Source organism: Lissotriton vulgaris, chromosome 7 (assembly GCF_964263255.1).
Source record: "Lissotriton vulgaris chromosome 7, aLisVul1.2, whole genome shotgun sequence".
NCBI classification, from domain to species: Eukaryota; Metazoa; Chordata; class Amphibia; order Caudata; family Salamandridae; genus Lissotriton; species Lissotriton vulgaris.
The window spans coordinates 1,676,137,898-1,676,282,076 of record NC_141695.1 but is presented as its reverse complement, the minus strand read 5'-3'; the positions used below and the strand labels follow the sequence as shown (position 1 = coordinate 1,676,282,076).

At 45.4% G+C, this 144,179-nt stretch overlaps 1 protein-coding gene across 1 annotated transcript; it reads left to right on the top strand.

The window, feature by feature from the left end:
* Positions 1–38,065: 38,065 nt before the first annotated feature.
* PDYN (prodynorphin) lies at positions 38,066–112,737 on the top strand. The gene is made up of 3 exons (XM_086929058.1): positions 38,066–38,488; positions 77,100–77,248; positions 111,439–112,737. The coding sequence occupies exons 2-3, from the start codon at positions 77,120–77,122 to the stop codon at positions 112,072–112,074; spliced, it is 765 nt and encodes a 254-aa protein (XP_086785184.1). The 5' UTR covers positions 38,066–38,488; positions 77,100–77,119; the 3' UTR covers positions 112,075–112,737.
* The last annotated feature ends 31,442 nt before the right edge of the window (positions 112,738–144,179 follow it).

Sequence of the window (144,179 nt, the reverse complement as noted above, 5' to 3'; positions counted from 1 at the left end):
TATTGTGTCTCCTGTAACACTGCTCCTCGCAGTTAATGCTTCTAACCAATTGTTTCTTTGCAGTTATTGCTTCTCATGATGTATTGTGTCTCCTGTAACACTGCTCCTGAGCAGTGAATGCTTCCAACAAAAGGCTTCTTTGCAGTTATTGCTTCTCATGATGTATTGTATCTCCTGTAACACGGCTCCAGCGTGGTTAATGCTTCTAACCAAATGCTTCTTTGCAGTTATTGCTTCTCATGATGTATTGTATCACCTGTAACACGACTCCTGCGCAGTGAATGCTTCTAACCAAATGCTTCTTTGCAGTTATTGCTTCTCATGATGTATTGTATCACCTGTAACACGGCTCCTGCGCAGTTAATGCTTCTAACCAAATGCTTCTTTGCAGATATTGCTTCTCATGATGTATTGTGTCTCCTATAACACGGCTCCTGCGCAGTTAATGCTTCTAACCAATTGTTTCTTTGCAGTTATTGCTTCTCATGATGTATTGTCTCTCCTGTAACACTGCTCCTGCGCAGTTAATGCTTCTAACCAATTGTTTCTTTGCAGTTATTGCTTCTCATGATGTATTTTGTCTCCTGAAACACTGCTCCTGCGCAGTGAATGCTTCTAACCAAATGCTTCTTTGCAGATATTGCTTCTCATGATGTATTGTGTCTCCTGAAACACTGCTCCTGCGCAGTGAATGCTTCTAACCAAATGCTTCTTTGCAGATATTGCTTCTCATGATGTATTGTGTCTCCTATAACACGGCTCCTGCGCAGTTAATGCTTCTAACCAAATGCTTCTTTGCAGATATTGCTTCTCATGATGTATTGTATCTCCTGTAACACGGCTCCTGTGCAGTTAATGCTTCTAACCAAAGGCTTCTTTGCAGTTATTGCTTCTCATGATGTATTGTATCTCCTGTAACACGGCTCCAGCGCAGTTAATGCTTCTAACCAAATGCTTCTTTGCAGATATTGCTTCTCATGATGTATTGTGTCTCCTGTAACACGGCTCCTGCGCAGTGAATGCTTCCAACCAAAGGCTTCTTTGCAGTTATTGCTTCTCATGATGTATTGTATCTCCTGTAACACGACTCCAGCGCGGTTAATGCTTCTAACCAAATGCTTCTTTGCAGTTATTGCTTCTCATGATGTATTGTGTCTCCTGTAACACTTGTCCGGCGCAGTTAATGCTTCTAACCAAGGGCTTCTTTGCAGATATTGCTTCTCATGATGTATTGTGTCTCCTATAACACGGCTCCTGCGCAGTTAATGCTTCTAACCAAATGCTTCTTTGCAGTTATTGCTTCTCATGATGTATTGTGTCTCCTGTAACACGGCTCCTGCGCAGTTAATGCTTCTAACCAAATGCTTCTTTGCAGTTATTGCTTCTCATGATGTATTGTGTCTCCTGAAACACTGCTCCTGCGCAGTTAATGCTTCTAACCAATTGTTTCTTTGCAGTTATTGCTTCTCATGATGTATTGTGTCTCCTGAAACACTGCTCCTGCGCAGTTAATGCTTCTAACCAATTGTTTCTTTGCAGTTATTGCTTCTCATGATGTATTGTGTCTCCTGTAACACTGCTCCTGCGCAGTTAATGCTTCTAACCAAATGCTTCTTTGCAGTTATTGCTTCTCATGATGTATTGTGTCTCCTGTAACACTGCTCCTCGCAGTTAATGCTTCTAACCAATTGTTTCTTTGCAGTTATTGCTTCTCATGATGTATTGTGTCTCCTGTAACACGGCTCCTGAGCAGTGAATGCTTCCAACCAAAGGCTTCTTTGCAGTTATTGCTTCTCATGATGTATTGTATCTCCTGTAACACGGCTCCAGCGTGGTTAATGCTTCTAACCAAATGCTTCTTTGCAGTTATTGCTTCTCATGATGTATTGTATCACCTGTAACACGACTCCTGCGCAGTGAATGCTTCTAACCAAATGCTTCTTTGCAGTTATTGCTTCTCATGATGTATTGTATCACCTGTAACACGGCTCCTGCGCAGTTAATGCTTCTAACCAAATGCTTATTTGCAGATATTGCTTCTCATGATGTATTGTGTCTCCTATAACACGGCTCCTGCGCAGTTAATGCTTCTAACCAAATGCTTCTTTGCAGTTATTGCTTCTCATGATGTATTGTCTCTCCTGTAACGCTGCTCCTGCGCAGTTAATGCTTCTAACCAATTGTTTCTTTGCAGTTATTGCTTCTCATGATGTATTTTGTCTCCTGAAACACTGCTCCTGCGCAGTGAATGCTTCTAACCAAATGCTTCTTTGCAGATATTGCTTCTCATGATGTATTGTGTCTCCTGAAACACTGCTCCTGCGCAGTGAATGCTTCTAACCAAATGCTTCTTTGCAGATATTGCTTCTCATGATGTATTGTGTCTCCTATAACACGGCTCCTGCGCAGTTAATGCTTCTAACCAAATGCTTCTTTGCAGTTATTGCTTCTCATGGTGTATTGTGTCTCCTGTAACACTGCTCGCTCCTGCGCAGTTAATGCTTCTAACCAAATGCTTCTTTGCAGTTATTAATTCTCATGATGTATTGTATCTCCTGTAACACGGCTCCTGCGCAGTTAATGCTTCTAACCAAATGCTTCTTTGCAGTTATTGCTTCTCATGGTGTATTGTGTCTCCTGTAACACTGCTCGCTCCTGCGCAGTGAATGCTTCTAACCAAATGCTTCTTTGCAGATATTGCTTCTCATGATGTATTGTGTCTCCTATAACACGGCTCCTGCGCAGTTAATGCTTCTAACCAAATGCTTCTTTGCAGTTATTGCTTCTCATGGTGTATTGTGTCTCCTGTAACACTGCTCGCTCCTGCGCAGTTAATGCTTCTAACCAAATGCTTCTTTGCAGTTATTAATTCTCATGATGTATTGTATCTCCTGTAACACGGCTCCTGCGCAGTTAATGCTTCTAACCAAATGCTTCTTTGCAGTTATTGCTTCTCATGGTGTATTGTGTCTCCTGTAACACTGCTCGCTCCTGCGCAGTTAATGCTTCTAACCAAATGCTTCTTTGCAGTTATTAATTCTCATGATGTATTGTGTCTCCTGTAACACTGCTCCTGCGCAGTCAATGCTTCTTACCAAATGCTTCTTTGCATATATTGCTTCTCATGATGTATTGTATCTCCTGTAACACGGCTCCTGCGCAGTTAATGCTTCTTACCAAATGCTTCTTTGCAGATATTGCTTCTCATGATGTATTGTATCTCCTGTGACACGGCTCCAGCTCAGTTAATGCTTCTAACCAAATGCTTCTTTGCAGTTATTGCTTCTCATGATGTATTGTGTCTCCTGTAACACGGCTCCTGAGCAGTGAATGCTTCCAACCAAAGGCTTCTTTGCAGTTATTGCTTCTCATGATGTATTGTATCTCCTGTAACACGGCTCCAGCGTGGTTAATGCTTCTAACCAAATGCTTCTTTGCAGTTATTGCTTCTCATGATGTATTGTATCACCTGTAACACGACTCCTGCGCAGTGAATGCTTCTAACTAAATGCTTCTTTGCAGTTATTGCTTCTCATGATGTATTGTATCACCTGTAACACGGCTCCTGCGCAGTTAATGCTTCTAACCAAATGCTTCTTTGCAGATATTGCTTCTCATGATGTATTGTGTCTCCTATAACACGGCTCCTGCGCAGTTAATGCTTCTAACCAAATGCTTCTTTGCAGTTATTGCTTCTCATGATGTATTGTCTCTCCTGTAACACTGCTCCTGCACAGTTAATGCTTCTAACCAATTGTTTCTTTGCAGTTATTGCTTCTCATGATGTATTGTGTCTCCTGAAACACTGCTCCTGCGCAGTGAATGCTTCTAACCAAATGCTTCTTTGCAGATATTGCTTCTCATGATGTATTGTGTCTCCTGAAACACTGCTCCTGCGCAGTGAATGCTTCTAACCAAATGCTTCTTTGCAGATATTGCCCCGGTTACTTACCGGTAATCTTCATTACTCCGAGTATAGTCTTCCTCGCCACATGATTTACATAGTGAGCTTTAGCTCCACAACAGAACCCTCCAAAGCAAAAATAAACCACCTCCCACCCCCTCCCAACATGGCCGACCAGTCCCACCTGACCTCTATAAGAGGCGGGCCGGCCCAACCAATCAGCCTGTTCTACCAAGCAAACAATGAAGCCGATAGCCAGACAGGGAGGGGGGGAGGGAACTCATGTGGCGAGGAAGACTATACTCGGAGTAATGAAGATTACCGGTAAGTAACCGGGGCATTACCTCCTCGTAAGTCTTCCTCGCCACATGATTTACATAGTGAGCAAATACCCAAGCCAACAAGGCTTCATTGACCACCATAACCACAACACCACATGGTGATGCAGAGAAACCAACCCAAGGTTGATGTAAACAACGGAAAAGAAAACAGGGCCCACAGGAAACCTGAAATCAAGACCTCCAGGAAAAGGAGGCCAACCAGGAGTCGCAGCTCCAGCACCCAGAACGGCCCCAGCGAAGTCCCCCCGGGACTGCTAGAGACCCACGTACCAGGCGGGTGATGACCACGCCGAAGTCAGACCAACACTCCACAGAGGAGACACCCCCTAAGGGGGCCCAGGGAACAGAGTCACACCTCGCAGACCGACCCTGGGCCCCCGCCGGGTCCACTGAACCCAGCGGAGCGTAGGGAAGGATGCCCGCCTGTGTAAGCCCGCGAACCCAGGAGGAACGAGGGCAAGTGGACCGACCGAAACGGGTCCAGACGGCAGAACACAGGTCATCCCACCGGGAAATGAAAAACGTGCGGCCAAGAGAGGCCAAAACAGCACGCCGAACAACCAGCCCGGACCAGGGAGTGGCCACGTAGGCCGGAAACAGCGGCAAAGATACCACCCGAGTCCGAGGCCCCACGGAAGGGACCCCGGGAAGGGTAATGGGGACAAGCCGGAGGAACAACCTCGTCCGGCAAAACCCGCAAGAAGGGCGGGGTGCGGAGGAACGACCCCCGCACGCCCATCCGCCCAGCAGACACCCTTGCCACCAGGGAAAACCACCTGACAGGCGAGGAACCGCAGAGCCACCGAGGGCCGGGGCCCAAAAGGGCGGACCCCGAAGAGCTCGTACAACGAGAGCGGGAGTCTGCAAGTGTATTGCGATGTGCATAGCGCACGTATCACCCAAAGGCAACAAAGAGCGTGCCATGGGAACCCGACCTGGGATACCCCTGCGAGATAACCCCAGCAGGATCCCAGTGGACAGTCAGGCAACCAGCCGCGAGGGGCCCTAGTGGAGACTAAGCAAGCAACTGCCCAGAGTTGCAGAGCGTGACCATCTGAGACGAGAAGGGACCGGAATGAGAATTCTCGAGTCCATGGAAGGATGTAGGCCTAAGACCCACCGAGGCGGGGAACCGAACCCCGGCCAGGACCAATCTCAGCCACCGGGACTGCCGTCCCGAGACACACTACACTACCAACATGGAAAGCTCCACGAATCTGCGCGTTCTCCTAGCGCAGGAGCCGTGTGTATACGTGCTGCCGAAGCGAGCACTGGAATACCTGCGGGAACCCAGCAGCAAAGCCCGATCCAGCAGTGTCCTCCGCTCCAGAACCAGGCCTGCACAAGGAGGCAGGCCAGCCGACAAGAGCCGGCTCGACGCCGACGCCGAGAGCGGGGGACCCAACCCCCGTACGGGAAGATCCGGGATCGGCCAGGAGGCACGAATCGCCAGCTCGGCCAAAGGAGAAGGAACCCGGGGCGGTGGACCCCGCCGGGAATCCAAAACAGGAACGCACCACGACCTGCGTGGCAACCACGCGCGGGTGCCAGGCACCACCCCACTGCAACGTTCCAAAACCAGGCCATGTGCCTCCGAGCCGAAAGCGCCGGAGGGCCGAGCCCCCCTTCGAGTACAGAGTCCATGGAGGCAGACCGAGCCGAGGCCCTAGGCGACGAAACACCACCGGGGCAGGGCGAGACCATGCAACGAAGGCCAGACCCGACTCCGTCGGACCCCGGGGGAAGACAGCCCGAAGGGCCAGGACCGGTGACACCCCCACCAGGGCGCCCAACCCGAGCAACACCCGGGGACCTAGGCACCGGCAAAGGCAATGCCACCCGAAACTGTGCCGGGGCCCAGCCAGACCCAGAGTAGTAAAAGTGCTGCTGAAGCGAGCACAGCCAAAAAGACGGCCGCCAGGAAGACATCCAGCAACCCCCGAGGCACGAGGAGCTGAGCGGCCGCCGGAGACGAAAGACCAGAGGGAAGCACCGAGACCAGGCACACGCCCCCCCGAAGGAGGACAAGCCCGAGACGAGGGCCGAAGGGACCCCCGTACAACGGCCTGGAAGCCGACGGGTGCGAGACACCGCCAGCTGTGAAGCCTCCCACCCACGGGTAGGGAGGGGTGGGGGGGGGGGGCGAGGCCGAGAGGAAGCACACGGCCTGACAGGGAACCCCCAAGACCCACACCCGGCGAAGAAGACCCACCAGGCGGGCCAGGAGCACAGCACCCCCCCCGCACGGGCCCGAAGGCCAGCACAACGGAAGCACCCGCAACCGAGAGCGGGGACCCTCACCGAGACGGTGGGTCCCAATGGATTACCTGAATGCAAGGTGAACAGCAACCCGAAGGCCTACCTGCACTGGGAGCCTACGGGAAGAACCAGCAAGCTATAGTCCAGAGTCAACGGTGCAGGGCTAACCTGCCTCCGGGGCCGGGGATCGAAACCAATCCCTTGCGGAAAACCGCAAGACCGGACCGCAAACCCGAAGAGTCCGAGAACCGGGACAGCCACGTCCCAGTACGGGAAGCAACGGAGGCAACCGCCCCCCCCCTCCCCCCCAGGGGACCCCCTGGAGTGAGAGGGCAAAAAGCCAGTCTCCAAGGATGAGACAGGGAGCGGCCGACCAGTATGAGACCGGTCACCTCCGAAACTCGGGCCCGGGCCCGCCGAAGGACCCCACCCATGCAAGGGCGGGACGTCCTCACTTGAACTGCGCAGGGGCCAAGCCGGCCGATACAGAAGCGCAACATGCTGCGAAAAATCGCGCACAACCCCCATTCACACCTACGGGAATCGTGGCGCTGAATAACAGATGTCAGTTGTGACCCAACTCAACGGAAAGAATCACACCGACCACTGATGGCCGAAAAGCCGAGCGGGCCCGTCGGCATGTGAACCTGCGACCACGAGGCCAACACTAGCCCCCGCAGTAGACGCATCCAACCACTGACTTACAAGCCGAAAGACCCAACCCGGTCCCTGAGGCCCCAGGAGGAGTGCCATGCCCCGGGGCACTAACTGAACCCTGGGATAACGAGTCTACGCCGAGGCGGGGAATCCGCCGGGGCGCAGGAACATAAGCACGAAAATGTACCAATACATTACTGAGAACACCGTCGGGAGAGGTGGAAACTGACACGACCAGCCTCACCATACCTCCCCCAACCGCAGCAAGAATACATCGTGAAGAACAAACTGCAGGCAGACAGGGGAGCAGGGCAATTCAATCCCCTTTGCACCCCATAGACAGCCAGAATGGTAGAAGCAGGACACATTCAACAGCTGAGTAAGTGAGCAGGCAGTGCACACACATATGAGCATACACACAAAGGGTATCAGCTGCGTATGACCCAAACAGCCCACAGAGTGGCCAGGGCCCAACAGTAACGACCTGGGGATACACCGGGATGTCCACACACCCCATATCCCCTGCCGCCCCCCCCCCCCCTGTAAACCACTGGCATGCTATAGCAGTACTTAACCGGCCCCACAGGACCGGGGGAAGGAAGAGGGGGGGGGATTTACAGGCATAAGGCACTTGAGACCGCTAGAGCAGGTCCTCCACCCTAAACCCAAGGGCCAGCTCACGCCGGCCCATCTTACCTGTACCGCGCTCTGGAGAGAGTCGTGCAGAACAAAAAAAACAGGCTGATTGGTTGGGCCGGCCCGCCTCTTATAGAGGTCAGGTGGGACTGGTCGGCCATGTTGGGAGGGGGTGGGAGGTGGTTTATTTTTGCTTTGGAGGGTTCTGTTGTGGAGCTAAAGCTCACTATGTAAATCATGTGGCGAGGAAGACTTACGAGGAGGTAATGCTTCTCATGATGTATTGTGTCTCCTATAACACGGCTCCTGCGCAGTTAATGCTTCTAACCAAATGCTTCTTTGCAGTTATTGCTTCTCATGATGTATTGTGTCTCATGTAACACGGCTCCAGCGCAGTTAATGCTTCTAACCAAAGGCTTCTTTGCAGGTATTGCTTCTCATGATGTATTGTATCTCCTGTAACACGGCTCCTGCGCAGTTAATGCTTCTAACCAAATGCTTCTTTGCAGTTATTGCTTCTCATGATGTATTGTATCTCCTGTAACAAAGCTCCTGCGCAGTTAATGCTTCTTACCAAATGCTTCTTTGCAGTTATTGCTTCTCATGATGTATTGTATCTCCTGTAACACGGCTCCAGCACAGTTAATGCTTCTAACCAAAGGCTTCTTTGCAGTTATTGCTTCTCATGATGTATTGTATCTCCTGTAACACGGCTCCTGCGCAGTTAATGCTTCTAACCAAAGGCTTCTTTGCAGTTATTGCTTCTCATGATGTATTCTATCTCCTGTAACACGACTCCTGCGCAGTGAATGCTTCTAACTAAATGCTTCTTTGCAGTTATTGCTTCTCATGATGTATTGTGTCTCCTGTAACACGGCTCCTGAGCAGTGAATGCTTCCAACCAAAGGCTTCTTTGCAGTTATTGCTTCTCATGATGTATTGTATCTCCTGTAACACGGCTCCTGCGCAGTTAATGCTTCTAACCAAAGGCTTCTTTGCAGTTATTGCTTCTCATGATGTATTCTATCTCCTGTAACACGACTCCTGCGCAGTGAATGCTTCTAACTAAATGCTTCTTTGCAGTTATTGCTTCTCATGATGTATTGTATCACCTGTAACACGGCTCCTGCGCAGTTAATGCTTCTAACCAAATGCTTCTTTGCAGATATTGCTTCTCATGATGTATTGTGTCTCCTATAACACGGCTCCTGCGCAGTTAATGCTTCTAACCAAATGCTTCTTTGCAGTTATTGCTTCTCATGATGTATTGTCTCTCCTGTAACACTGCTCCTGTGCAGTTAATGCTTCTAACCAATTGTTTCTTTGCAGTTATTGCTTCTCATGATGTATTGTGTCTCCTGAAACACTGCTCCTGCGCAGTGAATGCTTCTAACCAAATGCTTCTTTGCAGATATTGCTTCTCATGATGTATTGTGTCTCCTGAAACACTGCTCCTGCGCAGTGAATGCTTCTAACCAAATGCTTCTTTGCAGATATTGCTTCTCATGATGTATTGTGTCTCCTATAACACGGCTCCTGCGCAGTTAATGCTTCTAACCAAATGCTTCTTTGCAGTTATTGCTTCTCATGATGTATTGTGTCTCATGTAACACGGCTCCAGCGCAGTTAATGCTTCTAACCAAAGGCTTCTTTGCAGGTATTGCTTCTCATGATGTATTGTATCTCCTGTAACACGGCTCCTGCGCAGTTAATGCTTCTAACCAAATGCTTCTTTGCAGTTATTGCTTCTCATGATGTATTGTATCTCCTGTAACAAAGCTCCTGCGCAGTTAATGCTTCTTACCAAATGCTTCTTTGCAGTTATTGCTTCTCATGATGTATTGTATCTCCTGTAACACGGCTCCAGCGCAGTTAATGCTTCTAACCAAAGGCTTCTTTGCAGTTATTGCTTCTCATGATGTATTGTATCTCCTGTAACACGGCTCCTGCGCGGTTAATGCTTCTAACCAAAGGCTTCTTTGCAGTTATTGCTTCTCATGATGTATTCTATCTCCTGTAACACGGCTCCTGTGCAGTTAATGCTTCTAACCAAAGGCTTCTTTGCAGTTATTGCTTCTCATGATGTATTGTATCTCCTGTAACACGGCTCCTGCGCGGTTAATGCTTCTAACCAAAGGCTTCTTTGCAGATATTGCTTCTCATGATGTATTGTGTCTCCTGTAACACGGCTCCTGCGCAGTGAATGCTTCCAACCAAAGGCTTCTTTGCAGTTATTGCTTCTCATGATGTATTGTATCTCCTGTAACACGGCTCCAGCGCGGTTAATGCTTCTAACCAAATGCTTCTTTGCAGTTATTGCTTCTCATGATGTATTGTTTCTCCTGTAACACTTGTCCGGCGCAGTTAATGCTTCTAACCAAGGGCTTCTTTGCAGATATTGCTTCTCATGATGTATTGTGTCTCCTATAACACGGCTCCTGCGCAGTTAATGCTTCTAACCAAATGCTTCTTTGCAGTTATTGCTTCTCATGATGTATTGTGTCTCCTGTAACACGGCTCCTGCGCAGTTAATGCTTCTAACCAAATGCTTCTTTGCAGTTATTGCTTCTCATGATGTATTGTGTCTCCTGAAACACTGCTCCTGCGCAGTTAATGCTTCTAACCAATTGTTTCTTTGCAGTTATTGCTTCTCATGATGTATTGTGTCTCCTGAAACACTGCTCCTGCGCAGTTAATGCTTCTAACCAATTGTTTCTTTGCAGTTATTGCTTCTCATGATGTATTGTGTCTCCTGTAACACTGCTCCTGCGCAGTTAATGCTTCTAACCAAATGCTTCTTTGCAGTTATTGCTTCTCATGATGTATTGTGTCTCCTGTAACACTGCTCCTCGCAGTTAATGCTTCTAACCAATTGTTTCTTTGCAGTTATTGCTTCTCATGATGTATTGTGTCTCCTGTAACACGACTCCTGAGCAGTGAATGCTTCCAACCAAAGGCTTCTTTGCAGTTATTGCTTCTCATGATGTATTGTATCTCCTGTAACACGGCTCCAGCGTGGTTAATGCTTCTAACCAAATGCTTCTTTGCAGTTATTGCTTCTCATGATGTATTGTATCACCTGTAACACGACTCCTGCGCAGTGAATGCTTCTAACCAAATGCTTCTTTGCAGTTATTGCTTCTCATGATGTATTGTATCACCTGTAACACGGCTCCTGCACAGTTAATGCTTCTAACCAAATGCTTCTTTGCAGATATTGCTTCTCATGATGTATTGTGTCTCCTATAACACGGCTCCTGCGCAGTTAATGCTTCTAACCAAATGCTTCTTTGCAGTTATTGCTTCTCATGATGTATTGTCTCTCCTGTAACACTGCTCCTGCGCAGTTAATGCTTCTAACCAATTATTTCTTTGCAGTTATTGCTTCTCATGATGTATTTTGTCTCCTGAAACACTGCTCCTGCGCAGTGAATGCTTCTAACCAAATGCTTCTTTGCAGATATTGCTTCTCATGATGTATTGTGTCTCCTGAAACACTGCTCCTGCGCAGTGAATGCTTCTAACCAAATGCTTCTTTGCAGATATTGCTTCTCATGATGTATTGTGTCTCCTATAACATGGCTCCTGCGCAGTTAATGCTTCTAACCAAATGCTTCTTTGCAGTTATTGCTTCTCATGATGTATTGTGTCTCATGTAACACGGCTCCAGCGCAGTTAATGCTTCTAACCAAAGGCTTCTTTGCAGTTATTGCTTCTCATGATGTATTGTATCTCCTGTAACACGGCTCCTGCGCAGTTAATGCTTCTAACCAAATGCTTCTTTGCAGATATTGCTTCTCATGGTGTATTGTGTCTCCTGTAACACTGCTCGCTCCTGCGCAGTTAATGCTTCTAACCAAATGCTTCTTTGCAGTTATTAATTCTCATGATGTATTGTATCTCCTGTAACACGGCTCCTGCGCAGTTAATGCTTCTAACCAAATGCTTCTTTGCAGTTATTACTTCTCATGATGTATTGTGTCTCCTGTAACACTGCTCCTGCGCAGTCAATGCTTCTTACCAAATGCTTCTTTGCATATATTGCTTCTCATGATGTATTGTATCTCCTGTAACACGGCTCCTGCGCAGTTAATGCTTCTTACCAAATGCTTCTTTGCAGATATTGCTTCTCATGATGTATTGTATCTCCTGTGACACGGCTCCAGCTCAGTTAATGCTTCTAACCAAATGCTTCTTTGCAGTTATTGCTTCTCATGATGTATTGTGTCTCCTGTAACACGGCTCCTGAGCAGTGAATGCTTCCAACCAAAGGCTTCTTTGCAGTTATTGCTTCTCATGATGTATTGTATCTCCTGTAACACGGCTCCAGCGTGGTTAATGCTTCTAACCAAATGCTTCTTTGCAGTTATTGCTTCTCATGATGTATTGTATCACCTGTAACACGACTCCTGCGCAGTGAATGCTTCTAACTAAATGCTTCTTTGCAGTTATTGCTTCTCATGATGTATTGTATCACCTGTAACACGGCTCCTGCGCAGTTAATGCTTCTAACCAAATGCTTCTTTGCAGATATTGCTTCTCATGATGTATTGTGTCTCCTATAACACGGCTCCTGCGCAGTTAATGCTTCTAACCAAATGCTTCTTTGCAGTTATTGCTTCTCATGATGTATTGTCTCTCCTGTAACACTGCTCCTGCACAGTTAATGCTTCTAACCAATTGTTTCTTTGCAGTTATTGCTTCTCATGATGTATTGTGTCTCCTGAAACACTGCTCCTGCGCAGTGAATGCTTCTAACCAAATGCTTCTTTGCAGATATTGCTTCTCATGATGTATTGTGTCTCCTGAAACACTGCTCCTGCGCAGTGAATGCTTCTAACCAAATGCTTCTTTGCAGATATTGCTTCTCATGATGTATTGTGTCTCCTATAACACGGCTCCTGCGCAGTTAATGCTTCTAACCAAATGCTTCTTTGCAGTTATTGCTTCTCATGATGTATTGTGTCTCATGTAACACGGCTCCAGCGCAGTTAATGCTTCTAACCAAAGGCTTCTTTGCAGGTATTGCTTCTCATGATGTATTGTATCTCCTGTAACACGGCTCCTGCGCAGTTAATGCTTCTAACCAAATGCTTCTTTGCAGTTATTGCTTCTCATGATGTATTGTATCTCCTGTAACACGGCTCCTGCGCAGTTAATGCTTCTTACCAAATGCTTCTTTGCAGGTATTGCTTCTCATGATGTATTGTATCTCCTGTAACACGGCTCCTGCGCAGTTAATGCTTCTAACCAAATGCTTCTTTGCAGTTATTGCTTCTCATGATGTATTGTATCTCCTGTAACAAAGCTCCTGCGCAGTTAATGCTTCTTACCAAATGCTTCTTTGCAGTTATTGCTTCTCATGATGTATTGTATCTCCTGTAACACGGCTCCAGCGCAGTTAATGCTTCTAACCAAAGGCTTCTTTGCAGTTATTGCTTCTCATGATGTATTGTATCTCCTGTAACACGGCTCCTGCGCAGTTAATGCTTCTAACCAAAGGCTTCTTTGCAGTTATTGCTTCTCATGATGTATTCTATCTCCTGTAACACGACTCCTGCGCAGTGAATGCTTCTAACTAAATGCTTCTTTGCAGTTATTGCTTCTCATGATGTATTGTGTCTCCTGTAACACGGCTCCTGAGCAGTGAATGCTTCCAACCAAAGGCTTCTTTGCAGTTATTGCTTCTCATGATGTATTGTATCTCCTGTAACACGGCTCCTGCGCAGTTAATGCTTCTAACCAAAGGCTTCTTTGCAGTTATTGCTTCTCATGATGTATTCTATCTCCTGTAACACGACTCCTGCGCAGTGAATGCTTCTAACTAAATGCTTCTTTGCAGTTATTGCTTCTCATGATGTATTGTATCACCTGTAACACGGCTCCTGCGCAGTTAATGCTTCTAACCAAATGCTTCTTTGCAGATATTGCTTCTCATGATGTATTGTGTCTCCTATAACACGGCTCCTGCGCAGTTAATGCTTCTAACCAAATGCTTCTTTGCAGTTATTGCTTCTCATGATGTATTGTCTCTCCTGTAACACTGCTCCTGCGCAGTTAATGCTTCTAACCAATTGTTTCTTTGCAGTTATTGCTTCTCATGATGTATTGTGTCTCCTGAAACACTGCTCCTGCGCAGTGAATGCTTCTAACCAAATGCTTCTTTGCAGATATTGCTTCTCATGATGTATTGTGTCTCCTGAAACACTGCTCCTGCGCATTGAATGCTTCTAACCAAATGCTTCTTTGCAGATATTGCTTCTCATGATGTATTGTGTCTCCTATAACACGGCTCCTGCGCAGTTAATGCTTCTAACCAAATGCTTCTTTGCAGTTATTGCTTCTCATGATGTATTGTGTCTCATGTAACACGGCTCCAGCGCAGTTAATGCTTCTAACCAAAGGCTTCTTTGCAGGTATTGCTTCTCATGATGTATTGTATCTCCTGTAACACGGCTCCTGCGCAGTTAATGCTTCTAACCAAATGCTTCTTTGCAGTTATTGCTTCTCATGATGTATTGTATCTCCTGTAACAAAGCTCCTGCGCAGTTAATGCTTCTTACCAAATGCTTCTTTGCAGTTATTGCTTCTCATGATGTATTGTATCTCCTGTAACACGGCTCCAGCGCAGTTAATGCTTCTAACCAAAGGCTTCTTTGCAGTTATTGCTTCTCATGATGTATTGTATCTCCTGTAACACGGCTCCTGCGCGGTTAATGCTTCTAACCAAAGGCTTCTTTGCAGTTATTGCTTCTCATGATGTATTCTATCTCCTGTAACACGGCTCCTGTGCAGTTAATGCTTCTAACCAAAGGCTTCTTTGCAGTTATTGCTTCTCATGATGTATTGTATCTCCTGTAACACGGCTCCAGCGCAGTTAATGCTTCTAACCAAATGCTTCTTTGCAGATATTGCTTCTCATGATGTATTGTGTCTCCTGTAACACGGCTCCTGCGCAGTGAATGCTTCCAACCAAAGGCTTCTTTGCAGTTATTGCTTCTCATGATGTATTGTATCTCCTGTAACACGGCTCCAGCGCGGTTAATGCTTCTAACCAAATGCTTCTTTGCAGTTATTGCTTCTCATGATGTATTGTTTCTCCTGTAACACTTGTCCGGCGCAGTTAATGCTTCTAACCAAGGGCTTCTTTGCAGATATTGCTTCTCATGATGTATTGTGTCTCCTATAACACGGCTCCTGCGCAGTTAATGCTTCTAACCAAATGCTTCTTTGCAGTTATTGCTTCTCATGATGTATTGTGTCTCCTGTAACACGGCTCCTGCGCAGTTAATGCTTCTAACCAAATGCTTCTTTGCAGTTATTGCTTCTCATGATGTATTGTGTCTCCTGAAACACTGCTCCTGCGCAGTTAATGCTTCTAACCAATTGTTTCTTTGCAGTTATTGCTTCTCATGATGTATTGTGTCTCCTGAAACACTGCTCCTGCGCAGTTAATGCTTCTAACCAATTGTTTCTTTGCAGTTATTGCTTCTCATGATGTATTGTGTCTCCTGTAACACTGCTCCTGCGCAGTTAATGCTTCTAACCAAATGCTTCTTTGCAGTTATTGCTTCTCATGATGTATTGTGTCTCCTGTAACACTGCTCCTCGCAGTTAATGCTTCTAACCAATTGTTTCTTTGCAGTTATTGCTTCTCATGATGTATTGTGTCTCCTGTAACACGGCTCCTGAGCAGTGAATGCTTCCAACCAAAGGCTTCTTTGCAGTTATTGCTTCTCATGATGTATTGTATCTCCTGTAACACGGCTCCAGCGTGGTTAATGCTTCTAACCAAATGCTTCTTTGCAGTTATTGCTTCTCATGATGTATTGTATCACCTGTAACACGACTCCTGCGCAGTGAATGCTTCTAACCAAATGCTTCTTTGCAGTTATTGCTTCTCATGATGTATTGTATCACCTGTAACACGGCTCCTGCACAGTTAATGCTTCTAACCAAATGCTTCTTTGCAGATATTGCTTCTCATGATGTATTGTGTCTCCTATAACACGGCTCCTGCGCAGTTAATGCTTCTAACCAAATGCTTCTTTGCAGTTATTGCTTCTCATGATGTATTGTCTCTCCTGTAACACTGCTCCTGCGCAGTTAATGCTTCTAACCAATTATTTCTTTGCAGTTATTGCTTCTCATGATGTATTTTGTCTCCTGAAACACTGCTCCTGCGCAGTGAATGCTTCTAACCAAATGCTTCTTTGCAGATATTGCTTCTCATGATGTATTGTGTCTCCTGAAACACTGCTCCTGCGCAGTGAATGCTTCTAACCAAATGCTTCTTTGCAGATATTGCTTCTCATGATGTATTGTGTCTCCTATAACACGGCTCCTGCGCAGTTATTGCTTCTAACCAAATGCTTCTTTGCAGTTATTGCTTCTCATGATGTATTGTGTCTCATGTAACACGGCTCCAGCGCAGTTAATGCTTCTAACCAAAGGCTTCTTTGCAGTTATTGCTTCTCATGATGTATTGTATCTCCTGTAACACGGCTCCTGCGCAGTTAATGCTTCTAACCAAATGCTTCTTTGCAGATATTGCTTCTCATGGTGTATTGTGTCTCCTGTAACACTGCTCGCTCCTGCGCAGTTAATGCTTCTAACCAAATGCTTCTTTGCAGTTATTAATTCTCATGATGTATTGTATCTCCTGTAACACGGCTCCTGCGCAGTTAATGCTTCTAACCAAATGCTTCTTTGCAGTTATTACTTCTCATGATGTATTGTGTCTCCTGTAACACTGCTCCTGCGCAGTCAATGCTTCTTACCAAATGCTTCTTTGCATATATTGCTTCTCATGAAGTATTGTATCTCCTGTAACACGGCTCCTGCGCAGTTAATGCTTCTTACCAAATGCTTCTTTGCAGATATTGCTTCTCATGATGTATTGTATCTCCTGTGACACGGCTCCAGCTCAGTTAATGCTTCTAACCAAATGCTTCTTTGCAGTTATTGCTTCTCATGATGTATTGTGTCTCCTGTAACACGGCTCCTGAGCAGTGAATGCTTCCAACCAAAGGCTTCTTTGCAGTTATTGCTTCTCATGATGTATTGTATCTCCTGTAACACGGTTCCAGCGTGGTTAATGCTTCTAACCAAATGCTTCTTTGCAGTTATTGCTTCTCATGAAGTATTGTATCACCTGTAACACGACTCCTGCGCAGTGAATGCTTCTAACCAAATGCTTCTTTGCAGTTATTGCTTCTCATGATGTATTGTATCACCTGTAACACGGCTCCTGCGCAGTTAATGCTTCTAACCAAATGCTTCTTTGCAGATATTGCTTCTCATGATGTATTGTGTTTCCTATAACACGGCTCCTGCGCAGTTAATGCTTCTAACCAAATGCTTCTTTGCAGTTATTGCTTCTCATGATGTATTGTCTCTCCTGTAACACTGCTCCTGCGCAGTTAATGCTTCTAACCAATTGTTTGTTTGCAGTTATTGCTTCTCATGATGTATTGTGTCTCCTGAAACACTGCTCCTGCGCAGTGAATGCTTCTAACCAAATGCTTCTTTGCAGATATTGCTTCTCATGATGTATTGTGTCTCCTGAAACACTGCTCCTGCGCAGTGAATGCTTCTAACCAAATGCTTCTTTGCAGATATTGCTTCTCATGATGTATTGTGTCTCCTATAACACGGCTCCTGCGCAGTTAATGCTTCTAACCAAATGCTTCTTTGCAGTTATTGCTTCTCATGATGTATTGTGTCTCATGTAACACGGCTCCAGCGCAGTTAATGCTTCTAACCAAAGGCTTCTTTGCAGGTATTGCTTCTCATGATGTATTGTATCTCCTGTAACACGGCTCCTGCGCAGTTAATGCTTCTAACCAAATGCTTCTTTGCAGATATTGCTTCTCATGGTGTATTGTGTCTCCTGTAACACTGCTCGCTCCTGCGCAGTTAATGCTTCTAACCAAATGCTTCTTTGCAGTTATTAATTCTCATGATGTATTGTATCTCCTGTAACACGGCTCCTGCGCAGTTAATGCTTCTAACCAAATGCTTCTTTGCAGTTATTACTTCTCATGATGTATTGTGTCTCCTGTAACACTGCTCCTGCGCAGTCAATGCTTCTTACCAAATGCTTCTTTGCATATATTGCTTCTCATGATGTATTGTATCTCCTGTAACACGGCTCCTGCGCAGTTAATGCTTCTTACCAAATGCTTCTTTGCAGATATTGCTTCTCATGATGTATTGTATCTCCTGTGACACGGCTCCTGCGCAGGTAATGTTTCTTACCAAATGCTTCTTTGCAGTTATTGCTTCTCATGATGTATTGTATCTCCTGTAACACTGCTCCTGTGCAGTTAATGCTTCTAACCAATTGTTTCTTTGCAGTTATTGCTTCTCATGATGTATTGTATCTCCTGTAACACGGCTCCTTTGCAGTTAATGCTTCTTACCAAATGCTTCTTTGCAGATATTGCTTCTCATGATGTATTGTATCTCCTGTGACACGGCTCCTGCGCAGTTAATGTTTCTTACCAAAGGCTTCTTTGCAGTTATTGCTTCTCATGATGTATTGTATCTCCTGTAACACGGCTCTAGCGCGGTTAATGCTTCTAACAAAATGCTTCTTTGCAGTTATTGCTTCTCATGATGTATTGTATCTCCTGTAACACGGCTCCTGTGCAGTTAATGCTTCTAACCAAATGCTTCTTTGCAGTTATTGCTTCTCATGATGTATTGTGTCTCCTGTAACACGGCTCCAGCGCAGTTAATGCTTCTAACCAAAGGCTTCTTTGCAGTTATTGCTTCTCATGATGAATTGTGTCTCCTGTAACACTGCTCCTGTGCAGTTAATGCTTCTAACCAAAGGCTTCTTTGCAGTTATTGCTTCTCATGATGTATTGTGTCTCCTGTAACACTGCTCCTGTGCAGTTAATGCTTCTAACCAATTGTTTCTTTGCAGTTATTGCTTCTCATGATGTATTGTATCTCCTGTAACACGGCTCCTGCGCAGTTAATGCTTCTAACCAAATGCTTCTTTGCAGATATTGCTTCTCATGATGTATTGTGTCTCCTGTAACACGGCTCCTGCGCAGTTAATGCTTCTAACCAAATGCTTCTTTGCAGTTATTGCTTCTCATGATGTATTGTATCTCCTGTAACACGGCTCCTGCGCAGTTAATGCTTCTAACCAAATGCTTCTTTGCAGTTATTGCTTCTCATGATGTATTGTGTCTCCTGTAACACTGCTCCTGCGCAGTTAATGCTTCTAACCAAATGCTTCTTTGTAGACATTGCTTCTCATGATGTATTGTGTCTCCTGTAACACGGCTCCTGCGCAGTTAATGATTCTAACCAAATGCTTCTTTGCAGTTATTGCTTCTCATGATGTATTATGTCTCCTGTAACACTGGTCATGCGCAGTGAATGCTTCTAACCAAATGCTTCTTTGCAGTTATTGCTTCTCATGATGTATTGTGTCTCCTGTAACATGGCTCCTGCGCAGTTAATGGTTTTAACCAAATGCTTCTTTGCAGTTATTGCTTCTCATGATGTATTGTATCTCCTGTAACACGGCTCCTGCGCAGTTAATGCTTCTAACCAAATGCTTCTTTGTAGACATTGCTTCTCATGATGTATTGTGTCTCCTGTAACACGGCTCCTGCGCAGTTAATGCTTCTAAGCAAATGCTTCTTTGCAGTTATTGCTTCTCATGATGTATTGTATCTCCTGTAACACGGCTCCTGTGCAGTTAATGCTTCTAACCAAGGGCTTCTTTGCGTTGTTGTATAAGCTTTATTCGAGATAATTTCTCATAAAAGCACAGTATAAAATTTAAAACTTTGCAGAATAAAACATAACATTTACAGACATAAATTCATATAGGCATTCTGTGCAGCTCATACAATATTAGCGTAATAAAATTTACATATGGCAAAGTGGTTTTACATTTTAGACCATAGAATTAAAAGGAAAACCTGATTATCTAATCCCCCCAGAGATCGTCGCCTGATTGCCCAGGCCCAACCCAGGTATTTGGCTACCCCAATAACTATCGATTCCTGAGTTGTTGTACACAAAATTCTTAAAGCCACTGCACTGTCACGTGTCCCCAGGTTTTTGCATACAGGCGTAAGCCATATTCTCCTGGGTGATGAGTATGCTTTACATACAAATAGAAAGTGGCCTAAACTCTCCACAGCATTTTCACAGGCTGGGCATAACCTATTGGTCGATCTATGCCAACCTGCCGTCAGTTTCTTTAGGGGAATAGATCCGGTTCTTAACTGGAAGACAAGCTCCCTATCCATCGGTACCGTAATAGTATCCCAATAATTTTCTAGGATAGGAAATTTTTTTCGGCTCCAGGTAGCGACCAGCCATAGAGTCAGACCTAGCGTCTTTCAACAGGTTACCACCCACCCAATCCCAATATTGTGATTTGAGGGCTTCTTTGCTTGGGAAGTCTTCTTCCACAGGGTTATTCCAAAGATTGGAGAACCCCAGATTAATTAGCATGGCCCTTAGATTTTTAAGCCATTTTATCTTGTGGAAGATATCTTCCTTAATTATCCAAAGAAAACCCTCCGCATATTGTCTGATCTCTGGAGTCGTCCAGAGACGTCTCCAGTAGAGGACAGGGCGCAGTCGTGCTCTGTCGGCAATTGGGCGTCTACCCAGCTCCAGAAACAGTGGGATTAAGGGGGTGCTCTGTGGAAGTCCTGTAATCCCTCTGAGGAACTTGTTCTCGGATGTCTGTAGGGCCGCAAGATTGTCCCAAGCCCATAACTCCGCACCATATAAGGTGGCACCTAAGACCTTTGCATCGTACACTATGAGTGCGGGTTTAATCGGTTTTGTCTTGGATTTGCGGTGTTCCCCCCTCAATGCACCTGAAAGCTGTTGATGTTTTATGGCCACTTTTTCCAAATGATGCGACCAGCCAGCGCCCTCTGCTATCTGTACCCCTAAATATGTGAACTCCTTAACAGTATCTAACCTGCTATTATTTAGGGTTACCTTGGGATATATTCTGCGGCGTGGGGTAAAGGCCATTAATTTCGTTTTCCCCACGTTCACTTCAAGCCCATGCTCTGTGCAAAAAATATCAAAGATATTTAGTGCACGTTGCAGCCCCGCAGGGGTCTTAGACAAGATAAGGGTGTCGTCAGCGAACATCAGGATCGGGACCCTGGTGTCCGCTAACGACGGAGCGTCTACGCTTGCCTCCAACATTCTCTTAACGATCCCGTTAATATATAATGAGAAGAGTAAGGGAGCCATGGAACAGCTTTGTCGGACACCCCTTTCCACGGGGAAGTCCGAAGTTGACTCTCCATTTCCACCCCACTGAACTCTTGCGAAATTGGATTCATGCAGTCGCATAATTAGTGTGAGCAAGTCGACAGGAATTCCCAGCTTTTGCAAGACCAACCATAGCTTAAACCTGGGGACTAGATCGAATGCCGCCCGCAAGTCGACGAACGCGACATACAGACAGCCCCTTCCTAGTAAAACCGTCTTCCACCGCAGTATGGTGAAGCGGAAGACCTGGTCAATGGTGCTGGTTGCTCGCCTAAATCCAGCTTGGTATGGGGAAAGGGCGTTGTTGTCATCAACCCAGTCCATAAGCTGGTTTGCAACCATTCTCCCCACTACTTTTTGCATGGTTGCTATTAGGCTTATGGGCCTATAGTTGGCAGGCAGTGAGCGATCACCCTTCTTGTGAATGGGAATAATAATTGCGCCTTTCCAAAGGTCGGGGACCACCCCCCCCTTGGCTAGGGCATTTGCTACTAAAAAGATATACCTCGCCAATCTCGTCATGTCATACTTGAAGATATCCGGGGGTATCCCGTCTAGCCCTGGTGCTCTCCCACATTTCACGGAGCTAATCGCGATTTCTACTTCTTTGAGGGAAAACAAATTATCGATAGCATAGACTGGCGTTATGCCCTCACCCACCCCGGGGTGGATGACTTCGGCATATTGTGGTCTAAAATAGTCAACCCAGGCATCTTCAGCTACATTATTATCGGGCTTTGCAGGGCCACCTCCTCTACCCCACTTAATAATTTTCCAAAAGGTCCTGGAGTCCTTATTACTAGAAGCCTCTTTTAACTCGGCCCAGTGGTCTTCGTCCCATTTCTTTTTGGCTTGAAAAATGGCCAACTTGTACAGTTTCCTTGTCTCTTTTATTGCAGCACAGTCCCTGTTCCTGATAGCTTGTCCCAATTCTAGTCGTGCCGATCTACATTGGCAATCAAACCACCTTCCGACATCATGAGTTTTCCTCCCTTTCTTGCTATTGTTCAAAAAACATGGTTTGAGGAGGGAAAATAACTTGTTGTGGATATCGGTGATGCCCCTAGCCCCAGGAACTATTGGATCTGCCGCCTCCATTGCGGAAATTGCACTATCGACCTCATGGTTGATATAGGTCATGGTAGCCTCATTTGCCAATACCCTTGGCCATTTTAACCTACGTTCATCGTTGCTCATAACTGGAACTTGGTCATTCATTAGGTGCAAGTTTCCCACTCCAACATTCCACCACCGATGGGTCACACAAAGGGGGTTATGATCACTTTCTACTCTAGGCCTAATGGCCATATCAATAACCCCCTGCCACAGCTGGAGACTACATATTATATAATCAATTCTGCTCCTGCTGTTACCGTTGTCAAAGGTACAACTACCCTCCTTATCCCCTGGTGTTCTCCCATTCAGTGCTCTTAGACCATGTTCCATACAAATAGCATTTAACAATAAAATGTCTTTTGTCCACCGGTGGACGGGGATTAAACATAGAGAAGGTACTCCCCAAAGATTGTCCTCGTCCTTCCCTAGGGGATCATTTGTGCAGTCCAAAGGTTCGAAAGTCCTGTTGAGATCCCCAGCTATTATTACCATGCTATCTTGGGACTTGGTCTCTAAGGAGGCAGACAACAGCTCTAAGGTGGAAGAATTGGTTGTGTTACTGCCTCTTACATAAACGTTGTACAAATCCATTGATGGACCCTTGCCCGTGGAGATTCTTAGCAGTTGTAAATCGCTAGTTCCCAGGTCTAACATTTTGATGGTGATGTCCAAGTCCTGTTTTATCCAAACAGTAAGGCCTCCCTTAGGCCGACCCCTTCCACCTTTTGATGCTGGTATGAAAAAGTTTAAATAACCAAAACAAAAAAGGGGGTCACAAGCCCAGGTTTCTTGGAAACAACAGACGTCAAACCCACTGATATATTCCACCCAAGATTGAGAGTCTAACTTACTACCCAACCCAGCAACATTCCAAGATAGAAGCGTACCAAAGCTAGACTCAATCCCATCATGATTGTTAATGTTGGAGCACACTTGAGAGATCGTCGGGCTTTCGATGTTGTTGATGTGCTTCCCAGGGTCATCAGTGGGATCAACAATCATGTTAGCTGTTGTTAAGGGTAATGTCACAGCACTAGCATTTATATTTTCCAACCCAGTACCACCTTCTTCAACAAAACTCCCCATCTCTATGTAACCAACAGTTAAGCTTGTAACAGTAGGACCAACATGATCTTCACAAGCCCCTTTGGACTCATTATTATTCCCTCCTATCCTACTGTTCCTTTCTTTGTTGATTTGTCAACATCCCCATCCCGGGTCCTGCCATCCTACATGAGGGTTATAGTTTGTGCATGCGGTGTAATTATGGCCAAATGGTGGAGCTGGTATGGAACTGATTGGCCATGGTACAGTAGGGGGGTTTAGGGGTTCATTAAGCAGGCTAGTCAGTACACTGGTTGGGCGGGGGTAAAAAAAGGTAAGGTCTACAATTCCGATACCTCCCTTGTTTGTACCCCATCCCTGCCTAGTTATCCATCCCGCCACCCTTGGATCTTGGAAATTGACCACGATACAGTCCCCACCCAGGCTTTTCGGTGTATACCCTATCCAGTCTATTCTCCTTACCCCTATAATTAACCCATCGATGTCACCTGGGAGAGGACGATTTTCCCTTAACCAATGCATGATCTTGTTTTTGAGCATCTGGAAGGTTTCTCTCTGCCCTATAGGTAATGGTGGAACATTTATAAGGACTGCTACATAGGGGAAGGAATCCGGAGTAAGATTCACTGGGGGTTTTCTGTGGGGTGGCTTTGTCAAGGGAGGTGGGATCGATTTAGAAACTGTAGGAACAGGGTGGGGTGCAGGTTTCAACATCTGCTGGTTATTAGTTGGTTGGGTTGGTACTAGAGCTTTACCCACTGGAGGGCATACATTAGCCCCTTTCCCGACCACGGGATTGTTTGGAACTATCTGCTTGTTGTTGGTTACTTTTGCAGGTACAGGAGCTTTACCCGCCGGGGGGCGTACTATAACCCCTGACCCAGCAGCAGGTGATGGGTTTTGTGACTGGAGTACCATAGACTGCGGAGGATTTGTAGTGTTAGGCTGAAGTTGAACAGGGCCTACGTGTACTAAATCAGCGGATTTTGTAGTTGTGCTGACAGTGGAGTTACTTGACTTAGAAGGTAAAGGGGAGTTGTTTTGAGACCTTCTTCCTTTGTCCTGAGTAGCAAGGTTAATATGGCCCTGGGACTTACTACTTACATCTACCCTAGCATTAACTTTAATCAAGGATTTTGTAGAATAAAAGTTGTCTAATGTTGCCTGCTCAAAGTGATTTAACCTATCTGTGAGCTTGACAATTCTATCCTCTATGGGGGTAAGTATTAGTCTAAGTAATTTTTCTAGCTCAGGGAGCAGATTTGCAAGTGATAACAACTTATAGTTAATTGGTAAGGCAGACTCAGTACAAGTGTTCTCTTCTGAGTCTGGGCTATCCAAAGGAGCAAGATTTACGTGCGGGACACTTTCTATGCTATGGTTTTCTTTAGTAACAGCCTCTCTAATATTCACAGTTTTATGTAGCTTCCTATGCTTTTGAGGGGGTTTGGCCAACATTTTACATTTTCTCAGTGGGCCTGATCTTTTCCTTTTGGACCCAAGCTTAGGTTGAGCCGGGGTAACCTGGGCACCAGAGTCAGGGAGCAATATAGGGTGGATATTACTCCCACTGGAATTGTTCAATTCTGTAACAATTTCCTTGTTTGTTATTTGTGCCTGTCCTTCAAATTGTTCGTTGGCAGCTGGAAGATTTACAGAAGATAATGGAGTCACCAGGGAGGGATACGTTAGAGTTAGGTGCTTGTCCATAGAATTTTTAAGTAGTTCAATTGATAGTCTGCGCTCTGCGCGCCTCTCAGCCAGGGATAACTCTTTGTCAATTGACGATGAACGATTAAAAAAGAATTTATCTAAAGGGCCAATTGCCAGAGGGCCAGTCTCAACCGGTGGAGTAGTCGAACGGCTGTTAGCAGTACTTGTTGAGGCAGACATATCCCTACTTCACACCAATAGGATACAGTATGTCAATATCACTTACTGGAGAAGGAGCTGTGGATCACTTGTCAGGGGGATGGCCCAGCCCGGCCTCCTTCGGCCCCTGACGGCCACAGACGGTCCCGCCCTTGTCCCGGGCTTCTCCCGGCGCGCTCCCGCGAAGCGGGTGTCGTGGTCCGTTTAATTCTCTTTCACTGTCTGTCATAGGTTGGTGGACAGGGGGGTGTGGCCAGCGGGGAGAGCAGCCCAGGTGTGTCAAATGGGCGCGCAGGGGCTCCTGGATACTGGAGTCCTTGCCTGTGCTCGCAGCCCCGCCGGCTCCTCTACCTGCCCGCTCTTTGATAGTAGCTCCCACTGGAATGCAGCCTCTGTCACACGAGGCGCTGCGGGACCCGCGAAGCGGGTCCGGCGAGGTCTTTAAAGTCCTGTGGAGGATAAGGCGATGCTATTCCCTCTGGAGGGGTCGCGTTGATCCACGTTGGCTTCACAGCAAGGAAACAAGTTCAGGAGTGATCCAAGGCTTCCGTTGGAACCGCCGCCTTTACAGCGAGGTAGCGGGGGGCGTGGCCAGCGGGGAGAGCAGCCCAGGTGTGTCAAATGGGCGCGCAGGGGCTCCTGGATACTGGAGTCCCTGCCTGTGCTCGCAGCCCCGCCGGCTCCTCTACCTGCCCGCTCTTTGATAGTAGCTCCCACTGGAATGCAGCCTCTGTCACACGAGGCGCTGCGGGACCCGCGAAGCGGGTCCGGCGAGGTCTTTAAAGTCCTGGGGAGGATAAGGCGATGCTATTCCCTCTGGAGGGGTCGCGTTGATCCACGTTGGCTTTACAGCAAGGAAACAAGTTCAGGAGTGATCCTTGCAGTTATTGCTTCTCATGATGTATTGTATCTCCTGTAACACGGCTCCAGCGCAGTTAATGCTTCTAACCAAGGGCTTCTTTGCAGTTATTGCTTCTCATGATGTATTGTGTCTCCTGTAACACGGCTCCTGCGCAGTGAATGCTTCTAACCAAATGCTTCTTTGCAGTTATTGCTTCTCATGATGTATTGTGTCTCCCGTAACACTGCTCCTGTGCAGTTAATGCTTCTAACCAAATGCTTCTTTGCAGTTATTGCTTCTCATGATGTATTGTACCTCCTGTAACACCGCTCCTGCGCAGTTAATGCTTCTAACCAAATGCTTCTTTGCAGATATTGCTTCTCATGATGTATTGTGTCTTCTGTAACACTGCTCCTGCGCAGTTAATGCTTCTAACCAAAGGCTTCTTTGCAGTCATTGCTTCTCATGATGTATTGTACCTCCTGTAACACCGCTCCTGCGCAGTTAATGCTTCTAACCAAATGCTTCTTTGCAGTTATTGCTTCTCATGTTGTATTGTGTCTCCTGTAACACTGCTCGCTCCTGCGCAGTTAATTCTTCTAACCAAATGCTTCTTTGCAGATATTGCTTCTCATGATGTATCGTGTCTCCTGTAACACTGCTCCTGCGCAATTAATGCTTCTAACCAAATGCTTCTTTGCAGTTATTGCTTCTCATGATGTATTGCGTCTCCTGTAACACGGCTCCTGCGCAGTTAATACTTCTAACCAAATACTTCTCAATAGATATTGCTTCTCAGGGGATGTATTGTGCCTCCTGGAATACTGCACCTTCACAGTTAATGCTTCTAAAGTAATGAATTTCCACAGATGATTCATCTCCTAATCTATTGTCTCCAGGAATGCTGCTTTTCTGCTTCTGTGCAGCAACTGCCTGTCCTCAACAATGCTCGGTCTCAGGTAGCATCTTTCCTTAGCATCTGGCTTTGGGTCCCAGACCGTCCTTCAGATTCAGATTTGGGTTTCAGAACCCTCCATAAGAACCAGACTTTGGGTCCCAGAACTCATTAGTTTCTGGGGTGGGCCTTACAGTCTTTTGGCCCACAACGCCTTTGGGTTTCACAGCACCTTATGTCTGTCTCCCAGAATCTTTCCCCTTTCTGTCTATTTCTAGGTTACTGAATCTTTTAGCACCCTCTGCCACTTCTCTCTAGATGTTTTCACCCCACTTTGGAAAAATGTTCTCCACAATCTGAATGGGGACTTCAGAACATTGTGCCACATTCTGGCTCCAGGTTAGTTCATAGTCCCCTTCTCCCAAATGTGTTTACCACATAACTAGGGTGACCAAATTTTGAGGAGCAAAAACCAGGACTGGTCAGACATAAAAGAAGGACTAAAGCCTTTAGTCTCACTTTTATATCTGGCCTGTTCCATTTTTTTGTGCAGCCTTGTAAATGTGCGCCTATAATTGTGTGTGTGTGTGTGTGTGTGTGTATATATATATATATATATATATATATATATATATATATATGAACACAGAACTCCCTCCAAAGGAACGAGACAGAGACCCAGGAGGATTTCGTTGGAAGCCATTTAATTCAGAACTGGCGAATGCATTTCGGCAGACTCCTGCCTTCCTCAGCGCCCAAAGCGTCCCAAATGTGCAGTCACAGAAGTTATGGTGAGTTCAGCCCCCTTGTACCTTGTTGGAGCAGGTGCGCTCCGCCCCCTGTTGATCAGTTGCACACCTGTGTGGAGTCCCGTTGTTGTTGACGGACTTCATTTCCCAGAGTACAGTGTTTAAACCCTTGGAGATTGTGCGCTGGGGGAACAAGGAAAAATGCCAAAAGTCAGTGCAGGAGGGGTGGGGGAGTTTTAATTATCCTCCAAGGAACAGCATACCACCAATGAAACGAAGGAAAAGTTTTCCTGCTTTGGAGTCCCTCATCAAGTTCGCTTCCTCCGGTCCCCCAATACCACCTCAGCCACGTGGAACAGGAGTCCTTTCAACAGGGGCCAATGTGACACTCCACAAAATGCCCGATGTGGGATTAATAATCCCAACACTGCCGTCTCTTCTCCCGGTGTCCGTGGCGTGCTCCAAACTGTCCAATTACCATATATATATATATATATTGTTGTTGTATAAGCTTTATTCGAGACAGTTCTCATAAAAGCACATAAAATTTAAAACAATTACAGAATAAGACATAACAATTACAGATATAAATTCATTATACATTCTGTACAGCTCATACAATATTAGCATAAAAAAAAAATAAACATTTGAGACAAATAGTTTTACATAAGTCGTGGTTAAAAGGAAAACCTGATTACCTAATTCCCCCCAGAGATCGTCGTCTAATTGCCCAAGCCCAGCCCAGGTATTTGGCTACCCCTATGACTATCGAATCCTGGGTTGTTGTACATAAGATTCTTAAAGCCACTGCGCTGTCGCGTGTCCCCAGGTTTTTGCATACAGGCGTAAGCCATTTTCTCCTCGGTAGTGAATAAGCTTGACATACAAATAGGAAATGGCCTACACTCTCCACGGCATTTTCACATGCTGGACATAAGTTATTGGTCGGTCTATGCCAACCAGCTGTCAGTTTCTTTAGGGGGATAGATCCGGATCTTAACTGAAAGACGAGCTTCCTATCCATTGGTACCGTAATGGTATCCCAATAGTTTTCTAGGATAGGAAAGATTTTTGTCTCCAGGAAGCGACCAGCCATAGAGTCGGCCCTAGCGTCTTTCAGCAGATTACCACCCACCCAATCCCAATATTGTGATTTGAGGGCTTCTTTGCTTGGGAAGATTTCTCCCACTGGGTTATTCCAGAGATTTGAAAACCCTAAGTTAGTCAACAAGGCCTTCAGGTTTTTGAGCCATTTTATCTTGTGGAAGATGTCTTCCTTAATTATCCAAAGAAAACCCTCCGCATATTGTCTAATTTCTGGAGTCGTCCAGAGACGTCTCCAATAGAGGACTGGGCGCAATCGAGCTCTGTCGGCAATAGGACGCCTACCCAGCTCCAGAAACAATGGGATTAAGGGGGTGCTCTGTGGAAGTCCTGTGATCCCTCGCAAGAACTTGTTCTCAGAAGTCTGTAGAGCCACAAGATTGTCCCAAGCCCATAACTCCGCACCATATAATGTGGCACCCAAGACCTTCGCATCGTACACTATGAGTGCGGGTTTAATCGGTTTTGTCTTGGATTTGCGGTGTTCCCCCCTCAAGGCACCTGAGAGCTGTTGGTGTTTTAAGACCACTTTATCCAAAAGATGCGTCCAGCCAGCGCCCTCTGCAATCTGTACTCCCAAATACGTGAACTCTGCGACAGTATCTAACCTGCTGTTGTTTAAGGTTACCTTGGGGTGATTTCTGCAACGTGGGGAGAAGGCCATCAATTTTGTTTTTCCCACGTTCACTTCTAGCCCATGCTCTGTGCAAAAAACATCAAAAATGTTTAGTGCACGTTGTAGCCCTGCAGGGGTTTTAGACAAGATAAGGGTGTCGTCAGCGAACATCAGGATCGGAACCCTGGTGTCCGCTAACGACGGAGCGTCTACGCTAGCCTCCAACATTCTCTCAACAATCCCGTTAATAAATAACGAGAAGAGTAAAGGAGCCATGGAACAGCCTTGTCGGACACCCCTTTCAACTGGGAAGTCCGAAGTTGTCTCCCCGTTACCACCCCACTGTACTCTTGCAAAGTTGGATTCATGCAATCGCATGATTAGTGTGAGCAGATCGGCAGGAATCCCAAGCCTTTGCAGAACCAGCCATAGCTTAAACCGGGGGACTAGGTCGAATGCCGCCCACAGGTCGACAAACGCGACATACAGACAGCCCCTTCCTAGTAAAACCGTCTTCCACCGCAATATAGTGAAGCGGAAGACCTGGTCAATGGTACTGGTTGCTCGCCTAAATCCAGCTTGGTATGGAGAAAGGGCGTTGTTGTCATCAACCCAGTCCATGAGCTGGTTTGCTACCATTCTCCCCACTACTTTTTGCATGGTAGCTATTAGGCTTATAGGCCTATAGTTGGCAGGCAGTGAACGATCACCCTTCTTGTGAATGGGGATAATAGTTGCGCCTTTCCAAAGGTCGGGGACCACTTCCCCCTTCGCTAGGGCATTTACTACTAGAAAGGTATACCTCGCCCATCTAGTCATGTCGTATTTAAAAATATCCGGGGGAATCCCGTCTGGCCCTGGCGCCCTCCCACATTTCACGGAACTAATCACAATTTCCACTTCTCTAAGGGAAAACAAATTGTCGGTTGCATAGACTGGTGTTATGCCATCGGCCACCCCAGGATGGATGACTTCAGCATACTGTGGTCTAAAATAGTCAACCCAGGCATCTTCTGTTACATTATTATCTGGCTTTGCGGGGCCAGCTCCTCTACCCCACTTGATAATTTTCCAAAATGTCCTGGAGTCATTGTTACCTGAAGCCTCTTTTAATTCGGCCCAATGGTCTTCGTCCCATTTCTTTTTAGCTCGGTAAATGGCCGTCTTGTACAGTTTCCTATTCTCTGTTATTGCAGCACGGTCCCTATTCCTTATAGCTTGTCCCAGTTCTAGTCGTGCCGATCTACATTGGCTGTCAAACCACCTTCCCACATCTTTAGTTTTCTTCCCTTTCCTGTTTTTGATAAAGAAACATGGTTTCAGGAGGGAAAATAACTTATTGTGGATTTCGGTGATACCACTAGCCCCCGGAACTACTGGATCTGCTGCCTCCATAGCGGAAATTGCACTATCAACCGCGTTGTTGATATAGGTCATGGTAGCCTCATTTGCCAATACCTTTGGCCATTTTAACCTGCGTTCGTCGTTACTCATAACAGGGACTTCGTCATTAGTTTGATGCGAGTTTCCCACTCCAACGTTCCACCACCTATGGGTCACACAAAGGGGGTTGTGATCACTTTCAACCCTGGGCCTAATGGCCATGTCAACAACCCCATTCCACAGTTGGAGACTACACAATATATAATCAATTCTACTCCTGCTGTTACCGTTGTCAAAAGTGTAGCTGCCCTCCTTGTCCCCTGGTGTCCTCCCATTCAGTGCTCTTAAACCATGTTCCATACAAATTGCATTTAATAATAAAATCTCTTTTGTCCGTCTCTTTACGGGTTTTAAACATAGAGAAGGTACTCCCCAGAGATTGTCCTCGTCCTTCCCCAAGGAGTCATTTGTACAGTCCAAGGGTTCAAAAGTCCTGTTGAGGTCCCCTGCTATTATCACCATGCTATCTTGGGACTTGGTCTCTATGGCAGCAGACAACTCAATGGTAGATGAATTGATTACATTGTTACCTCTTGCATAAACATTATACAAATCCATTGGTGGACCCTTGCCTGTGGAGATTCTTAATACTTGTAAATCACTACTTCCCAGGTCCAACATTTTGATGTTAATGTGCAAGTCCTGCTTTACCCAAACAGTGAGGCCTCCCTTAGGCCGCCCCCTTCCACCTTTTGATGCTGGTATAAAATAGTTTAAATAACCAAAACAGAAAAGGGGGTCACAAGCCCAGGTTTCTTGAAAGCAGCAGATATCATACCCACTGATATAATCCACCCAGGATTGGGAATCTAACTTACCGCCCAACCCAGCAACATTCCAAGATAAAAGCGTACCAATGCTAGCCTCAGTCCCATCGTGAATGTTAATGTTTGGAGATACTTGAGCGATCATCGGGCTTTCGATATTATTAATCAGCTTTTCATGATCATCAATGGGATCTACAATCATGTTAGCTATTGTTGAGGGTAATGTCACAGCATTAGCATTTGTAATTCCCGGTCTAGTACCACCTTCTTCAACAAAACTCCCCATCTCAATGTTACCAACCGTTGAACATGTAACAATGGTGTCAACATAAACGCCACAAACCCCTTTAGACTCATTATTATTCCCTCCTATCCTGCTGTTCCTATCTATGTTGTTTTGTCAATATCCCCATCCCGGGTCCTGCCATCCTACATGAGAGTTATAATTTGTGTATGTAGTATGATTATGGCCAACTGAAGGAGCTGGTAAGGAATTAACTGGCCATGATACAGTAGGGGGGATTAGGGGTTCATTGAGCAAGCTAGTCGTTACACTGGTTGGTCGGGGGTAAAAAAAGGTAAGGTCTACAATTCCAATACCTCCCTTGTTTGTTCCCCATCCCTGCCTAGTTATATATATATATATACATACACACACTTACAAGACGGCATATACATTATGGCTTGACCTCCACCCTGAGTCCCCACCTGACCCCCACTCCCTCCCTACTCTGTCTTTCTGCTGAGAGCAGACAGTGGGCAGAAACAAACAAAAAAATCCATTATTTCAGACTTTATTTGTGCCTGTGAAAGGAGAGCAAACCTTTTCACTTAAACTAAGCTAGAAGATCTGACCCTTGTCCCAAAAACCGAGACAGCTATTTAAAAGTAAGAAAAGGTTGAGACACAGGAACATCCTGTGAAAACCGGGACTTTCTGGGAAGTCCCGGACATCTGGTCACCCTACACATAACCTATCACCTCGCTATAGGTTTGGGCCTCAATCTCTGCAACCATCTCTGAAGCTGGGTCTAAAAACTTTTTTGTAAACTTTCTATACTTTGTCCAAGCTCCATCACCCGTTGACCGGGCTCCTCCACTGGGTCCTTCCACCACTCCTGGGTGGCAGAACAGGTTTCTTACAGTTTGGCCGAGAATTAGAAAATCTTTTGCCACAACTTGTTAAGAGTGTTAGAATCTTTCACCTTGTATGCCCCAGAGGCGAGCAATCATCGCCTCTCTCTCTTGCACAGCCGATCATTGTGTCACTTCCCTTTCAATCGATGACTCCGTCCTTCTGAGACTCAATCACTGTGTCACTCACAAGCACAAGGGCGCTTTGTATCCCTCCCAGAGAACCTATCCATTCATTAGTCATAGAAGCAACATGAGTATATAACTTTCCATACAACCTCTGTACCTCCAGAAAACAATATGATAAAAGAAGAAAAAAACTTTAAAATGATACAAAATGTAATTATTATTAAAAAAGAAATATATATATGTATATGTAGGACATCACCTTCTTAGGGGAAATTGCCCAAAAACTTTTGCTTTTTCCTCCTAGTCTTTGCTGACTCTATCTGCATAACCTTATGGATGTGGGCACTTTCCCCCTATTCTGCAGAGGGAAGTTGTGCATTGGGTATGTACTCCCGCATTGGGCTGGGGTTACCTACCCAGTGGGATTAGGTGCTGTACCTCCGTGTGCCCTGTAAATAGGTACACCACATACCTGGGGCAGCTAAGGCACTGGCTAATAGTAGAATGTAGCACTGAGTGTGCCACCCACCAGATAGCTGTTAACCCTATATCGAAGCTGCCATGACAGGCCTGTGGAGTGCAGTGGCGCCTCTGCCTAGGTTGCTATCACGTACTCCTCAGCCAACTTTGAGATGGTCATCCCATATCCTGAGGGCACCCCCCTTAGAATGCCTTGACGGATGCCAGGTGTGATGGGGTGGGGGGTAGGCTGAGGGCCGGGCGGGTACATATGGATGTTCTCTGCCTAGGTAGTGAAGAACTGCCCAAAATTGGACTTCCCGTGCCTTGGTGTTCGGCTTTTCACATGGATACTCCTGGGGGGTGCCGATTCCCTGGAGTGAAACAAAAGGGGATGATGGACGGAGCGTTTGAGCAAATCAAACACTCACCCCCAGTCAACTGATCTGGGTTTAATCTATCACCATTCTTTAGCTCACTCAGCCACCCCAGTTCAGACATGGCCATATGCAAATCAGTCTGACCCTGTGCCTCATGGGAACAGTCCAGCCCGAACTGCCAAGCCATGTCTTCCCTGGACCGGAAACAAGCATCCTGGGAAAGACATGGCTTGGTAGTTCGGGCTGGACTGTTCCCATGAGGCACAGGGTCAAGGCTGATTTGCATATAGCCATTGTCTGGCCTAGGGTGGTGTGGAGTGCAAAAAAATGATGGATTTAGGCCCAGATCTTTGTACTGGGGTGAATGTAAGACATTGATCTGCATTCTGTCCATCAACTGTGTTTTTTGCGATTCCCTGGAGTGGCCTAATGGCCCTGCACACGTCCTCACTGTCAAAGCTGTGTGGAAGTACATGTGCCTTCATACCCAGATTAGTAATAGGCAGTGACACTCTGTTCTGGAACATGAACTGGTCTACCAACGCAGACTAGAGTGTGCACACAGCAGGTTTGGATTGGGATTAAAAATCGGCCCGGGCACGCATAAAAAAATCGTCCCACATTTGCATAATGCCTTCCTTCAAATCAGTGCTTTCAGCGTAATTTTACATAAAAAGGGGAGGGGGTTAAAAAAATGCATGCATCAGTTTGCACTAGTGAAACACACCTGACAACAAGTGAGGCCACTTCTGCTCAGGCCCCCTGCCCTGCTCAGTATGCCTACAATAATGGGAGGCCCAGCGAAAGAAAAGGGGTGACACCTCTACCTGTTGCTGCTATACGGGAGATAATGCGTGCCCATCTCCCTCCAGAAAGGCCACTCAGACACCAACTGGGCCGCTGGCGGTATAGTCAAACAACAGAGACACTGCCCAAATCGGCCCCCAGGCTGCAAAAAAGCAGCCCTCAGCTGGAACTCGGACCCCGGACCCTCAGGCATTGCCCGAATGCCCCCGTTACCAATCCGACGCTGGCACACAGGCCCTGTCCTGTCTGCCCTGGTAGGCTGGAGGATGCGCCCTGGCACCTATGGAACTTTGGATAGGTATACCTTGTTTTGAGAAAACGGAAACCACCAGTGGAGAAATGCATACAAACTGAGACCTTGTCAGGTTACTCGGCTTGATGCCAGCGTAAGTACAAATGAAACACTGTTCTTCATCAAAGAGAAAGGGAGCCGTGGGCACACCCCCTCGGGCACCAATTTGAAGGTGTGCACCAGATCCAGCATTAATAAAGGCTAGGATTTTCTCAGAACTGCTCCCGGGCCTGCAGATAGGTAATCTCCAGTGTTTAATTTGAGCCAGTGGTAGACACCAGCACTTAATTGTCAATACGGCACTTATGACAGCAGCTACATGGTGGCGCTGTTTGTATAATTTAGAGATGAACAGCATAACAGTTGTTAAAGTATTAAAAAGAACTAATACTTGTCGTCTAATACTTGTCGCCTACACCCTTCTTATAGCTTTTGGGGCCACAAACAGTCTGAATTGTCACACCAATGATTAGTTGTTAAAAAGTGTTATCAGATGTAGACAAACATTAACTTAAAGTTTTAATATGTTTGTCTTTAGTATCTTTTTTAATTAATTACTGCTAATGATGATGAAATGTATTTTAAATTGTGCTTTTGTGATTTTCTATTTCTTGAAATCGAATAAAGCTATTTTTGATTTGATTTGATTAGTTGTTGTGTAGGCACCATCATTGCTATGTTACGTTAATATAACTTTATAAAGTGCAACGAATTATACCCCAAGGCATATCTCGGCGCTCAGCCAACACATAACCCTCACCAGGGTGCATTGCGCAGCTGCAGCCGGGCTGGCGCTGACGTCACCGTGTTTACACTGACGCACCCGGTGTTGGTGCCATTAGCTTGTCAGAGAGATTGATAGATGGCGCGGGACTGTGAGCCGTTATAGCAATGGCAAAATAATAATGACACTGTGTTTTCACGTCCATCGTGCTCACCGCCTCGAGGCGTCCGGAGTCCCTGTGCGTCCTACGCGTTACTGTTCCCCAGCTCGGTGTTACTAATTACTGTGTCACTTCAAGAGACTTGGTGTCAAATCACTCCTTCGCGCCAACAGACAATACGTCTCGGTGTCAGCCTCTGAGGCGGTGGACACGAGGGGCCACCCGCGGAGCAGGCCTGGCCAGCCGGCCCAGTGCTAACAAGATGTCCCTGCGTCACAAGCCCTCGCAGGGCCTCCATTCACTAACTCCCTGGACTCTGCCCATGTGCACCAAGCTTCTCACAGTGCCTGTTCGTGCACCACAAGACTCTCACAGACTTGGCGTAAATATAGCTTGTCCTACAATAAATAGTACATGCGCGCCAAGCTCCTCACACTGCCCGTGTGCACCAAGCTCCTCACACACTGCCCATTGTACCAAGCTCCTCCCACACTGCCCATTGTACCAAGCTCCTCACACTGCCCATGTGCACCAAGCGCCTCGAACTGGCTTTGTGCACTAACCTCCTCGCACTGTCCTATGTGAACCAAGCACCTCACACACTGCCCATTGCACCAAGCTCTGAGCACTGTCCTATGTGAACCAAGCTCCTCACACACTGACCATGTGCACCAAGCTCCTCACACATTATCCATATGCACCAAGCTTCTCACACTGTCCATGTGCCCCATGCTACTCACATACTGTTCATGTACACCAAGCTTCTCACACTGTCCTATGTGCACCAAGCCCCTCACACACTGCCCATTGCACCAAGCTCTTCACACTATCCTATGAAACCCAAGCTCCTCACACTGGCCATGTGCACCAAGCTCCTCAAACTTCCCATGTGCACCAAGCTCCTTACTCTGGCCATGTGCACCAAGCTCCTCAAACTTCCCATGTGCACCAAGCTCCTTACTCTGGCCATGTGTACCAAGCTCCTCAAATTTCCCATGTGCACCAAGCTCCATGTGCACCAAGCTTCTCACACTGCCCATGTGCACCAAGTTCCTCACACTGCCCATGTGCACCAAGCTTCTCATATGCTGCCCATGTGCACCAAGCTTCTCATATGCTGCCCGTGTGCACCGAGCTCCTCCCACACTGCCCGTGTGCACCAAGCTCCTCACATATTTCCCATGTGAACCAAGCGCCTCACACTGGCTATGTGCACCAAGCTCCTCAAACTTCCCATGTGCACCAAGCTCCATGTGCACCAAGCTTCTCATATGCTGCCCATGTGCACCAAGCTTCTCATATGCTGCCCATGTGCACCAAGCTCCTCACATATTTCCCATGTGAACCAAGCGCCTCACACTGGCTATGTGCACCAAGCTCGTGAAATGCCGCCCATTGCACCATGTTCCTCACACACTGCCCATGTGCCCAAGCTCTAACACTGTCTATGTACCCCCGATCTCACACTCTGCCCATGTACCTCCGACTCCATAGTCTGTCCAGGTGCCCCAGTTCGACTGCTCTGTTCATCTGCCCCCGATCGCGCACTCTGTCCTTGGGTCCCGATCGCGCACTCTGTCTTTGGGCCCCGATCGCGCACTCTGTCCTTGCACCTAAGATCTCACACTCTGCCCATGTCCCCCAGGCCTACACCTGTCCATGGCCTCAGATCTAAAACTCTGCCCAGGTGCCCCAGGTATAACACTGCGTCCAGGTTCGCTGGTTCGACAGTGCACGCGCCGTCCTTCTCCCCGAGGAGAAGAATGTACTTTGGAATAGTATTTTAGTGTTAAGATTTGAGGAACAATAGCAAGCAAAATTAGTGTACTGTAAGAATAATATGTATTAGAACTAGAACGCAGACCCTATAACGTAGTATAAACTGCAAACTTGCAAGCCATGTGTGAAAGTCCGAGTGCGCCCCGCCTCCCCAGTCCTTTAAATGTTTTTGGGCCTCCTTGCCGCGAAGCCTTTTCAGTATTAGGACCAATTACAGCGCTTCGAAGAAGCCCACCTGTGCACTCCCCACTATTTTAACGCACGGCTGATTTGCGCGGGGGAAGGTCTGGTGCTTTTCGCTGCATCGTCTGCTCTGAGGAGCGCCATCTCCCACACACCAGCCTCACAGAGCTGTGGATATTTACTAGAGGGGGCGGTGGTTTCGCCCACCCTCACCGTGCTCCCCTCCACCCCCATCTCCCACCCTCAGCCGCCCACGCCGTTCCCGCTCAGTGCATAAAGAGCAGAAATGGGGCGAGGAACCTTCCAAAGGCGGCAGAGGGGGAGCGGAGGCAGCGGGAGCCCGTGCGCGCGCCCGTGCGCGGGTGCGCGCGCGCGCACCGCTCATCGCCCGCCGCTCTTCCCCCATTGGCTCAGCTCAGCCTATGCTGAGCGGGCGCTGAATTACAAGAGGTGATAAAAAGAGGAGAGAGGACGGCTCTGCCAGAAACCCCAACTTGTGGCACCGCAGTGCCCCTGGCAGGAGGAGAGACCCGGAGGAGGAGCAAAGTCCAGGGTGCTGACCCCTGCCTAGGAGAGCAAGCATCCCTGGGACCCCCAAGCCTAATACATTCCTACCTGTGCCCCCTATGCAGGAGGAGAGCTCCTCTTGATGCAACCTGTGTAGCAAAACCTCCGCACTGAGTGCCCCAAAGTCAAGACCCCCTGGGGAACCCCAAGACTACTGGCACCCCTAGGTACTAGCTCCGTCTAATAACCCCTACGCCACCTACCACCCCTGCTTAGGACTGCCAGCAGCTGTCTCGGTCGTGTGGACATCCAGCGCCCAGAGAACCCATCAAGCGCTATCTGTGTGGCGAAGAACCTAGAAGAACCCCACACTGACCCGGAGCAGCGACTGGAGGTACGTTTTCGACACCTTATCCCGAATTTTGTAAACTTTTTTGTCCAAGTTCATACTTGTGCAGGCCAGTATCAAATTGTAGTTTAATGCAAAAGGCTTCTAGGAGCTTGAAGATCAGTATTTATTTGAAACGCACAGTTGACCTCGACAGTGTGCCTGCTGCAGAGATTTGTTTTCAATTTCAATTTCCAAGTTATAAATTGTGTTTTTTAGGGTGGACTCGCCTTTGCGATGTCCAGGAGAATTCGTGAGCTGGTTAAGGCTGTGATGTAGTTGAAAAAGCACATCTCTTAATACATAAATAAAGTATGAGATGAGATAGCCCCGAGAGTTCAGCGCCTGCGGCAGAGGCATGGACCTCAGATCTGGTCTCACAGGTTGAAACCATGACAAAGGGAAACATCATCTTTCCGAGATGATTAAAGGATGAGTATTGTGAAAAAGTATCTTTACAGCACTACAAAACAGCTCAGCAGTCTAAGTTTAGATGTAAGAACGTCCACCCCCCACCAAGCAGGTAACAGAAAATGAGACCTGAAGAGACAACGGGGCTGAAACAACCAGGGAGGCCTTAGAAGTAATGCATAGTGTAGGACTTGCTCACTCTAACACCCGGATTCCATACATTTCACCTAAAGTTTGCTCTGGCATTTCCAAGTGGTATAGATTCCATTGGTACATCCTGCGATTTTGCGCCAACATTTTCGAGTCACGTACATTCTACGCACACAGGTTCAGTTTTGCACCTACATTTCCGAAGAAGATTGATTGCGTCCTTGTGTTCGATTTACATAAATTGCTCCTAAACCGAGCAATTTTACATCGTTTTCGGATTCCACATATTCCATTCACACCGTTGCAATTTTGCATCAACATTTCTGAATTATAAGTTTGCACCCATAGCGGTCCAAATTTGCACCAACGTTTTTGTTGTACATGATTATACCCAGAGCAATTGCATTTTGCACGTCAATCGGTGCGTGATATATTCGTGCTTCCCAGTGCAAATATGCGGGCACCATTGCCAATGCAATCTATGTGATAGGCATTGTTCTGTCCGTCGGTACCGCAGTCATTCCGTAGAGGCGGTGCATCGGGGTCGGAAATTCACAAATTCCTCAGCACAGCCTGCAAAACCCAGGCACTGACAGTGGTCGACCTCGAAGCTGTGAAACCGGGTTCCAGTCTCGGCGGGAACGCTCAACATCCTGTTATCCTGGGCAAATCGCTCAATCTCCTCGTGCCTAACCAAATGAATGTGTCGTTCTGTAGCACTACTGGTGCTCGTGTGTAGCGCTCTGACACCTTCGGGTCTCGTTCGCGCTATATAAAACTTTTTTTTTTTAAACAGTAATTTGTACTGCCTAGAAGACATTTCAAAAGAAATGCCAAATAGCGGGAAAAGTAACGGCCTTGGCAGCACTACTTCAGACACCGCGCTTCGTGACAGTTGTGATTTCTCTCTCTAGCTGGGTGAGGAATTGGCTCTGGTGAACTTTGTACGCCTCAATATGCGGCACATGTACACTTTACAGCAGCCGGAAGAAGCGCTTCTTTTAAAATGTGTGTCTTCTAGGCGCCTGCAGCAGTGCGGGGACGCGCGGAGGATCAAGAATCTTATGTAGTATGAACGGGAGATGGTTCGGGGACCGGAGCCTCTGGAAGTGGAACGCCGGAAACAGCATTTCCGGCTGAACCCACTGGGCTATCCTAGGCTCGAGGGACTCATGAACACTGGCCGTGCGCACTGATTTTCGCTCGACCACGTCTCACAATGAGAGAGTGACAAAGGCACTTCGGCATCGTGGGTCAGTCCCCATACCGATCATTATAGTTCAGCATGTACTCTGGGCTGGTGCTCAGGCAAGCGCCCTGAAGCTGCAGTGCACAGCGCTGTACAAAACCGTCTTAACATAAAGCACAGGACCGCAGACGGTTACAATTGTCGGTCACCATTACTGGCTTCTCGATACCTCCCAGGGCGCTTAGAGAGGAGTCGAAACGCAGCACAAAGCGCTTGAAAAAAGACATGAAATATGTAACTGTATTAAACTCTGCTGAACGACACCCACAGACCGTGGCTTTAATATCAGAATTCTTTTGTTCTACAGTACTGCCCCATCCAATCCCGCCTCAGGGCTGTAGCCTTGAAATGCTGGCAACATCAGGGTCTTCTCACTGACAACAATACATCGATTTTATGATCGTGGAAATGACGAAAACCTCGCCTTCTTAGTTGGCGCTAGAGTCCTGGATATCCAAGCGCTATTTGATAGCGTTGCTACGGAATAGCAGTAATTGCGCTTGGTGGCAACGGGTGTATATTTTATTTCTTTCCACATGTAACAACCCTGCCGGGATTTTTATCCCGTCTCCCTTAGGACACCTTGAGGAGTGAGCAGAAGGAGCCATAACCCACCGAGCTATCCCCGATGTATTGCCCGCACCAAAGCGGGATCGAAACGTACGAGGACGCGGACACCCAGAAGCGCATCGGTGAACCCCGTCTTCAAGGCGCTGTACCTTGTAACCTACTCTTTTTAGGAAAACCATCAGGTGCGGGGTGGAATCAGCAGGCGGCTCTGAGTCAGCGCCCCTGTCCTGGTATTTACCCGAATTCACTGGAATTCGATTCCGTCTCACAGCTGGTGAGACCCCAACCTGTGGGGGCGAGGGCGAGACCATAACTCCTGGGAGGAGGGACGATGTATCGTAGGGTGAGATGGGGAGACCTCCGCCGGTGGAAATGTGTGGTATCAGCTGCCCAACACTTGAAAGCAGGGTGACAGAAGTAGGGTGAGACTCCAATCTTTGGGAATGTGGGTACAATCATGGCCGCGGGTGTGAGAGCGAGACCTTAACTACTCGCAACGAGGTGAGATCATTCTCTGGGGAGGAGGGTGAGACCCTAACTACTGGGAATGAGGTGAGTTCCATCCTTGGGAAGGAGGGTGAGACCCTAACTGCTGGGAATGAGGGTGAGATCCATCCTTGGGAAGGAGGGTGAGACCCTAACTGCTGGGAATGAGGGTGAGATCCATCCTCTGGGGAGGAGGGTGAGACCCTAAGTATTGGGAATGAGGGTGAGATCCATCCTCTGGGGAGGAGGGTGAGACCCTAACTGCTGGGAATGAGGGTGAGATCCATCCTCTGGGAAGGAGGGTGAGACCCTAAGTCAGAGCTTTCCAAACTGTGTGTCCCGGCACACTACTGTGTCACCTGCAAGTGGTGGGTGTGTCGTGGGATGAGGAATTTAGCACATAACTGCTAATTAGGAGGGCGACACGTTGACTTCGGGCAATGAGGGTGAGACCCCTATCAATGGAGAGGAGGGCGACACCGTATCAGCTAGAGTGGAGCCCCACACGCTAGAGGAAGGGCGAGACCATGACCAGTGGAAGGAGTGAAGACGGCTAAGATGTCCGTCACTAGGGAGGGGTTGGTTCCCCAACCACTGGGGCGGGTAGGGGTGGAGGGTGAGACCCTAAGTGCGGGAGACCCTGATGCAGAGGTCTTGTCCGGAACCAGGGTTCAATTCCCCGCCTCGGCAGGTCTTGGGCTCAAAAATTGCACGGACCTGATAATTCTCGCCTCGATGCCTATTCCAATCATGGAGTCCCACTCTGCAACTCGGGGCAATAGCTTGCTTAATCTCCACAACGGCCCCCACAATGCTAAGGATGCCTGGCCTCCACCTTGGGGGTGCCCAGGAGTGGACGCCTCACAGGGAAAGCCAGGACGGGTTCCACAGCGGTATTCGTACAAGCGCCTTGAGACCATTGCGGGTGAGTAGTGCGCTATACAAGTATCACTTTACAATTTTCAATTTACAATTTAAGTACTGAGAATGAGGGTGAGATCCATCCTTGGGGAGGCGGGGGGGGGGGGCTATAACTGCTGAGAATGAGGGTGAGACTCCATGAGGGTGAGACTCCTCCACTGGGGAGGAGGGCGAGACCATAACTACTGGTAATGGGGGAGGATAGGATTGGGGAGGAGGGAGACACGTTGACTACGGGCAATGAGGGTGAGACCCCTATCACTGGGGAGGAGGGTGACACCGTAGCAGCTAGAGAGGAGCCCACACGCTAGAGGAAGGGTTAGACCATGACCAGTGGAAGGAGTGAAGACGGCTAAGATGTCAGTCCCTAGGGAGGGGTTGGTTCCCCAACCACTGGGGCGGGTAGGGGTGGAGGGTGAGATCCTAGATGACACTAGGGAGCAGGGTGAGACCCCGTAATCTCTGGACTTTCGGCGAGAAACCCCCACCTCTGTGCTTAAGGCGAGGGCATTGTCCCTTCTACTGGAGGGGGCGATCCCTGACCTCTGGAGGTGGGGGTGAGACCTCAATTCATAGGAACGTGAGACCCTAAGTGCGGGCTGCACTTCAACCACTTGGGTGGAGGGTGAGACCCCAGCCCTTAGAGGTGTAGCAGAGATCCCACCCCCGGTGCGGGGTTGAACATCTACCCCGGGAGCTGCAGTGAAGGGTGAAGTGGTTTATAAGGAAAAACCTTGGGATACAAAAATATAGGAAGGGCAAACGGGAGCCCAAAACACTGCAGGATATAAACTCGTGAATGGAAGGGGCACTTATAAAAGCGGGGGTCACATTAAAACTAAAGACAAGGGTGAACTTTGAGGGTAAGTAGGGTTTGGGCAACAGAAGGGAGGGTGGGGGCGTAGACAAAATGAACAGTGGGTTTCGTAATAACGTTGTTGGGGGGGGGGGGCAGATGGCGAGGCAAAGAGTCACAATTCGCGAAATAGGTTGCCCCGGTGGAATAGGGTCAGGATCAGAGGTCTGCTGAAATATAGGGTTAGGTAAGGGCTGTGGGGGACGCCGGTCTCCCCTCGGGAATAGAACAAAAAAAAAAGGAATATCAGAGTTATCTGTTAGATTTATCCGGAAAAAAATGGTCCTATTGAAAAATCAATATATCAAACGGGAGATTCGTCACGCCAAGATTAATAGCCAGTGATTAATTTCAAACTGATTAAAACAGCCACAAAATGCAAGGATCCGCATCTGATGGCTCTCGGACCAGCCTTCCCGCGTCGATTCATGTGCCCCACCTGCACCTCCTGGCATGCATGTCTCACTCACACACGATCAATCAATCAATCAAGAAATTTATATAGCGCGCTACTCACCCGGAGGGTCCCAAGGTGCTTAGGGGAGGGGGGTCGGCTACTGCTCGAACAGCCAGGTCTTGAGTTGCTTCCTGAAGGTGAGCGACATCCCAGGGAGATATGGGCCTCGCGCGCTCCCGCGGGTATGGGGTCTCACTCACATCACACCGGGCTCGGTGGCCGACATCCTCGGGAGCTATGGAACTCGCGTCCTCCCTGAGGGCTGGGGTCTCACATATTTAGGATATGTGTATCTCACGCCCTCTCTGGGGGTAGGTGTCTCACTCACTCACCCAGGGCTGGCTGTCTGACATGTGTAGGAGCTGTGGATCTCACGCCACCCCTTGGAGTTGCAGTCTCGCTCACCTGCACAGGGCTGGCTGTCTGACATGTGTAGGAGCTGTGGATCTTACGCCACCCCCTGGAGTTGCAGTCTCACCCACCTCACATACCCAGGGTTCGATGGCTGACATGCTCAGGACCTACAGACCGTGCGTCATCACTGGGGGCTGGAGCTTCACATACCTGGGCTGGATGTCTGACATACGTGGTAGACGTGTATCTCACGCCACCTCTGTGGGTGGAGGTCTCACTCATACCCAGGGCGGGGTGTCTGAAATTTATCGATGTGGGTTACGTACCATCCATGGGGAGGGCGAGGGTTCCCTCATATACATAGAGTTGGATGTCTGGCATCTATAGATGTGGGTCTCGCGCCATCCTTGGGGATTGCAGTCTCACTCCCATTCCCGGAGCTGGATGTCTGACATCCTCAGGAAATGAGGGGCCACGTGTGGCTAACATCCTCAGGGAGTGAGAATCTCACGCCATCCTTAGGGGCTTGTGATCTCATTCATATTGCAAGGGTTCAAAGTCTAACAATCGGAGGAGAGAGGGGGTCGTACCCCGTATCCACTGAGATGTGGTCTCACCCACACTCCCAGTGTTTGAGGTTTTAACATAATCCTCAGGAAAAGGGAGTCCAACCCATTTCTCCTTGAGGATGTGATCTCACTTAGATCCTCAGGTTTAAATGTTCAGGATGTGGGGGAATAAACCTTGGGGGGGGGGGTGAGTTGGAGGGGGGGGGGGGGCTGTCCCAATCACATTGCCAATGCTTGAGAGACCTTGATCCTGAAGATATTAGACATGCCAACTCATGCGGTTCCACTGAGTAACACACGATCTCAGATCCCATCACACGGGCGCCTGGTGAGGAGTCGATAGGATATATCACAGGGTGGTTCCACCGTGTGATGCGTGATCTCAGATCCCATCACACGGTCTCCTGGTGAGGAGCCAATATCACACGATGGAAGGTAAAACAAGCTGAAAACCACTGTAAATAGTGTCTTTCCTGCTTGTTTTGAGACTTTGAACTGCCCTTGTCTATTAAGGGGGGTGAAAACACCCCAGGACATCGGGACCAGCCTCAGCAAGGCTTTTTTTCTCTTCTTGGGAGGAGGGGGCTTGGATACAGGGAAGGATTCACAATTGCCTTTGCGGTACTTTTCAGCAACAGTCCCTGCCCCCTTCAAGCCTCCCCCCTTCTCAGACGGATGTATAGAGGTCACAACCCCGTCTCCATGGAGATGTTGTCTCATCCTCAATCACGTGGTCTGATGTCTTACATAATCCTCAAACACGGGGGTCTTGCCCCATCTCCAAGGGGTTGTGGTCTCACCCACTCTCCAAGTATCGAGGTCCGACATCCTCAGAATAGGAAAGAGGCAGACGATGCACTCCTGTGTGGAGGGTGGTACACAGGGGCGGCTCCTCCGCTGTGGCGGAGGAGCCTCGCCCCACTACTTTTGAGCAGTGAAGTAAAGGAAATATAAAATGATAATAACTAAGGGACAGATTTATGAGGACCTTGCGCCTCTTTGCGCCGCAATTGCGTCACTTTATTTGACGCAACGGCAGTGCAAACAATGCTCCCTTTTTACAACGTGACGCATCTAGGAGATGCGTCACGTTGTAAGGCCCTGCGCCATAAGGAGGCGTTCCTGCGCAGGGGGGGGGGGGGGGGGGCGTTCCTGCGCAGGAACGCCTCCTAAAAGTGGCTAAGTGAAATCTATAAGATTTCACTCAGTCACTTTCAGGCCAATGCTGCGTCAAAACCCTGCCGTAGGTCTTGACGCAGCATTGTGAAGATGGGGCACCCCCGAGCCTTGCTGGAGCAGCGTCGCGCTTGCGACGCAACTCCAGCAATGCGCCACCTTTACGGCACAGATGCGTTACGCATCTGTGCCGTTTTTGCCCCATGGTGCGCCGCATTGTAAATGCGGCGCACCATGGGTGGCGGAGCTGTGGCGCACTGTGGCGCACATTAACCGGTGCATACCTGGGGATGCGCCAGTTAACATAAATCTGCCCCTAAGTTATTATAATTTTATGTTTCCTTTGCGGTTGGGCGGGCAGGTGGGCGGGGCTGCTCTGCTCTCGGAGGAGGGCAGGGGAGGAGTGGTCTGTCCACTCCTAGGTGCGCAATGTCGGTTTGGTCGGCCCTCTCGAGCCGCCCCAAACAGTTATGTGCACTTTCCCGGTCCTCCATGCAGGTTGCATTACAGCCTGCGGGGAGAACAAGCCCAGGCCCCCATTCCCTGCTGAAGCGTCAAACCAGGATGCTTAAAACCAATCACAACGCTGCATTGGTCAGGTGAGCCTAAACTATACTTCTTGTGTCTCGGTCTGACGAGGATAGCAGGAGCAGAGACGCGGGACCGGCGCACAGGGTAAGTTTTGCTTTTATACATTTATTTATTTATTACCGTCCTCCCCTCGCGCCCGCCCCATCATCTGTGAATAATACCAGCCGCCACTGCCTATACTACCCACAGGTTCCATTCGACTCAGATGTCCATCCCTCCCTGGTCGATTAAATGGGTACAGTTGGGTGGCAGTTACCTGGTTTAAAGCCCAAGGCACCATCCTGTATATTGGGTGTGTTATATATGTGAGCCATATTATGCCAGGATCCCTGCTGGGTTTTCTTTTCAAGAAAAATGAGGCATTTCTAATTTTCTTCTCCGCACCTAAATTAAAAGGTGCATTTCCTTTTACAATGGTTGCATGCATTGGGTTCTCACCCTGGTACAAAAATCATGCTATCGATGCGTTTATTTGTATAGTAGGACACGTTGCCCAGACCACTGAACAAACACACGACATATTCCATATCTTTGGGTATCAACTTGCTTAAGGTAGTAATTCCCACTAAGAAACACTGTACATGGATACATCTAACCAGTGCTTAATTTGAGCCGGTGTTTGCTGTGTCTATTACTGTGGTGAGCCCATCAACAGAGTGTTTAATGCCTCAATATACAATAAAAATTAAGAATACCTGCTGCTCACGCCAGTCTTATAGCTATAGGTGGCTGTGAGTAGTATTCACCCAACACACCCCAGGTAGGCCAGATGAAAGAGAGCAGGGCTCCCCACCATTACAACTAACTAGTTAACAGAGCCACATGGCAACAAGCCAGATAACCAACAGCAATGAAATGTCTTGGCAAGACCCCCAGCAATGTACACCCACTACAGCCTCGTTGCCTGGACCACTGTAGTTATGGGGCAATGGAGGAGTAAATGATGTGACAGGTTGCCTAAACCCGTTCCTAGGATGCTTGATTCCGGTCCAGGAAAGACATGGCTTGGCAGTTTGGCTGAACTGTTCCCATGAAGCACAGGGTCCAGACTGATTTGCATATCATGTCTGAACTGGGGTCGCTTGGTGAGCAAAATAACGATGGATTAAACCCAGATCTGTGACTGGGGGTGAATGTTTTGCCATTGTGCAACATTCCGTCCATCATCTTGTGTGTTTTGCTGATAACCCTATGAGGGAAGGGTATGCCCAAACGTTGGTCCCTTGCTCACTAAGCCACTGGAGTCAAGCTATTCTGGCTGAAGATGGCTGATAGCCAGAAACCGGTCTTAGGATGCTTGATTCCGGTCCAGGAAAGACATGGCTTGGCAGTTCGGGCTGGACTGTTCCCATGAGGCACAGGGTCAAGACTAATTTGCATATGGCCATGTCTGAACTGGGGTCGCTTGGTGAGCAAAATAACGATGGAGTAAACCCAGATCTGTGACTGGGGGTGAATGTTTTGCCATTGTGCAACATTCGGTCCATCATCTTGTGTGTTTTGCTGATAACCCTATGTGGGATGGGTATGCCCAGACGTGGGTCCTTTGCTCACTAAGCCACTGGAGTCAAGCTATCCTGGCTGAAGACGGCTGATAGCCAGAAACCGGTCCTAGGAGGCTTGATTCCAGTTCTTGAAAGATATGGCTTGGCAGTTCAGGCTGGACTGTTCCCATGAGGCACGAGTCAAGACTGATTTGAATATGGCCATGTCTGAACTGGGGTGGCTTGGTGAGCAAAATAACGATGGATTAAACCCAGATCTGTGACTGTGGGTGAATGTTTTGCCATTGTGCAACATTCCGTCCATCATCTTGTGTGTTTTGCTTAAATTATGTGGCAAGGAAAGGCAAACTATGCAGCACGACGCCTCGTCAGGGGTAGTAAGAGCTATATAAATGCAATTACAACTGCAACAATAGAGAACATTCTGAGGCAGCAGTTCATTACTTAGTCATTTAGAGGCACATTAACAGTATATTGACAACTGTTTCACCCCAGAGCTAGTTTACACATGAATCCAGCAACGAGCAAATGAAAGGTAACCAGCGCACTTTTTTGAAGGGTTGCCACCGCGTAGCACCAAAGTTGTGCTTTCATGTGTAACTTTTGTTCTCTTTGATCCAGCAACAACATATGTTGTTGAAATCTTTGGCACCTTCAATTTTTGCAGCAGATGGTGGGTTGTGTGGCACGTGTGGTGAAGCCATTATTAAGCAGCAATCCCTTCACCTGTCAACTATTAAACACACCTAAGTCACTACGGATGCCGTTGATAACACCAGCCAGACTGCAGTATATGTCAGAATCCTCACAGTCTGAGGCTACAGCAATGGCAACATGTGGGGGCTTTAAATACATCTCACATCAATTAGTGCCAACGTGATGCCACATTCAGGGGCGCGGCTGGTGTTAGACGGGGAAGAGGGGAGGGGTAAAGATGGGTTCACCAGAGAATGAATCAAGCGTGGCTGGGAGTGGAGGTTGGAGCCCTGCAGAAAGAGTCACCCAGGGTGGGAGTAAAGATGGCGCACCTCTAAAGGGGCCCGAAGTGACAAGATTAAGACAGATACTAGTGTCTTTTCCCATTCTTTCTCCATTTCCACATTAGGTGGTTTTTATTGTTTAATTATATATGTTTTTAATTGAAAATGCATAAGAATTCATATGTTTTTTATTGAAATAAATTGTATATTTTTACATAAATATTATTTTTGCTTCTGGTAAGTGTTCCCCAAGCCAATAGATTGAGAGTTGAGTGAGTGTTGCAGACGGAGTGTGATAGGTCTCTGAATCCCGTTTGGATCTGAGAATATTTGATCTCCCATAGGGAAAATACTTTTGTTTACTAGACAGTATATTGGTGCTCAATTTCCCTTTGGGTAACTACAAGCCCCTCTCTTTTGATTACAGCACCTCTAAAGGGGCATGGAGGAGGAGACAGGAGTAAAGAGGGCGGCAACTTACAAGGGGAGAACAAGTGCTCACAGCACAGCTCGGGGAAGATGGAAGAGGAGGGATAGGCCTAAAGACAGGGAACACATAAGAGGGGGGGGGGGGGGTCGACCTAATATTAGTGCTTGGAGGTCACAGGTTTGGAACTCTAGGCGCAGCCCAGGGAGGAGACATCTTTAGGCGCATCCATAGCGAGGAGGTATGAGAGCAAGTTGTGTGGTGGGGTTTGGAGGGGGGGGGGTGTCAGGAGGGAGGAGAGAGTTCAGGAGGGACAGGGAACGGAATCGTGAAGCACAAATTTAATTCGAACCCTAGAGCTCTAGAAAGAGTCATGTATGTATAATTGATATATAATGCGTAATGCATGTTCTCAGTGCTGTACCCACGCACTGCACCACCACACAGCCGTAAACTTGACGCTACAACATGGTCGCGGAAATAACAGCACAACATCAAACGCCAGCATTACTGAAAGATGCCTCTTTTGCCAGTGTCCCCATCAGCTCATTCCGGTATTATCCAGCTCGAGAAAACGCCGTTTTGCTCCCTGGTGCTGTGGGAAAAAATACAGACATTTCCAAATTAAGTGCATAAATATTGTTTAAAGAAAACAGTAAACGCTCGGCATTCGGCGGCAGAAATGTATTAGGCGCGTGAATTGCCGCAGCGCGGGAACCAACGACGCCTCGTGATGAGGGGAGGATTTTCATAAAGCCGTCGCGTGGCGCTGGAACAACTGGCCGATGCCAACGGGTTTTAAATGAGTCTGAAATTCAAGAGCACATCCCACGTCAGACGGGAGTAAGAGCTGCAGTGCTTAATTTGTTACAAAAAAATAATACGCTCCAGGAGCCAAATATTTCTGAGGTGGTCGCTGCAGCTTCCAGCCCCCACTGGCCCACAACAGCGCTGCCAAATGCGAGTACAAACACTAACATCACACTCCGAAACATGTGACAATTTGGACTATCCCAGACCGCACAAAGAAGTAAGAATGGCCAGGAATGTGCTAGTATTACTTACTTTTGAAAGGCGGATTTAAGTTGTAAACAGTCTTCATGTGTTCTCGGCTTAAAAATAGGCAGAAAGCATAAATTAATGCAGATGAAGAGTACCTTCACACGCCGGCACAAATTAAGCAATATGCTTCTTGCAGAAAAATCTTTAATATCCAGGACCAGGATCAAAATTTTTTTTGTACCAAAGGGGTACTCATATGAGAGAAACTGGGTGGATTGAGAGGATTTATAAGATATGATTGTCAGAGGCATTGTCTTTTATAAGCAAATGTCCTAGAACCCGAGCACCCCCCCCCACCCCACCCCCCAGGACTATTGGATCTGTAAGAGTGCTTATAAGGGGCCTAATTCATATTCTTACAGGCGAGCTATAACCCAAATCTCAAGCCTGCAACGCCTGTCTCACAGAGGCACATCAAGTGCTTCACTTGTAAAAAAACAAATTAAAAAATCAAACAAAACACACAAAATAAGGCATTGGTCTAAAGCCGAAGTCTGCTGCCTGTGCTGGCATATGCTACGGTTACTGAAAACCAAGGCTGCCTAGTAATACATGCCTTTTTCTTCCAACACTCCACACTTCCTGTCTCTTTCACTCACTCTTACAGTTTCTTTCCCTGTTTAGCCTCTATTTTCCAATCTATATTTCTCTCTCTTTCCAGTCAGTCTTCTACTTTCCTTTCTCTTGCTCTGAGCCAAAGTCTGGTGATGATAAATAAGTCATGGTCACAAGCATGAGTCTCACTGCCAACCACTGCACCCAGTGCACAAATTAAGCACTGGCCCCATCCTTCTCCTGGATGACAGCAAATCTCTACACATTTAAATCAAGCTTGACTAGTGAATAAAAATTATTGCACGATATTACGCTAATCTCCTGTCTCGGAGTACCCTGAAGACTGGAATGTATTCCACTGGAAAGGAAACACAGCAACTTTGGAAATCATTTTTAATCAAGACAGCGTTCTTGTAAAAAGTAATGACTTCCTGTGGGTTGGACTGACTCCAATTGCAGAAAGATGGCCTGATCAATGGAACTGTGATGGATGGGTGAATGAGTGCCCTCCAGCCACCAACCTGTGGCCGAAAGACGACCTGATTCATGAAACTGTGATGGATGGGTGAACAATGTGCCGACCGGCCACCCACCCATGGCCGAAAGATGGTCTGATCCATGGAATCATGGTGGATAGGTGAACAAGTGCCCATGGATGGGTGAACGAGTTCCCATCGGCCACCCACTCATGGCCAAAATATGGCCTGTTCCATGAAACTGTGATGGATGGGTGAACAAGTGCCCACCAGTCACCCACCCGTGGCCGAAAGATGGCCTGATCCATTGAACTGTTATGGATGGGTGAACGAGTGCCCACAGACCACTCACCAGTGGCTGAAAGATGGCCTGATCCATGGAACTGCGTTGGATGGGTGAACGAGTGCCCATGGATGGGTGAACGAGTGTCCACCAGCCACCCAACTGTGGCCAAAAGTGGCCTAATTCATAGAACTGTGATGAATGCGTGAACGAGTGCCCAACGGCCACCCACCCGTTGCCTTGAACACAGACCATAAACCAACATCATGCAGAGCAAGGCCAGCTTCCTTCCCCATGTTAAAGATATGGAATTAGTAGGCTTCAAACTGTTAAAATACTCCAGAATTATTGAATAATGTATGGATTCGAGGATGAATGACACCGAACAGCTAACCCAGTGAGGAGCGCAGCAAACAGGCAGCATTACCTAAACCAGCACACTGCCTAGCGCAGTGTCCCATCACACGACAACCGCAACACGGTGGTCCTAACACACGACATGAAGTCACCTCCCACACAGGCGGAGACAACACTCTTCCAACTACACACCTCACACGATGCACAGTGCTATCCATGTATGTTAGTGTTTTATCGCCCACAGAGAGGGAGCACGAACCATTTCAACAGAATACAATACCTGGATTCTTAAGAGTGGAGAGGGCTTCATGAGCCCCAGTGGCAGAGGGCAATCACACATCATCTAGAAGAGCATTGAGGGTGATGCTGTTTACTTCTGCAAAATGGCAGCTGGTGTCACCACCAAAACAAACTGGTTCCGTCTAACTTTTAGCACAGGAGTCTGATCTAAGAGTACAGCAGAGTGTTATGCTCCCCAATCTTAAAATATGCACCAACCATCACTTGGACATCAAAAATCCAATGAATTCAAATTGAATATCAGGGACTCATATGTATTTTTGAGTTGTACACAAGTATTTTAGGGACAGGGGTCATTCATATCACTTTCAATTTCAAAATTCCCATTGTGTCATACAATTGTGAGAACATTTTTGCATGGAGTGTTTGTAGATTATCACATAAAACTTGCATTCTTATATTTTAAGCGCATCAAATTTTGCTAGAAAATGTCCTACCATCTGGAAATGCCATAAATCTCCCGGTGCGTGTAAGTAGACCTGTCGTGTGTGATGAAGGACCAAAGCTGCGACCATGTGAAGTATAATTAAGAAAATTCCCATGGTTGATGTCTGCAGTATTAGGGCTCTCGGTGATCCATCACCCAAGAAGCCCTCCCAACGCCTCACATGTGTGAAAACTCAACACTTGCAAAGATTTTTCTGATCTCCACACTTACTGCAGCTGTCCAGGTGATTCTTCATTTCAGCTACTAGCACAAGGGGCATATTTACAAGCCCCATTAGCCACCGGAGTGGCATATCTATATGCTCCGGTGGCGTAGCGCCATTTGCCATACTTACAAGGTGGCACTAATCCACTTAACGTGGCTTAACCCCTTAAGTGCTGCGTCGTTGGCCGACGGCAGCACTACCTCCCCAGTGCTGCGCACGACCATTGGACGTCCATTCAGCACTAGTTCCAATGGACAGCGCAGCACTGGGGAGGGATGTTTACTAGCATCTATGAGGTTAACGCCACCTTGTAAATATGCCCCTTTGCACCGCAGTCCTCTGCGGCAAAGGGGCGTCTAATGGGTGTTGCTGTGGGCGTTCTACCGTAACACCCATTGCTTTTTGACACTGCCCCAGATTTCAAGACTGAGGTAGCACCAAAAACAGTGTCATTCTAACGCCAAGGATTACCAGGTGTTAGAATGGCGATACAAGGATAAATTATTAATTTTGTCTAGTTTTTTGCTCTTTCCATGTGCACTGCATTCTGCAGCACACACAGAAAGAGCAAATCGCCATGAATGATTGTTTATGTGCAGGAAGGAGTTCCTTCCTGCACATAAACAAACGCCCCTGCAGCGCAGGCAACCTTGCAACATGACGGCAGGGTGCCTGTGCAGCGCTAGGCTGCTTTTTTTGCACCAGCCCTATGGAAAACACAGGAGTGCACTGGATTCTTGTGAATATGGTGCATCCCTGCGTTTTAAAAATGTCGGAGTGCAGCGCTGCTGAATTTGGCACAGCTCGGGGCTCCCACATTTTTTTGTAAATATGTACCAAGGTTTGCAGGGATGCGCGTTCTTCCTTGGATGGAAGGTGTGATCAAGGTGGAGTTCAAGAGCATAGATTTAGAACAGGGGCGGGCCCTGCAGTGTAGGGGGGGGGGCATCCCTTTAGGAGCCCCATTAAGCCGAAGGTCATTGAATATGTATGAGAAATGGGAGACTAAATGGGCCCTCATCACACTTTGTAGGGCGGCCCTATCATTTGACGTTATGCCACTGATTTGGAAGGCTCCCGGTCGCAACGCAATGGCTGGAAGTTCTTCAAAGGATTGCTCTAATCTTGAAAGGTGGTCCTTTATGCAGTCTACACGATACTAACTGCACTCCTCTTCCCACTAACTTTTGATAGACACCTCTTACATCACACTGCAGACTCCTGAGAATAGCCAGTTCCTACTACCCCTTCCCAGCTGCCACCCATTTTAAGTCAAGTCTGCTCAGGGCTTCTAACACGAAAAAACAGCGGTGTGTGCAAAAATGTGGAACTTGGTGTCTACTAATGTTCATACCGTTTTTTTTAATGTCGCAGTTTATTATTTACAAGTTCTTTTATTTTAAGACTCCAAAAGCAGGCTGTGCTGGAGAAAAACGTCCAAAAACCTACTTTTAGCAGTAGAATTCACCTACATTAAAGCTCTTATGTGAAAGGTCCCTCCCAATAATATGTTATAGGGGAAATTTTACTACTAGGTTTAAGCTCTGTGAAATTCATAAACTTTTCAAAGGGTAAAGGTTGTGGACCTCACGTACAGAACTTAATTTATAGACATCCCTATAGACAATATAAACCTGTGAGTAACACTGTTCATAAAATTGATACTTGTATAGCGCACTACTCACCCGCACGGGTCTCAAGGCACTTGTACGAATACCGCTGTGGAACCCATCCTGGCTTTCCCTGTGAGGCGTCCACTCCTGGGCACCCCCAAGGTGGAGGCCAGGCATCCTTAGCGTTGTGGGGGCCGTTGTGGAGATTAAGCAAGCTATTGCCCAGAGTTGCAGAGTGGGACTCCATGATTGGAATAGGCACCGAGGCGAGAATGATCAGGTCCGTGGAATTTTTGAGCCCAAGACCCGCCGAGGCGGGGAATTGAACCCTAGTCCCAGGCTAGACCTCTGCATCAGGGTCTGCCGCTCTAATCATTGAGCCACACTTCTCCACATAGGTTACTTACACTGATCTTAGTGGTCATAATCCTGTGAGAGTAGAGCAGAGTTACCCTGAGCTTACACAGGCCATCTATGCTGAGTCCCTGACTGGCAGGGCTATCCTTCAAGATACACAGGTCTTATCAGCTCCAGGCCTAATCTACCTGGACCGCAGGTTACACAGCTCATATCTGCTTATGCTTAAAATCCGTGTTTTTGTAAAGCGCAAAATAGTCACCCTCATGGGTCTCAAGGCGCTGGGGGCCATCGTAGAAATTAAGTGAGCTATTGCCCAGAGTCACATGGTGCTGAGTGGAGCTGCCGCCGAGCGGGGGATCAAAGGGTTTTCCAGACAATTCCAGAAACTTCATTGGCTTTGGCCCAAGATAGCAGAGCTGACCCTCAACTTACATTGATCTAGTCAGCTTCAGCCTTACAATCCAGCACTGTGCTACTGCCTGCGCTAAAATCTTATCCACTAGGGCCCTAGGCAGCAGAGCTGTATTTCAGCTTACACAGAACATATCAACACAGGTCTCAGACAGCAGAGATATCCCAGGGAGTACAAGAATCTGAACAGCCTGTCCATCCTTCAACAACAAAAAGGTGATGGGTGGAATGCTTGATGTTAATCTTAGGCACGGTGCCGCATTCCAGTCTATCCTTTTCGCTTCACCATACCACTATAGCAGAAGGGCTGATTTATGCAAATTAGTACTGACCCTTCCACTCATGGGAACAGTCCATCCTGAACTGCCAGGCAAGAGACACCCTCCAGAAGGGTCCACAAGCCACCCCGGACTGGTTTTGCCCTACCCTCCTCGTCAGTAGAGTTTAGCTTGTTATTAAGGCACCGTCAGCACCGGACCCATGTCTGTTCATACCTGTTGCAGTTAGGGTCTCAACTACAACAACAACAAGGTGATGGAGGGAATGCTTGAATTAATCTCAGCCACTGGCAATTGCTTGGGGCAACACTCCAGTCCATCGTTTTCCACCCACCAGGCCACTCTAGACAAAGACCCGCATTATCCAAAGCAGTGCTGGCGCTGCCCTTCAAGAGAACAGTCCCTCCCAAACAGACACCCTCCTGAAGGGACCACAAGCAACCCGAGCCCAGTTTCACCCTACCTGAGGCTCATTAGTACATTAGTAGCGAGTACCTTCAGTCCTATGGCACTGTAAACTCGGGACCCACACCCGGGGATACCCGTGGCACTTAGGGCATCAATTGTAACAACAACAAGGTGATGGATGGAATAAATGAATCTCAGTAACTGGCAATCACTCGGGCCGCGTTCTAGTCCATTTGTCACCCGTTATGCCACTCTAGACTACGACCTCCTTATGCCAATCAATACCGACCCTTCTCCTTATGTGAATAGTCTGTCCTGAGGAGCCAGGCGAGACCTCCTCCAGAGGGGACTACAAGCAACCCCAGAATGGTTTGCCCGGTTTGGGGTTCATGAACAGCCGCAGCACGTGTAGGAAATAGCGGTGGGGCTGGGTGGAGGGGGATTTCGACAGACGACAACGAGGGAATATTAATTATTTATTTAATTTCCCTCATCATCGTCCATCAAAATACCGCCCCACCCAACCCCACCGCTCTTACCTGCACAGGCCGCGGCTGGTCATGAGTAAGCTGTAGTTTGAGGCCTGTGGCACAGTGAACATGGGGCCCTTTTCTTGCCATACATATTGCATGTATGGCTGGGTCTAGACTGAGGTGTCACGGTGAACGAAATAACGATGGACTGGGATGCGGCCCAAGTAACTACTAGTGGTAGCAATTAACTCAAGCATTGCAACCATCATGTTTTTTGCAAACTTTAGTATTCTTGGCCTAAGTGCGTCGCGTATGCCCAGACGTGGGTCCCGTGCTCACTCTGCCAACAGAACCAAGCTGCACACTATTGACAAGCCCTAATCCGGTCGAAATCTGTTTTCCGGTTCAGGGCCTGGCAATTAGGACTGGACGGTTCTACTGTAGTTGTGGCAAAGCTAATTTGCATATGGCTGGGTCTAAACTCATGTGGCACGGTGTGCAAACTAACCATGGACTGGGAGGCTCCCCCAGTAGTTACCTTTGGATGAGGTTAATGCAAGCATTCCATCCATCACCTTTTGTGTACTTCAGAGGTATCTTTCGAGGCACACGGCTCTCACACAGTAAATACTGGCCAGCAGAGGTGGCCTCGCTTAGCTGCTTATGCAGAGCCCTCTCTGCGGAAGCTCACCTCGCTGCCGAGGTCAGCGCGCGCTGATGATAATCAAGGAATCAATGCAGGGTGGCGCGCGGCACTGACCCGGGACATGAGCTGCAGCGCGAGCAGCTGATGCTTCCAATTAGCCTCGGACACGGTCCCGGGCCTCGGGTCTGTCACCTTTGGCGGAACGTGGCCTGTCACCGGACCCGTGACGTGCACTCAGGGGGGGGGGGGGGGGGGGGGGGGGTGGGTGCCTAGAGAACGGGGGTCGGCGGTCGTACTTGAAACCCTCTGCATATATCACGTTTGCAAACGTCCCCGACTTAAACAATAGTGGTTATAAAACATTTGATTCGGGTATTTCTGTATATTACCAGTGTTCAAAAGCATTTATTTTGCATGAAATATAAATACCCATTTGGATCTAATTTTCAACGTTTGAGGGGATTCACAAAGACTGCTGTTAGTAGTCATGGAAATGTGGGCAAAGCATAGATTTTCAGGAATATTCTTTACCACTTTTTTCTCCACAAGAAAATAAACTGTTTAAAAAGCCTACCCATACACCCTTATGAAATATGGGGAAGGTCCATTATCTTACCCCTTAGCATGGGATTTACTCCTGCTTTTAAAGGCAGTAGTTTTCCATGGGAGGCAGCTACCTTCGAAATTCCTCATAAGTGAACCAAAACCTTGAGATCTATGTATGTATGTGTGGTATGTAAGTAGCTCACGCCTAGGTACCGGGCCTTGTGCAGCTTTGAAAGCAAAGATACAGTCAATGAGTGATCTGAGCAGTGCTTAATTTGTGCCAGTGGTTTCTGGTGCTCAGTACCAGCACCTAATTGTCAGCACCAGCTCTAGTACCAGCCCACCACACGGTGGAGCTGTCTTTTCAATTTTCACATGAGCACAACAACCGTGTTCATTAAGTCAATATATACTGGAAATGAATAATACCAGCCTCTCGTTCCCACTATTATAGCTTTGTGTAGCCTCACATGGTCTAACTTGTCACTTGTAAGAGCGCGAGGTTAGATGTTATGTTGGTAATGTCAATGGCTGCGCTTGCGGAGTATGGGTTGTGCAGGCTGCAGTGCCCTTCCGAGAAGGGCACCAGCACTTTTTTTTTTTTTACAAATGAAGCACTGCCTTTAGGGTTTTAAATGACATTACTATAGGCCAGAAGTCTTCCCCTGGAGCCCTGGCCACCACAGCTGGTCAGTCAGTCTTTACAAAAGACACACCAATAGTACCCATTGCCACCGATATACAATACCAGTTTGACGATATTGGGGAGGGTTGCCCACACTGCCTTCCGACTCGGCTGTGGCGGGTGTCACTCTAGGAATTTGTTGTCTGCCTTTAAACTGACAAAAATCGACTCAGTTTGCGTGGCTGTCGAGTTTCCCAGGTCCATGCCTGGCTCGTTAGGCCAGTCCGCGTTTTCGTTAGAATTCTGGGAGCCTTACTCAGCTCAGTTCTAAGCCAGGACTACAAGTCCCAGAATTCTAAAAACAAAGCACGTCAGACCTAACTAGTCGCTTTGGAAACTTGGCAACTATAAGTTTGAAGTGTATGATATTTAGACGTGACATCACACGTGTTACCTGCTGACATCATGCACAATAAAATGGCCCACGTCAACATTGTTCTTTTCACGTAACGTTCACTACGCTTGTGTTTTCTCAAAAACTATGTTCATAGTAAGGGGTCTTCACTTCCTATGAAAACCTTGCGCTGCAGTAGCCACACCATTGTCAAACTACGTTCGTGTAGGGGTAGTACGTGCTAAATATATACAATTCCAATTTTCAGTGAGTTTTTATTTTCGCGCTCCACGCCAGTTTGTGCATCGACATGCCGGTGGGTGCGATGTCAGAGTTTAAAAGGCCATGTTTAAAAAATCGGATGAAGCAGGAGGGACACCTAGTGGTTCGCACTGGAAACAATCCTTGCCGAAACCTCGGGCCGGCTTCCGGGGTGCACCCAGTGCCACCACACCAGGCGCCGAGCACGGGAGCGGCGTATTTTGCAAAGTTTTAAGGTGTTAAAAGCACCTACTGCAGGGTTCCTTTTGCCCAGCAATTTTAAGGCAATAATGAAAACGTCACGATAACTCTGGTGATTAATGCACTTGCTGGAGGGAGATTTGAGTTTAATCTAGTCAGAGTTTTGACCAGGGCAGTTTTAGGGTGGTGCCACCGCACCGGGCACGGAGATTGAAGGGTGCTGTGTTTTGAAATATCTTATTTGATGAAAAGCACCTGCTGCAGAGTCCGTTGTGTGTCCAGCAATTTTCAGGTAACAATAAAAATGTCGAGATAACTTTAGTGATTCATGTGCCGGCTGAAAAGAGAGATCAGAGTTTTGTTTACTGGTAATGCAGCACAGAGGGTTAATGTGCCTGCTGTAAAGAACCTGTGCCATGCAGGCCACAGAATTGTATTTTAAGTAGATAGCTCATTGCTTTACTGCTTTTGTCACAGTGATACTTTTGCGACTTAGAATTCATAAATGACAGTCCTATTACAGCACAGTGAGCTGTGAACTGACATTAAAGGGCTGCATGCAAACTGCATGGTCTAAGCACAGGCCACTGGAATTATGCGGGAGGAGAGAGCCTAATTATGTGGCCAGGTTGACTACATTGTGTGGCACAAAAAGGTAAAATATGCGGCATAAGGATTATGTGGCAAATGCAGCAAAACCATAATTATGTGGAAAACGCGGCAGCAGCACAATCATTTAATTCCAGTTGTCCTGGGTAGAGGTTGGAGTTTTTTGATTTTTCCAGAGTCTTTTATTATCCTAATGTTGCCATAAAGGATTCGTTTGGGTAGAAATACATTCTTATTAGTAAAGTCAAACCCAACCTCTGTGTTACATTTTAAATTCTCAGTTCGTGCTGCTCCAGGCCAAACACTTAAAATGTACAGCCTTCCAGTATGAGCGGCATGTGATTCCTCCACCTTGTAAACCTCTTTGCCTTATTTAACATTTCCTATACACTGATTTACACATGTATGATTCATTGTCTCTGTATAATATTTGTGATGCAAAGTGCTCTAACACCCTAGACTGGTGTGAGTAGCGCTATGAAACACATGTAATACATAGGAGAGAATTGTTTAGGAGAGATGAGGGGCACCGTTGGAGGGTGGTAGCCAGGGAATCTGCGAGGAAGCAGGTCACTGAGGGAAGAGGGGTGCAGATAAAAGTTGTCACGCTGGGCAGCATCAACACTGAAGCCGGCTCTGTAGCGCAAAGCGTTAATGTGCCTCCTGCCAAGCACGTATAATGTGAAGATCACAGAATTGTATTTGATGTAGATAGCTCAGTGGGTTACTGCTTTTATGACAGAGATCCTTAGAAACATTAAAATCATATGTTTCCTGCCCTAGTCTTTCATTAGTCTACAGTTGCTAAAAAGGGTTCCTTTGGGTAAAATTACATTTTATTAGTAAAGCCAACACCAAAAACGATGTTACATTTTTAATCCTGACTTTGTGCGGCCAAACACTCTCAAAATATAATACCTACCAGTATGGACGACATATGACTCCCACACCGAGTCACATGTAATACATTGTGTGGTATTGATGTGTGTGTGTGATGTAAAATGCCCTGACACCATCATTGCTATGAGTAGCACTAGAAAAGAACTGAAATACATGTTGTAGAGGCAATGGAGAGATGAGGGGCACTGGTGGAGGGTGGTAGTGAGGGAATCCACGGAGGAGGAGGTTATTAGGGGGCGCAGACAAAGACTGACACACTAGGCACCACCAGCGCTAACACCGGCCATGCATACACCCTTAGCACCATCACCACTTATGTTTAGTGTGGTTCACCAGCCTGACACCAGTCACGTAGCTATCAATAGTGCAAGAGGTGCAGTGGGGCCTAGGACTGGGGAGGGGGGGCACTACACCCTACTTTTTGTCAACATTTCAGTAGCTAATCAGGGAAAGGGCATTGGATTGTTTCTATTATGCCCCTGGCATTCTTGTCATTTCCATGCCTAAGGTGTCATAGCCTGTTTTGGTTTCAGAAATGTGCTATAGCTGCTGGGAAGACTGCTGGGTGGGTTAATGTCCCTCCTGCAGATATCTGTATGCAATAAGCCTCCCAGAAAATGCGAGCCACACAAGGAATGAATGACCTTACTAACAAATTAACATGAGATCTATTTAAAGTGCCATTGAGATGCCATGTTTTTTTGCCATGCTTTCTCACAGGTAATTTGATTGTGCCGTACCAAATGAACCTTATGTCATTGTTCCTTTTGAATGTATTTATTCGTAAGAAAAAGAAGGACATTCTAAGGGCTCACTTACAAGGAGAACTTGCAGAATGGTTTAATTGTTGTATCTTCGTCACCTGCTTCATCATCTTCTCAAACACCTTTGCATTGTGCCCAGAAAGACCAAACTTTTCGACTTTTTATTGATTAGATGGGTTTAAACAAGATCACAGTCAAGTACAGCTATCCTTTAAGTTTCACAGAAGGCATTTTGGAGCCCAGCTATGGAGCACAAGCCTTAACTAAACGCGACTTATGCAGGGCTTATCAACTACTGAATATTAAGTAAGGCGCAGAATGGAAGAAGGCCGTCCACACTGCTTGTGGGAATTGAGAACATCACCGGATATATTTTCTGACCTCCTTCAGGACTTCCTGGACTTGGTATTCTCTGATATCTTGAATCAATTTGTCTTGCTCTTTTTGTTTCAGATTTTGATGTTGTTAAAGCTAATACGAGAAGGGTTCGCCCTTTCCTCCAGCAATTAAGAAGGGAACTTGACAGACCTTCACAGCACCTAGCATTTAACAAAAGCACAGAAGAGTGGTTCCTGTGACATGTACAATGCGTTGAGAATTGCCAAACCGGGAAAGGGAGAGCACCTCTGATACAATGGCTCATCTGGGTGGGGGGTCCCAAACTTAAATAAAGGGTATAGTGCCTCAAAGCTGGCATACTCTGGACCAGGTTTAACGCCTTAACCGTAGCGGTTTTTCTGCCGCGGTGCGGGCATTCTAAAGGGCAGCGGGGGCCGACGGCAGCACGGAACGGGTTAATGAACCTCCAAGCAAGACTCCAAGGTTGGCAAATAATTATGTTGGGTCCCTTTTCCAGGCTGGACCGCAAAGCTCCAGGAGGCCCAACAAGGACCCAGAGTCCTTAAGGGTTTGCAACAGCCAAAAAATAAATATTAACAACAGAAATAAAACGACAACAACACTTATAATAACAACAATAATAATAATAATAACAATAGTATGCAAAGTACGTAGAGTTTCACTTTGCCTCTTTGTATTGAAAGCTGAGATCTTTGCACCCGGTTAGACCTGCTATGAGTCTGTGGAACTTGATGCAAAGTCCATTGTATTATACAAAAAGGAAGTGAACTATTGGTGAAATGTACCTAATATGTAGTTCAGAGTCGTAGTCTCTCCTCGCCCAATTGGCGTATATTAAAGACCTTTTTGTATAATACACTTTTACATTTACATCCATGTGAGTAAGGTGGGGATCTTTGTGCAAACCCTGTCCTGAAGAAGGAGTTTTTCACTCCGAAACATGTTCATGTAGACGCACATATGAGGTTGATGTACATAATTATACACTAACAACCTCCCACTGCACCCCTTTTAATGATACCAGCCAGGGGCTTAATAAAAGTCTATTTTTCACCCCACGAGCCAGGTATTTTTTAACCATCACTTGACCCACCACTCACGTACATTCAATTCCCCACACACACCCACACATAGTCCAAAAATAGTGCTCCCACATAGTCGTCGGTCGTAGCATGCCGCATCCCGTAGAGGGGTGCGAAGACCCCGATGATGAAGCATGACACCAAGGGGCCTGTTGGTGTGTGAGGGGTATTTTAACAACACTGTGTGCTCTCCACCACTGTAGGGATCACCATCACTATCCACATATATTCCACTTTGTTTATGAAAAAAAATTATTAAATGAAGACATTAATGTAACACTGATGCAGTCAAAATTGTATCAGCGAGATAAAATTCTGTATGTATATTTGTCAAAATCACCCGAGCCTAAAAGCCACTTTGTCAACTACTTCTGCTTATTATGAACTTTTTCATGTGTACGAAAGATTTGAAAGAACAATTATATAAATGAAAAAAACTACAAATATGCACTGAAATTTTTTTTTACACAAATAGGCATTTTCAATCCAGTAGGGTTTACACTGAGGAATGAATTAACTCGAAAATATAGGAAGTCGCTTAAGATAACCACAACGCGAAAATACAAGATTTTGCCTAATTAACACGGGCTTGGTTCGTTTTTAAGCATCAAATCCTGCCTTTCTGCAGAAGCGATACTGAACGGAAGTCAGATGGTGTTATTAGACGGCACCACTAGAGTGCGCCAAACTGCACAAAATAGCCCCTTTATATTGCCTTGCTGCTCAAATCGTGAAGGTACGATGATACCACGCATACAAGAACAATGCAGTATTTTACAACGCTGTTTTGACAAAAAATCGTTACATCGACTTGTGTTGGAGTGCGCTGGATTTAGAAATAGTGTGAATTACTATTCCAACTCCATTCTACCTACAGTAGAAAGGTGTTGGACTAGTAATTCACACTATTCCTTGGTCTAGAGCGCCCTCCAGTGCAAGTCGACGTAATGACTTGCGGTGTTAAAACCACGATGTAACCATTACGCGTTGTAATGGTTGTGTGGAAAAGGATGTTTCTCCAAATAGCAAACAGTTATTTTGCCTGGGACTCTGTAAATGCTTGCATCGGATCTGCCTCTATTTGGTACCTGGAATGGGTATTATCTGCAGGCTCTGTCAGAGACAGTTCTGTCATGTTCCTATAGGGCTTTTAAACCGTTCAAAAGGCACAGTACTACTGGTGGCTGTACTGCAGACACGTGTCTCTGCTTCTGACAGGTATCTGAACTGCTGTAAGGTGTCTGTACAGCTAGCAGGTGCCTATGCTGATGGTAGATGTCTCAGCCACTGGCAGGTGGCTGTACTGCTGGTACGTGACTGGGCAGCTGCGAGATGTATGGAAAGCTGGCAGATATCTGTCCAGCAGACAGGTGTCTATGCTGCTGGCGATTGTCTATACTACGAGTAGATGTCTCAGCTGCTGGCCAGGGGTTAATTTGAGCCGGTGGTTTCCGGTGCTCAGGACCAGCACTTACTTGTCAACTCCTGCGCTTGTGAAAGTCTGCCATAAGGTGGTGCTGTCTGGATAATTTAAAGATGACCAGGACAACAGTTAATTATTAATTCAATATACTTTAAAATTACTATTACGTGACGCCCAAGCCATTCTTATAACGTTGGGGGCCTGAAATAGTCCGAATTGTCATACTTGTAGATGTGTGATGGTTAGTATTTGTGTTGTTACTGTCATTGGCAGCATGGCTGGGGCAATGTGTGGTGCAAACTGCAGTGGCGTCCTGCCCAGAGTGGCTTTTTTACAAATTGGGTACGCTGCAGGCTGTTGTCTGTGCTGCTGGCAGATGTCTCTGTTGCTGCCAGGTGTCTGTGCTGCTGGCAGGTGTCTGTGCTGCTGGCAAGTGTCTGTACTGCTGACAGATGTCTCATCTGCTGGTAGGTGTTTTTGCTGCTGGCAGGTGTCTGTATGGCTAGTAGATCTATTTTCTGTTGGCAGGTGTCTGCTGCTGGCAGGTGTCTGTATGGCTAGTAGATCTATTTTCTGTTGGCAGGTGTCTGCTGCTGGCAGGTGTCTGTACTGCTAGTAGATGTCTCAGCTGTCGGCAAGTGTCTGTGCTGCTGACAGATGTCTCATCTGCTGGTAGGTGATTTTGTTGCTGGTAGGTGTCTGTGCTGCTGGCAAGTGTCTGTACTGCTAGTAGATGTCTTTGCTGCTGGCAGGTGTGTGCTGCTGGCAAGTGTCTATACTGCTGGGAAATGTCTCAGCTGCAGGTTGGTGTCTGTGCTGCTGGCAGGTGTCTGCGATACTGGCGGGTATCTGTACTGCTAGTAGATGTCTTTGCTGCTGGCAGGTGTCTGTACTGCTACTAGATGTCTCAGCTTCTGGCAGGTGTCTGTGCTGCTGGCAAGTGTCTATACTGCTGGTAAATGTCTCAGCTGTAGGTAGGTGTCTGTGCTGCCGGCAGGTGTCTGTGATACTAGCGGGTATCTGTACTGCTAGTAGATATCTTTGCTGCTGGCAGGTGTCTGTACTGCTACTAGATGTCTCAGCTGCTGGCAGGTGTCTGTGCTACTGGCAAGTGTCTATACTGCTGGTAAATGTCTCAGCTGTAGGTAGGTGTCTGTGCTGCTGGCAGGTGTCTGTGATACTGGCGGGTATCTGTACTGCTAGTAGATGTCTTTGCTGCTGGCAGGTGTCTGTCCTGCTACTAGATGTCTCAGCTGCTGGCAGGTGTCTGTGCTGCTGGCAAGTGTCTATACTGCTGGTAAATGTCTCAGCTGTAGGTAGGTGTCTGTGCTGCTGGCAGGTGTCTGTGATACTGGCGGGTATCTGTACTGCTAGTAGATGTCTTTGCTGCTGGCAGGTGTCTGTACTTCTACTAGATGTCTCAGCTGCTGGCAGGTGTCTGCGCTGCTTGCAAATATCTCGGAGGCTGGAAAGTATCTCTACAGCTGGCAGGTCTTGATATTGTTGGCAGGTGTCTCAGCCACTGGCGGATGTCTACTCTGCTACCAGGTGTCTGAACAGCGGGCATGTGCCTGCACTCGTAGCACTTGTCTGGACAGTACCAGGTTTCTGTGGCACTTGAAGGTGACTGCCCAGCAGGCAAGCGTCAATAGCACTGGCAGGTACCTATACTGCAGGCAGGCAAATCCTTAAGTGGGAGGAAACATTCTGAAAGTGGACTAAGGCTAAAAGGTGCAAGGCCAAAGAAGAGCCATTAGGAATTCCTTTCAGACGCTGTGGTCTATGCAACTAACAGAGGACCATATTACCAAGATGTGCGTTAAAAAACGCACATCGTACATTTCCCTATCACCGGCTATCGCTGGATTTTATTGCCGTGTTAGCACGTCATTATCATCGCGCAACACGTAGGGGATATTAAATCCGGTGATAGCCGGCGATAGGGAACATTAGCGCGTGAAAACAAGCGTTGTTGTCACACGCTAATGTGTGCCTTGATAATATGGGGGGGGTGGATTCAGCTTTATGATCCAAACCCCCATGTTATCAATGCCGAACACCTGATCAGAGCAGGCGTTGGGAGACCTGCGATAAGCGAGTTTATTGTAGGTCTCCTTCTTCCAACGCCTGCCTTGGTAATAGGGTGTTACCACCTCCAACCACATTTTACGTGTGGTTGGACGTGGGAACGCCCACTTTGCATGTCATTAGCGATGTTTCTCGCTGACATGCAAAGTGGGCTTGAGGCAGGCGTTAGCATGCCCTAGTTAATAGGGCGCTAGAAGTATCGCCGCTTTCTCGGCACAATTCGCCGAAAAATTGGCGATACTTCACCTTGGTAATATGGCCCAGAGAGAGTGTCTTAAAATATATCAACTAAAATCCAGTGCTGCACAGAGCGTGTCCTCTGACCAGTCTTTGGGTGACTCTTTGTGAGTTTTCTTATTGCATCCAGACTTCTCATACAACAACGAATATATGCCTATAGCAAGACAGATCTATTGACTTTTCCAGTACTCTCTAGTAGTCTCAGATAAATGAGTAACAGCTATGATTTTATTGTGAATAATTACAATAGGAAAAGTTTCAATTCTGAAAATATTAGCCTTTGAATTAAACATTACTAAAGCTCTGCAAAAAGGATAGTGTTCTTGGAGGGTCTTAATCTCTCCTGCTCTCACATTTACACCACTTTCTCTGTTCGATAATTAAGCCCTTTTCTCCTAAGACCTTTCTGCATCTACTGTTTGTGTATCACACATTTCTTCTTCCCCTTCACCTCTGTCTTTTCACTCTGTTCTTCTGTATTTACTTCCTTGTGACACCCCTCATTTACAACGCTCTCTCTCTCTCTCACACACACACACACACACATTCTCTCCCCCCTCACATGTAAACACAGTCTTTTCTTTTCCTTTGGCACTGTCAATGTGTCAACAGCTATGTATACCTCCTTCATACACTTTCGCATACATTGGTAGTTACAGTTGACACACATGTGACCATTGCTGTATGCGATCTGCAGAGGCCAAGGATTGGCTGAGCATGTGACTACATCTTTATGACTCACTGAGAAACTCACCCCACCTTCAGGCTCAGCTCCAGAGCCCTGATCGTGCCCATTCATGACCACCCACCTGCACCCTGAACTCACTTAGACACTTAAAGAGACTCATTGTATAATAAACACACATCTGGAAAAAGCAAATGCTCTTAGGAAATGCAAGATGAAGTAAAACTGGTGAAATGTAAATGGACACCTCATCGCTGATATGGATTATCATCAGGATTTTTACAATCATTGCTGAGAACGTGATAAGTCTTTTTGCCTGTATATTTAAGGATGGAAATATAGAGACCGCTAGAGTCCAGTTGGTTTTCAATCACTGCTAAGTCTCAGACCTGCCCCACTTAACGTCTTAACCGCTGCGTTTTTTCCGCCGCGGTGGGCGGTGGGCGGGGCGCTGTCAGCCAACCCGCGAGGTAGTGCTCCCGTCGGCCAGCGACCGACGGGAGCACGGAACGGGTTAAAGACCTGCTGGCAGGTGTCGATACCACTGCCAGGTGTCGATACCACTGCCAGGTGTCGATACCACTGCCAGGTGTCAATACTACTACCAGGTGTCAATACCACTGCCAGATGTCGATACCACTGCCAGGTGTCGATACCACTGCCAGGTGTCTATACCACTGCCAGGTGTCAATACCGCTGGCAGGTGTCTATACAACTGCCATGGGCTATACTACTGCCAGGTGTCGATACAAGTGGCAGGTGTCTTTACTGCTGCCAGTTGTCGATACCACTGCCAGGTGTTTTTACTGCTGGCAGGTATCTATATTGATCGTATGTACATTCACAGCTGCCAGGTGTCTGTACTGCTGACTGATGTCTGTGCTGCTTGCAGGTACTGCTGGCATGTATCTTTACATGTGGCAGATGGTGTACTGCTGGTAGGTGTGTGGATCCAGTAAGCTATACTACTTGGATCTGTCTGGGTGGGTTGCAGTAATCTGTACTGCTGCCAGCTGTCTGTATGGCTAGCAGGTGCTAATGGCCATGGCATTTATGGTGGACGGGTGCCTATACGTCTGCATGTGCCTGTCCTGCTGGCAAATGTTTGCATGACTGTGTCTTAATGGCTGACAGGTATCTATACTACTAGCATGCCAAGTCGGCCTGGTAACAGCTCTCTCTACTAAAAAAGGTAAAGTTATTCCTCCCTGAAAATGACTTCGAAACTGCAGCTCAATCCCATAAAACTCTTGTATCTGGATGGTGGCAGTGCCTCTCTTCAGGGCCAGAGGCAGCTCCTCCGCTATGGCTGAGGAGCATCGCTCCCCCTGCCAGCCTCACATTTTGAAAAATAAAATGATGATAAAACTCATTCATAATTTTTTTCTTTCATTTAATGAGGCTTGGGGGCAAGTTAGGAGGGCGTGTGGTGGGTTTGGCTGGCCATCTCAGGTAATGTAATGAAAATGCCATTTGTAAAGCGCACAGCTACCTCCAACAGAGGTGTCCCGGCGCTGTCCGTATACCGCTTATGAACCCTTCCTGGTTTTTCCCTGTGGAATGTCCACTCCTGGGCACCCCCAAGGTGAAGCCAGGCATCCCAGCGCTGTTGGGGCCGCTGTGGAGATTAAGCAAGCTATTGCCCAGAGTTGCAGAGTGGGACCCATGATTAGAATAGGCACCGAGGCGAGAATTATCAGGTCCAAGGAAATTGAGCCCAAGACCCGCCGAGGCGGGTATTGAACCCTGGTCCCAGACCAGACCTCTGCATCAGGGTCTGCCGTTCTAACCATTTGAGCCACACTTCTCCACGAGAGGTGAGGCGTAACAAGGAGAAACATATTTATTTCCCCTAGTTTTTTCCTCTTTCTAAGCATGATGCATTTTGCAGCTTCCATAGAAAGAGGGAAACACATCTATGGATTGTTTTTGTGCTTGAAGGTGTACCCTTCCTGCACAAAAAGCAATCCTGCCTGTAATGCAGGATGTGTTGGCACTAGGCTGCATACATGGCACCAGTGCTGGGGTAAAGGACAGGAATGAACTGTTTTGGATTAATACTGTGCATTTCTGCCCTTTTTCCTGTGACCAAGGCAGAGCAGCAAGGTAACTTGCTGAGCTGCCCTGCGCCACAATTCCAGAAAATATGCCCCAATGTGGCTCTTTCCAAAATAAAGTCTCCTGCAATATGCTTCCACGCTAATTGGTCAATGCCTCCTCCTGCAAAGCGCCTTGAGACCTTCTTGGTGATAAGCGCGCTATACAAAAGCATCTGACATTTGACATTTATCTCCTCACGGATCCAGCTCATCCTGCTCAACTACCTGCATATGACCTACAAAACACCAGAGAGGCTTTGGTGCACAGGCATGCTGGTGCTGCTAAGGGACTCCCGCTCACTTCTATCATATGGTGTGGGAATGTCCAATGATTGTGAGATTCCAGGGTAGGATCACTGAAGTCCTCTCTAGGGTACTCAAAAAGGTCTACTCGCACCTCTCTGCTGCTCATTCCACTGTCAGTCCTGGAGGGGTTGTGTGAAGCCAGTGCGGATAGGATTTTGGTGGGGATTGGTGTGACACTGGACACAAGAGTTATAGCTAAATGGTGGAGGCTGAGCTCCTTGGAACTAGACAATGGATTGGTGCGCAGCCCAAGTGAAGGTTGCGTACATGACTAGGGGGTACCCCAAAAAGCATGTAAAGGTGTGAGGAAAGTGGATGGTGTATGGTGAATTGCTTTGAAATGGATACTCGGTGGGATGTTGAGTTGTACAACTGATGGAATTATTTTACTGTATTTCTGGGCCTGTGGATTTGTTGTGGATTTCTGCTTGCTTTAAATATCAGTAACATTCAGTTTTGAAATAAAGAGCAAGGGCGGTTTCTCTTCGTGGGCAGAATAGTGTCGCCCAACTTGCTGCGAGCGCAGTGGTAAACACAGAATAATAAAATGGTCATTTCCATTTTTTTTTCAGAGTGCCACCAGCAGTAGCGAGTGGATGCAGGACAGATTCCTGCAGATTGCAGGATGATGTTTTAGGTGTTCAAGTACGCATGTCAGATTGGCCGACTGCCTCCTGCGGCCATAATGTCATGCGCACTTTAAGACCAGCAATCCCAGTACTGTAAACCAGCCGAAGGATTGCGAGTACAGGCCCCCAGCCTCAAAATGAACTCTAGGTTTGCCTGCTTCAACCAATCCTGGAGCTGTTCTGCAAATCTAGGATTGGTTGGACTCACATGGCACAAAGTCACTCCCTTTCCTTCCTGCTCCTAGTCACCGCCAGGATCAGCAAGGGGACATGAGCATCTGTTTGGAGTGACTGGAGGCCAGCAGCACTTATGGTAAGTGCCCACCATTAATTAATGTTGCCAGCCACTACTCAAAAAGAACAAGGAACAATGTAAGCGAAGCAGGAGAAACCAGGAATGTAGCATAGAGTAGAAAATAGGGCTTCCAATTTTCTGTTTTTGCTGACTTTTACAGATAAAGAAAGAAAACTGTCTGTTTTCCTTTCTTTATTTATTTTTTAAATAAAGAAAAACAATGCAGGTAGGTCGTCTTTGGATAATTCTCAGTACTATCAATGAAGCGTGCCAGGTAAGTAAGTGTGCAAATTGGCAGGTAAGGGAGTTAAAAAAAAGAATAACATTTTTCTTATGAAGCTTAAATAAGGCAGCTATTCGGCTGCGTACGCTCTACAATGTAAATGTTTTCAGGTGACTATACTGTACTGTAAAGCATGTTGCTAAAACCTGATGGGCCTTCAAATGTGAGTATACATTGTTCAGTTAAATTAATGTGTAAATATACCCACTGAAACTTCATTTATACACTACACCTAAAAAGAAAATTGATAAATATGGAGAAAAATATGCAAACAAAGAAATATGGATGACTACAGATGCAAATGTTAAAAAATAAACATAATTAAACCGGAACCCTAAGTTTAATAAACTAAGTATGGTCATTACTCTACAAATATCAAGCAGGTAGTAAAGAAGGCACCCACCACCACCCCGGCCTGGGGTCCGCTGACCCTAAGCGAGAAATGGAGACGGGTTCCACTTGCGAATCCTAAGAGGTCTTGTCTTCAAATCACAGAAGTACAAGGAACACACAGGGGCAAACAGCAAGAACTATTAACACATGTAGCTCATACCTAGAGGAAATGAGCATAAACACATAAAAATATTTAATGAGGGAGGGACTGGGTGCAGACTTGTGCGAGGTTCAAAGAAATGTGCAATATTGGCCAACAATTATTTGCATCTGCCCACTTTTCTATCCTACCATGTGGAAGGAGAGTGCTTTCAGGATCCTCTTTTGACACAGCATCTTACATCACGTCCAAAATAAGGGATATATTGAATCATTTGTCCTCACAAGATTTTAAGGATCTAGTTAGACCCCTGGTGGGATCCACCTCCAGATTTCTCAAAGAAAACTCTGATGGGACCTATTTCATAGGGGATACCAACTTTGCATCCAAAGTCCCTCCAAGAACAATCCACTTACAGAGAATTGAATCCAAGTCTCATTGTCACATATTCAGAGACCAGCCAAGTAGTCACAAGACCTATGATATGGGGTGATGCATTCATGTCAGTTTAAATATCAAATCACAACGAAGGGCCCTAAATTAATACGCATCTTTAATATGAAAGCCTTCTATTTTTTTTAACAGATCCACCATTAACTGTGACCTGCCATCCTAAATCTAATCAGGATGCAAATGATTATCAGTCTGAGATAGGTCAGAGACATCAACCCAACTCCTTTTTAATTTTTTTTTTACCACAAATTGGTCTATGTTTAGAAGCTGCAACTGATGCCTCTCTTTTTGAGGGAGAAGAGGCTTTGATTGTAAACTTCACCTTTTTACCGCCTTTTGCCTTAAGCAGATAATCTTTTAATCCTACCAGAAGCTTCAGCTCACGAGAGGCTTTAATGCCTTGCTTTCAATTACACACCTTGACCTCAGGGAATTCACATCCATCTGAGGAAGGCCAAAGGCAATGATCCTCTTCAGAAATATCCTTCTGCAGTCTTGTGGTGCTGATCCTGTTTTTAAAAATTCCTGCCATTAGATGTTCGATATAGAAAAGGGGGTGGTGATGAACAGAGTGTCTGAATTGAGCAGACCACTCTTACCCAGTCCAAAGATCAGGGCTTGATCCATCACCGTTATTTATCTCACTGCCCCACCCCGGCTCAGAACCTGGCTATATGCAAATCAGTCTGTCCCTGGCCCAGAGCATCATGGGAACAGGGCAGACTAAACTACCAAGCCAATTCTTCACCAGAAAGGAGACAAGCTACCGGGGACCGGTTTCTGGCATTTCAGCCGTCTTCGGCCCGGCTTGCTTGAATCCTAATGGAGCAGTGAGAAAGGGACTCATGTCTGAGTATACCCTGCCACACCTATAGTGGCCAAACACGATTTAGAAAAGGGGGTGGTGATGAACAGAGTGTCTGAATTGAGCAGACCACTCTTACCCAGTCCAAAGATCAGGGCTTGATCCATCACCGTTATTTATCTCACTGCCCCACCCCGGCTCAGAACCTGGCTATATGCAAATCAGTCTGTCCCTGGCCCAGTGCATCATGGGAACAGGGCAGACTAAACTACCAAGCCAATTCTTCACCAGAAAGGAGACAAGCTACCGGGGACCGGTTTCTGGCATTTCAGCCGTCTTTGGCCCGGCTTGCTTGAATCCTAATGGAGCAGTGAGAAAGGGACTCATGTCTGAGTATACCCTGCCACACCTATAGTGGCCAAAAACGATTTAGAAAAGGGGGTGGTGATGAACAGAGTGTCTGAATTGAGCAGACCACTCTTACCCAGTCCAAAGATCAGGGCTTGATCCATCACCGTTATTTATCTCACTGCCCCACCCCGGCTCAGAACCTGGCTATATGCAAATCAGTCTGTCCCTGGCCCAGTGCATCATGGGAACAGGGCAGACTAAACTACCAAGCCAATTCTTCACCAGAAAGGAGACAAGCTACCGGGGACCGGTTTCTGGCATTTCAGCCGTCTTCGGCCCGGCTTGCTTGAATCCTAATGGAGCAGTGAGAAAGGGACTCATGTCTGAGTATACCCTGCCACACCTATAGTGGCCAAAAACGATTTAGAAAAGGGGGTGGTGATGAACAGAGTGTCTGAATTGAGCAGACCACTCTTACCCAGTCCAAAGATCAGGGCTTGATCCATCACCGTTATTTATCTCACTGCCCCACCCCGGCTCAGAACCTGGCTATATGCAAATCAGTCTGTCCCTGGCCCAGTGCATCATGGGAACAGGGCAGACTAAACTACCAAGCCAATTCTTCACCAGAAAGGAGACAAGCTACCGGGGACCGGTTTCTGGCATTTCAGCCGTCTTCGGCGAGGCTTGCTTGAATCCTAATGGAGCAGTGAGAAAGGGACTCATGTCTGAGTATACCCTGCCACACCTATAGTGGCCAAAAACGATTTAGAAAAGGGGGTGGTGATGAACAGAGTGTCTGAATTGAGCAGACCACTCTTACCCAGTCCAAAGATCAGGGCTTGATCCATCACCGTTATTTATCTCACTGCCCCACCCCGGCTCAGAACCTGGCTATATGCAAATCAGTCTGTCCCTGGCCCAGTGCATCATGGGAACAGGGCAGACTAAACTACCAAGCCAATTCTTCACCAGAAAGGAGACAAGCTACCGGGGACCGGTTCTGAAACTGGGATGGTGCAGTGAGCTAAAAAACGGTGTTGGATCTAGCCCTGATCTCTTGACTGGGTGAGAGTATTCTGTTTAATTCAGAGACTCTGTCCCTCACCACCCCTTGTTGTAAATATTTTTGTCCACCCCAAGCGTGGAAGGGTATACTCAGATGTGAGTCCCTTGCTCATTGCACCATCAGGATTCAAGCAAGCCGGGCCGAAGACGGCTGAAATGCCAGAAACCGGTCCCCGGTAGCTTGTTTCCTTCCCAGTGTAAGAATTGGCTTTTGTAGTTTGGTTTGCCCTGTTCCCATCATGCACTGGGACAGGAACAGACCAATTTGCATACAGCCAGGTTCTGAAACTGGGATGGTGCAGTGAGCTAAAAAACGGTGTTGGATCTAGCCCTGATCTCTTGACTGGGTGAGAGTATTCTGTTTAATTCAGAGACTCTGTCCCTCACCACCCCTTGTTGTAAATATTTTTGTCCACCCTAAGCGTGGAAGGGTATACTCAGATGTGAGTCCCTTGCTCATTGCACCATCAGGATTCAAGCAAGCCGGGCCGAAGACGGCTGAAATGCCAGAAACCGGTCCCCGGTAGCTTGTTTCCTTCCCAGTGTAAGAATTGGCTTTTGTAGTTTGGTTTGCCCTGTTCCCATCATGCACTGGGACAGGAACAGACTAATTTGCATACAGCCAGGTTCTGAAACTGGGATGGTGCAGTGAGCTAAAAAACGGTGTTGGATCTAGCCCTGATCTCTTGACTGGGTGAGAGTATTCTGTTTAATTCAGAGACTCTGTCCCTCACCACCCCTTGTAAATATTTTTGTCCACCCTAAGCGTGGAAGGGTATACTCAGATGTGAGTCCCTTGCTCATTGCACCATCAGGATTCAAGCAAGCCGGGCCGAAGACGGCTGAAATGCCAGAAACCGGTCCCCGGTAGCTTGTTTCCTTCCCAGTGTAAGAATTGGCTTTTGTAGTTTGGTTTGCCCTGTTCCCATCATGCACTGGGACAGGAACAGACTAATTTGCATACAGCCAGGTTCTGAAACTGGGATGGTGCAGTGAGCTAAAAAACGGTGTTGGATCTAGCCCTGATCTCTTGACTGGGTGAGAGTTTTCTGTTTAATTCAGAGACTCTGTCCCTCACCACCCCTTGTTGTAAATATTAGATGTTCGATAGGCGATAACCACAACAGACGTTTTACTGAAACACCTGTATGATCCAAAATCATGTTTTAAATACTCTTTTCCCAGAAAATGAATATCATGTACTGAGTCAACTGTTTCATAATCTGAAATACCTCCCGCAGAACACACCTCGCCACACAAATAGGACAAACAAGTTCCTGAGAAGCACAGTGTAATCACAGAAAGATGTTAAACTCAATAAAAAAATCTAACAAACAAAGTTCATCAGAGCTGAACACTTAACAGTCCTGTTAAAGATGTTAAAAAGCCTTGATTTTAATATTTACAGCCACTGTGTGTTTTTGCGCCAAGTACAAGTTGGCCAATAGGCAGTTATACAGGTGTGTATGTCTGCCTGTATGTGAGCTGGTTGTGCTTGTATATGTGCACTTGAGTGTTAAGCGTGAACATTGGTGCCTGTATGCGTGTTACCTTAGTGCATGGGGCAAAATAGAGCATGTCTATAGAATAGAAGGATTATCTTGTGTTACGCAAATGACAGTACTTCTTTTATTTCTATATCACTAGAAAAATAAAAGAATGACTATCTTAGTCACTACGAAAGATAAATGTTTTTTAAGTTTGCCCGCATGATGAGGTTGGCTGGGCCAGTGTCAAAGCGGTCATGAGTGGTCTTGAGTGGAGGGGCAAAAAGGAGAGGCTATACACAGCCCCCAAGAGTCCTTCCCTCCACCAGGGCACTTAAAGAACAATATGTGAGACGTTATACATTTTTGGGTTTAATGTCGTTCAATGATTTGGTCCCATTCAAGGGTACATTTGAAAAATGGCCAGATGCAAGCGATGTTTTACTCAGTGGAGCAACGTAGGGTTTATTTTACCTGTTTCAGATTAGGCACACTCCACTTTATGGTAGCCTACAACAGGGTTCATGGTTTCATAGCTTACCCTTTTGTCCACATGATGGCATCGCAACATTTTTTTTGTTCATTTAATTTTTTCTGTAGGTTTTATTCCCAACCTAGAAGGTTTTTTATAAAATCTATCCTGCTGTTATTCGGGGTTAAAAGTCATAATGCGTTTTTATCCCGTCTGTTAGAGTTTATCCCGTCTTTTACGGATAGAAACCAAAGTTTGTTGTTTTGCCATTACCAGCTTTATCTGAAGGGCTTTGAAAATTTGAAACTCTCCGAAACAAAATGAACTCAACACAACTGCACCTTTCTTAACATTAGGTATCCTTGCATTGCTTTTATATATTGATCCTTTTTAATCTCATTAGGTATTTTGATAACTGTTCCGTCCACAGGTTTTACGAATGCAGCCTATCATATAAGATGTTTTGTTCAAGTGACTTGCTGTTTGCCATTTCAGTTTTACGTACCTCCAAGTAAATCCAATTGCTAACTTTGTCTGACTTTTATTCGGACTGACATCCCCAGTAACTTGTGACCTTTTATGGTGATTTAGATGTTTTAGTTTTCTCAGGTTTGTCTAATCAAATGGTATTTTAGTGCAATGAAATGCTGTAAAACTTATCTAAATTTGTTTTATGCCGTTGCAATGTGACTTGTAGTTTAATCGTGTTTTTATTATTTATCACGCTCACTTTTATGGTTCTTTGAACCGAATAAAGATGTTTGACCGACTGACTGACATTCAGTGGAGTCACAAAGACATTTATTTCATGTGTCGGACTCAAGACCTCCTCCGAATCTTGTGAAAGAAAATGACCTTTCCTGAAGGAATATTTTATAAACACTTGTTTAGAAATGAGGAATTATCCAATAATAATAATAATAATATCTGTCTTATGGATGTACTTATTCTATATTAATTATTTGGGTTTATCCTGGATATCCCAAATGAGCCATTTTGATGGCATGGTTATCTTTCTGAAATCCAGTTCTTAGGGCTGGGACAAGAAGCACTCGTTGGACCAGAGAGGATAACCTGCTGTCCTTCATTCATCTATGTGTTTTCTGTGTTTCTCCATACAGGGAGCGTCCTGTTGTCTACAATGGCGTGGCCAGTCCTAGTTCTGGTTCTGTGCCTGGGTTGGATCCACGCCTCGCGGGCAGATTGTGCAGCTCAGTGCTCTGTATGCACCATTCAAGGACCTGACGTGGACATTCAAGTCAACCCACTGGTACGTGTTGCAAGTTAAAAGAAATACAATATGCTGAATGAAAGAAGACAATAGCCTTGAGGGATTACTAGGGCGAGGGGGTGGAGAAAGCTCCTTCCACCGAGGAGGGGGGCAGTGGGAATGCTCGTTTCAGTTTACTTCCCAGATCCTTAAGTCGTAAGTAGGAACTAGGAGCTTCCAAGGTGAGAGTATATGTGTTTCCTAATAAACACAAGGCTGGATAACTTTATCTTACTTACAGAGCTGGTCTTACAAAGCTTCATTGGCTCTCCAGGGAAGCCAGATTGGGGAAGAAAAGCCTAGCTCATGGGGTGAGATGTGTTGGTTGAGTCAGGTAGACTATAACACAATCCTTATGCATGATGAAGGCTAGAGCCCTGCTTCGGGAAACGGCCACTACAACGAGGCCGTTTCAACGAAAACCTTAACGACGCATGCATTACAACACATGCGTGGTTACAACGACAGCCTTTACCACGCATACGTTTACTACGAGGTACGTAGTAAAGGCATGTGTGGTAAAGGGTACAAATAAAAAAGGGGGGTTGGGGGGCTTCCCCCCCAAAACAAACACTAACCTTTAGACGAGATGTGCAGGCAATCGGCGTCGCAGAGGAAGGAAATGGCCGTTTCTTTTTTCCTACGTATGACGTCAGCACGAAAAAATACGTAGAGAAGGATAAGCGTGAAAATAGCATTCCGTAGTAACGCATGCGTGGTAAAGGCATGCGTTACAACGGAGTTCGTTGTAAGAACATACAACCCCCTGCTTCAGGGTCACGGTCAGCTCAGGTTCCTTCTCCATGGGTCACTATGGTGGAAGCCCTCTCTTTGGAAACAATGGCCTAATGCTAACCTTGCTTGGGTGCTGTCCAGAGTGCTGAAGGCCTTTAACTTTGTTGCTCTTGATGGTAATCCACATATAGAGTGGCTAGAAAGCATAGAGATCAAAGTCTACTGGCACCCTTAATATCTCATTCTCTTTTCAACACAATCAAAGAATTCCAGTCCCACTGGATTCCAGGCTAACCTACTGAGAGGGTTCATTGAGCCCCAAATTAACAAGCCCCGGTAAAGCCAATAGGTCTGGCTTTGGCAAGTCTGTAGTTTGCTTGCAAATATATGCAAAAGACATAAAACGTCTAACAGTAATAACACGTAAACATGCTGCCATCTAAAAGTGGTTTGCATATGTTTGTAAAAAACGACCCATTGCTAAATATAATTATATATAGGGCTCCCGGTGTTATGGTATTTATTTTTTGGACATTTCCGTCTGTATTTATACATGTTTTTGCTAATTTTATCTGTATTTATACATATTTATTTTGGGTTTTGGGGAAAAATTAAGCTGAAATGAGTATATTTCCACATTTATTTAACCGAGAAATATGCGTTCATGCTTGAATGCCTGCCAGGTTTCAATGCTGTGAACACCCACAGAAGATAAATCAGTGCACTTTTATGAAAATATGCACATTTCTGTATCAACATTGTTCATATCTACTGCTGTAAAATCCTCTTTACTAAAATTCCTTTCTTTTTAACCCCCTTTCCTATCATTCCACACAGCTACTGGCCTGGCAGTCATGGCAGACAGTATTTAGAATTACTCAATAAGCAACCCAATTTCCGTTTTTATCCACATTTAAAAATAAATACAGACAAGAAAATGAATGTTTGCTGTTTTTATTTATCTGTAAAAATCTGTAAAAACAGAAAACAGGCAGCCTTAATTATATAATTAAAAATTAATTCAAAATTAAATTCAGAGATTCAGCAGCCAGCTCTTAAATTGAAGTGGTCTACTTTCACGGTGGATGTACACATGTGCAAGAGCAAAATACCATGACTCACAGTGAAAAAGTCCAATGGCTGAAGATGGGTGACCTATTGAGCTCTAGACAGTGGTGGACAGAAGCAAAATGTGAATGACACTTGAACAACCAATGGCTTAAGATGGCTGGCAAATGCCTAATTTGTATAAATATGCATGCATTTGTATTATGATTCTTTTGGAAAGAAATGGAGATTTCTCTTGGGGAAGGTCAAGAATGCCCAGCTGACCCACGTACTTTAATTATTTGTTTGTTTGTTTATTTACTTGTTATAGCACCTTTTTCAGCTGGGTGGTGCAAGAAGTGCAAAAGAGAGAAAGATAGGATTGAGGAGGTTAAAGCAACTTTCATGAAAACAAAGAAGGAAAGCTCAGAGAGACAAGATTAAAACCATTGAAGAACAGCTCCAGAAATCCCACGTTTAGAGAAAGAATAAGAATAGAACGACCCAATGTATCAAAACCCACAGAAAGATCTAAAAAATAAGAACAGAAGACTGTTTATTATGGTGACTGCTAAATATAATGTTTGGAACAGAATGAAGTGCATACTTAGATAAATAGCCAGGACGTAAAGCAGATTGAATTAAAGAAATCAGAGCATTGGTCAGAAGCAAAGAGTAGAGCAGAGAAAAGACATGTTCCAGTATTTCAGAAAGGATCAGCAGCAGCGAAATGTGCGAAAGGTAGAACGATCACTTCTGCCAAAAGTGGATTTTTTAAGGACCATAGAAGTTTTGAAACAAGAAGGAAAGAACCAAGAGGAGTGAAAGAAAGAGAAAAAAGAGGCCACATTAGGCATTAGCCGGTTTTACCAGCAGGGTAGGTAAAAGATCGAAGCGGGTGCAGTACATTTTGCTCTAGATAGGTAGAAATGAATGCCCAAATCCAAGTTAGCCCAACTTAACTACGAACGACTTCAGTACAAGGAGGGTGAAGAAGATGCATGGGGAGGAGAAAATAAATCAGGAGAAAGGGTAGCTGGTTGTGCTGAGGCAAAAATAATACGAATGTTAGAGATTTTCGTTTTTTTGAAGGAGTTTAGAGGTATAATACATAGCTAACTCATCTGTAATGTGGGAATAACAAGATGAGGGGTCAGGATGAGGAGGGTGTATAAGCATATGATTAGGGCTCCCAGTTTTTCCATTTTTACTGATTTTTACAGATAAATAAAGACAGAAAACTATTTATTTTCCTGTCCGTATTTATTTTTAAATACCGAAAAATACAGAAAATAGGTTTTCTTCGGATGATTTTGTCTACTGTCAACCATGAGTGCCAGGTCAGAAGGTGTACAGATTGAAAGGTTGGGGAGATTAAAAAAGACAATAGATTTCTCCTTTAATCTTATTAAGTGCAGATGAACAGACGTTACTTACCTGTAAACTGTGGTTCTCCAGTATTGGTGTCTTTCATAGATTCACATGCTTGAATAATCCCCGTCATGGAAGTTGGAGTCCCACGGTACATAATAAAGCAATGTAGTAATAACAAAAGTATATATATATATATATATATATATATATATATATATATATATATATATTCTGAGCAAACGCTGTGAAGCTTGGAAGAGCACTCATCCACTCTCTGCTCTCCAGCATTTCAAAAGTGCAGCCCTCCGTTCTTGCTTCGTGTTTTAATTAGATCTGCCAACGCGTTTCAGGGCTCAAGGCCCCTTCTTCATGGGCTGAGAAAGTTACACATGAGACCAGCATGCGCAGTGAGTTGCTTTTATTTTAAACCATCCTTCTGGCGAGGGGCGTGTTTGCATCCACTTGCCCTCGTGCATTCTGGGGGATGGAGTTTTTGCATACTGGAAACGTCTTTTTCTTTAAGTAAGTTCATGTGCGTCTTCCCCAATGGTTTTGATTAAAGTTTGTTACTCTGAGCCAATGTGCTGATGAAACCCTCCCATTATTGCGAGTTCGTGGCTCACTCAGAGTAACAAACTTTAATCAAAACCATTGGGGAAGACGCACATGAACTTACTTAAAGAAAAAGACGTTTCCAGTATGCAAATACTCCATCCCCCAGAATGCACGAGGGCAAGTGGATGCATACACGCCCCTCGCCAGAAGGATGGTTTAAAATAAAAGCAACTCACTGCGCATGCTGGTCTCATGTGTAACTTTCTCAGCCCATGAAGAAGGGGCCTTGAGCCCTGAAACGCGTTGGCAGATCTAATTAAAACACGAAGCAAGAACGGAGGGCTGCACTTTTGAAATGCTGGAGAGCAGAGAGTGGATGAGTGCTCTTCCAAGCTTCACAGCGTTTGCTCAGACTACATTACACGGTGCGTGACCGTGGGGAGAGGCACCACCGTCAGCTGAAGGATACTCCAACCGACAGCTGAGGGGAGACTGCAGCCAGGAAAGAACTTGACAGCGCAGCGCCGCTCTCAATGTGCTGATGAAACCCTCCCATTATTGCGAGTTCGTGGCTCACTCAGAGTAACAAACTTTAATCAAAACCATTGGGGAAGACGCACATGAACTTACTTAAAGAAAAAGACGTTTCCAGTATGCAAATACTCCATCCCCCAGAATGCACGAGGGCAAGTGGATGCAAACACGCCCCTCGCCAGAAGGATGGTTTAAAATAAAAGCAACTCACTGCGCATGCTGGTCTCATGTGTAACTTTCTCAGCCCATGAAGAAGGGGCCTTGAGCCCTGAAACGCGTTGGCAGATCTAATTAAAACACGAAGCAAGAACGGAGGGCTGCACTTTTGAAATGCTGGAGAGCAGAGAGTGGATGAGTGCTCTTCCAAGCTTCACAGCGTTTGCTCAGACTACATTACACGGTGCGTGACCGTGGGGAGAGGCACCACCGTCAGCTGAAGGATACTCCAACCGACAGCTGAGAGGAGACTGCAGCCAGGAAAGAACTTGACAGCGCAGCGCCGCTCTCAATGTGCTGATGAAACCCTCCCATTATTGCGAGTTCGTGGCTCACTCAGAGTAACAAACTTTAATCAAAACCATTGGGGAAGACGCACATGAACTTACTTAAAGAAAAAGACGTTTCCAGTATGCAAATACTCCATCCCCCAGAATGCACGAGGGCAAGTGGATGCAAACACGCCCCTCGCCAGAAGGATGGTTTAAAATAAAAGCAACTCACTGCGCATGCTGGTCTCATGTGTAACTTTCTCAGCCCATGAAGAAGGGGCCTTGAGCCCTGAAACGCGTTGGCAGATCTAATTAAAACACGAAGCAAGAACGGAGGGCTGCACTTTTGAAATGCTGGAGAGCAGAGAGTGGATGAGTGCTCTTCCAAGCTTCACAGCGTTTGCTCAGACTACATTACACGGTGCGTGACCGTGGGGAGAGGCACCACCGTCAGCTGAAGGATACTCCAACCGACAGCTGAGAGGAGACTGCAGCCAGGAAAGAACTTGACAGCGCAGCGCCGCTCTCAATGTGCTGATGAAACCCTCCCATTATTGCGAGTTCGTGGCTCACTCAGAGTAACAAACTTTAATCAAAACCATTGGGGAAGACGCACATGAACTTACTTAAAGAAAAAGACGTTTCCAGTATGCAAATACTCCATCCCCCAGAATGCACGAGGGCAAGTGGATGCAAACACGCCCCTCGCCAGAAGGATGGTTTAAAATAAAAGCAACTCACTGCGCATGCTGGTCTCATGTGTAACTTTCTCAGCCCATGAAGAAGGGGCCTTGAGCCCTGAAACGCGTTGGCAGATCTAATTAAAACACGAAGCAAGAACGGAGGGCTGCACTTTTGAAATGCTGGAGAGCAGAGAGTGGATGAGTGCTCTTCCAAGCTTCACAGCGTTTGCTCAGAATATATATATATATATATATATATATATATATATATATATATATATATATATACTAGCAGCCCTGTCCGGGGGCAATGAGGCTTCAGCGCCAACCGCCCGCCCAGGCCCCCGCTCACCCCGGACCCCGCCCGCCCCGACATTGTCTGTGTCCCGGAACCCCCTCCCGCCCCGACATTTTACGTGTCCCTTTGCCTTACCTGAGCCGGCGCTCCTGACTTCACCGCCGCTCCTCACCGCTCCTCCCCGCCTGTCCGCCGCTCATGTCCGCCGCTCCCCCTCATCATCACGCACGTCGCGGCCAGCGCTACGTCGCAGCCAGTGCTACGTCGCGGCCGGCTCTACTTCCAGGGGACTACTTTTTTATTAAGTTACATTTTTAAATTCACGTTTAATTTTTATTTTATATAGCCTATGTCCATCTGCACACCCTGACATTTTCAACGATGTATCGGGTGTGTGGATTGGCGCTGTGGTTCCCGAGTTTACCTGGCTCAAAGGTTTGTGTTCTCTCTTTATAATAGTAGTATAGATATACAAAGGCAATTCCGACTCCAGGTGATGAAATTGTTTTTTTATCCATGGATCGACTGTCAACCCTACGGCCCCGAAATCGGCAGACACAGGCCGCAAGCGGAGAAACCACAAACGCAGCCAAAGGCGGAAAGCAAGGAAACGCGCCAGTAAACTCCAACTACAAGGGCAAGGGGAGAGGTCGTTGGAAACGTCAGTAATGACACATAACAATGCCTGCAATTCAACAATTCCCATTGACTGCAACCCAGATGAAAGTTCCAAGAATCTTAATAACCCCTCAGAAAAAAACGGTTATTAATCTAACAGAGACAGTCCTGACCAAAGCAGAAATTCAAATTCTATCCTTAGGACTCTCTCATTGTAAAGAATCCAACTTTGATTATGCTACCACCCGCATGGATGTGTATCAGTTTATTCGCAAACTCAAACTGCATAAATTTCACACTCTTAATCCATCCAAGCAACCAGACAAGGAAACCATGACTCAAATGGGAAGCCAGAGCTCTATTGGGACCCCATCCTGTACAGGATTACCTTCTACCTTGCTCACTGTCCTTACGGATCTTCATGCCCAAAATCGCACTGAATTTTCGCAACCATCTTCTAGCGGTCAAACTCCAAGTCAAACCATTAGTACCACCACCACAACTCCTTTCAAAAACAAATCCAGGTTCAATCCAATCATGCCACGAGATGGTATTGACATCTATAACGAACACGTGATCAATGAACTGAAAAAATTGAACTTTAAAACTTGCGCCATGAAAAACAAAATATCCAGACGCAACAGAACGTATGATAATCTGGTGGCCAAACTACAACAAAACAACCAGATTGTCATCCGTAACTCGGATAAAGGAGGTAATGTGGTACTTTGGGACAGAAATCAATATATGACTGAAGCTATGCTACAATTGAATGACCTCAAATGCTACAGAATCAGCAGTGCCTCAGCAATCAAAGAAACGTCAAACTCGTTTTTTTTAAAGCTCTTAGCCTGGAAAAGCGCTGGTCTGATCACTAAGGATGAACACCTGTACATGAAAAATGACTATCCCACCATCCCCAACATTTACTTTATTCCTAAAGTACACAAGGACTCTCTGCACCCCCCCGGAAGGCCCATCATTTCCGGTAGGAATAGTTTGTTGGAACACACCTCAAACTATATTGACTTTTTTTTTGCAAGACTGTGTAACTGGGTTGGCTTCTTATCTTAGAGACACCAGTGATTTTCTGGATAAAATCAAGGACTTTGTTTGGGATTCTGGGTTCCTTTTACTTACTTTAGATGTTTCATCTCTCTATACCTGCATTGATCACAAGGATGGTATAAGAGCTTTGGATTACTTTCTCACCAAGAATAGACCCGCTTGCCCTGAGCATAACAACATGCTGTTAGATATGGTGACTTTCTGCTTACATCATAATCTGTTCACCTTTAACCAAACTTTTTACCAACAGGTGAGGGGGGTGGCCATGGGGGCCAGCTTCTCCCCCAGTTATGCCTGCATTTTCATGGGCTGGTGGGAGGAGCTGGTCCTAAAAGGGACTCTAGGTGAATGGTTTCAAAAACATGTCAAAATGTACTATAGGTATATTGATGACCTTATTTTTGTCTGGGATGGTACCAGGGAAGAGGCCCAGGAGTGGGTTAACCTCTTGAATGTTAATGATATCAATCTGAATTTTACCTGTACCATGAGCCACACCAGCATTCATTTCCTAGACATAGAACTGTACATCACCAACAGTACATTGGAAACAAAGTTCTACAGAAAGGAAACTGCTGGCAATTCCATCTTACATTACACCAGTTTCCATCCGAAACACCTTATTCGCAGCATCCCCTACGGGGAAATGCTGAGAATAAAAAGGATCTGCAGCAATCCCACTGACTTACTAATGGCTCAAAATGAATGCAAAGAGCGATTCCTTGCTAGAGGATATCCCATGCATATCGTTCAAACAGCCATTAATAAAACAACGGAGCTAGATAGAAATCTTCTACTTGTTCCCAGATCTACCAGAAATCTTTTAACCCCTGAAGCCACTGAACCAGCAGAATCAAACACTGTTAGACTTATCGTGCCATACAGTACCCAAAAGGGCGCGATAAACAAAATCATCTATCAGAACTGGGCCCTTATACGCTCTGACCCAGTAATAGGCCATAAAATGCCAGCCAAACCCAGCATTACCTATAAGAGAGCTACTTCCCTTTACAACAGCCTAGTATCCAGCAGTCCAGAAGTCATCCCGTCCAAAGACTGGCTGAAAACCTCACGGGGGTTCACTAAATGTCATTCATGTAAAGCCTATACTTACGGTATCAACAAAACGAGTTACCGTACAGCCTTCAGTAACAAGGAAATTAAAATTTCCAAATCCCTTCATTGTAAAACCGAGTACGCCATTTACATCTTGGAATGTACTTGTCCCTTACGGTACGTGGGAAGTACCAAATTACCAGCTAATGTAAGGATACTACAACACATCAGGGCCATCACCAACTCTGACCCCACCTACCCAGTGGCGAGACATTTTCGAGAGGTCAACAATAACAACGTGAGGGACCTCAAATACTATGTTATCGACACGATTCCCAAAACAAAACAGGGAGGTGATCGGGAACGCAAAATGCGTATGTTGGAGACCAGGTATATCCTGAACTTCAACAGTAAGAGCCCTGGAGGTTTAAATAACACTGAAGATTTACATACCTGTCTATGACCATTTTTCATCCTCAGAGCCCCCTGCTGAATGATCTTTTCTGTTTCTCCCAGTACATTTTGATAGCCTACCCCCTGTGTCCTTTTCCTTCCCGTTCTCATTGTAACCCATGTGTTATCAATCTGTCGCCTTCAACTGGATTATTGTGTCAGATGATATGTCAACATACCACCTTACCAATGTGATTGACTGACGACTAGCCCGACATAGCTGTCCTTTGCTTCTCACAAAATCCTGCATATTCAGGATTGCTTTTTAACTTTAATTTAGTATTCACTTTATTTATTTTTGGCACTCAACAGCACTTTATTCACATCCTTCACGAAAATCCAACTGTGTTTATAAATTTTGTGTCAAGTGACATACAGGAGGGTACTTTATAAATCGCTTAGCATTTATGCTACTATTATGTCGTGACCTATAATCCCTAACCGCTGGTGTGTAAATATATGAAATGTATATATATATATTTTTTTATCAAATTTATTTTTGTATAGAAAAATGATATTCCCTTTTTTCCTGGATATACTTATATCACTCATTGCACTTTATCAAATTTTCCCTTGAATCTCTATGGGGTGCAACGGGGAATGCATTCATGCTGTATGTATTTATACTGTTAGTCATGCATTTATGCTACGAAAATTCCCTTTTTCCTTGTTAATTGCAAATTGCGATGTTTAGGTCACTACATGTATTTATCTTTGACCAATTCCCTCCAATCAGTTGGAACCAAGTACTACTTTAATAGTTTTACTTTACACGAAGCACAGTCTTTCTTCTAAGGTTAAAAATATGCTGCATTTCACCTTTTCTTTATGTTCATCACCCCCACAATCACGTGCTTAGGGTGCTAGCTGTTTTAATGGTCCAGTGAATGTTTGAACGTTGTCATGTGATCAAGCCACTCCGGTGGTGAAACGCGTTATGGCGGACTATTGAGAAAACAAACGCTACTGCTTGCACTTACTCTGGGCTCGTGTCTGCTTCTTCGGTGCTTGCTGGAAACCTCTTGTTGCACCTGATCCTTTCAAGCGGCTTTGGAGATATATATATATATATATATATATATATATATATATATATATATATATATATATATATATATATATATATGAAAGAAGAAACCATAGAGTTTCTAGAGAGAGAAAAACTTGTCACTTCAATAACATATCACAGTCATTATGCTTAGTCCAAACTCCAGCCAATCAGGCGTCAGCATCCTCTTAGAATGTTCTCCTCAGAGGCTCAGGCCCTCAGATTTTCATAGCACAAGAGTGAATAGAGACAAGTAGTAGTCGAGAGCCTCTGAGGGGAGGAGGGTGGGTCGCATGTGAATCTATGAAAGACACCAATACTGGAGAGCCACAGTTTACAGGTAAGTAACTTCTGTTCTTCTCCAGTATTGGGGTGTCTTTCATAGCTTGAATAAGAGTAGTGAGCAGTGGCATCAGAACAATACAAGGTACATACGAATCAATATGATAACAATACCCAGTACGAAAAGACTAAAGGTATATATAGATATATAAAAACAACAAGTAACTTGTATACAGGAGGAGGGAAGCAACAGAGGCTCACCTTATTTAAAAAGATTACGAAGGACTGCTTGCCCCACAGCTGAGTCAACGTTGTCAGCAGCATCCAGACAGTAATGTATTGTAAAGGTGTGTCTGCTGGGCCATGCTGAAGCTCTGCAGATGTAAGGAAGAGGCACACCAGCAAATAGCGCAGTGGAAGAGGAAATGTTTCTGGCAGAATACGCTCGAAAAGTTGTAGTAAGTGGTTTTCCAGCTTGTTGATGGCAAAAAGCAATTGCAGTAGATATCCAGCGTGGAATTGTTTGTTTTGATGACTGGATGTCCCTTTCGCATCCGTCCTTAGGCCACAAAAAGTTGGTCAGTCTTACGGATAGTAGCCGTCCTTTGAAGGTAACATTTCAGACACCTTTTGATATCTAAGGAATGAAGTGTCCTCTCTGCTGGTGTTTGAGGATTGGGAAAAAACATTTCTTAAATGACTGGTTCATTGAGATGGAAATCCGATGGCACTTTGGGGATAAAGGCCGGATTGTTGTGGAGCAAGACAGATTCTTTGGTAAATTGAAGAAAAGGTGGGTTATTAGTAAACGCCTGTATGTCACTGACTCGACGTGAGGAAGTGAGAGCCAAAAGTAGAGAATTCTTCCAAGTAATGAATTTGAGATTGACTTTATGGATTGGCTCAAAAGGGGGTTTCATGAGCTGTGTCAACACAATGTTCAAATGCCAAGGAGGAGGTGGTCGAAGAAATGGTGGAAACATTAAAAAAAGACCCCTGAAGAATTGTTGAATTACTCTAGAAGAGTAAAGAGAGTTTGAACCATTTTGACGAAACCTTGAGATTGCTGCTAGAAAAACATTTAGGGTAGAATACAAGAGGCCTGATTTTGCCAGGTGTAAAAAGAAAGGCAAGAGTTGCTCCGCGGTGGAATGAATAGGATGTACTTGAGCATCATGGCACCATAGACAGAATCTTTTCCATTTGAGTTTGTATGTTTTCACAGTTGAAGCTGCTCTAGCCTTAGCCAGGACCTCCCTACAATCTAAAGGAATGTCCACATTTACAAACTCATAGTGCTCAGGTTCCAAGCTGCTAAGCGCAGAGATGCTGCGTCGGGATGACAAACTTGGCCCTGATACATGGTTAGAAGATTCGGAAGTGGGCGAAGAATGATCGGGTCGCACTGTGTCAGGAGCAGGAGTTCTGTAAACCAGACTTGTCGAGGCCCCCTAGGAGCTATTAGAATAATGTGACAGGGTTCCTTCCTCATTTTTCGAAGAACTCTGAGGACTAGAGATATCGGTGGAAACGCGTAGGCATACATTTTTGACCAGTTCATCAAAAAGGCATTCCCGCATGACTCTGGTTGGGGTAGCCAGCTTGCATAGAACAGGCATTTGTGGTTCAGATATGTTGCGAACAGATCCAGATTCGGGGAACCCCATAATCGGAAAATGTGATCTATTGTGGGTTGATGTAATTCCCACTCGTGATTGGTCGTGGATGACCTGCTCAGGGAATCTGCAAGATTTTCGACACTCCCGGAACATGCACTGCTGTGAGGGTGATCTGATGTTGAATCGCCCTATCTAGATTTGCTGAGCCTGAAGGGATAGCAGGATGGACCTTGTGCCCCCTTGTTTGTTTATGTACTGCATGCACGATGTGTTGTCCATTCGGACTAACACCGAGACTCCTTGTATGATGGTGCAGAAAGCTTTCAGAGCCAGAAAAAGGGCCAGTAACTCCAGCAGGTTGATGTGCCAGGTCTTTTGATGAATGTTCCACTTCCCTTTTACTGTAAGACCCTGAAGATGTGCACCACAACCTTCGAGAGATGCGTCTGTTGTGAGAGTGAAACTTGGAGTGTCCACCAGGAATGGACGACCAGAAGAGATGTTTTCCTCATGAGTCCACCAAAGTAGAGCTGTTATCATCCGAGATGTGACTTATACCATATCGTTGAAGGATCCTGAAACTTGAGCCCATTGTTTGTCCAATTCCTCCTGGATGGGTCACATTTTTAGGTGGCAGTGAGGGACTAGAGGAATGCAGGAAGACAACATCCCTAGGAAAGATTTCAACTGTCGGACAGAAATGGACTTTTTTAAACAGAGGGAGGCCACTAGATTGCAAAGTCGTAGATGTCTTTCGTGTGACACAAAAGCTTTTGCTAGCTTTGTGTCTAGGATGGCTCCCAAGAACAGTCTGTTTTGAGCAGGGAGAAAATGAGACTTGTCCATGTTGAATGTAAGGCCCAGGGACTGGAAGAGGGACCTGCAAAATAGAGTATGTTTGGATGCCTGTTCGAACGACCGTGCCTTCAGCAGGCAGTCATCTAAGTATGGAAAGATTTGCACTCCTTGTAGGCGAAGATAAGCTGCCACCAGTGCGAAGACTTTGGTAAACACTCGGGGATCGGAACGAAGGCCGAATGGAAGGACTTTGAATTGGAAATCTTTCCCGGCCACTCTGAATCTGAGAAATGTCCTGTGTCTCTGCATCTTGAAGATCCAAAGTTGTCATATACTCCCCTTTGGATAGTAGAGGAAGAATCTCCTGAAGGGCAGCATGCAAAATGTTTGTTTTCTGATGTATTTGTTAAGGGCACGTAGGTCCAGAATAGGGCGCCATTCTGCTGACTTTTTCTGTATAAGGAAGAACCTTGAATAGAATCCCCTGCCCCTTTGTAGTTTTGGTACCACTTCGATCGTGCCTTTTCTTAACAAAATTGTGAGTTGATTTAAAAGTTCCTTCAGGTGAGCAGGAGGCGGTCCTTTTGGTGGAGAATTGGGAGGAATCTTTACAAACTCCAATGCGTGTCCTTTGCGCACAATATCCAAAACCCATTGATTGGTAGAAATCAGTGATCATTTGGAGTAAAAGTGGGAGATTCGACCTCCAACCTTTGAAAAAGCGGGAGGAGTCAGGGATGGCGAATTAGTGAAAGTCATTGTTTTTTGGACGAATCCTTTCCTCTGTAAGAGGATTTACCTTGGTATTGTCTGTAGGAAGAAGAATGCTGTTGTCTGTACGATTGTTGACTCTGGGAGGAGTAACGTTGTTGCCCTTGTCGATATTGATTTGAATTTCCCCGAAAGGAAGATGTGGAGCCATGACCTCTCGCACCTCGAAGTGGCTGCTTTTTAAACTGGAGAGTTCCAAGAGCACGAGCAGTGTCGGTGTTCTTCTTTATTGTTTGAAAGGCGTCGTCGATATGTTGGCCAAACAATGATTCACCGTCGTAAGGCATGTCCAATATTTTTGTCTGTACCTCCTGATGGAAGGACGTGGCCTTCAACCAGCCCTGTCGCCTGAGGACTGCTGCACCAGCCAAAAGACGGAAACCAGTAGAAGACACATCAACAGCACAATCAATAATTTCCGAGGAAATCCTTTCCCCTTCTTGAAGAATTTTTAACGCCTCTGCTTTAGATGCTTCTGGTATTAAATCTATAAGGGATGATATGTCTGACCAGATGTGTCGATCGTAACGGCCAAGGATAGCCAAAGAATTGGCTGCTCGAACCGTAGTTGCTGCCATAGTGGAAAATTTCTTGCCAATAGCGTCAAGGCATCTTCCCTCTTGGTCCGGCGGTGCTGATAATGGAGACAATGGATTTCTGGCACGACGTTGTTCTGCCTGAGTAATAATGGAATCAGGTTTTGGTTGTGCAATGAGACAAGCAGGTGAATTTGCGGGGGCTTTACATTTCTTATCCAGCCGAAGTAGAACAGCTGGAATTGAATTAGGGTTTTGCAAGAGCTTGAGGCCTTCTAGCCAAATAAAATCAATGATGGGAATAGAACGAACTTGCTTCTGAGGTGGATCTTTAAAAACATATCAGAAACAATCTTACTCTCTGGTGACCATAGGAAAGTGGAATCTTTTTGATGCCCTTTCCATGAGAAAATGAAAACCACCAATGTCAACTAGTGGAGAATCCAGAGGAGCTGGACTAGTTTTATATAGTTGTCCCATTCAGAAAGAAGGGATCTGTCATCTAGCTCACCCTCTTCCCTGTCACCATCATCATCATTATCACCTTCATTGTCCTCCTCTATGATCTGAGGAGCATCCTGGTGTTGTACTCTGGGCGCTGACGCAGAAGGTATAGCAACTGATTGTCCAGTAGGAGAAGGTTGAAGAGGCGCTTGAGGTGCTGGAGAGGCCTGAACTGAATTAGGAAAATGGCAATAATAATCATCCAGCATGAATTGGAGGTTGGAAATAAGAGATAAAGGCATCTGTGCAATAGGAGGTTGCAGCGCAGGCTGTGTGTCATAAGTAGAAAAATCTTCTTCCTCTAGATCATCATCAGAGTCCTTACATTTAATAAGAAGTTCAGAGGGACTGTGAGCAGCCCGAAATCTGTCATCGTCCTCCGATTCATCATCGTCAGCATCAGAAGAAAATAATTCAGCTGGAGGTTGAGAAGCAGTTTAAATTGGCATCAGGGTATCCAAAGAGGAATGTCGCCGTTGAAGTAAAGAGCTTGAAGACTTCAAAGGTACCAGATCCATGGATGTTGTCGTCGATGCTGTCACCGTCAACGATAGACGTTGTTGCTGGGCCACCTTTGATGAAGCCACTGCCGGCGAAGCCACTGCTGATGAAGCCACCGTCGACTAAGCCACCGCCGATGAAGCCACCGCCAACGAAGCCACCGTCGTCGAAGCCACCGTCGACGAAGCCATCGCCGACGAAGCCATCGTCGACGAAGCCGTCGTCGACGACGATGAACGCGCCGACGAATGCTTCTTCTTCTGTTTTATTGACACAGTTGACAAAATCAAAGGCACCGTAGACGAAATAGGCCTCTCCTTTATGGATACGAATGTCGACAGTGAAGTTGCTGACGACAGGATCATAGCCGGCTTCATAGATGCCGATGTTGAAGTTGTCGACGCAGACGCAACGACAGCAGTTCTCATCAACAAAGGGAGCAACGATGAGCCCGTTGACCAGATAGGCAGTTTCTGAGGTAAAAACTGCGCGGTTGGAGTCTTTGACGCCTGAGAATCAGATCTTGGGACGTAGAAGGTGCAGATAGACTCTGGGGGGAAGAAACCATCCCTTTAGAAGTTGAAGGTTGGTTAGTGTCTTATCCACATGATGTTTTTTCACTACTTTAGCTTTTGGAGAAACCTTTTGATACTCACTGGTTCTCTTCAAGGATGATGAAGTCTTGACTGATGACACACTCTCAACATCTGAGAGAGGGTTCTTTGAAGTATTCAACTTCTGTAGCCACAGAAGGAGACGCCCCTCTCCAACCTTTAAAGTCTTCTGAAAGAATGTTCTACATATTTTACAATCCTTTACCTGGTGTTCAGGATAAAGGCAATACATGCACTTTTTATGAGGGTCTTCAGAATGAAGTCTCTGTTTACCACAGGTCCCACAAGGTCTGAAGAGGGACTTCTTGGTAGTAGACATCATGAAGTTCACTTTCTGAGAAGAAATAGAGAAAAAACTGAGCTGAGCTCAGGGAGATTCCCTTCACATGACGTGCAGTAGAAAATCTGAGGGCCTGAGCCTCTGAGGAGAACATTCTAAGAGGGTGCTGACGCCTGATTGGCTGAAGTTTGGACTAAGCATAATGACTGTGATATGTTATAGAAGTGACAAGTTTTTCAGTTTTTCTCTCTATTGAAACTCTATGGTTTCTTCATTTATATATATATATATATATATATATATATATATATATATATATATATATATATATATCCATCGCATGCAGGCACACCATTTTGAGAGGAACCACACGGCAAATGTAGTTCAGTGAGGCTTTAATGGCACACTGCTGGTACAGGGTGAAGCGGCAGTTCATTCACATCAAACTAAAGCGCCGGACGCGTTTCGAGACTCCTCATCTCATCATCAGCGGCGTCTAAATGTCAGTTAGGGCAGGTACCTCTAAGCAATGACACGCACCTGCGTTAATGCCTGTTTCCAAGGCGTGGCTAAACGCATAGCATCCTGGATATTGTAGTGCGTGTCTGTGTATTCCCATGTGGGTTCGGCCTGTCCACCAAAATGTCACAAATAATAACCCCAGTGGGCTTGTGAAAGAGCAGCCGTCGCCCTGTGCCCCGCTCTCTGTGTGTCACTCCTGGTAAGCGGGCGCCGTCCTGCTCCGGCTGCCAGCTTACTTGCCGTTTCTGGAGATCCCAAATGTCACACCGGACATGCAGGCAGAACCGCTGACTCGCGGGGGTTCCATCTCCCGACTGTGTCAGCCGTTAAACATCCATCGCATGCAGGCACACCATTTTGAGAGGAACCACACGGCAAATGTAGTTCAGTGAGGCTTTAATGGCACACTGCTGGTACAGGGTGAAGCGGCAGTTCATTCACATCAAACTAAAGCGCCGGACGCGTTTCGAGACTCCTCATCTCATCATCAGCGGCGTCTAAATGTCAGTTAGGGCAGGTACCTCTAAGCAATGACACGCACCTGCGTTAATGCCTGTTTCCAAGGCGTGGCTAAACGCATAGCATCCTGGATATTGTAGTGCGTGTCTGTGTATTCCTATGTGGGTTCGGCCTGTCCACCAAAATGTCACAAATAATAACCCCAGTGGGCTTGTGAAAGAGCAGCCGTCGCCCTGTGCCCCGCTCTCTGTGTGTCACTCCTGGTAAGCGGGCGCCGTCCTGCTCCGGCTGCCAGCTTACTTGCCGTTTCTGGAGATCCCAAATGTCACACCGGACATGCAGGCAGAACCGCTGACTCGCGGGGGTTCCATCTCCCGACTGTGTCAGCCGTTAAACATCCATCGCATGCAGGCACACCATTTTGAGAGGAACCACACGGCAAATGTAGTTCAGTGAGGCTTTAATGGCACACTGCTGGTACAGGGTGAAGCGGCAGTTCATTCACATCAAACTAAAGCGCCGGACGCGTTTCGAGACTCCTCATCTCATCATCAGCGGCGTCTAAATGTCAGTTAGGGCAGGTACCTCTAAGCAATGACACGCACCTGCGTTAATGCCTGTTTCCAAGGCGTGGCTAAACGCATAGCATCCTGGATATTGTAGTGCGTGTCTGTGTATTCCCATGTGGGTTCGGCCTGTCCACCAAAATGTCACAAATAATAACCCCAGTGGGCTTGTGAAAGAGCAGCCGTCGCCCTGTGCCCCGCTCTCTGTGTGTCACTCCTGGTAAGCGGGCGCCGTCCTGCTCCGGCTGCCAGCTTACTTGCCGTTTCTGGAGATCCCAAATGTCACACCGGACATGCAGGCAGAACCGCTGACTCGCGGGGGTTCCATCTCCCGACTGTGTCAGCCGTTAAACATCCATCGCATGCAGGCACACCATTTTGAGAGGAACCACACGGCAAATGTAGTTCAGTGAGGCTTTAATGGCACACTGCTGGTACAGGGTGAAGCGGCAGTTCATTCACATCAAACTAAAGCGCCGGACGCGTTTCGAGACTCCTCATCTCATCATCAGCGGCGTCTAAATGTCAGTTAGGGCAGGTACCTCTAAGCAATGACACGCACCTGCGTTAATGCCTGTTTCCAAGGCGTGGCTAAACGCATAGCATCCTGGATATTGTAGTGCGTGTCTGTGTATTCCAATGTGGGTTCGGCCTGTCCACCAAAATGTCACAAATAATAACCCCAGTGGGCTTGTGAAAGAGCAGCCGTCGCCCTGTGCCCCGCTCTCTGTGTGTCACTCCTGGTAAGCGGGCGCCGTCCTGCTCCGGCTGCCAGCTTACTTGCCGTTTCTGGAGATCCCAAATGTCACACCGGACATGCAGGCAGAACCGCTGACTCGCGGGGGTTCCATCTCCCGACTGTGTCAGCCGTTAAACATCCATCGCATGCAGGCACACCATTTTGAGAGGAACCACACGGCAAATGTAGTTCAGTGAGGCTTTAATGGCACACTGCTGGTACAGGGTGAAGCGGCAGTTCATTCACATCAAACTAAAGCGCCGGACGCGTTTCGAGACTCCTCATCTCATCATCAGCGGCGTCTAAATGTCAGTTAGGGCAGGTACCTCTAAGCAATGACACGCACCTGCGTTAATGCCTGTTTCCAAGGCGTGGCTAAACGCATAGCATCCTGGATATTGTAGTGCGTGTCTGTGTATTCCCATGTGGGTTCGGCCTGTCCACCAAAATGTCACAAATAATAACCCCAGCCTTGGAAACAGGCATTAACGCAGGTGCGTGTCATTGCTTAGAGGTACCTGCCCTAACTGACATTTAGACGCCGCTGATGATGAGATGAGGAGTCTCGAAACGCGTCCGGCGCTTTAGTTTGATGTGAATGAACTGCCGCTTCACCCTGTACCAGCAGTGTGCCATTAAAGCCTCACTGAACTACATTTGCCGTGTGGTTCCTCTCAAAATGGTGTGCCTGCATGCGATGGATGTTTAACGGCTGACACAGTCGGGAGATGGAACCCCCGCGAGTCAGCGGTTCTGCCTGCATGTCCGGTGTGACATTTGGGATCTCCAGAAACGGCAAGTAAGCTGGCAGCCGGAGCAGGACGGCGCCCGCTTACCAGGAGTGACACACAGAGAGCGGGGCACAGGGCGACGGCTGCTCTTTCACAAGCCCACTGGGGTTATTATTTGTGACATTTTGGTGGACAGGCCGAACCCACATGGGAATACACAGACACGCACTACAATATCCAGGATGCTATGCGTTTAGCCACGCCTTGGAAACAGGCATTAACGCAGGTGCGTGTCATTGCTTAGAGGTACCTGCCCTAACTGACATTTAGACGCCGCTGATGATGAGATGAGGAGTCTCGAAACGCGTCCGGCGCTTTAGTTTGATGTGAATGAACTGCCGCTTCACCCTGTACCAGCAGTGTGCCATTAAAGCCTCACTGAACTACATTTGCCGTGTGGTTCCTCTCAAAATGGTGTGCCTGCATGCGATGGATGTTTAACGGCTGACACAGTCGGGAGATGGAACCCCCGCGAGTCAGCGGTTCTGCCTGCATGTCCGGTGTGACATTTGGGATCTCCAGAAACGGCAAGTAAGCTGGCAGCCGGAGCAGGACGGCGCCCGCTTACCAGGAGTGACACACAGAGAGCGGGGCACAGGGCGACGGCTGCTCTTTCACAAGCCCACTGGGGTTATTATTTGTGACATTTTGGTGGACAGGCCGAACCCACATGGGAATACACAGACACGCACTACAATATCCAGGATGCTATGCGTTTAGCCACGCCTTGGAAACAGGCATTAACGCAGGTGCGTGTCATTGCTTAGAGGTACCTGCCCTAACTGACATTTAGACGCCGCTGATGATGAGATGAGGAGTCTCGAAACGCGTCCGGCGCTTTAGTTTGATGTGAATGAACTGCCGCTTCACCCTGTACCAGCAGTGTGCCATTAAAGCCTCACTGAACTACATTTGCCGTGTGGTTCCTCTCAAAATGGTGTGCCTGCATGCGATGGATGTTTAACGGCTGACACAGTCGGGAGATGGAACCCCCGCGAGTCAGCGGTTCTGCCTGCATGTCCGGTGTGACATTTGGGATCTCCAGAAACGGCAAGTAAGCTGGCAGCCGGAGCAGGACGGCGCCCGCTTACCAGGAGTGACACACAGAGAGCGGGGCACAGGGCGACGGCTGCTCTTTCACAAGCCCACTGGGGTTATTATTTGTGACATTTTGGTGGACAGGCCGAACCCACATGGGAATACACAGACACGCACTACAATATCCAGGATGCTATGCGTTTAGCCACGCCTTGGAAACAGGCATTAACGCAGGTGCGTGTCATTGCTTAGAGGTACCTGCCCTAACTGACATTTAGACGCCGCTGATGATGAGATGAGGAGTCTCGAAACGCGTCCGGCACTTTAGTTTGATGTGAATGAACTGCCGCTTCACCCTGTACCAGCAGTGTGCCATTAAAGCCTCACTGAACTACATTTGCCGTGTGGTTCCTCTCAAAATGGTGTGCCTGCATGCGATGGATGTTTAACGGCTGACACAGTCGGGAGATGGAACCCCCGCGAGTCAGCGGTTCTGCCTGCATGTCCGGTGTGACATTTGGGATCTCCAGAAACGGCAAGTAAGCTGGCAGCCGGAACAGGACGGCGCCCGCTTACCAGGAGTGACACACAGAGAGCGGGGCACAGGGCGACGGCTGCTCTTTCACAAGCCCACTGGGGTTATTATTTGTGACATTTTGGTGGACAGGCCGAACCCACATGGGAATACACAGACACGCACTACAATATCCAGGATGCTATGCGTTTAGCCACGCCTTGGAAACAGGCATTAACGCAGGTGCGTGTCATTGCTTAGAGGTACCTGCCCTAACTGACATTTAGACGCCGCTGATGATGAGATGAGGAGTCTCGAAACGCGTCCGGCGCTTTAGTTTGATGTGAATGAACTGCCGCTTCACCCTGTACCAGCAGTGTGCCATTAAAGCCTCACTGAACTACATTTGCCGTGTGGTTCCTCTCAAAATGGTGTGCCTGCATGCGATGGATGTTTAACGGCTGACACAGTCGGGAGATGGAACCCCCGCGAGTCAGCGGTTCTGCCTGCATGTCCGGTGTGACATTTGGGATCTCCAGAAACGGCAAGTAAGCTGGCAGCCGGAGCAGGACGGCGCCCGCTTACCAGGAGTGACACACAGAGAGCGGGGCACAGGGCGACGGCTGCTCTTTCACAAGCCCACTGGGGTTATTATTTGTGACATTTTGGTGGACAGGCCGAACCCACATGGGAATACACAGACACGCACTACAATATCCAGGATGCTATGCGTTTAACCACGCCTTGGAAACAGGCATTAACGCAGGTGCGTGTCATTGCTTAGAGGTACCTGCCCTAACTGACATTTAGACGCCGCTGATGATGAGATGAGGAGTCTCGAAACGCGTCCGGCGCTTTAGTTTGATGTGAATGAACTGCCGCTTCACCCTGTACCAGCAGTGTGCCATTAAAGCCTCACTGAACTACATTTGCCGTGTGGTTCCTCTCAAAATGGTGTGCCTGCATGCGATGGATGTTTAACGGCTGACACAGTCGGGAGATGGAACCCCCGCGAGTCAGCGGTTCTGCCTGCATGTCCGGTGTGACATTTGGGATCTCCAGAAACGGCAAGTAAGCTGGCAGCCGGAGCAGGACGGCGCCCGCTTACCAGGAGTGACACACAGAGAGCGGGGCACAGGGCGACGGCTGCTCTTTCACAAGCCCACTGGGGTTATTATTTGTGACATTTTGGTGGACAGGCCGAACCCACATGGGAATACACAGACACGCACTACAATATCCAGGATGCTATGCGTTTAGCCACGCCTTGGAAACAGGCATTAACGCAGGTGCGTGTCATTGCTTAGAGGTACCTGCCCTAACTGACATTTAGACGCCGCTGATGATGAGATGAGGAGTCTCGAAACGCGTCCGGCGCTTTAGTTTGATGTGAATGAACTGCCGCTTCACCCTGTACCAGCAGTGTGCCATTAAAGCCTCACTGAACTACATTTGCCGTGTGGTTCCTCTCAAAATGGTGTGCCTGCATGCGATGGATGTTTAACGGCTGACACAGTCGGGAGATGGAACCCCCGCGAGTCAGCGGTTCTGCCTGCATGTCCGGTGTGACATTTGGGATCTCCAGAAACGGCAAGTAAGCTGGCAGCCGGAGCAGGACGGCGCCCGCTTACCAGGAGTGACACACAGAGAGCGGGGCACAGGGCGACGGCTGCTCTTTCACAAGCCCACTGGGGTTATTATTTGTGACATTTTGGTGGACAGGCCGAACCCACATGGGAATACACAGACACGCACTACAATATCCAGGATGCTATGCGTTTAGCCACGCCTTGGAAACAGGCATTAACGCAGGTGCGTGTCTTAGCTCTGAGAAGTAACTGCCCTAACTGCCTTTTAGACGCCGCTGATGATGAGATGAGGAGTCTCGAAACGCGTCCGGCGCTTTAGTTTGATGTGAATGAACTGCCGCTTCACCCTGTACCAGCAGTGTGCCATTAAAGCCTCACTGAACTACATTTGCCGTGTGGTTCCTCTCAAAATGGTGTGCCTGCATGCGATGGATGTTTAACGGCTGACACAGTCGGGAGATGGAACCCCCGCGAGTCAGCGGTTCTGCCTGCATGTCTGGTGTGACATTTGGGATCTCCAGAAACGGCAAGTAAGCTGGCAGCCGGAGCAGGACGGCGCCCGCTTACCAGGAGTGACACACAGAGAGCGGGGCACAGGGCGACGGCTGCTCTTTCACAAGCCCACTGGGGTTATTATTTGTGACATTTTGGTGGACAGGCCGAACCCACATGGGAATACACAGACACGCACTACAATATCCAGGATGCTATGCGTTTAGCCACGCCTAGGAAACAGGCATTAACGCAGGTGCGTGTCATTGCTTAGAGGTACCTGCCCTAACTGACATTTAGACGCCGCTGATGATGAGATGAGGAGTCTCGAAACGCGTCCGGCGCTTTAGTTTGATGTGAATGAACTGCCGCTTCACCCTGTACCAGCAGTGTGCCATTAAAGCCTCACTGAACTACATTTGCCGTGTGGTTCCTCTCAAAATGGTGTGCCTGCATGCGATGGATATATATATATATATATATATATATATATATATATATATATATATATATAGATATATATATATATATATATACTTATGTTATTACTACATTGCTATGTTATGTACCGTGTGACTCCCACTTCGACGACGGGGAATATTCAAGCATGTGAATCTATGAAAGACACCCCAATACTGGGGAACTACAGTTATTTATGCTATTCTACAAGGCAAGTGTTTTCAAATAATGCTTTTGCACTGTATACTGCTGAAACCTTTTGGACATTCAAATACGTTTATCAGTCATATAAATGTGGAAAAATACCCATTGCAGCTTCATTTATACAGAAAACACAAAATAAAAATGGATAAATACAGAAAAAATGAGGAGAAAATAAATATGGATAAATACAGACGGAAATGTTGAAAAAAAGAAATACCATAAAACCGGGAGCCTTACATATGATTAATCATGGAAAATAGTTGTCGAGGATCATGAGATTGTTTAGTAATAAGTTACTAAGAAAAGCTTTCATTGGCATCTTTAAGTTGAGATGTTTAAGCCATAGACATTGAAAGAGACACTTTCATTTTACAGAGAACAGCAATTTCAGGAGCTAACCAGGGTTGAGGAGGGTTTGTCGTAAGTTTGAAAGGTTTAAGAGGAGCATGAATATCAAGACCGTCAGAGAGAGAACAGAGAAGAAAAAAAGTTACTTACCTGTAACTTCAGTTATCCAGTATTGGTATCTTTCATAGATTCACATGCCTCAATCATCCCCGCCGTCGAGGTGGGAGTCTCACTGTACAAATAAAATATATACACAATAGTAGTAAAATATCATACAATAGGCTATAATGGACCATAAAGTCACTACACTAGCCTATCCTCGTCCTTTTGTAAAAAGAACCAAATTTGGAACCCAGCCAATCAGGCTCCAGCACCCTCTAGAACACTCCACAGAGAGGCAGGTCCCTCAGATTTTAGTAACACAAGTGACAGTAAGTATAACATAGAAATAAGGGAAGCCTCTCCGGGGAGGAGGGTGGGTTGCATGTGACTCTAATAAAGATACCAATACTGGATAACTGAAGTTACAGGTAAGTAACTTGTTTTCTTATCCAGTTTTGGGGTATCTTTCATAGATTCACATGCCTGAATCAGAATAGCTAGCAGTAAAAATCTTAGTCCCTTAGTGGAAGGTGGGTATTATATAGACTACATTAGACACTTTGTGCAATATAATTATAAACATCCTTATAAAATATGCCACATCAGATGAGAGAGACATTAGAAACATTAACAATTAAAAGAGACAGTATTCAAAAGCATAAAACAAGATAGTCACCTCTCGAATGAGCTTACCTTATTTGAAAAGGTTGCGTAACACTGCTTGATCAACTGCTGACTCAGCTTCTGTAGCCAGATCTAGACAGTAATGCCGTGTGAATGTGTGCACATTCTTCCAGGTTGCAGCACAGCAAATCTTCTCCAACTGCACTCCGGCAAAAAGTGCTGCCGATGATGACACAGCCCTTGTGCAATGAGCTTTAGGCTGCATAGACAAAGGACGTCCAGCTTTAAAGTGACGAAATTGAATTGCCGATGCAGTCCATCTTGCAACTGTAGACTTCGTCACTGCTGTACCTGGTTTTTGACCATCATAAGAGACAAACAATTGATCCAACTTCCAAAGGGATACCGTTTGTGATAAGTAGAATTTAAGGCACCTCTTAATGTCCAAAGTGTGTTGGGCCTTCTCAGCCGGGGTAGACGGACTGGGAAAGAAAGTACGTAAAATAATGGGCTCATTAAGGTGGAAAACAGATGGAACCTTTGGAATAAATGTAGGATTTGTTCTTAAGAGAACATAGTCATTGGTGAACCTTAGGTATGGATGTTTGATAACTCTAACAAAAAAGCAGTTTTCAAGGCAAGATATTTAAGCTCATCTTTGTGCACAGGTTCGAATGGATGCTTCATGAGCTGAGATAGAACCAGATTAAGCCTCCATTCGGGGGAGGAGCTCTGCTGGTCGGAACAGCCCTGAAAAGACTTTTCAAAAATTGCTTGACCAAACGGTTGGAGCAGAGAGATAAGCCGCCAGTAGAACGTCTGGAAGTTGAGATTGCGTCCAGATGCAGCTTAAGAGATACGAACATGAGTCCAGGCTTAGCTAATGAAAGAAGATAGGGGAGAACGTTTTCTGAAGAACAGTCCAGGGGATGTGTATCATTATCATGGCACCAAGAACAGAACCATTTCCATTTTAGAGAATAGGTTTTTAGAGTAGAAGGAGCTCTTGCTTTTGCAAGTATATCTCTACAGTCTTGCAATAAATCTAGCTCCTTGAATTCAGTGAGCTCAGAAGCCAAGCATGAAGCTCCAGAGGGGCTGGCTGCAGAATCTGGCCCTTGCTCATTGTCAATAGAGTTGGAGACAGTGGGAGACGAAATGGGCTGCATTCTGAGTGTAGGTTCTGTAAACCAGTGCTGACGCGGCCACCGTGGGGCAATGAGAATCATTAGGCATGGTTCCAGTTTCAGTTTTCTTAGAAACCTCTGGAGCAATGGAAAAGGAGGGAAAGCGTAAGCGAAAATCCCCGTCCATCTCATCATGAAGGCGTTTCCCCAAGAGCCCTCCTCTGGATGCCAACTGGCATAGAATGGGCATCTCCGATTCATTTTGGAGGCAGAGATCCAAATTGGGTCTGCCCCACGTCTGAAAAATGTGTTCCACTACTGACTGTTCCAGTTCCCATTCGTGGCAAGAATTTGATGTTCTCCTTTAAGTGTCCGCCAGAGTGTTGTTTACTCCTGGCAGATGTTCCACCATTATGGTAATGTGATGAGAAAGGAGCCATTTCCTTATGGTCTGCGCTGCCTGAGATAGGATGTGAGAACGATTACCCCCTTGCTTGTTTAGGTAATGCATGCAAGTGGTGTTGTTGGTTCTTATGAGAACTGAGGACCCTTGAAGTCTTGGGAGAAAAGACTGCAAAGCCAGAAATATAGCTCGAAGCTCCAGGAAGTTGATGTGCAGTTTTGACAATGCTTTGGACCATTTGCTCTTATGCAGAGATCTTGGAGGTGCGCACCCCATCCTTCGAGAGAAATGTCTGCAGTCAAGATAAATTCCGGTGTGGGAGAAAGAAAGGTAAGCCCGAGACATTGCTGGAGTGCTGCCACCAAAGCAGAGCTACCTGCATAGCCGGGGTTATCCTCGAACGACCCTGTTATTTGAAGGCATTGACTGTCTAGTTCTTCTTGGATAGGTCTCATTCTGAGACAGGAGTGAGGAACCAGAAGGATTGCAGAGGATAACATCGAGAGAATTTTATTTTCCTCACAGAAGCGAACCTTCTTTTTCGTAGGTCTGACGCTAGGGAAACCAGATGCGATTGTCTTTTTGCGGACAAGGATGCTTTGTCCTGGATAGTGTCCAAAACTGCCCCCAGAAACTGAATCCTTTGAGACGGAAGAAGAACTGATTTTTGGGAGTTGAGAGACAACCCCAGAGATTGAAATATGTGAAGGCAGGTGTGCGTTGCTTCTGAAGCCTGCCAAAAAGAAGGAACTTTTATTGGCCTTTCGTCCAGATATGGGAAAAGCTGCAGCCCCTGCAGCCTGAGATGAGCCGCAACCGGAGCAAGGCATTTTGTAAAAACTATTGGAGCTGAACGCAGGCCAAAAGGAAGAACCCTGAATTGAAAATGTGCATCTGCCACAGTAAAACTGAGGAATTTTTTATGTTTGGGGTGGATCGGGATGTGGAAGTATGCATCCGGCAGCAATAGTGTTGTCATGAAGTCTGCATGTTCTAGGAGCTGTAGAATCTCTTGAAGAGTAACCATGCAAAGGGATTTCTTTTGCAGGTATTTGTTCAGCGTCCTCAAATATAGGATTGGTCTCCATTCTCCCAACTTTTTCTTGACTATAAAGAAACAGGAGTAAAAACCTCTTCTCACCTGGGAACGGTTACTCTCTCTATAGCTCCTTTTAGTAGCATACTCCTTTCCTCTTTCCTGAGAAGAGCTAGATGTGGTGGATGCTTCTTTAAAAGGGGATGGCGAGGAAGGAGTTTTACAAATTCTAAGGTGTAACCGAATTTCATTAGTTCCAAGACCCACTCGTCCGAGGTCAGCTTTTCCCATTGGCTGAAATGACGAGAAATGTTCGGCGTCTTGGTCTTGAAGTGTGGCCGAACTGTTGCAGGTGTTGGGGAAACACCACTGTTTCCTACCATTATCTCTGCCCTGTTGGGTCTGTTTCCTCCTGTTCTGTTGTCTGTAAGCATCAGTAGGGGCGCTCTGTAAGATTGTTGTTGAAAACCATATCTGCCCTAATTATGCTGGGTTGGTACTTTTGGTAACCTCCACGAAAGGAGAAAGACCCTCTGCCATGGGCGCCTCGAAAAAGGAATCTCCTGTATTGCAGCGTACCCAGGGCCTTGGCAGTGTCGGTGTCTTTTTAAATGTCTTGTAGGGCATCATCGATATGCTTGCCAAAGAGTGCATCCCCATCAAAAGGCATGTCAGGAATTTTGCTTTGAATTTCCGGGCGGAAAGTGGTAGATTTTAGCCAACCCTGGCAACGTAGGACCGCCACTCCAGCCAGTTGTCAGAATCCTAGGGAGGCTATATCCATGAAAATGTCGATAGTTTCTGATGCTGCTCTTTCGCCCTCTAGGAGAATTCTTCTTGCCTCTTGTTTCTTATCCTCTGGTAAAAACTCAAGGTATGGAGCAATATCTGACCAAATTTGGCGGTCATACCTCCCAAGGATTGCCAATGAGTTAGCGGCACAAACGGAAGCATCTGCCATGGTGGTAAACCTCTTCCCTATATTGTCGAGCTTCCTACCATCCTTGTCAGGAGGTGCAGTGATTGGAGCTGAAGGATTTCTCAACCTGCACTGAGCGGCCTGACAGATGACCGAGTCAGCCTAGGATGACCAGATAGGCAAGCAGGGCCATCATCTGGGGCCTAATATTTCTTATCAATCCTGGGAAGAATTGCAGGTACAGATAGAGGATTTCTCATAATCTTGGCGCCCTCTTCCCAGATATGGTCGATTATGGGAATGGTGCGGACCGATTTCACGCTCTGATCCTTGAAATCCTCGAGGAAGCAGTCGGATTTGTTAACAGGCATAGTTAGGTGAAATCGTGTCGCTGCTCTCTCCATGACTTCATGAAAACCTCCAATGTCCTCCAGAGAGGAATCAACTGCATTAGGAACTGGCGAAGATGGTGTAGGGATTACGTAATCCTCCCATTCATTCACGGTTGTTGGTGATTTAGGGATTTCGCCCTCTTCAGTGAGCGTTTCCTCATCAACAACTTAAACCAATTGGTCTTGTGGTATAGGTACAATACTTTGAGACCCAGCAGATGAACTTGAAGTATTCAAAACAGATGCAGTTGAAATATGTCTTTAAACAGGGTCAGCTGCAGTCGGAAAACACGTATGGTAATCTTTCAGCATAGCTGCTAAGTCCTCTACCAACGCTATGGGCATCTGCAACACAGGTTCCTGATGAGGCAATAAAACTTGAGGCCTCTGCACTGTTTGACAAGGCTCATAATACTCTTCTTCCTCATCATCCTCCTTGTATTCAACATGAAGCTGAGAGGGGCTGCTTGCAGGGCTGTACTGCCCATCATCCTCTGACCAAAAAATGGCTTGGAGGCAATAGAGAAATGTATGAAGGGTCATGGTAGTAGCCTCTCACAAACGGGAGCGTAGACGCTAATTTTGATGTCAAAATAGGGGTAACTTGCAGTGAAGTAGGCCTTTTCTGTGTGATCGTCAACGAGATGACCATGGAAGGAGACACAGGGACAGCTGAAGCTGCGACTACTGATGTCAATGTCAACGTTGTCGTCCTCGATGTCGTCGATGGACGACCCGTCGTCGACAATGATGTCGAAGTGGAAGTCGTCGTCGACGGTGGAAGCGTCGGTGAGCAGAGAACCGTCATCGACGATGGGAGCGTCGACGAGAGTAGAACTGTCGTCGAAGGTGGGAGCATCAACGGGCATGGGGCCATCATTGATGGTGCCGTCGAAAGAGGTGAGACTGTGATCGTCGGCGGAATCATCGACGTTGTCGTCGACGGAGGCGATTTAGTCTTCGTCGTCGAAGGAATAGATCTTACCGGTTCTTCCGTCGACGGAGACAGCGTCGACGAACTCTGAGGTGGCTTCGTCATCGGCGGGGTCTTTTTTGATGACAACGATGATCTGAGAGACTCTGACTGAGTCTTGGACTGTTTCAATGCCGTTTTCAATGACATTTTTGATGTTTCCACAGTTTTTCCCTCAGAAGAGAATGAAAGCTTCTCTTTTTAGAGGAGTAGTGGCCAGTCTCCTGATGAGACTTTTTTGATGATTTGCCAGTTCTTTCAGGTGTATCTTCAGATCTATCTCTCTTCTTAGACTGAAGGCTCTCAAAATCATCTTTTCAGACACCACTTCAGATCCCACCTTCAACTTCTCCAGCCAGATCAATAATCTGCCCTCTCTATCCTTTAGGGTCTTTGAGGAAAAGGTTCTACAAATCCTGCACTCCTTGACCTTATGAGACGGATACAAGCAGTATATACATTCCTTGCGGGGATCCCCAAAATGCAGTCTCTTTTTCCCACAGGAACCATAAGATAAGAATAATCCTTTCTTTGAAGATTCAGAAATCCTGTACTCACAGTCTTCAGCAAACTTTGAGAAAAAACTGAGCAGAGCTCAGTGAGACTCCGTCACACGACGTGCAGTAGAAAATCTGAGGGACTTGCCTCTCTGTGGAGTGTTCTAAAGGGTGCTGGAGCCTGATTGGCTGGGTTCCAAATTTGGTTCTTTTCATAAAAGGACGAGGATAGGCTAGTGTAGTGACTTTATGGTCCATTAGAGCCTATTGTATGATATTTTACTACTATTGTGTATATATTTTATTTGTGCCATGAGACTCCCACCTCGACAGCGGGGATGATTCAGGCATGTGAATCTATGAATGATACTCCAATACTGGATAACAGGTAAGAAGTAGCTTGGTCAAGAGATAATGATGAGATTTGGTCTAAGAAGACAAGTAATTATGGATCAAGACTGCCAGCAGGCCAGGTCCGGAAAGAGATTGCCCAGGTAACACCCAAAAATTGTTGCCGATATAGGTGAGGTGCAGCACGGGTTAATGCCCCTAAAAAAGGCAACTAACATGAACTTATCAGAAGGAACAATAGAAATAAAGAAGGTGGAAAATAGAAAGAGAGCATGTGACAGAGGATAAAGATGTCTCTCTTTTAGGGCTACGGCCTCTTTTGACTGTAGGATTTGGAGATACTCTTGGTCTATGTTAGCAGGTTCAGTGGGAGTCAGTCTTGGCGATCAACTTAAAACAAGAATTTGATGATTTAGTCTCAGAAGTGAAAAATTCCACCTATTTGCAAAAAAATATTTAAGGAAAATGGTTTTGCAGGGAGCTTTATGACATGGCAGGACAGGGAGCTGATTTCAAATTGCAGTAGTAGCACTTTGAAATGTCCGAGGACAGGGGTTTGTTGGGCCTCAGAGGAAGAAATTAATTTCACTTTCTTATATTATTCTAGCAAAATATATAGTAACTCCCCTAGTGTCGGTATGAATGAATTAAAGTATTTATAGTTCAAATCTGGAATCCAGTAGTTTCAGAGGTATTAGGTTTATAGATAATCCCTTTTCTTTGCAAGAGCTTGAGGAGGTGGTGGGCAATTTACCAGGGGGTAATCAATGTGGCACAGATGTGTTTCCCTCCACATTTTATACCGTATTTGCAAATCTGTTAGACCCACACTTACCTTAGGTAGCTTACTGTATTTTAAAGGGAGGTGTGCACCGTCTGTTCTTAGTGACAGGAAATGTGGTAATCCTTTAAAAAAAAAGGGAAAAATCCAGCGGACCCAAATTCATATTATGCTTTTAAATTCTGACTATAAAATCGTTAAAAAGGTTCAATAAAGTAGCTTTGAAATTAATTCATGCAGAACAGAATGGTTTTATAGCGGGTCGGCAGCTGTGTACAAATACCAGTTATTTAATCGAAGCCATAGATGTATTAGCTACCAACCAAATTCCTGCAGTGATTTTTCTATAGGCTGCCGACAGGGCCTTTGACCGCTTGGTCTGGGAAACTCTTATATGCAATTTAGAAACATGTGGAATCTTCACCTAGTTCACAGGGTTTATAGAGAGTATATATATAATGGTGAGGACAAATACATTTTAAATTCATCCGAAATTGGAGCTTTTAAGGTTCAGTGTGGAACAAGTCAAGGCTATCCTCTTTCACCTGTTCTTTTCGCCTTTTTTATCGAACCATTCGTTTTAGTCAGCCGCAGCGATAAAATAATTCAGGCCCTCATCTCCCAAATCTCCAAGATTAAGCTATACTACAATGATATTATGCTGATGTTGAGCTTAAAGAAGGAAGTGTGGGAGAGTTTGTTCAAAATGTTCTCAATATATTAAGTAACTTCTATAGGGAGCCTGCTACTGGATTTCAAATCTGTGTGCACACTCACCTCAATACTATATTATACACCCCAATACTATACGATACGGAAGATATAGAGGATCTGTATGATATGAATTATAATCCACTTCTTGACAAAGTTAAAGGATGATTGATAAAATGTACAATACTTTCCATTACTCTTCTAGTAAGGGTAACTTTAATAAAGGGGACAGTCCTCCCCTCCATTTATTTATTATTTTGGTTTCAGTTGCACTATGTATAATATACTCTCGATTTTTTTAAATTTGTTGATTCTATGATCTTGTACTTTTTATGGCATATTTCTAGCCCAAGATTGACATTAAGCACGTTATACAGAGGCACAGAAGAAGGGGTTTAGCACTCCCAAGCTTGAAATCATATTACTATGCACGTGTTGCACAATATGCATTCAGGTTTAGAACAACGTTAATCTTAGGGAGCCACCTACAAAATGAATTGATGGACACAATTTGAAGAGAAAATCAAATTAGAGATATTTGAAGGTTAACTAAATCCCCCCAAAAAGTGAGGTGCAAAATGCTACATTAGCCTTTTTAAAAGGAAAGTACCATTTTATAGATCTTAGTCCATCCCTATATTAAGTCAGAAGCTTGTTTGGATCAGGTTGAGTGGGACAATAGAGGTTCTAACTGATGTTTTGAATAACAATAAATAGAAGAGTTGGAGTGAAATCGAACCTCAGCTTAGTGCAAATAAATGGTGGTTGCAGTGGTCCTATAGGGCTCTTTACGATGCTCTCTCCAACATATAGATCGAACAATTATATCAGATTGAAAGTATCAGATGGAAAATTTAATTAGCACTTCTTATTTGAAGAAATTAGGGTTCTGGAATAAGTATTTGTTATCAGCACGAAGATTTTATATCTACTGTAGGATCGCTAATAGAAGGTTAAAAGAGGGAAATATGGTATTGACCCGAGATATATGGCAGAAAATTAATTCGTTTAATTTTACAGCTTTGAAAGGGGCCAATTCTCGCAAAATGCAATTTTATTCTAAATGGCTGATAAATAGGACCCCATAGTTTTTAAATAAAATGAATGTGGGGAGTCCTAATCACTGTTTTAGGTCAGAAGTCATAGATAACGGAGATTGGTTACACTTCATCTGGAATTGTGGTACATTCGGGGCCCATATACTCTTCCGTAATCGGATAACTCGAGAACTTACTGATAGTTAGTTCAGTGCAGGCGCCTTATTTCTAATGTCCGACGTTGCTTCTTGTGTCGAATACCGTTCTCGGCGGCACGCCCGTATTTATTCTGTTCGAGACCGCATATTAGCTAAGCGGAGGTAACGTGTCTTAATGTCATCAACGATATGAACAACAGACTGTGTGGATGCTCATCGGTCCACGCTATCAATAGGTTCCAAAATATAGCGCAAGAACGGTATTTGGCACAAGAAGCAAGGTCGGCCATTAGAAATACGGCGCCCACACTGAACTAACTATCAGTAAATTCTCGAGTTGTCCGATTACGGAAGAATATACGGAAGGCTATACTGTACGCCTGTTTACCTTCGTTTACTTTCGTTTTCCCTCTTTTGTAATAACAGATTCTAAGAGAACCCAACCGACGAGTGCAATGTGAGTGCGTATTCACGTTTTTATTTATTTTTTTCGTTCATCATTTGGAATACACTTATGCATGAGCACACGGGGCACTACACAGTCTAATGTTTACACATGTTGCCTTTAGGGGCTATAAGGACACATCGAATAGGAATATAAATATACTGCACTGTGGTTTTGATATAAGACACTAGGATGTATTAAAAACATGTGCTATGATTTCATGTTTTAGAGATTCTCCCTGAAGAAGGGCTTTCTGTCCGAAATGCATAGGAGCCATCTAAGCATATGTGGAAAATATATTGGTTTCGAAAAAGCATGCAAAATGAAATGATGTAAATTTCTGACACGCATCGAAGGACATTGAAGTAATGAAAATTTTAAATATTGCTTAAAAAGCGCAAAAACTCTGTGGAGTCCATTCTATATAGGAACCTAAGGTGTGCCCAAGGGGATGCAACCAAACTAGTTCGCAAATCCATCCTGAATTTTAAACTGAATGTAACAGCCATCCGTAGCCTTCCTTAAGCCTCAGATTCACACAGTTACAGCTAAAATAATACTAATATATAACATAAATCTGAGAGTAACACTACTCTTCCATAGCCCATAAACTCATCCCATCCACAGCAACAACAAAAAAATACCCCAGAATCAAGCACAAGTCAGAGAGAAACATCGCCATTCCACAGACGCCAAGGTTCCAATAATTCACAGCTCAAAATTCCCTCAAAATGGAAAATAACCAAACACCCATTCACAGTCTGCCACCCTCAAACTACTCCAGCAAAATCACAGAAAGAAAATTAAGGAAACATCTTAGAACAACCTATGCCTTTCCACATGCCTCGGAAATAATAAAATGGCCACAAAATTAGGGATAATCTGGGAATGGTCCACGTTCTCAGCTTCTTTGCTCACAGGCAAGAGTTATTTTCTTGTTCTTTGTTTTGTTGACCGCGATTGCTGGGACTGTTTGATGCGTACCCTTAAATTATTGCATGAAACAAATTAGTGAAGTCATTGCTAACTCTTTACCTCCTCCACTTCTTAGATTTGTTCCCTGGAGTGTGAGGGTGCCCTGCGGTCCTCTGCTGAGTGGGTGAAATGCCAAGCGGTCCTGTCTTCCTTCATGCCACCCCTGATAGAGACCAATAAACAGATTCGAACCACTGCTGATGCCAGCCCGGATGGTGAAGAGGTGCCTGGAGATCAGCCGGGTGGCATGGCCAAGCGCTACGGAGGCTTCATGAAGAAATTGGAGAAGAGCAAAGCCTTTGCCAATTCCCTCCTGCGTGAAAATAGTGTCACTGGCAAGGGTGGGTCTGCCAAAAAGTATGGGGGCTTTACACGCAAGTTTGGAGAGAGGGAAGTGGCTAGTCTTGAACCCGTAGCAACTGAGAGTGAAGAAATGGCAAATTATGCTGACAGCACAGAGATGGGCTTTCTCAAGGATGAGAGAAAACGCTATGGGGGTTTCCTGCGCAAATACCCAAAGCGCAGCGCTGATCCAGTGGAAGGGACGGACCACCTGCACAAGCGTTACGGGGGCTTTATGCGCAGAATCCGGCCCAAGCTCAAGTGGGACAATGAGAAGCGCTATGGTGGTTTCCTGCGCCGCCAGTTTAAGGTGACGACCCGATCTGATGAGGACCCCCGCGCCTTCTCCGGGGAGACTGCAGACCTATAGGCACAGCTTGTAGGGCCTGCCGGTAAAAGTCCATTAAAGACTGTGTGACTCATCCATGACATCGCCCACCTTCACTGCTCAGCCAAACAAATAGAAATCAATGAGTGCAAGCACCGTACAAATCAACAAAAAATATAAAAAAATACATTACTGTAAAATGAATGTACAAATTCAGTGTTCCCTCCACAAACCCCTCCCCAAATAAAATAACCTCTTCATCCCTCATTTAGTCTCAGCCTGCCTAGCCTTTGCATATTTTTGAACCATGTTATATACTCCCATTGTTTAGTTTATTTATACTGTTGGATTTAAAGTGCATCCTTTTTATTGTGAACACAATATTTATGTTACAGAACTTCCGCGTCTAAGATGTCTCAACATGTAGTCATAAGCTCCAATATTTGATAGCACCGTACAGTAGCACTTGATTTTGTTAGACAAGTAAAGCTTCAATTATATTCACACAGAGAAGGCATTTTTTAATCTCAATAAGGTACTTTGAAATGCTTGTGTGATTTAGATACATTTCTAGAGTTGCACTGTTATTTTTCTATGCTTCTTTCTTCCATCAATATTGTAATGACATCACATGCTGCTGGTTCCACTATGGTGGCTTCCTCCTTCAGTAGACTTTCTAATTAAATTTGTTGCTGGTACATTCAACGCCACATGGTCTGCAGCTCCTTGCCTTCCTCAGCCTCCTCCCCATACCTTCACACATCTCCCCTCTAATGTGTACTTCTGCGGCTTCCCACTGCTCCAGAGCAAGGAATTGCCAAATATTATGTCAGTACAGTGTGTGAAATACTTAACCTGGCTGGATGTCCAAGGCTGAAGCTGTCACAAAGTAAGAGAACAAGTGAGGCATGGAAAACGAGAACATAACCTTTAGAAAGAAGTTATATGAGGCATGGTTGCATAGGACTTTCCACTATGTTTGCATCATAATATTTAGAGGGTAGAAGTTCACAAATATTTTTTCAAATCATGTGTCTTAGGTGTCACACCTAGATGTTCTCCATCGTTTTTAGCATATCTGCCCTAGATTTTACATCTTCTGTGGGAGCGTCTTATATTTGTAACTCTTTCTTTGTTTCCCTTCTGCATCATCAAAACATTGACCTGCATTCTCCATGCATCGTTGAACTCCTTAACTGTTTTCCTTCTGTAACATACAAATCTTGTCTTGTATTGATCTTGTATCAAATGAATCATAACTTGTGTTCTGTGTTTCAAAATATTCTTGTCTTGTGTTCCTGTAGTATCATTCCATGCATCCTGAATCAAAAGAATCTTGTCTTGTGTTCCTCTTATCTCATACTATTCATCCTCTCACAAATGAATCGTGTGTCCCTCGGGTATCGTGTGCCTCCTCAATGGATAGACTCTTGCCTCATGTTCATCTTGCATCTCTTGGATCCTAAATCTTGTGCCTTCATTGTCCTCTCAATCATGTCATGTGTTTATCTCACAAATACTTCCTCCAAGCTGTATATATTGGATCATTCTCATTCTTACCCCTGTATGTGTAAAATATTTGCTGATTTTCTGCCCACATATTCCAATTGCTTCCAGGTTTCAGTGGTTGATTATCTGCCATGGACCTTCTCGTGTCTCTGCCCTGAACATTGTTGCTTTCTTATCGAACCGCTTTACAAATTGGTGTGTCAATATAGTTTCAAATGTATTGATTTAGACAATATCATTCCAGTGCTATCCAGCTCTTTAAACATTAGAAGTGAATCTAAACTTGATGTGTGCAATGTTGCAATGTATTTTCTTCTGCAACTTAATTACGTTTTCTTAAAACATTGCACTCTTCATGAACGTTACACAGTCTGTGAAGTTTGAAAAAAGTATATAGTGTTGAAAAACGTTGGTTAAAGTTCCACAAACGCAAACTGCAATGTTTGCTACCTTAATCCAACTTTGAGGTTGAAGTTTGAAACTTCTCAGTCCAATTGTGGGCACAATTAACATTGTGTAATTTTTTTTTGTGTTTAAGTCCTCATTTTCCACACTCCCTTCTGACTGACCGCTTAGCTCTCACTTTAACCACCTGTCCTGCCACCAGAAATAGCTGGGCTTGTCAGCTAAGACTTTAATGGGCTAGGCTTTGCCCAATACCTCATCTGAAAAGCCATTCAGCCTAATATTCGGACCATGGGGGGAGCCGGGTGTCACACGTGCCCATTTATCGGGAAACAGAGTTTACATCCCATGCGCTACAATGCATGTATTTACAATGCAAGCCATCGTTTCCACGACTTGCTGTAGGGGGCGCGCTAAACTAAGGAATAGTATAATTTACTACTTCACCACTTCCCTACTGTTGCACACGCTGGAGTTGGAAAGGTAAATCTACAGCAAGTCAAATAAATGACTTGCAATGTAATGGTTTGCATTGTAACAACCAAGAAAATATAATTGGAAGGTTCCCCTGGTTCTATTCACAGGGAGGGGAGCGAGTGCAGTAAAAAAGACAGCTCTGTGGTCTTAATTTTTGGTCATCCAATAACCAATATATTAACTATTTGTTAGAACAGTGTGGCATCTAGGGGGAGGGGGGACGCAATGCTAGTTAAAATGCATTACTCGATGTACACTTAACCTTAGTACCAATAAATGTCACTCTTAAGTACAAGAAACAATTGAACAAGAATTTATAAAAATATATCACAATTTATTTAAATAAGGTACCTCCCTTTTCGGGTTACACTCTAAATTAAAAATATAGGTTTAAAACAATGCATTTCATTGTAAAAACAATATCCTTAAACATAAAACAGTCAAAAAACAGGGGTCGACGCGGCGTTTCGGTGGTTTTGAAATAGTTGCACCTTCATCAGGACGTTTTGACTAGATTGACTTGAAATTTCTGTTGTAATATGTGCACTAATTGTGACAATCAGATGAAAATAAACAAAGTAACTCACAATGGTGTGACACATACAATAAGAAGTTTCATTAATTGTAAAACAAAAACCTAAAATATCCAGCTGAGCTCAGCCATTCAGCCTAGAAGGGCAAGAGGTAGATATCCACTATTTACAGATTTCTCTTCTCCCCAGTAAGATTAGAAAGAACAAGTTGCTGCGGTTTCCCTGGAGTAAACCGGGCCCTGGCGAGCATCCAAAGACAATCGTCTCAGGACTTACCTCAAAACTGCATCAAAATATGCCGTTCAGGACCGTACCAACTTCGTCCCAAAATTGCTGAATATTGGGACAGGTCACGAACATGTGAAAATCACCAGGCTCGTGCAGCCTGTACCTCCTTCAGCAGGCCTCTTCATTTTGTGTAAATTTATAAATGTTACACAAATAGTTCCTCACTAATGTAGTTATACTTTTTTTTTAGGCCCCCTCAAGATCAAATATAGTCTTTTCCCCTCATTGTTTTACTTGTGAAGATCTAACTATGTACAAGTACATCCAAAAATCTAAAACAAAACTACACAGGTACTACTGTATCTTGAAGCCCTTTAACTTTCACATTTGATGTGTATAACAAACACAAAACTTTGTAAATGATACATCACAAACATACACCATCAAAGCAATCACCATCATTCCCTAGCAGTCAATTAAATTATATTTCTGATACTTTAACCAAAATGTAAACAACATTTAATCAAACTCAGTGTCATTGTACATAGACCATTAAAAAGAAGGATGCAATCCTTTCTTAAAACACAAAACTACAGTGTGCTAATGCATACCAGTGCTTAATTTCTAAAAAAAAAAAAAAAAAGAAAGATGTGCCGGGGCTATTGTCAGGAGGCCACTGCAGCTTGCAACACGCATGGCCTCCGCCATGCTGCCAATGATAGTAACAACACAACTTCTAACCATCACACCCCTACAAAGATGACAATTCGGCCTATTTCAGGCCCCAAATCTGTAAGAAAATCTTAGACAGCAGGTAATAGTCATTTGTAATGTATATTGACTTAATAATTAACTGTTTTTGTGGTCATCTCTAAATTAGCCTGACATCGCCACCTTCTTGCAGACTCTCACAAGTGGCGGTGTTGACAATTAAGTGCCGGTGTCAAGCACCGGAAACCACTGATCCAAATTAAGCACTGAAGCATACTTCTGTGCATGAAGAGATCAACCTACTTCAGTAATGATGCTGGTTAGCAGCAAGGCTTTAGGACATTACGGATGAATCATGAGGTTCATCGCCATAGGATTCAGCAGGGGATTCTAATATGCACTGTAAATCATTCTCATACTAAGATAAAATAAAAACAACAAACTAAATACAAAATGAGATGAATGCACATATGATAGTTCTAAGTCCAATAACAAAGTTAGTTTATTTCAACAGGAGTATCGAGCAGTGCATCCTGCAATTATCAATTTAAAGAGATCATCAAATTCATCTAGTTATTTCACTATGTACATGAATGACAAGTCCGGTCAAGTCATGTCAAAATTACTGCAGTTATTAAACATGAATAAAACAGCCACTGCTATATAGTGAAATTAAAATAAAAAAACTAGACTTTAGAAAATTAAACCTGGAATCACAAAATATGGTGCACCATATATAGATCACCAAACTATCTTAATTGATCCCACTCATAACAACTGGAAAGTGCTTTAACCACATCCGTGCGGCAGGAATTTCAGCACTGTGCTGAACATTCCTGAACAGGGTGCGGTCGTGACGGAACCATTCCATCATCAGCACAGCTCAACCGTGACTGATGACGGAAAGGTTCCGTCACCCGCATCGAAGGGGTTAAGATGTACTCATCGCAACCTCTGCGTCAATACTCTGCTGAGAAATTGAGCTATGTCTGTTCAGACATTGCAATGACTTTCAAAGAGTTCGTCCCTTTCTTTTTCTCTCATCCTTGAGAAAACAAATCTATGTGCCGTCAGTGTAATTAGCTTCTAAGTTCAGATGAGATGGGGGCATTTAGGGTGATATCAAATCAAACATGCATGTGCAATGCAGTAGGTCTTGCATTTGCGAGAGTTTGAGCTATTGACATTGTAAACAACAATGCCTTTTATGTATGTGTGTTGAAAAGCTGCAAGCAGTGCGTAAACACGCGCTTTGTACTTCTAAACCCTGCTTACGAGAAACAAGGTTGGCAGTAAAAGAGGCGAAGTAATTGCCAGTCTTGCATCTCGTAAGCAAGGCCTACAAGCACAAAGTACGCCCTCGCAGGTTTTCAAAATACACAGATAAAATGTATTGTCATTCACAAAGCCAATAGCTCAAACTCTCGCAAATGCGAGACCTATTGCTTTGTAAATGCTTGTTTTTCTATGACTCAGCCCCGGTTTATGCTTCTTTGTCAGTTAATCTCCTCTCCTATTTAACAGTAACTCCATTGCTCTTAAACTGTTCACTGTAAACCGTCCTAACAAACATTAGCACAGGCACAATATGTAAAACGTATGTAATTAAGAAATACAAGCATTTGTAATGCAATTGGTCTCGCATTTACCCGAGTTTGACCTTTTGGCATTGTAAATGACAATGGCTTTTATTTATATTTTAAAAACCAAAACATAAATAAAAGGCAATGTCATTACAATACCAATAGCTCAAACCCGCATCTTGCAAATGCTTGTTTTATATAGCATCTTAACCCTTAGTGCAAGTATCAATATGCACCTGGAGCAGACCCCCTGGACCCGGCCAATTATAGGCCTATTTCCCTTCTTCCTTTTTTTCTAAACTCCTTGAGGCCCATGTATCTAGATGCATGTCCAATTTTATCGAAAATTCTGAATACCTAGCACCAAATCAAGCAGGATTTCGGCCATCTCACTCAACAGAAACTGTCATCTTGGCTGTCCAGGACACATTAAGATCTAATGCAGACAAGGTCGTTCATCAGGCCCTGGTGCTCCTTGATTTGTCGGCCGCGTTCGACACGGTTGACTATAACATTCTGATTAACCGTGTTGAGCAGGCCGGCGTCGGGGCCCTGCTCTGCACTGGATTGCTTCTTTCATTACAAATCACACGCAGTCAGTGAGACTAGGGACTTTTACAGCCCCCAGGATGTCATCTACCTGTGGGGTACCACAAGGTTCGTAACTTTCTCCTTTATTATTTAATTTATATCTCCGCCCACTGATACACTCCTTAATGGAGTATAACATCACCATTTTTAACTACGCTGATGATCTTCAGTTAATTATCCCTTTAAACACTCCGGATTCATCCGCCGAATGTCTAGCTGTCATGTCACATATACAGAGATGGATGACCCTTAATCATCTTAAACTTAACCCGGGCAAGACAGAATTAATCCTGCCCGGGGAAAGCGAACTGAGTTGGGGCCAGCATTTCTGGCCAGCCGATATGGGAACTCCCCCCACAAAGTCCCACTCGGTTAAAAGTCTAGGGATCACACTTAATGCAGATCTATCTCTTAAAGGACAGATAGGAACAGTAGTTTCTTCCAGTTTTTTCCAACTCAAAAGATTAGGAAAATAGCCCACTTACTAACACATTCAGCACTTATTCAAGTAGTAATAGCCCTTGTACTTTCCCGTCTAGATTTCTCAAATAGCCTCTACTTGGGCCTCCCAATTGGCCTCTTAAAACGCCTTCAGATGGTCCAAAACCAGGCGGTGACACTCATCTGGAAACAGCCCAGGTGGCAATCAGCTAGGACAGGGCTGGAAAAACTTCACTGGCTACCTGTGGCCCAGCGAATTGCCTTCAAAGCAGGATGTATTACCTTTAGGGCACTACATGATAACGGCCCCGTTTTTGACAGGAAACAGATTACTAAGTACAAACTACGGCGCAATCTGCGCTCTACACATCTAGCCCTTGCAACTGTCCCCCTATTTAAGAAGAAACGTCTGAGCGGCAGCTGCTTTTACTACCTAGCCACTGCTTTCTGGAATTCCCTCCCGCCATCTATCAGACAGGGCAATGATCTCTTGACATTTCGAAAGTCTTTAAAAACGTGGCTTTACCAACAGGCTTACGCTTAGAATTGTGTCTAGTGTCTCATATGAATAGCGCCATGAAACCCAAGGGTGTACGTGAGCTCTAGAAATAGATATTAACATAACATAACATAACACCACAGAATGAAGTGTGTAATGTGCTTTTCCTTGGCACACGAGTTAGTCAACCCTGCTGCATAATGTGTCCTATCAGGAAAAAAAAAGAAAAAAAACAGCTTGTATCATCATCAAATTCCTTAAAAACAAGTGTCATCATTACTTTAACTACATATATAAATGTGGCCAGAGGAATGCAACATACTACATCAAATGGCAATGAAAAGTTCAAACATTGAAGGTCTATAAGTACATGCTGTATTTGCCAGAGTACACAAAGATGCACCCAAGACATCCGAAAGAACTTACACACGCACTGAAATAGATTGGTAATATTTTGATAAAAGAGGGGGGAAAACAAACATTGTGGTAGAACTAAACACGGACTGAATATACTTAATACAGAGAATCAAAAATCGGTATAAGGTCAATTCAACTGAGCAATTTTCAAATGATGAGAGGGCGCATTGAAGTGTCTCTTGCAGTTCCTGCTGCGGTCAGAGGTTACAAAGGGACTGAACTTCATGATGGATGCATAAAATAAGAATGCAAAATGGTAACTTTCTAACAATAAAATAAATTAACCCATGAACTTCAGACATCTTTCAGTGATTCATGCACTCTTAATCATATTAAGCTCAAATACATTCTATCTCTTTCAAATAGTAGAAAACAAACAAAATATAACGGCACACAACGTTTGGAAAAAATGTGCTGGAACACATATCACATATTTGAATTAAGTTTAACAAAATCTCTCATGGATTGGTTTAACTGTCGTTGTTAACCTTTGACAGAGTTCAAAAAGGTATTTACTCAAGCTAATCAGGTGGGCCGTTTTCCAACTGGTGGGAGGGCAGAATCATGCCACGTCTTGAAATGCTATCTCGCTAAGTCATTCATTGTTCTAAAAGCTTCAAAAAATCCTTGCAAAACGAGGAGTTAAAATAGGTTCTTGGTGATGCAAAGAAATAAAAGAGGGACAGAGACAAACTTAAACTCGGGGGCAAACCACCAATTTAGAAACCAGTAAGACCACATCCCCAAAAATGGTAAACATAGATCATTACTTTAATAAAGTGGCGGCGAGAAAACTCGAGTGTCAAACCAAAACATAAAGAAAAATCTGCAGTTTAGAAACCCAGTGGCAATATGCAGGCCATAATAGTTGTTAAAGCAATAGGAGAACCGAATTCAAACTGTCAATATCACAACATACCAGGTCTCCGTCTTTAGCACTATTTCCCCCAACTAAGAGGCAAATGGGTGCTTTAACACACAGATCTGCAAGTGAAGCATTTACACGCACCAACGGGAACATCCACTACTTCAGGTAGTTAATAGGAAAACAATAGGATAGGTAGCGAAAATGGTCGGGTAGCAGCGCTCTGAAAAACAAGGGCCACCTCACAAAGCACAGGAAGCTACACAAAACACAAAAGGTGGAGGGGGCTAGGAAATGGTCTTCAGAAAACACGCTGTTTCTGGAAATGGCTTGTTAAAGTAAAACCAAACACCACCGGGGTAAAGGAAATATTATGTGAAAACGTTAAGTCTTTTAGCTCTCACAATTAAAAGATCAATAAACCACATCTAGAGTCCGAGTTTTTCTGGAAAACATGCACTCGTTTCAATTCAGTATCAAGAAGCTCCGGGGGTATGGCAAGATGGTTTACATATACAGTCGACTTCAGTAAATAAAAAAAACATTAAAACGCAAGCGTACCAATACTATGAGGAAAAAACGTGCTCCGAAGGTCTAGTCTAGATGACAAGATGTGTCACCACTCATGCTTTCCAAAAACTACTTAAACAAGTATTTTGAAAAACAAATGGCCCCTGCGCGCGCCACTGTTTCCAAACGCCTGAGCCGGCTAGACACAAGCGAGCACGTGAAAGTTCAATAAACAAGCCTGGGAGTGGTGCGTGGGTGCGCGCGCAGTCTTCACTTTTCATGCACTGCACTTGTGGCTCGCCGCTGCTTGCTCCCACAAGGTGGATGCTGCCACAAGCACAAGTGTGTGCTTGAAAATGAGCAGAGCGACAGTCAATGGCCCTCCTATGCAGCTCATGCGTGCTGCGTAGGTGAGACCTAAAAACAAAAAACGGTACTGAGATGCTGGGTTAGATGAAGAGCCTGGTGTTGAGCTTCTTCATGAAGTCCGTCAGCAAGGAAGATGTTCGGAGGTGGAGGGGAATAGCGTTCTGGCACTTGGCGGCGAGGTGGGAGAAGGAGCGTCATCCACTGTGGCTATAGCTGATGCGCGGTGTCTGTGCCAGGGTGAGGGTGGTAGAGTAAAGGTTTTTTTTTAATGGTTGGTGGAAGTTCAGGCAGTGTTTAATGTATACTGGTCCTTGGTTGTTGAGGTCTTTGTAGGCGTGTGTCAGTAGTTTGAACTGGCATATTGTCTGGATGGGGAGCCAGTGGAGGTCTCTCAGATGCTGGGTGATGTTGGTCCTTTTGGGCAGGTTGAGGATCAGTCCATAGGCATGATTCTCAAAGAGTTGGTTGTACTTCTTTGAATGATAATATCAAATGTTGCTGTCATTTTCCATCTAGCTTCCGAACAGTTGGGAGAAAATGTGAAACTATCTTAACACACCCTCCCCTTAAAAGCTTGACCTAAACCTAGCTTATTTAGATGGGATTAATTTACAAAATATATGATTAATGGCTCCAGGAGTATTTTAATAATATTAGTTGTCGCTTGGAGATAAAGGCAGACCTAATAGAAGCATAGGCCCATAATAACGTATTTTGTCTTGATAAACTAAGGACCTACACTTACTGTCAGGGTCATCCAGAGGGAGGCAAAGTCGAGGACATACACCTGTGAAGTTTTAACAAACACCAGCCAAGGATGCAGTCAGGAGTTGGATTTTGAAAGAGCTCACTCAAAGCAGCTTTATAGAGAGTCAGTTGTGGGTTAAGTCACAATCTGGCCCAAAACAGTAGAGGTCTGAATTTCAGCTGAAACAAACATGGAAAAAGTTCAGTTTTTGCCAACATTTAAAGCAAAAGTGCTTGTCTGCATGGGAAAATCTTCAGAAATGCATTCTCTATTGTAACCAGAGAACCAATATATTCTTGCAGGCCCAAAGCCCCAAACCACTACACCAGTACGGCCCTGGTAAATCTCAAGAGTCTCATTTAATACACAGCCCATATAACACCTTTTAAGCCTGATTACTCCTTTAGCTGACTGCTTCCAGACATGTTTCTATAATTGCTGGGCTCATCAGCAGAGCAGAAAAATTCTCACACAAGGATGTCATAAAATGGTACAACCTGCAAGTGTCTGCCATGGAAAAAAAGGTGCAAATCTATCCTAGGTACAAGTCCACCGTACAGTACCTTGGCTTTACATACATTTATGGCCGTCTTTCTAGCAGTACATAATTTATCAAAGGCACCTTGCATCTTCCTCGTCAGCTCTACCCATAAGCAATGAACCATCTACAAAACACAGAACAGGAATCCGCTGTCCCCAAAGTATCTGGGGCTGCACACTCAGAAGATCTACTAGCCCATTCACACATAAATTACAAAGGAGCTCAACCCCCATCCCCCATTCCCCCTCGAATGGGAGAGTTCAAATGCCCATCTGCCCCCGTGCCATAGACACAAAGTTAGCATGATGCAGCAGAGCTATTGCATCCACCAGAATTGGGTCAGGTCTTAACATGAGCAGATTTTCCCAGATTATTCATCATTCAATTGAGTCTAATAAATGCATCTGATCAGTAAAAAACAAAAATAAGGAGCCTTCTTTGACTTTAATATATATGCTCGTGATCAGATACAACAACAGGCTTTGCTACAAAGTCCAAATTCCTTCTCAAAACCCTGTCTAGGCTCAGATAAAATATTCCCTTCTTTCTATTGCCCCTCCACTCCTGAATATGCTGCCAGTGTCAATTGCAGAATGGAAATCCAGAAAAGAAATTTTGGAAATCACTCCAACCCCTTATTGACTTTTTACTTACAATTTACTTACTGCTCGCCTAAGATACACCCCCTTCAGCCCTTGGCTTTTTTGACCAGTTCTTTTTATCCATTGGTTTGGGACTTTGTCAATCACATCTTGATTCACCCTACAGGAATACATAACTCTGACCTGATGCTTTTGGCTGTTGGGGGGGGCATCTTCCCACCTCCAATGTAGTGCTTGCATTCAACTGCATCGGGTGCAACAATATAATTACAGGGCTCATGCTGGCTAGCTCCTGTCCCTCTCTTTGCCTTGTGTTTTACTCCTCATTCTCCCAGTGCCACCATCTCTAGTTTCTCATTTTCACCCTTCCATCTTTCACATGTGTGCATCTCGGTCGTCCACTTTCCAACTCCTCTCATTGCTCCCTCCAACCACTGTCTCTTTCCCCTTTGCGCTCCTCCTTCCCCTCACCCACTTCCTTCTCATTCCTCCCACCTTTTTTTTTTGCTTCATTGAAACATAAGCAAAATGAATAAATGATGGACGGAATTCTGAACAATGCAAACATTCACCCCCAGTCACAAGGATCCGGGTTTAATCCATTGTTCTTTTGCTCACCAGACCACCCCAGTTTGGACCCAGCCATATGCAAATCAGTCTTGACACTACCCCTCATGGGAAAAGTCCAGCCCAAACTGTCAAGCCACGTCCTCCCTCGACCAGAAACAAGCATCCTGGGGCAAGTTTCAGAGCATCACACCCTATCAGCCAAGCTAGCTTGAATCCAGTGGTGCAGTGAGCACGGGACCCACGTCTGGGCATACCCTTCCCACTTAGAGCAATAAAAGCAAAAGGAAAAAATGATGGACAGAAACTGGCTTGCCAGTTTGGGCTGGACTCCCATGAGGAACAGGGTCAAGACTGGTTTGCATAGGCTAGGTCCAAACTGGTATGGCGTGGTGAACAAAAGAACATTGGCTTGAACCCAGATCTTTGTGACTGGGTGTGAATGCTTGCATTGTTCAGCATTCCGTCCATCATTTGTTCCTTTTATCATTGAAACAAAAGGCTGCCTTTATTGAAGGCTCCCCGCCTTCAACTCCATCATCTTCTCATTTGTATGCACAATGAGGATCAGATAGCAATTCAGCCTTCATTGCAGCCCTTTCTTTAATTTCTATGTCACAGAAATTTAAGAAGGACTATAGTTAAGGCTCTCTTTCTTTTCTACCTTTATTTGACATAGAAACAAAAGCAGGACTGCATAAAAGGCAAGGACGCCTTTGCGTCTTTGTCTGGCTTTAATATGCTTATGCTGGCTGCATTAGTTCATTACACTCAGATCTATTGGCTTTGCCATTGCTTGTTGAACATGTGGATGATAATGGTTTGCCTCCAAGTCACTGAGGAACATTCACATTGAAGGACAGGATTTGCTGGATGTAGAATGGGCCATCAAGTCAAACTGGCCTTAAAGACATCCACACATACCACACGGACCCAGTGCTAACACAGATGCATTTTGGAATATAGAACTCCTAACTTCTCCAAGGGTAAACGGATCCAGTGTCACTATACCAGAAGCCCTCAACTCTTGCTCCACCAACCCCCAGCAGAAGATCCCTTCAAAATGTTTCACCCAGCTGTCAACACTAATCTTAGAATCCTCACAGAAGGGAGCCGCAAAGTCACCAGTCTGTAAGAGCCTTCAAAATGTCACTCTATCCATTCCCTAATGGCCTTCTTTAGTTGACCCTGGAAGAACACTTCAGCCTCCGCCTAATGCTTGGCTCCAATGTAACAAAATGTCTTCCTCAAGTCCATATCCCTATTCCAGTCACTTGGACAAGCTGAGCGCATCTTACAAGAAAACGTACGCTTGACACCCTCACATTCAAGTTCAAATCAGCATAGGATCACAAAGAGTGAGAATTTCCAACTACATGAAAGGTGGGTCCTAACATTTTCACAATATACCACTAACAGACAAGAAGGTACAAAATCCTGGGTGATTATCACGCCAAATGATATGGACGCCTCACAACTGCTTTTTAGTGTTATGACACTATATTGAGATCAATAATATTGACAGACAAAAATAGCGCATCAGTCCATCACCTACCAGTTCATACAGGTAAGCTCAATATTACTATTTTTACCTCTACCCTAGCCCTATTAACTCTTATATGCCCCTAATATACTTACCTATACTTACCTTGCGATGCAGTAATTAGGTTGATGTAGTAGATGTGATATTAATGCCTTGCAATACAAGGCATGTGATATAGGGGAAGACTCTCTTCTACAATTTGCACCTCAAGGGGCTGCAAGTTCCACTTTTAAGAAGCAATGGGATATGCAAGATAGTGGTATTCCTTAGTTTTAAATTGCTGCCATTCAAGTATAAAAGTATGGACATTTGATCAGCTTCCAGCCTAGGCACAGCTGCCTTATATAAATCAAGCGACCAATAGGCAGTCGGCATACAAATAGCCCATTACAAAAGTGAAGGTTCCTGCTGAGAATCTCTAAGCACTTGGGTTACAAAAAGTGAATTATTTTAGTATGTAAAATGTATATGAAATATGCTGATGCTTTTGGAATAAAGGTGAAACTATGCTATGTGTTAACAATTTTCACCTTTCTATATTACCCACAAAAAGTGAAAACAAATGTTCTTCAAGGTCTATTAATGTCTGCTAGTCAATACCATAACCTGGTAAGACAGTTTGTACGAAACAATAACTTGGTGCAACTATACACAATGGATCAGCTTTAGAGGCACGTGATCTGAGTAAAGAGTGATGTCTCATTTACTGTGTAGATGAGTCAGTGAAATCAAGGAAGCTACCGTGGTAGCTTCTCTTTCAATGTGGTGTCCCGTGTTGCCGTCAGGATTTTGTGGTTAACCTTTGATCGGACAGTAGGCTGCCCACGTTTTCTTCTAACATGTTTGGGACAATTCATTTTTGTTTTTGGGGGACTATGGATGAAGCTTTCCTAGCTATCTCTAGATTTGCTCAGGTGTACCTTCTGTACTTACTGACTCTTGTAAGAGAGAATTGGTTGTGGAACTGTTGGCAAGTCTGCACAATGCCTGCCCCCTTGCACTTACTTTCTCTGTCTCTTATTGCGCCTCTGCTGTCATTTTTAATTAATTTCTTTCTCCTGCAATACCTGGATCATTCATCATACCCCTCCTATGTTTGAGGGATTGCTTGTTGTGTCTCTCCTGTACTGAATTGTCTATTTTTACTCTTCTCCGGATCATTCCTCTGTCTCTCCTATACTTTCTGACATGTTCGTTATGTCTCTATGACAACATCTGGATTGTCATTTAGTCACTCCTTAACACCTTGGATCATTCAAAGCGCCAATTGTACATATTCAGAAGCATCCATTGTGTCTCTCCTGTAGAAGCTGAATTGTTTATTTTGTCTCTCCTGTAGTTCTCGTGTTATTCCTCGTGTCTGTCCTCTATATTCAGACGTGTTTGCACTGTCGCTACTCTAATATCTGCAATATTCTTTTAATCCCTCTTGTACGCCTGGGATCATTCATTGTGGCGCTGCTACATGTGTTCAATTATTCATTATTGCACCTGTAATTGCATTGCCACTTATTTCTCTACCATTGTATCTGAATTTCTCATTGTGTCTCAGCTGTGTTTGAAACTGTTCTCTGTATATTAATTAGCTGAATTTCCCTTTGTGTTTCTCCTGTATTTTTGTGGTCCTTCTTATTACATTTTAAGGACTGTTCGTTGTGTCTCTCCTGTAGTTTTTGGACTGTCATTATGTCTTTACAGTGTGTTCAGTATTTTTCACTATGTAGCTCCTGTATTTTCTTCATTGATCCTGAAGTTATGCCCTTATATGTGCTTGTGCACTGTGTTGTGCAATGTTTTACTCTTGCCAATCGTTATTTAGAAGAACCTGTGATCAAGTATAGCCCGAATAGCCTATGGTATACTTCAAATACACATTTTGTATGGTCTCTTGTGTAAAACTGGTTCATTTTGTCTCCTTTTTGTGACACTCCTATTTGATTTCTGGACATATACCGGTCACACCCTTTTTTTTACTTCGGGTTTCATCTTAAACTTCAAAATCTTCTCTTAAATCATACCTTTATATTCTGAAACTTCTTTTGTTGCTTCAGCATATTTTACCATTTTGTTAGTTTACTGTTCAGATGTCCTTCAGATCTTTTCTCATTTACCTCTTTTTGAGGTGTGCTCCATTATTGTGGTATTACGTAGGTAAGTAGATATGAAGTGAAGAAGAGTAAATATACACCTATATTTACAGCCTTATGGTAGTTAATACTCTGGTGTATATATACTGTTGCAAATCAGTATGAATCCTTTCACACACCGCTTCTTTTTGTAACTGAATATTCTGAATCTTTAACCCAGATGCTACAATGCCGTCATTTCCCTGAGTGTTTCGGACTTTCATACGTTCCTTCAGTTTGAGCTTTGTTTTTAGGTTTCGCTTGGCGTCCGCTGCGCAGCAGCGTTGCGCAGACGAAATCTTATGTTTCACAGTATGTGCACTTTGTCCCGCCTTCTCTTCCATTGGCTAGCTCCATAAATGGAGGCTAGCCATTGGAAGAGCGATCTGTCCGTCATTGCCGGAGCAGATTCGTGGGCGTTCCCGCGATTTTTACTCACCCCGCCCCCTTGCGATCGTCATGCGGCGGTGGGTGGATTTAAAATTATTTTTTTTTCGGTCATGTTTTTGTCTTTTTCGAAGTGTCTTTTGTTGGAGTGGGCTGCGAGATTTAGGTTGCCAGGAAGTACTGTGTATTTGCGATCAGGTAAGCAAATTTTCTTTTAACTCCGTCTTATGTCCTCTCCATGTTTGTTTTATGTCTTTCTGTGTGTTGTTGCTGTTGTCTCTATTTTCCGTTAATGGAATGCATCCGGCGGCATGTGTTTACATTTAAGTCTTTGCGTGTGTCGGTGCTGTTGTCTCTGTTGCCCCCGTCTTATGTCCTCTCTATGTTTGTTTTACGTTGTCTCTGTGCTAAGTCTTTGCGTGTCTCTGTGGTGTTGTCTCTGTTGCCCCCGTCTCATGTCCTCTCCATGTTTGTTTTACGTCTTTCCTCGTGATTGGGGACCACGCTGGACTTTATTGGGCGGTTATATTTGCCGGAGGCCAGTCTTTCCTTCGCTCGTGCTCACCCCCCACTCCCCCTTACAACGTCTCCAGCGCTGAGGGGAAGAGATTAGTCTGCCCTGTCGTGATCCCGGTGGTCGGGTGGCTCTCCCCTGTATTATTTATGGGGCACTGACCTCTGCGTTGCTCTGCCTAGCCATATTTTCTTCATTGATCCTGAAGTTATGCCCTTATATGTGCTTGTGCACTGTGTTGTGCAATGTTTTACTCTTGCCAATCGTTATTTAGAAGAACCTGTGATCAAGTATAGCCCGAATAGCCTATGGTATACTTCAAATACACATTTTGTATGGTCTCTTGTGTAAAACTGGTTCATTTTGTCTCCTTTTTGTGACACTCCTATTTGATTTCTGGACATATACCGGTCACACCCTTTTTTTTACTTCGGGTTTCATCTTAAACTTCAAAATCTTCTCTTAAATCATACCTTTATATTCTGAAACTTCTTTTGTTGCTTCAGCATATTTTACCATTTTGTTAGTTTACTGTTCAGATGTCCTTCAGATCTTTTCTCATTTACCTCTTTTTGAGGTGTGCTCCATTATTGTGGTATTACGTAGGTAAGTAGATATGAAGTGAAGAAGAGTAAATATACACCTATATTTACAGCCTTATGGTAGTTAATACTCTGGTGTATATATACTGTTGCAAATCAGTATGAATCCTTTCACACACCGCTTCTTTTTGTAACTGAATATTCTGAATCTTTAACCCAGATGCTACAATGCCGTCATTTCCCTGAGTGTTTCGGACTTTCATACGTTCCTTCAGTTTGAGCTTTGTTTTTAGGTTTCGCTTGGCGTCCGCTGCGCAGCAGCGTTGCGCAGACGAAATCTTATGTTTCACAGTATGTGCACTTTGTCCCGCCTTCTCTTCCATTGGCTAGCTCCATAAATGGAGGCTAGCCATTGGAAGAGCGATCTGTCCGTCATTGCCGGAGCAGATTCGTGGGCGTTCCCGCGATTTTTACTCACCCCGCCCCCTTGCGATCGTCATGCGGCGGTGGGTGGATTTAAAATTATTTTTTTTATGGTCATGTTTTTGTCTTTTTCGAAGTGTCTTTTGTTGGAGTGGGCTGCGAGATTTAGGTTGCCAGGAAGTACTGTGTATTTGCGATCAGGTAAGCAAATTTTCTTTTAACTCCGTCTTATGTCCTCTCCATGTTTGTTTTATGTCTTTCTGTGTGTTGTTGCTGTTGTCTCTATTTTCCGTTAATGGAATGCATCCGGCGGCATGTGTTTACATTTAAGTCTTTGCGTGTGTCGGTGCTGTTGTCTCTGTTGCCCCCGTCTTATGTCCTCTCTATGTTTGTTTTACGTTGTCTCTGTGCTAAGTCTTTGCGTGTCTCTGTGGTGTTATCTCTGTTGCCCCCGTCTCATGTCCTCTCCATGTTTGTTTTACGTCTTTCCTCGTGGTTGGGGACCACGCTGGACTTTATTGGGCGGTTATATTTGCCGGAGGCCAGTCTTTCCTTCGCTCGTGCTCACCCCCCACTCCCCCTTACAACGTCTCCAGCGCTGAGGGGAAGAGATTAGTCTGCCCTGTCGTGATCCCGGTGGTCGGGTGGCTCTCCCCTGTATTATTTATGGGGCACTGACCTCTGCGTTGCTCTGCCTAGCCGATTATTTAATTTTATGCTCTGCCTAGTCAGTTAATTTATTTCGGTGCGGGTCCGCTGCTCCCCGTTCCTGTTTCCACGGCCCGTGTCTGCTGCGGGGGTGGGGGGTTGGCCCGGAGTCGGGCGGCGCATCTGGCGGGACCGCATTGTGCTCCAATCTTAGGTTGCCTTTTATTTAGTGGTGCAGCATTTTGTCGCCCGTGTCATTATCGTCCCATCTCCTAGCTAACGGGGTTTTGTTGTGCCCTTACCTTCGGGCGCTATGCCGGTCCCCCTGTGCTAGCACCAACGTGCGGTAGGTTGGTTTGAGGGGAGTCTTTGGGACCGGAGGTGGCCATTTGGTGGAGAGTACATGCACGTGGGATGGTAACGGAGGCCCCCTCCTCTCTTCCCCTGCAGGCTTTAGGGCGTTATCGTGCTGTCCCCTTTAGCGGCCTCAGTGTCCATTGCGGCCTGGAAGTTGGGTCATTGCTATTGTCTTTTGGGGCCATCTGTTCAGCAGCATGCCGTCATCGGGACCACGTAGAGGCCATTTTAGGTCAGTGCAGTCTTAGGTCACTGACAACGCACACATGGGCGCCATGCCGTGGCCAGTTTAGAGAACAAGGTTGCTTGGTCACTGCTCACGGGACAAGGGCGGCAGGCAGCGGCCATCTTAGCGACACGAGCTGTCCCCTGGCACGGGGACATGGGCCGGCCATTTTGGCTCCCCTGTGAGGATGTAGAGTGTGTATATAGCTCTTGACCTTAGCGCTGGGGTACAGGGTCCGAGCATATCTTTGGCCTCAAAGTTCCGTATTTTCCGTGTCCGGGGGATTGCCTAGTCTGTTCGGATGTTTGCTCCAGTATGGAGGATTTCCTTATGCTCGCGCCACCTCCCGCGTTTCTTGGACTACTCCGTTTGTCCGTCTTTTGGGTAACGGGTGTTCCTTATTAGCACAATTCACAATGGTTTTTTTTTTGTCGCTGGATGCTTGTGTGTCCTGTCATGTACTTTGTTCTTGACAATTTGTGCCGCAATTTGCATTTATGTCTCGGGATGTCTATTGCCCCCCCCCCGCGGTCCATTCAGCGTAGTTTGCCCTCGCGACTTCACACGCCCCTTGTTTTTTTTTACAAACGGGGTGTGGGAATATTTTGGTACATTTCTTCTGTTTATTATCATGTCTTCCTGTGCTCCAGTGGTGGCTGGTAGGGAATGGGGGTGGTGGGGCATGGGAGGGAGCGAGAGAGGGGGGAGGTTAAAAAATATAAAACAAAAACGCATTTACCTTTTCTGCTGCCTCTCCTTCGTCTCCACTTCACTTCTCTTCCTGACTTCAGTCCTGAAGAAGCTGCAGGAAGCACCCGGGCACACAGGCTCCCGTGATCCAATCACAAAGTTGCAATACAGTGTTGTGATTGGTGTGAGTGCAGTGGATTGGCTCTCAGATAGGGACAGGGAGCCTGTGCATATTTTCCACCAGGCTGTGCATTACAGCCTGGTGGGGAATATGCAAAGTGTGCATGAATGTTTGGCCAGACCAAGACGGTTGGCCAAGCAGTCATGCGCACTTAAGTGTGCCTAAACCACTCCTCCTCCCACAGACACCAGCCCGCCCTCCCTAACCCAGCCCCTGAAATAGTGGAAAATAAAATGTTAATAACATTGTAATTATCATTTTATTTTTCCCTTTTTCACTGCTCTAAGATCAACGCTTCTCTGCCTTAGTGGAGGAGCCGCCTCTGCTGTGCTCTGCCAGTATGTTTAAGTATATTACTTTGCTTCACCTTCAAATTCTGGATAATTTGTTGTGGCTAGGACAAATTGTCTGTTTTTCCATTTCTTCATTAAAAAATACATGGATGTTTTCATGCCTATCACCTGTGTATCTTCTATTTTCTCTGGCGCCTCTCCTGCATTTTCTGGAAATTGTTGGAGTGTCTCTTGCCTTTTTTACATCTTTTCTTGGTCTATGCAGTGTATATTGGATTTCTGTACCACTCCTATGTATTGTTTTATGTTGTCTTTATGCTTATTCTGTGTATGTTTGTTCTTTTCATGTTTTCACTGTTTATTCTATATTTGCTACTATCTTTACTGCCTACAAGGGTTGTTTGCTTATATCTCGTCTGTATAGTAGAATGTACGTATGTTGTGTATTTCTCTTATTCTCTAGATTGTGTCCGGCATTTCTGCTGCTAATTATTTAGTACGCTTTCCTTTTCCAAGATATGTAGGCTATTTTCCTATTCAAGCCCCGATATTATCTTGTGCATCTCCTTCATAAAATAGATAGTTGCATTTAGCATATATTAATAGTCATTGTTTTGCCTTGTTTTAAGCCTGTATATTTGTAATCTTTTGTGTCTCTACTGCATGTCAATAATTTTTATTACCTCTCCTCTACATTTCGATGCATCTTCTGTGTTTCGTTTCACTATTCTGGACCTTTTCTTCCTGTGTATTATGGTTAACTTTGTGTTGTCTCCTGCATACTCATCATTATTGGATTTCAATTCTGAATCATTATTTTCGGCCATGCATATGCTATGCCTCTCTTCTACCATTTCTTTGGCATTCATGATGTTCATTTGTTCTTCTCCTTTGTATTCATGACAATGGGCCAGTTGTCGGAAGGCTATTACCAATCGGTAACGGCCGAAATCGGCCGTTACGACCGGTAATAGGCTTTTCCTATGTAGGTGGTAAATTTACCGATTCGGTATTTACCGAATCATCATTTACCTATTCGGTATTTACCAAATCGGTAAATGACATGTAGGAAGCACTTCAAAGAGTGCTTCTGTGCTTTAAAGATTCGTTATTTACCACCAACTATTAGTTGGTGGTAAATAACGAATACCTCTGTAAATGCAAATCTGTGCATTTACACCTGTGCCATGTGACAGACATACATAAGGGCATGTATGTGTGCCACATGTGCACACAAGCACTATTCAGGGGTGCAAAAGGGTGTCAAAGTGACACCCTACCACTCTTGACTATTACCCTATTTTACCGAATTGGTAATTACCGATTCAGTAGTTGACATTCATTCCTATGGGCCTCCAGGCCCATAGGTATAAATGGCAAATACCAAATCGGTAATTACCGACTCGGTAAATACCGAATCTTAACAATTCGGTATTTTTTACCGAATTATTATCTACATATCATTTAACGATTCGAAAATACCAAATCGGTAAAATTCGGTATTTTCGAATCGATAATTGTCAATTACCTACATCTAGCCCATTATCATTTGTTTGTCTTGCACATTCTGGATGTTGCCCTATGCCTCTTCTGTACAATGTAGGTCTTCCATTGAGCCCTCGGAACATGTTTGGGATCTTTCCTGAATCTCTTTTATCAGGATATTTTCATGTGTCTCATGCATGGATGTCAATTCACCAAAATGCCAGTGGCAGCAAAAGTGGCATCTCATGTCATTGGACCCCAATAACATCACTGGAAGAGACGTCATATGACAATTGACCTTCTGTCACTCTTGCCTTAACTGTCCATTTGTCAACTATTTGTCTTTTATTTTATTTCTCTCTCACCAGTTGCTGTCTATTTCGCGATCCTCCTGTCGCCACTTCTAGTTCACCTTTCTGCTCCTTTTTCAGGTCTCTTTCACCTGTCTCCCACCTTTCATATAATCTGTGGCCTGTCTCTTTCCCACCTGTGTCAATATCACCTTTCTATCTGTCACCTTTCCCCCCCCCCTCTTCCTCAGCTGTTTTTTTAACCTGTGTCTGTTTTCTTATCTGAGTCCACAGGGGTATTCTGTTCCTAACAAGAAATGTGAGAAGAAAGAAGAGGACACTGTTGGTCGGTTTGGGCTGATCAACTGGATCAGGGGGATCTAATTGATCAGAAGCAGGAGCTCTCACACAACCAGATGGGTGTCAGGCTTCATCATTGGGTAGCTCCTAGTGACTGCAATTCCCAGTAGGCCCCTTGAGGGGGCTCTTTGCCGGAGATCTTAAAATAAGATGCAGTGATGACGTTTGTGAGTGATTGTGCTCTGCGTAGACTGGTGAAAGTGTGATAAAAAATGTCTAAGAGGTGCCTAATAAATGTTTCCCTCAAGGGGCCCATTGGGCGTTGTAGCACCGGCCAAATGAGGAGCTGCCCGGTGATGAAGCATGGCACCCATCTGGGTGTGAGAGAGCTCTTGCTTCTGATCAATCAGATCCCCCCAATCCGGTTGATCACCCCTTACTGACCTACAGGTTTCCCTTCTTTCCTTTCACATTTCTGGTTAGGAATGACATACCCCTGTGGACTCTAATGTGTTAAGGGAGCATGTATGCTGGACTTATAAAGCACTCCCTGTCCCTCATTTCCTCTGTTTTCTTGTCACGACTTTTGTCTCTCTCTCTCTCTCTCTCTAAACTATATACGCTCTCTGTCTCCCATTCAGCTCTATCACATTATCACCAGTCTCTCAATCACCTCTCTTCTATCAGCTCTCAGTTTCTTACCTGTCCATCGCCCCACCTCTCTCAGCTGTCTTTCTAACCTTTTTATCGTGCCTCTCTCACACACTTATGTTTTCCTATATTTCAGTCATTTCTTATCTCTTTCTCATTTCTCAATCTCTATCACATCTCTCATGTTGTCAACCTGCCTCAACGGTTGTCCCCTTTCTCTAATTCTTGCCTGCCTCTGACACCTGGCTAAGTGTCTATCACCTATCATGCTTACCTGTTTCACTTTTTCATATTTGTCTATATTTCTCTCACACCTGTCACCTCTCCTAGGGCCCGATGTAGGTAAATCTCATTTACCGACTCTAGAATACCGAATTTTACCGATTCGGTATTCTAGATTCGGTAAATAAGATGTAGGAAAATATTCGGTAATTTTTACCGAATCGGTATGTTTCGGTAATTACCGAATCGGTATTTACCGATTCGGTAATTGCCATTGATTCCTATGGGCCTTGAGGCCCATAGAAATCAGTGGTTATTACCGAATTGGTAAATACAGATTCGGTAAAATTACCGAATTGTCAAGGGGGACAGGGTGTCACTTTGACACCCTGTTGCACCCCTGATTCTGGCATGTGTGCCATGGGACACACATACATGCGTTTATGTGTGCCACATGGCACAGGTGTACATGCACATCTAACTGGAATTCGTTATTTACCACGAAATATTATTTTGTGGTAAATAACGAATTCTTAAGGGCCTGTGGCACTGTTTTCAGTGCCACTTACATCTAGATTTACCGATTCGGTAAATTTACTGATTCAGTATTTTACAGAATCGGTAAATGTACCGATTCGGTAATATTTAAGGGCCCTACATCTCAAACTCCAAATACCGGTGACCGGTATTTGGCCACCTACATCTGGCCCCTAGTTGTCTATTTAATCCCTCTCTCTCACACACACACAGAGACACCCTTGTCTTCCTATCTCTCATCTGTCTTTCTGTAGTGTCTTCTCCTTGATCCTCCTTTTTTATTGTCCCCTTATTTCCATCATTGACTTTCCACTCTACCCCCTAGCTCTCTGCTGCATTTCTTATTTCTTGTTCCCGTCACATGCTCAGGGGAAGCAGGACTCTTTTTTAACAGGATCTGCTCTACTTGCAAAAAAATGAAGTTTTGCAAGTTTGTTACTTTCCTCTGCGACTGTTGGGAGTTCTCAATCCTTCCCATGCAAATGGTAAAACTCAGAGGCACAGAAAGTAAACACGTCTCATAAGAGCCTTAAATGACTTCTGTTTTTGACACTTCCATTACAATCTGAGGTCATGGGTCACAAGGACAGTGCTATGAGTCTCAGGAGTCAGGTTAGTGGTCGCAGGTGCGACCCCGGGCTTCCACATTTTGTTATAGGTATTCTAGTTTCTTTGTTTGTGTGTCCTGTGGAGCCAACATGGACAAAAGGACGCGTGTGATCTTCCAATGTGCAAAGAGAAGGATGTGAGTTGTCTGTAATAAACTGGTTCATTGTCATTACTTTTTGCAGAAAGCACTCTGCAAAGTTAGCCTCTTCCCTGCTCAGGAACACAGCAGTAGTCATTTTGAGAATAAGCAGTTAAAAGTTAGATTTACTGCCACCAAAGGGCAATATTATATCCTTGTAGCTCACTTCTGAGGGCTATACCGGTTGTTAAAAGCCCTAACCCGAGTTGCAGGCCAGAGCTGCAGGTAAGGGTCTTTACGGAGGAAAGGGGCCTTTAACAACTGGTATAGCTGGAAGCAGACGGGCTATAAAGCAATGGAACATTCCACACGCTGAGGGTAGAAGGTTCTCAATTAGAAATAGAGAAAAAGAAAGGAAGATACACATTGAAATGTTGGAGCAGAAGGTTTATACCAGACATCATAAGCACAGAGCAACCCCATTGTTTTCAATGGATCTCTCCACATTTCAATATTCTAATATTCAATCAGTCCTCGCTGTAGGTGTTTTTTTCATGCTTTCCATACATCATGAGGCAACGATGAAATTAGAAATGAACATCATAATACTAATGATGAGAAAAGAGGACGCAAATTACGTTCGATTTTTTAAAGTCGTAAAACCCTCAATAGAGAGGGTGTAAAAAAAGAGGGTGGACACTTGAAAACAGAAACTGATATAAAAGGCCTAGGTTCCTACTGGTTTGAAACAAGAGAAGGTTGGGAATGTTAAAAGTGGGTTTTTCGAAGGTGCCCGAAAGACAGTAGGTCAAGAGCAGCAGAGCCACGAGGCAGTCAGCAGGGACGGTCCCTGTAGTCATCCCTCTGACATAACTGTCTCCTGAAATTCATGAGTTCTAAGTTAATTTGCACCACAGAATGAAACCCTGATTTATCCAGCAGTAAGGTTATCAGATGACTCCATGTCAACAGGAACAGCACTTTCAAATAATGTATCAGCCAATGCATTCTGGGAGTTGTATTTTGGCGTATTTCAAATTAGCTCCTCTTTGTGAAGTTATGGTAATGGGTTGTCTTAACCCCACAATCTACTGAGTTAGCCAGACTCACAGCTCAGTGACACAAAGCACAAAAACTGGGAAGAGGAGAGACATTTTTTTTAACTCTTTATTCAAGACCGATCAAGGCATTGTATAACATTTACAAAGTAATATAAGCTTCCATAAGTCAAGTTTTCCATTTTCTCCCCAAACTTAAAGATTGGCAGCTGCCCCGGTTAACAGTAATGTGTCCTTCATTTCCATCCGTGGGGGGAATCAACATTATTCCTGCAGTCCCACCATGTAATACAACAAAAGGCAAACATTTCCCCCTCCCACCCTCCCTCAACATCCCACCCATTCCCCTCCCGTCTCCTGGTCACATTAGAAATCCTCTATGTACTGTCTCCCAGCTGTTATTGCAAAGACGTATACTGCAGTGTAAACAAATCAAGTAGTCCGTGCGGTGTCCTAGGCTCCTGTGTTACCTAGCCATGATGCTCCTCTCCCTGTATAGGCATTACGCTCAACCACCCTGCGATGGCACAAGGTCTGTCCCCTCTAGGGCCAGCAACATGACCTCCCATTGCTGTGCTATAGGATACTTTCGTTGACCTTTCTCCGCCTCCCTTCTCAGAGTCGTTCCCTCTACTCTGCCCCACTTTACTAGTTCCATCTGCCATACGGCCGTCCCAGGAGGTCTGGGGGATTTCCACCTCATTGTCAGAGCCAAATCCAAGAATCTCAATTTGGCCTTCAGCTCCCTGCACCTTTTACGGGACCCCACTAGGCAGTATAGAACCTCTTCAGGTACAGGCAGGTGGGTAGTATTTCTCAGTACCTGACATATCTCCGCCCAATATCCACGTATATGTGTACAGGACCAAAGCATGTGTAGGAATCCAGCCTCCTCTGTTCTGCAACGTGGACAACAATGGGGGGAGTTCGGGAACATTATGTGTAACCTCTGGGGGTCAGATACGCCCTATGTAGTACCATTGCTTGTATAAATCTAAATTTCACATTCCGCGACACCCGCCTGGGATGCTCCAGAATAATCTGCCATGCCGTATCCGTCAGTACTATGTCTGCGTCCTGAGCCCAAGTATCCCTAAGCGTGGCAAGTGGAATTGCTGCGTGTGCTCTGACCCCAGTGTATAACCAGCGCACTAAATGTCCCCCAGCCCCCATATAATATAGCAGGTAAACCAGAAATGTTGCGTGGGTTGGGTTCATTGTGGTGCCCAGGTGTTCTGAATGTAGTGCGAGACCGTGGCATGTAGCAGATACAATCTAGGGGGAGCGCCTGTAATTTGTAAAAAGGATTCATGGTCTAGCAGAGTGCCATCACCAAAAAAGGCACTCACCTCCACAACCCCAGTCTCTGTCCAGGGGCGCAATGTATCTCGTGTTAGCCTGCCTTGATGTGTCGGAATACCCAATAAGGGAATGTTCGCCGCATATGGTTTAACCGATTAGGTATATGAGAGTGCTCTTTTCCAGCTCAATAAGGCTGTGTGCAGGAGCGGGTGACAATCCGGAGGAAGCCGCCTTTGTGGTAGTAACAGGGAGTGTAGCTCTCCTCACGCCAATCGCTCAGGTGTATAGTCAATCTCATGGAGATTCCTAACGACCACCCAGTGTGAGAGCCACTGGAGTTGACTGACATAGTAGTAGCCCCGAAAATCTGGGACTCCCAGGCTCCCCGAGTCAGTCCCTAGCTGGAGCTTGCGGAGACTAATGCGTCTCCGACCATTACCCCAAATAAGAGTAGTTAAAATGGTATTAAGCGTGGTAAACACTTGTTGGGGGAGGGTCATGGGCAGGTTTATAAAATAATACAAGAGGCGGGGGAGCATGACCATTTTAGAAATTGCGACCCATGACGGACAGGGGTAAGGAGATCCAAAAATCTACACTGCTCCGGAGCATGGCACGTTTAATATTACCATCAATTTGGTCCTCTGGCGATCTATATACCTGGATCCCTAGATATTTGAACGTGGTCTGAGCGACCGGTATCGTGTGCGTCCCAAAGCGGATGGAGGCGGGATGTAGTGCCTAATGAAATAAAAGCCTGTCAATTTTTCTGGGTTGATGGCCAAGCCTGATACTTCCTCGAAGCAGCAAAAAATGTCATAGGGAGCAGTGTGATCTGCTTCTCGTCCCTGAAGTACAACAAGATGTCATCCGCGTAGCTGGATATCAAATTATGTGTTCCCCTGATGGGGATACCCATCTGGTCCTCATGGGCCTGGAGCGCTATAGCCAGGGGTTCCAGTGCTAAAACAACTAAAATCGGGGAAAGGGGGCAGCCCTGTCGGGTGCCCCTGTACACCGAGTAACTATCCGACACGTATCTGCCCGTACGCGCAGTAGCCGAAGGTTCTGTGTAACACAGTCTAATCCACCTCAGAAGGGAGTCAGGGAAGCCAAAGCACCTCAGGGCTTCAAACATAAATGTCCATGACAGGGAGTCAAACGCCTGTTTTAGATCCAACGCTATACAGCCTTCCCGGGGATATTCCCGTGGCATGCTTGTCATAAGGGCATGCAGTCTCCGAGTGTTCAGGGACGTACTCCGTCCCGGGAGGGGAGGAGGAGAGACATACCATGATTGTTTGTTCTCCAAATGGAGGTGGGGTTTATGATTGGGACACATTAGCTTTAACTTTTTGGCCATGGTTTAGATGTAAGTGGTTAACCATGAGCAGTACTACAATTAGGTAAAAAAAATACTGCATGAATTATTAGTGTGATGTAGGCTTTTACGTACACAAATATCGATAAAATTGGGGTGATGTTTACTGCAAGTTTTAAACATGTACATGAGGAATTGATTCCACCAACTTTGGTCTGGTAGGAACAGTTTTTACGTTATGTGCTACTGCCTCATTTCAGTAATATCACGTTATTGCTGGATATTTTTTTCTTTCCGGCATTCTTAATGCATCACTGGTATTGGTTAGTATTAGATGGACATGCAGTGATAACATCAGGAGTCAAGCTGGAAATAGTGCACATCTCCTGGTAATTTACAGAGATTTCCTGTCAGCATTTTGTTACTGAAAAAGTTATTGGAATTACCAACTGAATCAATGTGTTGCTTAAATTAGTCCCACAATTAAAGGTCCAGCTTCAAAGATATTAGTTAGAGTGTTGTCAAGGCTGCTCTTTATACTGCATTGACAGGACACATTTCAAAATCAGATCTCAGTGTACAAAAATAATTGCATTTGTTTGTGTTTTGCACTCAATGGCAACACCAACTCTTAGGTAATCCATAATACACTAAGAGCAAGTCACAGCAAAATATCTTAAAACTGCACATTATATTGTAATTGCAATTGTATTTATATAGCGCTTACTACCACTGGCAGAGCGTTGAAGTGCTGTTCGGCGAGTAGCATGCTACTCCTGAACCTACAGTGGAATAGTGGGTGATTAGTACGGGAAAATATAAATTGCTAATTGGAGCAGTGGACATGTGAGTTTGTTAGTTGAACTGAATAGGATAAAGGAGGGCTAGAGGAAGGAAGAGTCTAGAAAGTGTAATTTGGGAGATCATATTAGTAAAATTAGGTTTGGAATGAGTCAAAGGAGGAATAGAGGAGGGGATAGTGTAGAAAGGCTTGTTTGGGAGATCACTGTGGTAAAATGAGATGAGTCAGAGGGTAGTGAATTGAAAAGAGTTGATGATTTGTTTTCTATAGTGATAGTAAAGGACTAAAATATATAGATATATAACAACTTTCAAAGGTACACATGTTTATGGAATATAATAAAGGGATATAAAATTGCATTATACCAAGTCTCATATGTACATGCATGGATAAATATTTAGAAACTCAGCCTTTCAAATATTGCTGTACATAAACCTTTTTTTTTTAATTATTGTTTTAGTTAAGAAAAAAATAATAGTATTTTAATGTATTGTTTCTTTATTTAAACTTATTTGTTTGTATTTTTTATTTTCCCCCACTATGTCAATGGTGAAGCAAACGTTATGATCATATTTACACATTGTGGTAGATAAAAAACAGACCCATAAGCATATAATCAAATAACTTATGTATAAAATATGCAGTGACATATATACATATTAAGCAGCAAGAGTTTTATATGTATATATACATATATATATATATATATCATAAGAAATATAAACATTTGTTAAGCAGACCTCTACGAATATATATTCAAATAAGTACCCCTGCAAAACCTGCCACCTTATAATACTGCAGACGTGTCACCGGCTGCTGAAGCGCCCCATTAAGGAAATGCCCCTATTCCAGAAATACCTTCCGTTGCACAAGTGCATCAGCTTCAAAAGGTCCACATTACAATGCTACAGAAATGTATGCAGCAGCATAAGTACCCTTTACAAAAGTGCATTCCTGCAGAGGTGCCACATACTGCAGGATTGGATACATCTCATACTCGTCGCCAGATATAAGAAAAAGTACCAAGGATAATCTTGAAATGATGACCTTTGAAGTGTAAGTAACTTTGTACTACAAGCGGATATATAGTTCAGGAATCCAACTGATCATGACCAACTGCCAGAGCACACGCACACACGCACACACGCACACACGCGCACACACACACACACACACACACACACACACACACACACACACACACACACACACACACACACACACACAGACACACACACACACACACACACACACACACACACACACACACACACACACACACACACACACACACACACACACACACACACACACATTTATATACAAGCCGCCCCTTCCTATTCACACTTCCACTATCTTGAATGAACACATCCCCACAAGCATGTCTCATTACGGTTAGTAACATGCAGAGCATGCATTATATAAAATAGGCACGATCGTAACATAACCCATGTCTCATGCTTGTGTACATATTGTTACAGAGACTGCATCATATGAAACAGTCACAAGACACAAACCCAAGCTCATGACACATAGTGCCAGAACAAGGCATATTAGGAAATAGACACAAGTGTAACATAACCCAAGTCATGGTTGTATATATTAACCTTGTGTGGCACATCCTACTGCTAAAGTGCCTACTCTTACAGAACTACCTGTGCTGCAGAAATGCCAAACTACAATACTACAAAAGTGTCTCCGACTGCAGAAGTGTTCCCTGTTATAGAACCTCCTTTCTGCAGTAGTTCCCCACTACAATACAATAAAAGTGTCCCCCTTACACAAGTGTCAACCAATGCAAAAGTAGTCCTTGTTACAAAAGTGCCACTACTGCATAAGTGCCTCACTACATCACTACCCTTTGGTTAAATATATGGAAAACTAAAAAAGCGTATTTTACTTAAAAAAATCAAAACAATATTGAATGTGAAATATTAATGTAAATTATTGTTAGATGTGTATTGTAAATGTAGAACAAAATGCAAAAATGTGGCACTATTAACCTAATTTTTAAGTAACATTTAAATATTTGTATTATAATTAATTAAACTATTATTTTTTTTCAGAGGATTACTTTTAAAAAAAAATCCCACCTAAGGTTATATATATATATATCCACCATACCCGGCTGTTCCTGGTTTCAGTGTTGCGGCGAGCCTGCGCGGGTGCCGGACACCCTTAAGATTGCGCTCCAAGTTTTCTCCCCATTTGAAGAATACACGCAGGCTGCTTCTGAATGCTTAAGTGTTTTTATTTAAGGCACAAAATCTGGTAGCTGCCTACCGACGCGTTGCGCCACTAAGGCTTGGTCACAGTGGTATATATAATATATATATAGTATTAAAAAAAATTCAAAAGTGATTTATAGAAGTACTTAAGAGTAAGGCAACTATATTTTTATTAAAAATAATAACATTCATTTAAATTCAAAAAGTGTTAGTTTACAATAAAATAATACATTTGTTTTAGTTTTAGATTTGTTTGAACAATAACTGATATATATTTAAAATTTTTACCTAGTTATAATAATTGAATTCAATTTAATGTTATTTCTTATGAGAAGTCCCTACCTCAATTATTTTCTGAAATGGTGTTGCAGTATCAGTTGTTATCCATGTGTGGTATGTGGTATTCGAACTTTGAGCTGGAGTACATTTACTACGGTTTTGCATCCCTTTTGGCTGCAGTAACTTTAGAAGTGGAGATTGTGAATAGCAATGGGCTTACTCTTTTGTAAGTGGGTGCAAGTCTCACTATAACCCCATCCAATCCCTCCATAAAACCCCCTTTACTGCTCCCACAAAACCCTATTATTTAGTATTAAGCCTGCCCCTATTTAGGTCCCTCCCACATTTAGTACTAAGTATTTGTGAGCATTTCCCTATATAAAAGCTAGGAAAGGTGGAGATTAACAGTCATAGGTTTGTTAATGCATTTTGTAGTAAGCAGGACTACCACAAAATGGTTGTGACTCAGGCCCATAGTTTCAGAATCGTTAATAATGAACCTAATACATTTATCTGATCTTGAACGAAGTCTGATGGAGAATCTACAGAACGTCTCCCCATGCAGATCTGTAACCGTTACAGAAGTGCCCCTATTGCTGAAGTGCCATATTACAATACTACAGAAGCATCGTCTGCTGCAGAAATGCCATCCATTACAGAAGTGCCCCTATTGCAAGAGTACCACTCTACAAAACTACAGATATGCCTGTCTTAAATGTCCTTCTCTATACATGCCACCCTATAATACTACAGAAGTGCCACCCACAGCAGAAGTGTCTCTTTTATAGAAGGGCATCTATATCAGAAGTGCCACACTACAATACTAGAGAAGTATCTGCTGCTGTAAAAGTATCTCCTGCTGGATAAATGTCCCTGTTACTAGTTAATGCAAGACTCCCTAACTGTAATCCATTTTTACTGTACCACTCTGTAATTGCTCAAATATGACAGACCAAATACTCCACTATCCACACTATGGGGCTCATTAGGATGTCGGTCGAAAAGCATCTGACCATAGGTCGGAAGCTTTCCGACCGACATCCTTGGTTTAAAGTCCAACCGCCTAATTGCAATGTAGGCAGTTGGAGTTTAAACCGACCTGTCATTCCCGTCTTATTGCAATGTAGGCGGTAGCAGGTTAAACCGTCCGGTCATTCCAGCTGGCTTGCAACAAGCTCAAAGAGCCCATCAGCCAGTCATAAACCGCCACATATTCCCTTACATACAGCGTTGCCGCAGTAGGAATTGTGCTGTCGCTTTTGAATAGGCTTTCTATGTTGGTCTTTCCGACATGGAAAGCCTGTAGGAAATCGCCTGAGAGGGCTCCTAGCAGGGCCCCCATCCCACAGTGGCCTCCAGTTGGGGCCCTGGGGGGGGGGCACCTATGGTGCCAGCCTGTAAATACCTGCACCATGTGGCAGGCACCATGCAGTGCAGAGATTTACCGGAACTCCCATT

Excerpts from the sequence above, each read along its gene's own strand:
- PDYN (XM_086929058.1), top strand. The coding sequence starts at position 77,120 with ATGGCGTGGCCAGTCCTAGTTCTGGTTCTGTGCCTGGGTTGGATCCAC. Across the intron at positions 77,249-111,438 it reads ACATTCAAGTCAACCCACTG|ATTTGTTCCCTGGAGTGTGA; the intron begins GTACGTGTTGCA and ends TCCACTTCTTAG.